General features: G+C 37.9%; 4 protein-coding genes across 13 annotated transcripts; 3 read left to right on the forward strand and 1 right to left on the reverse strand.

Annotated features, from left to right (window-relative positions):
• The first annotated feature begins 4,243 nt into the window (after nt 1-4,243).
• LOC117432092 (synaptotagmin-12-like) lies at nt 4,244-68,511 on the forward strand. Of its 6 annotated transcripts, XM_034053546.3 has the most exons (10): nt 4,244-4,896; nt 10,287-10,317; nt 28,713-28,910; nt 41,378-41,438; nt 46,376-46,569; nt 47,608-47,997; nt 59,796-60,011; nt 62,150-62,270; nt 64,431-64,564; nt 66,870-68,511. In XM_034053546.3, the coding sequence occupies exons 4-10, from the start codon at nt 41,393-41,395 to the stop codon at nt 67,041-67,043; spliced, it is 1,275 nt and encodes a 424-aa protein (XP_033909437.1). In that variant the 5' UTR covers nt 4,244-4,896; nt 10,287-10,317; nt 28,713-28,910; nt 41,378-41,392; the 3' UTR covers nt 67,044-68,511. The 6 variants fall into 6 exon arrangements, with proteins under 6 accessions (XP_033909437.1, XP_033909435.1, XP_033909438.1 ...); XM_034053544.3 differs by lacking the exon at nt 28,713-28,910; XM_034053547.3 differs by lacking the exon at nt 10,287-10,317.
• A 6,316-nt stretch (nt 68,512-74,827) lies between these two features.
• ighmbp2 (immunoglobulin mu DNA binding protein 2) lies at nt 74,828-98,887 on the reverse strand. 4 transcript variants are annotated; one of them, XM_059001899.1, is made up of 16 exons: nt 98,869-98,887; nt 96,883-96,972; nt 96,319-96,488; nt 95,002-95,197; nt 93,971-94,068; nt 93,313-93,476; nt 91,592-91,792; nt 89,511-89,658; nt 88,188-88,362; nt 83,045-83,227; nt 81,580-81,698; nt 80,250-80,344; nt 78,477-78,600; nt 77,123-77,977; nt 76,347-76,540; nt 74,828-75,173 (listed from the first exon to the last, which is right to left on the reverse strand). In XM_059001899.1, exons 2-16 carry the CDS (start codon nt 96,957-96,959, stop codon nt 74,982-74,984), a joined length of 2,991 nt encoding a protein of 996 aa, XP_058857882.1. In that variant the 5' UTR covers nt 96,960-96,972; nt 98,869-98,887; the 3' UTR covers nt 74,828-74,981. The 4 variants fall into 4 exon arrangements, with proteins under 4 accessions (XP_058857882.1, XP_033910124.3, XP_033910123.3 ...); XM_034054233.3 differs by lacking the exon at nt 98,869-98,887 and adding an exon at nt 98,071-98,160; XM_034054232.3 differs by lacking the exon at nt 98,869-98,887 and adding an exon at nt 97,847-98,064.
• LOC117432380 (large ribosomal subunit protein bL21m-like) lies at nt 98,122-106,850 on the forward strand. The gene is made up of 7 exons (XM_034054234.3): nt 98,122-98,257; nt 100,115-100,175; nt 100,567-100,652; nt 100,802-100,965; nt 101,354-101,406; nt 104,968-105,071; nt 106,108-106,850. The coding sequence occupies exons 1-7, from the start codon at nt 98,161-98,163 to the stop codon at nt 106,170-106,172; spliced, it is 630 nt and encodes a 209-aa protein (XP_033910125.1). The 5' UTR covers nt 98,122-98,160; the 3' UTR covers nt 106,173-106,850.
• A 2,584-nt stretch (nt 106,851-109,434) lies between these two features.
• Nucleotides 109,435-121,018, forward strand: LOC117432210 (ras-related and estrogen-regulated growth inhibitor-like). 2 transcript variants are annotated; one of them, XM_034053783.3, is made up of 5 exons: nt 109,435-109,919; nt 111,840-111,896; nt 113,444-113,517; nt 113,968-114,446; nt 119,864-121,018. In XM_034053783.3, the coding sequence occupies exons 1-5, from the start codon at nt 109,811-109,813 to the stop codon at nt 119,955-119,957; spliced, it is 813 nt and encodes a 270-aa protein (XP_033909674.3). In that variant the 5' UTR covers nt 109,435-109,810; the 3' UTR covers nt 119,958-121,018. The 2 variants fall into 2 exon arrangements, with proteins under 2 accessions (XP_033909674.3, XP_033909675.3); XM_034053784.3 differs by having other exon boundaries at nt 109,804-109,919; nt 111,811-111,896.
• Nucleotides 121,019-144,179: the final 23,161 nt, after the last annotated feature.

Below are 144,179 nucleotides of genomic sequence, written 5' to 3' on the forward strand. Positions count from 1 at the left end.
GTTAAGATATCAAGACACAACTGAGGCTACACTCTGGAGTCGGTGAATACATTGAATGATTAAATCATGATGTACAGAATTACAGGGGTTACAGGTGTATACAACTTATTAGGAGAGGCTATGTCTACAGTAGACCAATTTCAAATCCTAGTCCATATCTGTGTATTATGACTATATATATATATATATATAGATAGATAGTAGTGTTTGCAGGAAAATGAAGAAGGCTCACACTGGTTCTCAGATTCACTGTTTATTAAGCTGGGACTCTACACTGGGCAGGTAAAAATGAGCTGCTTTACCAGCCAGTGATACACTTACAGCTAAGCAGTGTAGTGCTACTCAGACTGTGACAAAGAAAAGAAAAGATAGTAAAGAAAGCACACTGTTTCAGCTGTGTGCTGCAGTCACTAAGTGTAGTCTCTGGTTTCTTTTTGCTGTAGTCCCGCTTCTGTCGTCTTCTGCATTCTTTTCTCACTCCAGCTTGTCTCTCCATCTCAGCAGCATCAGCCTGTTACTAATCCCCATGTCCAGGGCACGCCCCCGGTGCACCAGCCACCAATCCTAAGCAGACCTGGCTTCCCGATCTCGATCCCCTGATGGTTGCAACATCTTCTCCCTTGGTTTTGCCAACAGTTTTGCAACTGGGTACCACCTGCGTGGGAAGCCGAAACCCTGATTGGTGGTGATTCTTCCAGTGAGCACCTGCTGCATTGAACTGTATATATATATATATATATATATATATATATATATATATATATATATATATATATATATACAGTGCCTTGCAAAAGTATTCGGCCCCCTTGAACTTTGCGACCTTTTGCCACATTTCAGGCTTCAAACATAAAGATATGAAACTGTAATTTTTTGTGAAGAATCAACAACAAGTGGGACACAATCATGAAGTGGAACGAAATTTATTGGATATTTCAAACTTTTTTAACAAATAAAAAACTGAAAAATTGGGCGTGCAAAATTATTCAGCCCCCTTAAGTTAATACTTTGTAGCGCCACCTTTTGCTGCGATTACAGCTGTAAGTCGCTTGGGGTATGTCTCTATCAGTTTTGCACATCGAGAGACTGAAATTTTTGCCCATTCCTCCTTGCAAAACAGCTCGAGCTCAGTGAGGTTGGATGGAGAGCATTTGTGAACAGCAGTTTTCAGTTCTTTCCACAGATTCTCGATTGGATTCAGGTCTGGACTTTGACTTGGCCATTCTAACACCTGGATATGTTTATTTGTGAACCATTCCATTGTAGATTTTGCTTTATGTTTTGGATCATTGTCTTGTTGGAAGACAAATCTCCGTCCCAGTCTCAGGTCTTTTGCAGACTCCATCAGGTTTTCTTCCAGAATGGTCCTGTATTTGGCTCCATCCATCTTCCCATCAATTTTAACCATCTTCCCTGTCCCTGCTGAAGAAAAGCAGGCCCAAACCATGATGCTGCCACCACCATGTTTGACAGTGGGGATGGTGTGTTCAGGGTGATGAGCTGTGTTGCTTTTACGCCAAACATAACGTTTTGCATTGTTGCCAAAAAGTTCGATTTTGGTTTCATCTGACCAGAGCACCTTCTTCCACATGTTTGGTGTGTCTCCCAGGTGGCTTGTGGCAAACTGTAAACGACACTTTTTATGGATATCTTTAAGAAATGGCTTTCTTCTTGCCACTCTTCCATAAAGGCCAGATTTGTGCAGTATACGACTGATTGTTGTCCTATGGACAGAGTCTCCCACCTCAGCTGTAGATCTCTGCAGTTCATCCAGAGTGATCATGGGCCTCTTGGCTGCATCTCGGATCAGTCTTCTCCTTGTATGAGCTGAAAGTTTAGAGGGACGGCCAGGTCTTGGTAGATTTGCAGTGGTCTGATACTCCTTCCATTTCAATATTATCGCTTGCACAGTGCTCCTTGGGATGTTTAAAGCTTGGGAAATCTTTTTGTATCCAAATCCGGCTTTAAACTTCTCCACAACAGTATCTCGGACCTGCCTGGTGTGTTCCTTGTTCTTCATGATGCTCTCTGCGCTTTAAACGGACCTCTGAGACTATCACAGTGCAGGTGCATTTATACAGAGACTTGATTACACACAGGTGGATTCTATTTATCATCATTAGTCATTTAGGTCAACATTGGATCATTCAGAGATCCTCACTGAACTTCTGGAGAGAGTTTGCTGCACTGAAAGTAAAGGGGCTGAATAATTTTGCACGCCCAATTTTTCAGTTTTTTATTTGTTAAAAAAGTTTGAAATATCCAATAAATTTCGTTCCACTTCATGATTGTGTCCCACTTGTTGTTGATTCTTCACAAAAAATTACAGTTTCATATCTTTATGTTTGAAGCCTGAAATGTGGCAAAAGGTCGCAAAGTTCAAGGGGGCCGAATACTTTCGCAAGGCACTGTATATATATTTATATATATATATATATATATATATATATATATATATATATATATATATATATATATATCCCCAAAATTTCCCCAATGGAAATGTATAATTTCTAGAAATTTCTCGAAAACAAAGAATTTTAGGAAAAATATTTTGTAGCAAAAGTTTTGCTTTTGTGGATGAGGGAAAAAAAAGTTACAAGAAACAGATGTCTACAATTATTTATTTCAGCAAAACTTCAAAAATGCTAATTCAAAAGTATTCATACCCTTTGATGCTGTGATAGTATTGCCTACAAGGTGCTAGAAATTTCAATATGATAATGCAGAACCTAATTCTAGAAAAGTCTAGAAAATGCTGGTTTGTAGGTGAACATTCTTAGAAAGTATAAAAAAGGTTAGGCATAGGATGATTGCTGTCATTACCAATAATTCAATATGGGAAAAAGTAAAGAGCTATCTGAAGATCAGAAAATTATTCATTGCCTTAAAGCTGGAGAAGAATACAAGATTTCCAAGCATCTGAGTATCCCAATTTCAACTATTGTTTCTATTATCAAGACGTACAAGACTCATGGTACTGTCACAACACTCCCTCGGTCTGGAAGAAAGAAGGTTCTTTCACCAAGAACAAGTAGAAAAATTGTGAAGAAGGTCAATAACAATCTGAGACTGACTGCCAAAGATATTCCCAGTGAATTGGCTGCAAGTGGGACTGGGGTTTCCATTTCAACCATAGGTCGAGTATTGCATGGTGAAGGTCTCAATGGTCGCAAGGTCCCAAGGATAAAGCCATTCTTAGGATAACGTCACAAGGACAATTGCTTAAAGTTTGCAAAATGGCATTTGAATGATGGATATGAGTTCTGGTGAAAGGTTTTGTGGAGTGATGAAACAAAAATCGAACTATTTGGTCACGCTGATAGTTGTTACTTTTGGAGAAAGTCTGGTGAGGCGTACAAAGAAAAGAACACCATACCAACTGTCAAGCATGGAGGTGGTAATATCCTTCAATGGGGCTGTTTTTCCTCTAATGGCACAGGAAATTTAGTTCCAATACATGGTAAAATGGATTCCATAGCATACCAAAAGATATTGGCCAATCATCTGAAACCCTCCTCTACAAAACACGACAACGATCCAAAGCACACATCAAAATCTACTTCAGAATGGTTAAAGAAGAATAAAATCAAGGTTTTGGAATGACCTAGTCAAAGCCCCGCTCTAAATCCGATTGAGAATCTTTGGTATGTGTTGAAGAAGGCTGTGCACAAGAGAAGTCCTCGGAATTTGAATGAATTGGAACAATTCTGCATTGAAGAACGGTCAAAAAATCACTAATTGATAGATTTCCTGATCGTTTAAGAGGTTATTATTGCTAAAGGTGCCTCAACTAGTTATGAATTTAATTTCCCTTGTCAGGGTATGAATACTTTTGAATTAGTATTTTTGGTTTTGCAAAAAAAAATTGCTGAAATAAATAATTGTACACATCTATTTCTTAACTTTTTTTCCTCATCCATAAAAGCAAAACTTTTTCTACAAAAGATTTTTTCCTATAATTACTGCTTTTTGAGAAATTGCTAGAAATTATACATTTCCATTGGGGTATGTAAACCTTTGACTGCAACTGTATATACACACATAAATATACATTGAAAAGAACAGATGGTAAAAAAAAAAAAAAGAAAATTAAAAAAAGCTCCCTTGTAGAAAAGTTAGCGTCATTCCCCAATTGTATCACCTGAGCTTTTAGACGTCACAGTCTCAGGTGTGGCTAATTAAGGTAATTAAACACTGCCAGGTCAGGGGTCACGTTTGCATCACTGCCATACTGTATAGAAGAAACTGTCAAAGATCTGTTATTAAAACCCGTGCTGTAAGAAATACACTAGAAAACTCGCAGAGATAGAAGCAACAGCACAGTACCGTTTTGCTCCTCCCTACATTGACGTACAAAATACTGTTATTTTGTAGACATTAAATAAATAATATAGTGTAAGGTTAACTTTAACATATAGACTGTGATATTTTTTTAAAATTGTATTTTATTTTTAATTAAACCGGTTTCTTTCTGCACAATACGGTGCAACGAGCTTTGGATGAAGTTGCTTGCCTACTGTGCTTGTTTTCAAAGTACTGGTGCAAGTTGAATGCAGGGGTGGGGCTTCTGCAGTCGGGAGGTGGGCGCAACTAAATGCTGTTCCTAGCATTTCATTTGTGATCACCGAGTTGAACCACCGGGTTCGGCTGCATTGTTTAGTACCAGAGCAAAACCCTCTTTTCCAAAACACTGCTCACCCGCTGCCTCCTGCCTCTTGCCTCTGTGCCCAAAGCAGGGATTTACCGGCTCCGCTGTCCAGCCAAGGGTTCCTCTGCATTGGTCCACGGCACTCGAGTAATCTCAAGGAAAGGTTCTGCTAATGATGCGCGGAGGAAGAAAATCTGCGGAGTTTTTCGCTACCTTTACTGCACCAAACTAAACTCCTGCTATAGGTAAGCGCAGTTAAATTAACCTTATTATTTATATTTTTACAAACGGCTTTTTAAATACAGTTAAATAGATGCATGTGTCAAGGGCTGGTCTTTTTTTGCCCACATTTTTTTTTATTATCTCAAATGGACTTTATCAAAGATGCACGTTTACCAAAGAATCCCGGCACTATGTTTGAAACTTATGAATACTTAATCAGGAAAAATGTGTTGTTTTTCTTGAATAAATATATTACGTTATTACGTCTAAGGTACCATACAACATGTTGTTTTTTTATTAATTTTTAAAGCACATTGTATTTTTATGGGGGAAAAACAGTATTTGAAAAAAGCGGACGTCATTCATCTGTTTATAATTTGCACTAGACCAGATTTCCGTTTTCATATTCTTCTTTGATCACGCTTTTTATTGTAGTAATAATAATAATAATAATAATAATAATAATAAAATGTTTTAAAGCATCACTGTCCAAAAAAAGTGTGTGACATAATATAATTCAGCATTCTCTGTTTACTACAGACTTCAGTGGTCCTTTGTGTACTTTACGTTGTTAGTAAGCATGCTGAACACTGATTGCAATGCTGCTGTGCACTGCTTTAATATTGCTGGAAGCTTCTCAAGAAATGAAACAAAGTGCAATGGTAATTATAATAACGCAGCAAAAACATGTGCTGCAATTACGGTTTAAAGTTTGTGTGTCATCTTGTAATTTAATACACTGGGGTGTATTTCAATAATCGAAACCGTGGCAGATCTTTATACTGACATCCTAAGATTCATAAACCTCTGTTGTGTGTAGGAATCTACAGTGGATCAATAATTTAGCCCTGAGGAAAACACCACCAGGATTAACCGTCAAAGAGTAGTTGTATGCAGAGCCACTACTGTTTTCTATTCAAATAGACATGTGTGTTAATTAAACACATATGTGTTATGCAAGTGCTATACTGGACATGTAATCCATAACATGTAAAAGCTGCATCTCCCTGCTGTAAATCTTTAAGTCACAAAAGGCAAGACAGCAGATCTGACAGAATTTCAATGTGGGCTCAGGGTTGGAAACGAGACTCCCATTGCATAGCAGTTGAATCCATTCCTGGCTTTACTATGAGTTTAATAAAACACACCAGAGCTTGTTACCTATAAACACTGGGGCTAATCAGGTACATATTAAAACCTGGAGTGGTTGAATCCCTATGGGCTGGTAATCGGTGATGTGTTGGTTGGTGCACGTTACTGATTTCTTTTTTTTTATGAGGTCTTAAAAGTGATTATTTGTCATCTGGGGCTGTCTGTGTTCTTATCACGTATGCACAAGCATGTTAGACGCACATGACTGCATATGAATTTATTAAATTATTCACAAGCTGTACATCAGATTTGGTCTTTGATGCCAAATGTCTTTGCATACTGAGGCTATATTAAAGAGTAAGTAGCGGGATTCCAAAAAGTATAGCATTACACGCCCTCACGCGTTGCTACAACTGTTTAAATAACGTAACTGTCATTTTTCTTTTCATTGTTAACATCCTGACAACTTTTTACACTTATAACTTTAAAGTCTGTTTCAAAGCTCTTTTCAAAATGGCTGCTCTAGTGCACTTTGTCCACATTGTCAAACCGGTAACACAGCAATAATGATCCATGATGTGGTATGGAAAAGAAAAGCCAGAGCACTTGTTATGTTTAGTTTTTTTTCTGCTCTTCCTGCAGTGATTTAGAGGACAAATCTCAAACCCCAGTGTGCTAAAGTGGCCATTTTGAAAATAGCTTTGAAGCAGACTTTAAAGTTCTAAGTGTTGAAATAAGTTTTGATTCACAATCTTGTACCCCTGGGTGATGTGGACTCCATCCCCAGTTGGTAGAATGTACAGGATCTCGTAATGGTTCCATTATGAGGAATGTGCAGAGGTGTGAAAAGCACTATTAAAATGTATTACAAGTACAGTACAGTTTTTGTTTTCTTAAGTGTCCCACCGAAATGTATTACATTTCGTATTACTAAGCTATGCAGTGGAGTGTTGGTCAGTCACTCTGCACTTTTCATAAACATCCTCTCAGTTTTCTTCAAGGCATTTTATGAAATTGCTTCTCCCATTAATGCTTAGATGTTTCTGTTCTGCTAACCGCAGGGATTTTCAAGAATATTACCCAACAAAGCTTAAAAATACCTTTTGGCTTCAGCTGAGTCATGTTCTTATTTCAGGCTAATTAGATTGTCTTCCTTTCTTCTTCTATTGTGTTGTGCTGCATTTTCTATTTTCCGTCTTTCTTCCTTCTGGAAGTCTGCTACAGCACACTGACAAAATAAATGTTGTCTCAGTAAGAAATGTTAAGAATGAGAGGCTGTTTGGAATGCTTTTACAGTACGTTATTTTTCTTTCTATAAAGCATAGTGCCATCTGGAGGCTACATTTTGTAATTCTCCATTTCAAAGCATTCTCCAAAAGGGAACAATCCATTTTTTGTTGACCAGCATCCATTTTCTAACCAATGTTTTCTATAAAACATTTCAATATTTTCACGCATTTGAATTGTATTCATATTACAAAAGATTATACAGTAACTATAAAAATAGATATTCCTGGGTGTTGGAGGTGTCATTTTAAAAACTTTATTTCTTATTTTATAATCTCCAACAACTGTTTATGCCCTTCTCTGTCATAACTGTGGAGTCCAGGAAGAATATAAACATTACTGCAAATGTATTAGTGAGTTTTGTGTTGCTGGTGATGAATTGCAGGAAATATTGAACACTGGTAACAGGTTAAGGAACAGCATAATGCAGTGAAAGAGCTATGTTCATAGACCCAGGCCTCCATGATTCACACAGCTGATGACAGAGCAGAATACATTCTAGCTCTGTACAGTGACAATAGCATTTCCCCAAGCTCTCATTCCTGTTGGGCTACTCTGGCTCAAACACTGCAGCATGGTTTGCACGATTGCTGTGCGTTTTGAGGTTTCTTTTGGCGAGATATAAAATACTACATCTGCTTTGGATTCATTAAGAAGTCCCATGGTGCTTTTTACAGAAAAAGAAAGCTTCTCCTTTGGGAAATATTCCTACGTTTTTAAAGTGCTTTTAATTCAGAACCAGAAATAACTGCAGTTTTTAGTTAGTTAGTGGATTAACTCAAGTGTTTCTAAATTTTATCACTAATAACAGTTTAACTCTTTATAGGTCTCAAATGTGCAGTTTTGAAAGCTGCTTCAACACTGCGTCAACACTAGGAGGACCTTTGGAAGAGAGCAAGTCTGAGCTGATTGTAGCACTGCCTTTCATTCACTTGAGGGCTTTTCTGTGTACACCAGATGTATTTGACACTATGAACCACACAACCCTCTGGGTATAAAGAGGAAATTTACTTGGTCGTGGGATCGGAGGACAGCCACTGAACCTTCAGTTCTGCTGAGCTGTGTGGGGAATTGCTGCAGTGAGTGAATGTAATTGGACAGAAATTGAAGAGAAAAATAATAGGCCAATAATCTAAACATGTTTTTATATAAAACAGAAATATGTACAGAAAACGTGATGACTCAAGGTATTCTCCCAGCCCTTCAATAAATGCATTGGGTCGCAATAGTTTCTCCTGAACTCGCAGCCCATATGGCAGTTGCTGGCTATTGCTGTTGTCCTTGTCAGACAGAAAAGGGATATAAAAGGGTCTCGACACAAAACAAAACAAACCTATTAAATCCATCTTGACACTAATGGGACTGGAGCAGGCAGTAAAAGGATAAGACAAATGACATCTGTTCAGTTAGGTAAACAAGCTTAATTGTGATATCCGTCACACTATTATTGATGTTATAACTCTGGCAACTAAAGCTAACATTGGAGGACGTCCATGAATATTACATCTATGGCCAAAAGTTTTGCATCACTCTATATAATTAACACAGTTTGAATGAAATCTGCTCAATAATGTTAGATAACCATATTGAATTAAGTACCGCTTTGTATTTTTCCATATACTTAGCCATAGCTGTAGGGTTGTCTTTTGGGTTAGGAGGGCAGGTGATTGTAGGTTTCTGCTTAAAGCAAATTAGAAGGCAGCCGTAGCTGTACTAACTCAGAATGACCTCATCTTTCGTCAGGCTTTGTTCTTGCTTGCTATGACAAGCTGTGCTTGCTCTACGTCTTCACTTTTGGTTTCTGTGACAGCAGGTCATCCATTCGGTGCACAAACTGATTTCAGATGCAGAGAATTGTTTACAATGTTTTTTTTGGCTTCAACGACCAACATCAGGCCTAAACTAAAATATCCGAGATAAGGTACAGAAATACAATTAATACATTTTAATATTACTGCAGATAATATTAAATATAATTCAAACTCAAGTGCAGTTACAGAGTTAGACTTGGATTCTATTGCATTTGAAGTACCGGTAAAACGCAAAGTAGAAAAACAAATCGTGGCGTGGGGACCAATCAAAAATTATACTTGTTTCAGTTTTCGTCTTCATCAAAAAAAAGTAGTTCAACTGATGATCCGATTTGGATACAAATATACATCTAGACACAAGACTGATTCATTTTCAAGAGAATCCATTAAACTGCCATCCAGCAATGGCAGTGGCGCTGGGCACTCCAGACAGGGTGGCGCTGGCAGCAATGCTGACCTCAGTGCAGGGCCCTCCGACAGTGGTGGCACTGGCACGGGTGCAGGGTCTTAAGGCAGTGGTGATGGTGGCTCCTTCCTCTGAGGCTTTGGAGATGGCAACAGCTCCTCCTCTTTGGGCATGCAGGATGGCAGCTCCTCCCTTTCTGGCATTTGGGCAGGCAACTGCTCCTTCTCTGGCATTTGGGAAGTCAACTGTTCCTTCTCTGGCCTTTGAGCAAGCATAGGCTCCTTTGGCCTTTGGGCAGGCACCGGCTCCTATGTTCGCCTCCGGGCACGGCTGCTCCTCCCCTTCTTCGTCACTCGGGCCGGCAGCTGTTCCTCCTCCTTCTCTTGGAGGGCCGGAGTCAGCAGCAGTAGTGGTGGCACTGGCAGCGTGATACTGACCTCATCACGCACTCCAGCAGTGGCAACGCTAACCTGCACATCTTCCTCACCGTCTCCGCGAGGATGGCATACTGCCGCCCCCTCTCCTTCTGTTGCTGCAGATTCCTGGCATCTTGCTGTGAAAATAACACATCCTGCTACTGATCCACTTTCAAAATAACTGCTGGACATGGGCAAAAGTAGTACATGAGCTGCATTGGTGAGACGGCTGATTAAAATCGTTCGTGTATATTTGAAGACTGTTATCTGCTCAGGTACACCAAGATATTTTGTGAGCAAGGGGACGAAGTAGGGTAAACTGGGCAACAACAAATACCCCAGACCTAGTCTTATAGTATTCCTAACACTTGTTACCTTTTATTTTCCCTCTTTCTCTCCAGTGTCAGCCTTTGGAAGAAAAACAATTGAAAGGTAAGCCCTAGCCTGTGATCTTACTCAAATCACATGGAACTGCTGAAAAACCCTCTACACCATCACATTGTATTTCAAAATAAGACAAAAACGCTCTTCCGCACAGTACAACAGTGTACACAAACTAAGTCAGTTGTTTTAGCTAATATTTTTAGAATCACTTTGTATATTATTTGCTGTTTCAGTCATCACATTCTGGTGACTTTTAAACTCAGAAGTTTAAAGCACCCTTGTGGTTCAATAGTTCTCTTCAAAAACAACTTATTTGATCTTATCTCTAAGTACTGGTGCACAAGAGTGTAATCGTTATCACTGTAGATGTAAGAAATATTTAATTTGTTCTATGTAATATTTCTTACTGATGTTTTCTTACATCCATTGAAACAGCTGATGCATTAAATATCCATTTTAATGTATCTACAACCCAACAACCTTCTTAAATTTAAAAAGCTTTTTTTCAGTGCTGCTTCTGGGCACTGCAATCCCTGATTCTCCACCACTGCATAATGCATATTTGAAAAAAAATATATGGGCAGGTAAATTCAATACTCTGTGGCTGAATTAGAATTGATCACAAGTTTGCCTAAATGTCTGATTGAGGATTTATGTCCAGGGGTTTTAAATGAGGTCTTTCATACTTCTGTGCAGCTGTCCTGAGACTGAACTAGTGTTTTGTTAATCAAATCAGTACCTGGATTTCTTACTAAACAAGTGCAAGTCATGAGCCGTTAAAAACAATAGAGTTTTGGAGATTTGGAGCACCTCTTTTTTTTCCACTATGAATGTCATATAGTAGCCCTTCATACTCATTCTATCTAGAGCATCTAGTTCAATAAGCTAAATGGTTTCAGCAAACAATGTGGTAACAGTTCACTGACATCTTCCAATGGGAATCTCTTCGCCTGGGTCTTTTACAAGAGATCCAGTTCCGCCACAGAACCTGGCAATCACTGTTGCCTCTTTCGAGGCTGTGTCTAGGCTGACATTTAACCTTTTCTGGGAAGTAGAAATCTTGTGAGATGTAGTAACCAACTGGGTTTAATGGAGGCAGGTTTAAAAAACAGATCGCATTTGACAGTGTTGTATTTGAACTATCCAAATCTCACTGCACCGAAATTCGTTTGACCGTTTATTATATTCACAATGTGGTGCTGTGTGATGATAAAAGTATTTTATTGGAATAATATAAAGCTGTCATTTTTACCATGGCACAGCTGGGTCACAGACATTATATTTGTGAGGCATTCAAAAGGTTAAACTTAACAAGCCAATAAAGTATTTGAGATGCTTAAAACATGAAAACAGAAGAGCTTTCCTTGTGATTCTTAATACACCTGAAAGCAAAGGAAATTGCTTTAGTCCTCTTGTACTTTGTGTTCTGGTACTTTTAACCTCCGGGGGAAGACGTGTCACTGTCCTGATGGATGCGAGACTGGGTCTCGTATCTACAGGACTGTCTGTTCCTTTCCCTCCCACTGGGACGACAGGAGACTGAATGAGCCAGGAAACCTCCGTCAAGGGAAATACACATTGATTTAATCATTGTGCATTGTCTGTGTTATTATAACAGTTAATCACCTTTTATATATCAACAGATGGATTATAAAAGTTGGTAGGGCCCTTTGCAATGCTCCTGTAAAAAAAAAATATATATATCCTAACTGGGTTATATGGTATGGTATATGGTATTTTAAAAGCAATCTTAGTATTGAAAGGATCAACATTTTCTTATAAGTTATTACAATTTGCTTAGGGTGCCTCTGAAGAATTTTTTTTTAATTGAGCCGTATGTTCTATTCAAGGGATCTGTATGAAGGATAACGTAGTGGATTTTTGATAAACCCATGTCAGTGATTGGTTGATCTCTCTTGCATGAATTATATTATGAGTAATTTTTTAGAAGTGGTTCCATAATTGCTGTAAATTATTAAATGTAGTGTTGTATTTCACTTCGCACTGGTATGTGTGACTAATGCAAAAATCTCAATACTGTTAATCTGGAGAATGATTGCCCAGGATCTCTGTTCTATTACAGGAACAGTCAAGAACTAATTACACACCGTATCATAATCTGAAGAAGACATGTCATTTCTTAGACAGGTACCCACAATATAATCCATGGGAGCTGCCATTGAAGAACTGAACAGATTCCACATGTGATCTAATGTATTTACAATCACACATTACCGGTCATTACTCACATACACAGGGAATTGAATGATCTTTTCACATTTCCAATGTGATGAAGTTATACACACTGGATCAGAGGGATACTGCACAGGGATTGTTTGTAGTAGTAATAAAGATTAAAGTGGGTATTCTACCTTCAGTTTGACATATTTCACAATGGAATGTGTACTGAGCATGGTTAATGGGTCTGTTCAGACCGTTTATATTAGTTGCAATACAAGATCGATTATAGGATTAGTCATTTTCTAATCGATTACTCGATTCCACGTAACACACTAATAGTGTTACTAATAGTGTTACAGAACGCATTACTTGCCGTTGCTTCCTGTTGTGTTGCACATATTCCTGCAATATTTTTTTCAACAATATTTTCACAGATCCTTGGTTTAAAACTTTCAAATTTCCGTTTCATACTTCAGGGTACTTGCCATTAAAATTACAGAAAATACCAGCAGTGTAGCCATAACAGATTATTGTTTTGTTTTGTTTTTTACTGGTAGCTTTCTGTAAATTTGGCACTTTTATAATTGTGTTTTTTTACTGATATTTGCATCCTTTACAATTACACTGCTGCAATTTTAGAAGTTGTTACTTTACAATATTTGTTCTATAAATTAAGAGGCATTACTTTTTATATGCTTTTTCAGTGTTTATTTTTAAAAAAAATTTAAAGAAACATAAATAACTTCACTGAGCGGAACAACATTATATTTGTTAAAATACTAAAGTAGATTTATACATTTGACATTGTGAATAAGTTTAGTGAAAATCGACTTCCCAAGTTCTGAAAAACAGGCCCTCTGTACCATGGATTTATAACAAAGGCCAGACCAGATGAGGGTTTTTTTTAAATTTAGTAGTCAACAATTATTTTTTTTCATTATTTTCTTCCAATTTAGAATATCTAATTATTGTTAAGCTCGGCTCCAGGCAGCTCACAGGCAAGCCCGCAGGCACCCGGCCAGACTACAGGGGTCGCTAGTGCACGGTGAGCCGAGGACATCCTGGCCGACCTAAACCCTCCCCCCCTGGGCGGCACTCGGCCAATTGTGCACTGCCCCCTGGGAACTCCCGTTCACGGTCGGCAATGGAATAGCCTGGACTCGAACCGGCGACTTCCAGGCTATAGGGCGCATCCTGCACTCCACGTGGAGGTCCTTTTACTGGACGCGCCACTCGGGAGCCCCCCAGGTGAGTTGTTTTTGCATCTACTTTGCCTATGACAGCCCTAGTGTGCTTCACAGTACAGGGTATTGGTGAGGTGAATAAAACTAGAATAATGTGTGGGTCAGAATATGTTATCACACAATAAAATATATGTCTTGAGTTGATTTTGGTAAATAATGCATGCATGGCGCAGACTGTGTTATTTGATATAATCTATGTTTCTTAAAGAACACAAATGAATAACACATAAAATATTTCCGTAGTTCTTGTTTGTCAGTTGTTGTATCTCTTGCAAATGTTACAGGTAAACAAGAAATGTAGAATAGTGTTTTTTTTTATTTCTATTTTTATTCATAAACTGCTGAAAGAATGTATATTACATAACAAATGACAGGGAGGGAGACAAGTGTAACGATAGCTATGCATGGGAAGCTCCCTGTCAAAATTATTGCGTTATTAATTAAGCAAAAATTCAGTGTGAGCTTAATTTTTTTTTTCCATGTAATCATTTTTAATAATTTTGACTTCCATCTAAAAGGTTATTTTTGAGTTAATGAATTTGCAAGAATTCCTGCAGGGTGTGACAGATGGGAATGAAGCGACAGGCATTCAAAGCCATTAAATAATTAATTTCCTTTACACCTTCTGCTCAAAACCTTGGTTATGCATCTACTTCATTTTATAAGGGCTTGTAAAAAAAAAAAAAAAAAGGAAAAACAAGTTAGTGTATAACAACAACTTTAATGTTTTGAATAATGTATAGCGGCAGTGTTAATGTTTAATAGGTTAACCACATTTATTTTGTTGCTAGTTGTAATATATTTTATACATAAGATAATAATACAAGCCCCTTATCATGGGTTCCGCTGGGTGAATCACTCTAGAGTAGAGCTGTTGTTAGTTCACTGCATATGCAAGACGCTATTTCCTTTTCCTGTTTTGTTCTGGGAGGGAGAGAGTTAAGATGTCGATATACCTGTAAAGCTGGACTTCTGCAAGATAAGGTGACTGTACCATAAGAAAAGCCATACTCTGGTTAAATAAAACCCTTTGCATCGATAAGCAAGCAGCAGCCTGCATTTGGAGAATGGTGTTCAATTTAAATGAGCTTTTACTCTCTGAATTTTATTTTTATCACAAGTTTCATCACAATTTGATAAGAGGGTCACTCACGCTCTCATATATTGTCAGAGGGCAATAGAGTTTTGACGATTGACTGCTGAGTGATGTCAAAAGGCAATATTGAGTGAATATTGACTGGTTTGTGGGCAGTAGCACTATTTTTGGTCATGTGACCCTGCAGTAGCCAATGAGGTAGCCAAGATTCTGATATTCTCAATTATATGGGCTGAGGAATGTTCAACTCATTAAGTGAGAAACCTTTTTGTTTTTCATGATTAAATTTAATTTTAATACTATTTAATAAACACTATATTAAACATCAATTTATGATTGTATTTATAATTAGATTATGACTGGTGTTGCAATATGTGCCAGGAATAGCTTAAAATATATAATTTCATTAAAAATAATTCAGGATTTTTAAAAAAAAAATTGTATGAGAAGAAAACAAAGTGGAACGTGTGCCTAATTAGAAATAAGAACAAAAAGTGTCCTTGGGAAAGCCCTCATGCTTTCTCTGTAGAAGACACTGCTGTAGTGACTCGTGCTCCTCAGGGAGCTGATGGCAGCAGCCTGGAAGAAAGAGAGCGTGATTAAACGCCCACATGCTGAAGAGAGCTGTTCAATGCAGAGGGCTGTTGACTAGCCTCTCCGGCTTTGTTATCCTGGTTTCTCTGCAGTGCCCTTTATTCATTATTTTCATCTCAACAGCACAAACTTACCGGCTAATTCGACACATCCACAGCTTCTGTTGTTTTCTAAGTTGATTAGCGTTTTTAAAAATAAAATGAAACGCCAATTCTAGCTTGTTGAAAATGAGAAAGCAACATAAAAATAGACCCCAAATGATAGCTTTATAGAAGGCCTTCTGTTTCACCTTATCCTACCCGTAACGGGGTGATGGTCCGAGCTCACCCCCACCCACAATCACATTATACTCGCAGGAACACGGATGTTCACAGGTTTAAATCAATATTTATTTATGCACTGGATACTTCATTCAGACTACAAATGACAACTGATGCTCACAGACTAGCAGGCTGTAAATGCAGGTGACTGACACTCACAGACAAGATCACGACTGACCTAATCATCCTATCTCCTAAAGAAAGACACAGCATTTTATAATCCCCACCCCCACCTACTAACTGGATTAATTATTGAATAAATATTTTTCACCTGGAATGATTTTATACAAGAATAAACTCTTATTTAGCATTCATTCTTTTACAATAAAACATTCATATATTTTACATTACGTTTCTTCTTATTTGTATGTATTTGTTTAACCTGCACGAATACCGTCTTTGTTTACAACACGATCGTTAAACTATTCTATTGCTCCTTATTATTTTCATTGGCATTATTATTCTTTTGTCTTTAACTATTACCAGTAAAGACGGAAAATTAGCATTACCCCTTCTATTGGAAGATTACCGAGCATATGGCTATAATAAACCCTTATTCCACATGTACGGCAACTTTATTAAGGTACGCACCCTAATCTAAATACAGCAATACACCATCATATATCACTCAACAGGATGCACAATAATACATTATAAACCACGGCTTTATCGCCAGTAGAATAACAATCAGAGTAACAGGCAATTCAGTATTACAGTTAGGGTCTCACCCTCACACTCCCCAAGAGCAAAAGTCTATCCCCTACTGCAATATGAGGCACACACCTTTGTGTACACTGCCTGTTCCTGTAGTACATTTGTATATGTGATTATGCAGTATGTATGTCTGGCTCCTAAGGTATTCCTATGAGAGCAACTTGGTATGGGTGTGAAATATCAGAGCTGTCAAATGTACTCTTCAAGTTGCTTTGAATGATCTAGTTTACATAATCTTCTGTTTCAGTCAACAAATCCTGGTGACTTTTTTAAAACAACGTTTTAAAGCACCGCTGTGTTTTTTAATAAAGCTCTTTGAACCATGTCTCACCTCAGCATGTTGCTTTTAGTGAGTGGTAAGTTATACATTAGTAAGACATACCACATAGAACAATTGTGGTGTTTCTTACATTCACTCGGGGCTGCTATGCAATGGGAGTCTTATTCCCATCCCTGACCAAGCTTTTAAAATCAACAACAATCTCAGAAATAATTTTCACTTTGACACCAGAAGCCTGTCACAACACTATGAATCCCCTTCCTGTGCAGCAGACGTAAGGACCCCACCAGGCATAGACTGGGAGTCTTATACTGAATGTGAGATTGGGTGGGATCCTGATATAGTACCTGCTGCAGAGGAAGTTCAGTTATAATAATGTAATTGAATATAAAGTCTTGAAAACTTGACAAGGAGCTATGTAAATGTGATTATAATGCCAGTTGAGGAAATAGGTTTAAAACTAATAGTTAAACCATTTTAAGATTGTTTTGTGTTTGTAAGGCAGTTTAATCCCCAGTGCAGGCCTGTGTTATTCCTCAATGCTGAAATCCAGCTGTCAAAACATGACCATTGACGGGGTGCTACCGGAGTTTTGTTCAAAAATGAGAAACTTGGGGGTCATTTTTGACCCTGGTTTAACCTTTGAGCCACATGTTCGGAATATTACCAAGTTGTCCTTTTTCCATCTAAAGAACATTGCTCGGTTGCTTCCTGTCTTGTCACTGTCTGCTGCAGAAAAGCTTGTCCATGCGTTTGTATCCTATAGGCTTGACTATTGTAATGCCTTACTTGCTGGGGTTCAAAGAATACCCTTCAAAAGCTTCAGTATGTTCAGAATTCTGCAGCTAGGGTCCTGACGAGGTCTCGCTCTGGTGGTCACATAACCCCCATACTGAAATCATTACACTGGTTACCGGTCAAATACCACATTGACTACAAAGTACTGCTGTTGACTTTTAAAGCCAATAGGGGTATCTCTCCCTCTTGCATTTCTGAGTTAGTTACCACCTACACTCCTAGTCGTGCTTTGCAGTCCTCCGATGCCAGCCTTATGGTTGTCCCCCTGACTAAACTGCGTACAGTGGGTGACGGCTTTTTCCTCCTGTGCTCCTAGGCTGAGGAACACATTTCCTTCTGAGATCCGTGACTCTGAGTCTCTGTCTATTTTTAAATCCTGCCTCAAAACTCATTTATTTAAATTGGCATTCTTATGACTTTTATTGTCATTGCATTTTTAATTCTACCTGTGTTAATATATTGTTTTGTTTTATTTTTTTTCTGTTTTTCACTATTGTTAAGCGCTTTGCAATATTTATTTATGAAAGGCGCTATATAAAATAAAGTATTATTATTATTATTATTATTATTATTATTATTATTATTTACCATTGGGAGATATGACTAACATCGTTTGAAATTATGTGGATACATATTTGAACAGAGTTGACATTTGACTTTATTGTTATTATCTAGTGCAGTGTTTGTTCTGTGACACCAACTAACGTTTCTTTTCAAAATAAATTGATAGCAATAAACTTAACGACCCAATTTGTTGCTAAGGACAAAGGCCATCGGTCTAATAACCGCCTCCCGTCTCAAAATGTGAAAAACGAACAGTGCTAGAGAGGGCAGTGCAAAAACCTAAGCTGGCAAATGGATGTAGCTGTGGGAAATACACTTTTCACCGCTGCAAGTGAAGCCCATTCGTTTGAGATGTCAAACTGAGGGCCATATGTTTTGAAAGTAATTTCTTACTTATAACCTCGAGTCTGGGCAATCCATTCACACTTGTTATGGGCGTGATTTATTCCTGAGTTTAGTTTCTCACACGTGTAGGCTTTAACTATTGAAAAGAAAGAAATCCCACAGAGATACTGTACCGTTGAAACCCCAGAAGCAGATTTTCCCAGTGTTTCTCAGCTTTTAATGAAAAGTAGACAACACAAACCGTGTATGAGTACATGCAGCAGTGCAGTGTTTTATAGGGGTCTTTCTAGCTGAAGCAGGCTGGATTTTTGGCACAGTGTTTCCTCTGTGGTTGATGATGCATAACTGCAGTTTTAACTCCAGGTTCCAGTTTAGGTGCCGTGTGCGTTCTAAAAAGAAACTGCAACTAGTCTGAGGGTGGTTAAAAGTGGCAGTTCTAAATACATTTTCTCCACCTTGGATGATCTAGACAAGCTTGTTTTTAAGGGCAATCCAACCAAAATAATGAATATGTTAATTGATTCAAGGGCCCATCTTGAGCTGGAATGACCCACAATGAAAAAAAAATTATCACTTTGTTTCCCCCATGTGCATTCTGTATTGTGTAATATTTTTCTACAGTAGCCTTTATTCCAATTATTCTCTATGGATGGGTTTCCCCCAAGGTGTCCAATGTAAGGTGAGATTGGTTTTGAATAAAATAATTTGTAATCTACATAGAGGGAAGAAAATAATTCCAGTAAATATTAATAGCCAGCCTATTGCCATCACTCAGTATGCCTCACACTGTCTTTTAAAAAAGACAGACGTGGTGTTACATTAATTAATTAGTAATATTAAGTATTAATGAACGATCTTTACCGATTTTGCTCCTTGCAGATATTTCAATAGTTCACTTCTGGCATGGCCCCACACCCATTTCTTGAGGTTGCATGATGGAGATCAGAAACGTTAGAAGCTTGTTAGTCAAAAGCTGCAATTGGTTAATGAGGAGAGCGAAAACAAGCTTCTGGGAGCTTTCATTTTCAGCGTCCATGCATGTGATGCTGGAACGTGCTGGAAAAGCAACATTGAAATATCTGCTAATTTGGGTTGGATATGTGTTAAAATACACTGGAACTATTCTGTTGTCTCTATGGGCTTTAATAGTGTAGAAAGAACAGTAACCACAAGCAGGTGCTTTTTTATAGCGAAATAAAATTGTGATCTGTTTCTACATCTAGGAACATACTAGTCCGTGCTGTGTCTCATCTAGGAACTCATTGTTTGTTTCTTCCTACAAAGTCAGTAAATTGAAAAAACAATTGGATTGCAGCCTCCCTGGGACCTCTGCTGGCATTCAGTGAATGCTGATTATTTTTCTGCAGAGGTCCTTTTAGCAGAGCTGCATGAGTAGGTGACAGTTTCATAAATTGCCACCAAAGCAAGTTTAATATTCATAGTACTGCATTATGCAGTTATTACTTGTAAGCTTTTTGTCACAGGGATAGATTGGAGGGATATGGACTGTATGTCCATATACAGTACATGTCACATTCATAATGCAGACCTACGTATTCAGTTCTGATTTGGTCAGTTATGATTTGGTCTTGACTCAATTTCATGAAACTTTGCATGGACATATTTTACAATCCACTATTGAACTTGCTATACTATCCATCACACCACAGGAGAAAATATTTCAGTGTCACTCAATGCAGCGCATTAACTTATCAGGATCTGTCTAGTATTAAATATCCCAACGGACACCTGACCCTTTAAATATGTTTACTCGGGCACTGTGAGAGACAGCCCTGCTTGCATACGTAATTGAAAAGAGGAGATTCTGGCCTTTAAAATGAGGTCCTACTTGAGTGTTTCCAGTTGATGGCCATATTAGGAGATGTGAGTGTTTTGGAATGTTGCTGCTGAGCTGAAGACAGACCTACCTCGGGGCAGTAAAAAAAACATTTTTCACACAAAATCTTTACAAAATAAGAGAAATGGCGACATTGAAGGCACAAGGACCTATTTTCCGATATTTTTTTTTTCGTGTTTGATGTTGATTTAGAAAACGAGTTCTGGTGTTTCTTAAGAAAATGTACAAAGTCCATTTCTTCAATAATATGTTTATTATGATACATGCAGGGAATCATGTCCCAAGTACAGAACAGACAGATTTCATGTTGTGATAAGCAATAAAAGAAGAAGCGAAAGAAGTTGCGGGCTTCTTGCTTTTGAGTCCAGATAAGTGTAGTTTATTGAAGATAAAAGTTCTGAGTTGCAAAGTTGCAACCAGACATCTTAAAGGTTACATGGTGGCAACAGTTTGCAGGTATCCGCTCTCCAAGCATGGATCAGAGTAATACAAAGCACATTTCAGTATTCTCGGTTTAAATGCAGTCTTTCAGTAACATCATGATTTCTCTTTAAACCAATCAGACAAAGACACAAATCTCTTATCACTTGATTAATTGTCCATTATCCTAACCCTAGCTTCCAAGCATCTGGTTCAATCCAGTTTCTCTTTGAAGTAGCTAGTTTTTTTATAACCCTCCAGTCTGTAAATATGTTTAACAATGTGTTGGTACCTCTAACACAAAAACAACGATCCACCCTAAATGGCAAATGCCTTTCTTGTTAGAACTGGAGAGGCCAACACCTATTTCAGATTGTCTTGGAGCCTTGTCCTAGCAAAAACAAAAGAGACCAGAAAGATCTTTATCACCTTACTGTCTAACTAACTTAATCTTTAACCCCTTATGTGAGTTGTATTCTAAGACCAAAAATTCATTTATATCTAAATAAAATGTTCCAACAGTGTTTGTGGATCAGATGCACGAGACCAGAGCTCTTTAGGGTTATGTTGCCCTGGTCACCACCTTGCTGGTTATTCAAGCCACAGTGAACAGACCCATCTTGTGCCACATGATCAGGGTGCCTGGGACAAATAATTTGAATGGGTTTTTTCACTTTTTTTTTTATTTTGCACATTTTCAATTAATCAGTATTTTTGGTTGCTTTTGGTCCCTTTTGTATATATGGTCATAATTCCTTTTATTTTTTATCCAATTTGTTCAAAGTGTTTTTCCATGTTCCCTACATGTTGAAGTTTCATTGTACACTGTCAGATTTGAGCTGGCAATGCTAAAATATTTTTTACAAACAATAAATGTGTGTTTTTTTTTTCTAAAAAGCATCTCGCTTTTTCTGTGATTTTTGTATTGAACAGGGTGAATTTCAGACTATTTCACTTTTTTTATGAAAGCCTAGTGTGTGCACATTCATTTCATGTATGACATGTACCTGTAACCTTTATAGTTAGTTACAGCCACAAATCTAACAACAGTAAAAAAAATAAAAAAATAAACAGGCGAAAACAGCTTGGATCCAAAATATATTTACTTGTACAGCAAGTAAAGAAATGTCTTTATGCTGGGTTTAGTAGATCATAACTTGGATTTGTAAGCTCTGGATAATGTTTAAAATAGTAAGAACAATAAGAACATAGCATTATGTGTGGTGTAATTATCACATAGCCCTTTCCCCTGCATCGACTGTACTATACATTAATCCTCTCAAAGCCTCAAAGCCCACTTGCTATTACGCTTGACTAATACCTCCTACACTGCCTCCAACTTTGCCTGCTGCAATCATGGACGCAGCGACCTTGAAGGTTAATAGTTATATTTCTATTTCGGGGAACCAGGGTTATGATAATAAGCAAACGTTCCCTTTTAAGTATGAAATGTAACCATTACCGTATGGGTAAGGGTACCAAAGCTGTCGCAAGGACAATATTGCAGAAAGACTGGAATGCTACAAGGCTAAGCTGAGAGGCTGCTTGTGTTTTGCCATATGGAACCCCAGTAACAAGTAGCTAGGGCTAAACAATTGAGGGAGAAACTCACCTCTATGCCTGTGTTGTAAGGGTCGACTGAGAAGTCGCCCTTAACACTCTAGTTCCAAAACCAGGATTTGAGGATCCACGACATTAAGTCTGTAGAACCTAGTACAAGTATGGGGAGTAGCCTATACTGTTGCATTGCTAATGTCATTGACCGATGCACCCTGGGAAAAAAGCCCACGAAGTTGCCATGCCCCTGGTGGAATGGGTAGTGAGCTTTTCTGGAGGGAGCGAGTTGTTCAGCTTATAGGCAGTCCTGACAGTGTCTGCTACCCATTTGGAACAGCCTCTGCTTAAACAGGGCTTGACCATGGGACTTCGCCCCATTGCAGACAAAAAATTGTTCAGACTGTCTCCAACTTTTCGTCCTGTCAACATAGTACGCCAGGGTGGAGCATATGGAGCGGTCATTCTCTGTCAGACTGCAAAGGAGGCGGATGGAAAGCCTCCAACTCCACATAGTTAACACGGAATGCAGAGATCGTCTTCAGCAAAACGGCAGGCTTGGTACGGAGCGTAACCTTTGTCCTTAAATTAAGCAGGCTTTTACAATGCGGAATGTCTGCATCTCGCCCACTTTGCGGAGGTGGTTGCAAGTAAAAAAGCCTCTTTGAGCGATAAATATTTCAGCTTGGATGAATGCACAGGCTGAAATGGAGGCTTCATGAGTGCATTAAGCACCACTTTTAACCTCCAGCGAGGAACAATGTCCTTCATAGGGGGCCGAAGCCACCAAGCCCCTTTCAAAAATTGCCCCACCAGGACGTGAGCTCCTGGGGAGACCGAGTAAGTTTTGACATGGCAAGACAAAATGCCTTGCGCATTCCATGGCATTCCACACAGCGCCCCAGCCCAGGCTGGATGCGTCTGTGGTGACGACCTCTCTTCTGGTGACACTGCCGAGCACTACGTTGAGGCGTAGATGGGCGGGTTGTTTCCACAAGAGAGTGCTTGCAGACAGTGATGAGACATTGTAAATAGGTGGTCACGGTTCAATGCGGGCTGAAAAACCCTGCTGTTGAACCAGGCCTGCAGAGGGCGCATGCGCAGGATCTGTGGAAGGGTCAATGGAAGGGTCTGGGAAGCTGCTGCCAGCAATCCCAGAAGTTTGTGGAACGTTGCTACCATTAGCACTCTGTTGAGCTGAAAGTGCACCAAACAGGTGGTTATTTTCTGCACTCTGCCGTTCGACAGAGTGGACAGCATGGCCCTGGAGTCCAAAGATACTCCTAGGTAGGAGGCTGTCTGAGAAGGCATGAGCTGGCTCTTCGCATGATTCACCGCAAGGCCCAACTGTTGAAGGTGGCTGGTGACAACTTCTGTGTGGGTCTCTGCTGGAGACTGGGTGCAAATTAGCCAGTCATCCAGATAATTGAGCACTCTGATGACTTTGAATCTCAGTAGGGCCAGGATAGCTTTCATGCACTTCGAGAAGGCATGGGCAGCTAGGGAGAGGCCAACTGGCAAGACATGGAACTCATACGCTGTCCCTGAAAGGCGACCTGCAGGTACTTTCTGTGTGCTAGTTTTATGGGGGTGTGAGGTCCATCGTGGTGAACCAATCGCCTGGCCTGATTGACTGCAACAGCTGTTGCATCGTCAACATTTTTAACCTCCTTCAGCTCAGGTTGACTGGTCTGAGATCGAGGATCCCGCTTGGGCACTAGGAAGTACCTGGAGTAGAACCCTTCCTCCAACTTGAGGGGGTCTATCATATGAATAGGCCATTTTTGCAGCAGAGCTGCTACCTCCTGAGACACCACAGTGGCGTCCTGTGGGTCTGTGATGGATGTTGTAGTCACGCCCCAAAAGGGAGGGGGACCGTGCTTGAACTGCAGTGAGTAGCCGGTATGAACGTTGGTAAACACCCAGATGTCTGTGGTGCACTGACACCAATAGTCCAGATGGCTCCCTGAGAAAGGGCCCTGGGCCTGTGCAGGAAATTCCTAGGCCTGCTGCTCAGCCTGTGGCTTGGCCTGTGTCTTCTGTCCCTGTGCAGGATGGGGGAACCTATTAAAGCCTCCATGGCGACCAGCCGCGTGCCGGTTCCAAACATCACTTCTGGCTGCGGGCGCAGCTGGCTGTGCCGGTCTTTTGCTGGGGCATGACTGCGTCCACAGGCTCTACGAGCAGCTTTGATATATCTTATTCAGGTTTTGGGTCTTTAGGAGGTAAATACCCACACGGTAATGGTTACATTTCGTACTTGAAAGAAAACTCCACCCCTTCAGATAAACCTTCTCTGAAACAGTTGAACAAAGGTTCCATGAAATGCAAATCTAATTTTATTGCAAAATATTCCTTTAAATATTTCCTTGTGTTTTGTGCCGTTATATTAACCATGCAGTAATTCATTATCTGTAATTTTCTTGATTTCTCAGTAATATCACTTTATATTGATTCAGTTACATTTTGGATTGAGGCACAAATGGAAATAATACAGATGCACAGTACTTAAGCTGTAGTTTCCACTTACTGTACACCTGAAAAAGATTTTGTCCTGAAAGCTAGTTTTTCTGTAATCTGTTTGCTTTGTAATATCTGAAAACAATTGAGTTTCTAACTGTGATACTGTTGTGCTTGATAAAAAAAACATAATTCCTAAAAGAGAAAATGACTGCTTTAAACTTGGTGTTGCTTTGCAGTGTATGCCATAGAATGTTTAGCAGTTTTGATGCCACAGTTTTTCTGTGTATAATGTAATTCATATCAAACATGAACCTCTGTGTCTCAGATCCCCTGTGCTCTTTGCTGTAGGCCAGGCTGTTTAAAACAAGGTGGCTTATGTTCCTTTCATGTGTATCTAACGATTTAAAAAAAAAAAAAAAAAAACTTGATCTCTTAAGCGTTCACAGTGGTGGCCCTGCAGTATAGCTCTGGGTTTCTCAATCAGACTTTCATATAAAATAATCTTGAAATATTAATTGTAGTAATTGTGAAGCAGGTTCTTGATTGGTCCACTGAAAAAGGGCTGTGGGAAAATCCATGTCTGCAGGAGTGTCTACGCATAAGGGATCAGACACCTTTAAACTTCAGGGAACTGTTTCATTATTGCTGTAAGCCTCCGACTGGCAGTTAGGAATATTTCTTTTTTTTTAAATGTATATTTTGTAAAGCAGTAAGAATATTAAAATGCTTATTCGTTTTAATTCCTTTGAGCACAAGGGCGTTTAAGTTTGTATTCCTGTCTTACCTGTGCAATCATTAGGTCAGTGTTGTATTTGAAAGATTTACACCCTATATAGAGAACCACTTATCCGATTGTGATGAAAGTTGCTAATGACATATTATTGAGTGTATCATAATATCAGGGTATATGGTAGCTGGTCTGTCTGTCAGTTTGTTTGTATATCACACATACCTGTACATTTCTATATTTAGAGTATCGCTTATCTAATTGTGATTACACTTTCTAAGGTGTTCTTTAGCCCAAGTTATAGCATTGTAATCTAGGGGTGTTTGAAGTCTGTCTGACTGACTGCCTGTCTGTTTGTCACACATACCTTAACTTTTTTTTTTTCATTTATCTGGAAAAGTGCTTATCACATTTTGATGAAACGTGCGAAGGAACAAGTTAATGGGTGTAGCTGGGGTTATATGGAGGTGCCTGTATGGATCACATTTACAGATATCTAGATTTTGTCAGAAGCACCATTTAATTCTCCTGTACAATTTACTGTCTTAATGTGGCTTAACCATGAGTGACCAATATTAAGTTAATGAAATGTCATCCAACAATTATAATAATGTGTTCTTGTGAAGCATTTGTAAGTCTTACTACTGTTTCTAACATTCTCTCCTCATTTCACATCATCAGATGAGCATCTGCAGTAAAACCAATCAATTCAAACATTATAAAACAGACAATAGGACTTAATTTGAACAGCCTTTCATTTCATTTTTAAAACCCATTAAAAAATAACATTAGTTTTCACCGTTAATATAAACCTCATTCTATCATCCTCTAAAACTGAATACATTTATTACTATCCCTGTTCTCATTTAGATAGAAATGAACTGTTTTGCTGTCTTGGCAAAAGCAAGCCTAATAAAATTAAATTAAGTGTTGCAGTTTTTCAGAAACATTAAGAATGATGTTACTTGCTAGATAAATGATTATCCAAAACAATCATAAAGATTTGTATTTCTTTTTTTTTTTTTTTTTTTCTTTTTAAGACCAAGATTCTGATACTTTGTGCTAAAGTTTCATCACAGCTGATCAAGCAGTTCTAGATATATACAGTAGATAGTTTCATCAGAATTTGACAAAGGATTCTCTAGATGTAGGCAGAACTGTAAAATATGAACTTGCAGTGCATGTGGCCCTGTTGAGATACTGTATGACCTCACATTTATTAGGTTCATATTTTTTTAGCCTTGGTACTCAAAGTAGCCCTTTCTCATTTGGCTTGATCCCTGCCTGAAGCCAGAATGGATGAGAAGACAGTTGCATAGATCCATACCATAGAATATTTCCTTGTCGATTAGACACCCTGTCCCTTACATGATTACATTATAGTAAATGTGTTGTGCTGAGTCAGACAGGCTGCTTTTGAAATGACGTCTTCCTGGTGATTTAGCTTGTGCCTTCTTGCCTTTAATGTGCTATTCTGCCCTGCAGAATTTTCTATTATTCTCCTTGTGTTCTCATTCCCTGTCATGCGTTCTACCATTTAATGCGGTTGCATTATGTATTGGCTCACCTCGCATTATCCTTTAATTCAGTGTTTCTCAAATGTGGCCACCAGCATGATTTTGTGCGGCCACAGCAGCCCCCAGCAGAGACGCCTCCCTTAATCAACCTTTACCTTAATTGGTGCCGCTATCCAGCTTTCATTCAGCACAGTTCATGCTACTTGCATTCTGATTCCTCATTCTGCGTCGGTATAATCACTGCATGTTGATTGGCCGAAAATTCATTCTGATCAGATTTCATTTTGGCATGTGTCACAAATCTCTGCCCATTTTGGTTTTTGTCAGTGCTCACTGGTTGATCAAAGAGAGTAGACTTCAGTAGTGCGACGTGAAAACAGCGGTATGGAGTAATATTATTTTCTTTAGTGTGGAAAAACTATCTGAGTATTCAAACAAACATTGCAGCACATGAATTCAAAGACTGAAATCCACACATTTGAAAATGCTTCACACTTTCCAAACACTGGTCTAACTTGCAAAGTAAATGTTATGTATAGTGATCAACATTTTGTTTTGTTGTGATCCTATTTTCTGTTATGAGGAGAGTAATAAACGAAAACCAAATTGGTGAGGTTTTTTTTGCTTTTCTTTGTACAACGCCCCCGTATCCACATTTTATTTTTTGAATAGTTTATAAGTTAAATTTGAGTTTTCCCTTGTCTGTACATCTAAAAAAAGGCACAAGTACCCCCAGTAATATATTACTTGATGAAAATTAGTCTTTTGCCAGTTTATTGTGCAGAAACTACAATGGCAGGGATAAAAAAAAAAAACCATAATGCCTACTTTTGTATGGTTTCTGCCTGAAATACACTGAAAAAAAATATATATATAACTGAATGCTGTTTGACATCCTCTGCTGTATAGTTAATTCAGTGTGATAAAGTCAAACCTTTAAACCTATTCTGGAATATTACAGTTTTACATGTGATTTTATTATATAACAACATTGCAAATCATTAAACGTTTGTTAGATTTAGCTGGGAATTGTGCAGTATGAGATTGGAACAGGAACGTCAAAGTAGTTGTATTTATTTAACTTAAATACATTTAGTAATGTACTTTAGCTTAAGTATTGTATTAATTTATATCAATGCATATGATTGATTAATCATTTTATACATTGGTTTAATTTACATGATAAATCCTTTGAATACTGCAACACGTGTTAGGCAGACAACTGTGACGATGAATCGTTCAAGGTCATCTAAAATGTGCTCCATTGGATTGAGATCCGGAGATGATGGTGGTCATTGAAGATGCCTGGAGTCAATGTTCTGCTCCTGACATCATTCACACACGATTCTGGCAATGGATAGCTGCATTATCTTCTGGAAAGTTCATCATCAGGGTACAAGTGTAGCACTAAAGCATGTTCTCAACTTTCTATATATAGGTGAACAGTCCTCACACCTGGAAGATGCCAAATCTGATAAGTTAGACAGATCAGCCATAACTATTAGACACTCCTCAGAAGCTTAGTAAGTTCAATGAAAATGTTTCATCGAAAAGTCTTTTTTTCAATGATCCGTCTACCTATTTAGAAATACTAAAAGAAACTTAAATGAAAACCTTAAAAAAGACTTCTAGGTGAAATGTTTTTCATCTGAGGAGGGTGGTTATCAATTATATCATTACTGTTAAAATGAACGACAATTCTTGACAAATATTACAGATACCAATATTTGTCTGGATTTTTTATTTGTTATTTTTTATTGGTTTACAGGGAAATCAAATGATATCTTCATGGACATCTTCAAGTTTGTGATTTGAAGCCTAGAGTGAAAATCTGCCCTGTGAATGCCAGCTGTGATACCAGAATAACTTGTGGGATCCGCAGGCTAGAACATCGTTTTCTAGTTACTGTCCTTTCACAGCGCCAGATATTGTGTGCTGGGGAGGGTCGGGACACATTTGAAAGAAGGTTATTCTTTTTTGTTTGCATTTAATGGTCTTTCCTGCTGTTTTAAATACATGTTTCATAATAACCAGAGCAAACCAGACAAGCTTTCAACTGAGCGAGAGAATCTGTCTGTTCTGCTGTCAATAGAATTTTTTATTGTATAACTTAGTGTCTTATGTCTTACAATTCAAACATTCTTTATAATTCAGAAATGGTAAAATAAACTTAAATTGAATGAGAGATGTTTTCATGTCTCCATTGCTTTTTGCACTGTACAGTTTTTCCCATGGTTATCCCAAACATTTACCATAGTGGTAAGGATTGTGGAAGCAACTATAATCCTGTTACTTTTTAATTAATCCATGTTATTAACAGTGAGTAAATTCAAACTTATTTATTAAAGCATACATTATTAAACATTTAGCATTCAAAGATTATTAGTCATACAGAAATATTGCAATTATACCTCTAAACGCAATTATACCTCTAGATGCGATATAATAGTTTACAGTAACAGAATAGGTGCACGATATCTACCTGGACTGCTGGTATCCTTTCAGGACAGGAGTGGAGGATGCCATCGTGAGTATTCCGAATAGCCCACTGAATGTATCTACTTCTGAGTATGTATATACGAACAGATATTAAGTCATCTCTATAACCCATGTACTTCAACCTCTGTTCTGTTCACTCTGCCCCATACACAGTCTTTGTTCTGTTCACTGCCACGGGCAGCAGTGTGGGGTAGTGGTTAGGGCTCTGGACTCTTGACCGGAGGGTTGTGGGTTCAATCCCAGGTGGGGGACTCTGCTGTTGTACCCTTGAGCAAGATACTTTACCTAGATTGCTCCAGTAAAAACCCAACCGTATAAATGGGTAATTGTATGTAAAAAATAATGTGATATCTTGTAACAATTGTAAGTCGCCCAGGATAAGAAATTAATAATAATAATAATAATAATAATAATTCAATATTGATAAGACCAGTATTGTGAACCTTTATAACTCTTATTTCAAACATACAATTAACCCTTTAATAGTTTACCATAGATTTACAGTGCTTACCTGTGCTTTACCATGCTTTTCACAGTGCTTTATTATACTTTACTATTAGGAACTTTTATAAGGGTAGAACGTATTAAAAGTACACTTATTTTCTTTGCTGAGAGCAGTGTTTTACATTTTGAATTACATTAACTTATTGGAAAAACTATTTGGGTATCTTTAAAGACGTTTCTTAGCTACTTTCACAAGTGATAATTATCAATACTGAAACAGTGTACATGGTTTCATTTTCCTTCCGGACATCCAGGTGTTTGAATAAATAAATGACTGCAAGACTGTAACTGCACTTGAACGGCAGGGAACATGTTCGCCTGTAATCCAAACAGTCTCAAACAAGCCCTTTGAGCTCCTACGCAGTTTTCGTAAAACGAGTGTATGGAGTTTGCATCCCAAATTCAAACGTGAAGCTCTATAAACTGTGGCGCTCGGCTAAAAAAAAAAAAGAATGTCCCTGCATTCTCAGCTCGCCTGCATTCAGGAAGTTTGCTCTGGTTATTATCAATGTATTACTTGCTACCCAGCTCCTGGTCCAGGCCCTGGTACTCTCCCGCCTAGACTACTGCAACTCCCTCCTGGCTGGCCTCCCTGCGTCTGCCACCCGTCCGCTCCAGCTCATCCAGAACTCTGCTGCTCGCCTGGTGTTCTCTCTACCTCGCTTCGCCCACGCTACTCCACTACTCCGCTCGCTCCACTGGCTCCCGATCACCGCTCGCATCCAGTTCAAGACTCTTGTACTAGCCTACAGATGCCTTGATCAGACTGCACCCAGCTACCTCCAGACCCTCATCTCTCCCTACACCCCCACTCGACCTCTCCGCTCCGCCTGCACTAGAAGACTGGCTCTACCTCCGCTACGCTCCCCTGCCTCCCGAGCCCGCTCCTTCTCCACCCTTGCTCCGCAGTGGTGGAACGACCTTCCTACAGATGTCAGGACTGCCCAGTCCCTGACCACATTCCGGCGCCTCCTTAAGACTCACCTCTTCAAACAGCACCTGTAGAACTCCTCTGTTGTATCCTGGGACACTATCACCCTTCATTTAAATATGCTTTATTTTGCTCTTATCTGCCCCCTATTTTACTGCATTTAATCCTGTACCTCAGAATATTGTAATCTCCCAAGTGTTTAATCTGTAGTATTTTGTACTTAATCATATCCTGATGTAACTATCACTACTTAATCATATCCTGATGTAACTTTCACTATTATCTGCTGTATTATTGAATTGTGGTTTGTCACACTTGAGAATTATTGTATTTCTTGTTCTTATTGTATGACTTATATTGTAACACTTGAATGTATTTGTATTTGCTTGCGATTGTAAGTCGCCCTGGATAAGGGCGTCTGCTAAGAAATAAATAATAATAATAATAATAATAATAATAATAATAAAGTTTCAGATGCACTTAAGCTTGTTGCCACGGCATTGCCCTGTTTTGAGCGCGACATGGATCAATAGAAGCAGCAGTGACTGTGCTAGCTGATTGGCGGCCCTAAGATGAAATATTTTTTGGGGCCCCCCTCTCCTTTATGTTGTAATTGATTGTTATTATTCTGACTCTGATTCGTAATTATAAATCTGTACGTTATGAAATGAGTTCAGCTAATACAGCAAAATGTGCGCCCGATTTTCTGAAAGCAATTGTAAAAGTTAAGTTGCAAATCTAGCCAGAGACAACGTAGGTATGGAAAAGAGAACATATATATATATATATTTTTTTTTTTACTGAAACAACTTAGGAAAATTAGCTGGAGTTTATTTGCAGTTAGAAAAAGTGGAGCACATTTTGCACTGGAGCAAAAAGCTTTGAAAGTTGTCCTGTAGATGTTTCTCTGCTTCATAACATCATTCTGGCTGCGTTCTTGTATACAGAGCAGAACAGCGCAGCCCTTCAACTCATTTGTTGTATTACTTAATCAGACATATGGAAACTCAACTGAATAAACAATGTATTACTTGCTTTCAACAGCAGTGGATTTCTAATTAAATTCAAGACTAACTTGCTTTCTGTATTTGGCTTGATTACATTTATAACATGAATAGATATCAAATAGGCTGAATACACCAAGTTCAGTTGTTTTAAAAACTACGTTCTGATCTTGTCAATACATTTTTAAAATTGGTATGAAATTATAACATAACTACTCAGCCAACGTCAAAATATGCATATATAGAAATAACATTGTCTGTTTTTAATTTAAAAGTTCAAAATTTGAAATGTGGATGTAGGTCTTAGTACAACTTAAAAAAATAAAAAAATAAGCAGTTAAATTAAAAACCTACGCTTCAAAGTACAAATCGTGTTATAAAGAGTTGTATTTTTTCTTTGTTTGATTATGGTGATAAAAAAATTGGATCGACTAATGAACAAAGCAGACAGATTTGTATTAGAATGCCACCCTCAAACACATCACTGCCAGTTACTGGCTTCTTTAAACTGGATGTCACTTAATTGTAGAAGGCAATTACACTGGGTACTTTTTGTGTGTAGAACTGGGTTTGTGGCCAGGTTACTTAAGTTTGTTGCTACAAGTAAACATACCCAAGTATAGTTTATGATCTAGTCTTGCACTTATTTATCAAGTGCCTTGGAGAAGGTCCTGGATTGGCTGATCAGCATTTAGCTACAGTGCCCACTATGGCATACAATAGTCTGGAGTATCTGGGATATGATCGAGCATCAGATAAATAACCCAAATGTATCAGCTAAATGAAGAACAATGACTAAGATTAAATGTATTTTAATGAGTAGGCTCCAAGAATTATCATAGTGTACATGTTTTTGATCTAGATTGAATGTATGATGTGATTGTCTTTTAGAGTGATGATATTTTTAGGAATGTGAAATTACTGCTGTCTGATTCTGCTCATCTTGTCGGGACACTCTTGTAAAAGAGGCCTCGTCTCAATGGGTTTTTTTTCCTGGTTAAAGAATGAATAAATGAAATCAGATAAATAAATAAATACATGATTGGCCTTTCTCACACCTAGCCAATCAGAATTGATAGAGGTGAGACGTAAACACTCTCAGCTCTCCTTATTTATTGAAAATAAATACATATAACGAAGTCTCAAATGTCGAAAGTGTGGATTGCTATTTGTTTTCTGACTGGGTGACGTGGACTGATGTGAACTGAATCTGTGCTTGTTTTTAAATGAGTACACTACTAGAAAATTCAAAGTTCTGGTAAAAAAAAAAGAAAATAATCCCTCTTAATCAGGGGCCCCTTGAACTTCTTCGGGCCCTAAGCAATTGCTTAGTCTTTTTAAATGTCCAGTACACTCTGCCACTAACAATATCACATGTGCATTTATTTATGTATTTATTTATTTATTGGATGGTGGCAGTGGTTTTGTAAACTTTTATCTTGCAGGGTGTGCTATAAACAAGCTTACTATCTTGATAGGCACATTTGCAAGTTTGCTTTCTAGCACTGCAATTTTAATAAATACATAAGAAATATGTTCTCTCAGATTGAATCAATTACATATCTGCTTCTTAAAAGGTATTTAGGCCAAAAAGAATGATGACTGACCATCTGGTAATGTGGACAAAACGGTACTGTAGCACTTTTGACGTGTGTGTGTGTGTGTGTGTGTATATACTAGGCTGGTTACAAACGGCTTCGGGGGACTGTTCGCAGGTAGAACACTAAAAAACTTGTGCAGCTCTAAACTGCCCTGCTTTGACCTGGACTGAACCATTTCAACAGAAAAGGATAGTTGTTTATCTTGTTCTAGAGCAGTCTTTTTTTTATTTGTATTATTTTTTTTTTATGACTTCTAATTTTAGTAAAATGATATTATATGTTTAAGTGTTCTGTGACTTATTGTCTATTCATGGTCGTGGCCTGACAACAAACAGCGTGCAAGAAGCTACTCAAACCTAAACTCAAACCTAAAAACTAAAATTGTAGAAAATTGTAGTCATAAACAGTTAGAAACATATATGATACCCCCATTGGAAAAATAATTATGGGAAAAGCAATAAACCACTGAGCATGAAAAATGCTATTGCTGGAAATGTAAGGAGCATGTGAGTACACCCCAAATGTGTTATGAATATGAATAATGCATTTGATTTCGCACCCACCCCTAGACCCCAGACCCTAGCTTCTCACAGAATTAACTTCTGTGGGAAGTCTGGATTAAAGACAATTGTATTGTGAGAGAACCCAACTCATACCCTATTCTGTACTGATATAGAAGACTTTCATTACATTTTTTTAGAACTCCATGGATAACTGTTTTTTAGACATTCTTCTAAATTGTTCTTATTTTATTTATTATATTTATTTATTACATTTATGTAACGTTTTTCATACAAAGTATCACAAAGCACTGTACAGTACATAAAAAAAGCATTTACATTTACACAATACATTTGTATAAAAGTCCCCAGTCATGTCACACACGCACTGCTAGATATTAAAGAACATATTTATTAAACAGTATATTAAAAAAGTTAAAAATGTTGAAATTTAAGTGTTACATTAAAACCCACAAAGATAAGAAAGCTGTTTTATGAAAGTATGTTTTCAGTCGACTTGTAACAGTCAACTAAACTGTAACAGTCCCAGCTTCCCTGACGAAATTAGGCATTCCATAATTTAGGGGCTCTGCATGTAAAAGCCCTCCCTTCCCGTGTTAATTTTGTTGACCCTAGGAATAACCAGCAGCCCCGCATCCTGTGATCTAAGAGTGTGATTTGGATGATACGGAGCCAGTAACTCCTGCAAATAACTAGGTGCTTATCCATTTAGGGCTTTATAGGTTAACAGCAAAATCTTAAAATCTATTCTATACTGCACAGGGAGCCAGTGTAAGGAGGCAAAAACAGGGGTAATATGTTCACTTTTCCTGGTTTTAGTCAGAATTCTAGCGGCTGTATTCTGACAGCACACCTTTTGGGATACCAGAGAGAAGTGCATTACAGTGAACAATTCTAGATGAAACAAAGGCATGCATTAGTCTCTCGGCATCAGATACTGAAATAATTGGTCTAAATTTGGCTATATTTTTCAAATGGTAAATAGATACTTTTGTAACTTCCCTAATATAAGTCTCATATGACAGATCAGGATCAAAGATGACCCCCAAATTGTTCATTTGTAATTTAAGATTTAATGAGAGATTACTACGGTCAAGCTCTTGTAATCCCACATGTTTTTGGTTGGTTCTAGCGTAACCTCTGTTTTATCTGAATTGAGACTTGATGTCTGCAAGACAAGCAGCAAGTAACCCCAGCAGAAGTATTTCCTGGCTTTAGGGACAGATTTAGCTGCATATCATCTGCATAGCAATGGAAGTTCACTCCTTGTGTGTGGGTAATGTCACATAACGGTAGCATATATAAGGAAAATAACAAAGGACCTAGAATAGAGTCCTGTGGAAAACCGCAGACAACTTCAAACCTTTTAAGATTTTGCCTCCCCAACAGACACAAACTGAAATCTATCTGAAAAATAAGATTTGAGCCAGGATAGGACAAGGCCAGACAGTCCCACTGTCACAAGACAATTCAATAAGATGGATTGGTCTACAGTATCAAAGGCAGCACTTAGATCTAAGAGAATTAAAACTGATAGAAATCGGCAGATCATTTACAACTCTGACAAGGGCTGTCTCGGTGCTATGTGCAGCACAGAATCCAGACTGAAACTTCTCAGATACACCATTAAGAATTTTTTTTTGTAATTTAATTTGCAACCACTCTTTCTAGAACGTTATCTAAGAATGGTAAATTGGAGATTGGCCTATGGTTATTCAGGACTTTAGGGTCCAAATTGTGTTTCTTAAGCATAGGCTTTACCACAGCTACATTAAGTGCTGAGTGAACTATGTCCGAGGAAAGTTAACCATTTATATTTTTTAAATGTGGGTATTACTAGCACCAGAAACCTATTTTAAAAGTTTTGTAGGAATAGGATCAAGAGGGCATGTGGTAGCTCTCATATGCTGAGCTAGCACTGTCAGTTCTTGTAAATTAATCAAAGAGAAAGTCTCCATAGCAGCCTTAACAGTTCAAATAAGTAATATTGCGCTAGAATCCTCCTTAATAGAATGTGTCTGTATAATCTGATTTTTGATGTCCCAATATTTTATTTTTAAAAAAGTTTAAAAAGTCATTGCAGCTAAGAGAGGAGCCAGTGTCAAGGGTGGGACGATTTTATGACATATACATCTCCAAGACGCTGTCAGTTAGATGTTCCACCTTACTTTAGCTGATGCAGAGCACTGTGAAATAAACTATTGTTGAATGTAGACTGAGCAACAATAATTTAGGTAACAGGTTGCAACAAAACTATAAACTTTATGAAGCTTGACTGCCCATCTCCAGAATGGTTCTCTGATTGGAAATAAAATGTTCGCACCCTCCACTGGATGCGAGCGTCTTAACCACTATGCCAGGCTCCTCGCTCTTCATGGTCGTAGAGCTTTTAACCTTGCTTCATCTAATTTCACAGACAGGACAGAGTCTGTAGTAGCAGTGCATAGCAAAACACTGCCCGTAAAATACAATGGGGTGCAATTGTAATGATCCGACTCAAAATACAAACACCTGCTCTTTTTGCGCCCCCTTCCATTGTATTGTTGTATTTAGTGATTTATATATCCAAGTGCGAGGAGTTTTAGATACTGCTTGTATCTCATAAGTGTTATGGAAAATCGAACTCTACCCTTTATTGGCCTGAGCAATCATTGTTGCTCAAGTATTGCATTTTTCTCTGTCTTTTTTGGCTTTAGGCTTGTCTGGATAATACTAAGCGTCAGCACTGAACAGCTTCATTCGTTCAACTCGAATCGTTTGATTACACGACCTTTCAACTCTGTCAGCCCCACCTACTCTACAAATATACTGTTACTGGAGCTGGCAGAGTTCAGTGGTAACAGTCTCAGATGGTTTAAATGTAATGAGGAAGGCTGCACAGTGCCATCACTTGGGATTCTCCAGACAAGCTCAAAGCTAAGTAGAGATGATGTTTCTTCAGGTACTACTCTGAGTCCTGATTGAGCATTTTCAAGTTATAGATGAATACTGTATTCATGTATTGTTTCATAGCCGGCTCCAATAACTTCATTGTAGTTCTACATAAGCCTTTGTTTTTTTTGCACTTAAGGATGTTTCTTATGACAGCACATACATCTCAGTAACTTAATATCAACGTTTATTGCTATAAGGGCTGCTGTAATTTTTTGATGCATGAGAAACTTTAATGTGGAAAATGTCATCCTCCTGGGTATATTTGCTTGAATAGTAATAAAATAAATTTAGTTGAACCTATTACTCTTGTAGGTTAATTTTAATAAACCCTACAGTGTAGCCATGGCAACCCCTGCTTGAAATATATATGTTATAAGAAGTAGATATAATGCAACTTTTAATGTGCATCTGGTCTTTATCTTTGAAATATTCTCTGGCGTGGTAAGACCCCATTCATATTAAATTATATTCTAAACTAAAAATGGGAGTTTTTGTGAACCAAAAAACAAAGCATCCCCAGGTCGAATGTTTTGCAAACATGTGCAGCAGTGTAAAGGTTTCTACTGGACACGACCTGTGAAGTTACTTTATTGAGAGTGATAGAATATAGCTGTGTACCACCTGTGAAGAGACTGAAAGTGAGTGGTCTGTATCATTGATCAGTGGTTAAAACAATGTGGCAATGAAACAGCTAAATGTTTACTGGATACCACCTGCAATGTGGCTTTATTGGGAGAATTATATGTACCAACTGTAAAGACCCTATGTCTGTTAAATTATCAATGTGCTCTAACTACTGTATTTCAGGTTTTTTTTGCTCATTTGAGTTAGAATTAAAACTATTAGACACTAACACTAACAAAAACATTGAATTTGAACAATGTGCATAAAAGAAAAATGGTTAAACTGCTCAATAAAGTGGTTTCTTACAGCTGTCCTCATGACTGAAATAACGTCAGTACTCTAGGGAGTCCCTGTAGTTCAGTAGTAAGGTCAGCTGCCTGTTTGCACCTTTTGTTGGTCATGTATGATGATTATTTTTAATAAGAAAAAGCACAATATTGCATTTGAGAAAGTAATAAAAAATGACCACGTGTTCTCTCCACTGTTAAGCCTACCGACCTCATGGGACATAATGCATTCAAATCACTCAGCAGTGTTGACACTGAGAAGGCTGAATTTGTTTTGACATTTACTTAGTTTAGAGAGAGAGGCAAAGATCAATTTATTATCATTTTCCAACTCATAATGCACTGCCAGATGCACAAATGGAAAAATAGCACATATTCTGTTGCCAGATTTAGAAAAAGGAAAATTAATTTAATTATGTGTGGATTTATATGATGGTTTTAATCAGTTTCATAACAGTAACTTTATATATTTAGCTTTTTGTAATATCACAAACAATCGCCACATATTTATTTTAAAAAACATGTCTAAATACAGAGGTGCCCTTAACAGTAAATTGTCATTCTGGCTCATGTTGACCAAGGGGGTTGATCTACCCCTTTTCTTAATGGCTTTCATCAATGAACTGACCCTTCTAAAAATGTAACATAGTTAAAGCATGGCTAAATGTAATAAATCACAGTGAAAGCATGGTAACACTATGTAACACAATTTTTGTTCCTGGGTAGTAAGTGTTATTTCCTAATTGCTTATGCCTCAAAAGTATAGAAAATGGCTATTATTCCCCACAAACTTTGCTTTTGTGACCAGGACAGTGATATTTTGAAATCTACCCATTTCCAATGAGAAAACGGACGAATTTGTGTCTTTTCGTTCACATAAAGTCAGAAAAAAACAACATATGAATCCAAATTAACATGTATTTATACTAAAGTAATACAAAAATGACTACAAAAGATTTAGAAGTGAGTAGTTTTTCGAGATTTACGATTATACTGTAAATCACTTTCACGAATCAGCCCCCAAATGTAGTCTCCCATCATGTTCTCGTTATACTGTCCTTGGTAGCGACGTTCAAAGTCCAGTATATCCTGGTGGAAGCGCTCGCCTTGCTCCTCCCGAGTACGCTCCCATGTTCTCCTTGAATTTATCAAGATGAGCATCAAGGATATGGACTTTGAGGGACATCCTACAGTCCATTGTGCCGTAGTTCTTCACCAGAGTCTCAACCAGCTCCACATAGTTTTCAGGCCTTGTGAGCCCCGAACCACTGTGACAAAGCTGTTCCAAGCCGCTTTCTCCTTACTAGTGAGCTTCTTGGGGAATTCATTGCACTCCAGGATCTTCTTTATCTGTGGTCCGACGAAGACACCGGCTTTGACCTTTGCCTCAGACAGCTTAGGGAAGACGTCTTGAAGGTACTTGAAGGCTGCCGACTCCTTATCTAGAGCTCTGACAAATTGTTTCATAAGGCCCAATTTGATGTGCAGTGGTGGCATCAGCACCTTCCGGGGGTCCACCAGTGGCTCCCACTTGACGTTGTTCCTCCCCACAGAGAACTCGGTCCGCTGTGGCCAGTCCTGCCTGTGGTATTGCGCCTTGGTGTCCCTGCTGTCCCAAAGGCAAAGATAGCAGGGAAACTTGGTAAAACCGCCTTGGAGACTGTGGCAAAGCGCCCCGCCCCTGTGTGCATTTGTGTTATGTGTTGTATGTTGCGTGTGTAAATGTTGGTGTATAGATTGGTACACGGGATATAAACGGGTCTGTGTTTCACGTGTATTTAAAAAGTGTATTTAGGCACGAGGAGAGCACAAATCACTTCACGTGCTGGTTAAATGTAATATGTGAGCACGGGGTTGCACAGAATTAATTCACGTGCTGGGATTCAAGTGAATAATTAATTAGTAATTGAATCCCAGCACAATAGTATATATAGACGCACATTTCTTGCACTCAGGGTTAGGTGTTCAGAGAGTGGAGAACGGGTGAGAGAGAAGGAGTAAAATCGTCAGCGTAATTATAAATATAATAAGTGTATTCTCACCGTGTTTGTTCGTCTCCGTTTCACCTGTGTGTTAGTGTCTAGTCGTTTTGTCTGTCTGTTTATTTTGGCGTCAAGTGCCGTGTCCTGTTTTGTATTCCATTGTTCAAACCTTTTATTTGTTATTAAACGCTGAGTGCAGCCATTGCACTCGGCTCATCATCACAACCACCGTCTCTGTGTATTCCTTTTCTGGTCTGACGCCACCCACTCTGGCCGTCTTTGTGACAGAGACCCATCAGGAATGCCACCATTTTGAAGTCTCCTATGACTTCCCAGCCGTACTCATCATACTTCAAGGCGTCCAGCAAGGTCTTGATGCTGTTGTAATCCTCTTTGAGGTGCACCGAGTGAGCCAGGGGAAGAGACGGGTACTTGTTACCATTATGGAGCAGCACGGCTTTGAGGCTCCTGGATGAGCTGTCAATGAAGAGGCGCCACTCATTCTGGATACAGGCGATTCCGATTGCCTCGAACAGACTGGTCACATTGTGGCAGAAGCAGAGCCCATCTTGATGGGTGAAGAAGCTGGAAAAAGGTTGGTGACGCTTCCTCTGATCTGCGACTTGCACACTTTCATCCAACAAGTTCCACTGCTTGAGCCTAGACGTCAAAAGCTCGGCTCAAGTCGTTGAGGTCTTTTTGGTTGGGGTAGTATGGGTTTCTCTCCTCAGCTCCACCTCTGAAATTGTCATCTGGATCTACAACGTCTTCCTCGCTCTCTGACTTGCTGCTCTCTTCCAAAGACGGCTGCTCTCTCTCCGCAGGAGTGGGTACGGGGAGCTCATGGCAGTGTGGCACCGGGGCGATGGATGAAGGAAGGTCCGGATACGTGATAGCAGGTGCATTCTTGCCAGTCCGACGTTTGGAAGGGTCCACCATGCAGAAGTAGCAGTTGCTTGAGTGGTCAGTGGGTTCCCGCCAAATTCTTGGGATAGCGAACTTCATGGCTCTCTTTTCCCCTCTGTACCATCCTACAAAAATATGTTTATTTCACCCAGCACTGAATCTATCTGGAATGTTCTGGAAAATAGGTAAATTTCAAAATATCACTGTCCTGGTCACAAAAGCAAAGTTTGTGGGGAATAATAGCCATTTTCTATACTTTTGAGGCATAAGCAATTAGGAAATAACACTTACTACCCAGGAACCAAAAATAAAAATAAAAATTGTTACACGGTGTAATCATTGTAAAGCCCAGTGAGGTATGATAAAGTGTATTTAAAAAGCATAGGAAACCAAGGTAAACTATGGGAAATAACCATGGGAAATACATGTGAAAACTACTAAATTGTCATGTACATTTATGGGGTCATATTTTAAGGGGGAAAAAAGCTTTGAAATCATACCAATGTTATTTTTCTTGGTTCTCCCACGCACCCTCGAGTAAAGGCAAGCAGACCTAGTAGAATTATTCATCTAGAAGATTAAAAAATGACTTTGTAGAGTTTCATGTGTGAAATAATGTGAAAATGTTGTGTTTTTTTAGGCAAATCCTTAAAGAATGTCTTCAGTTGCTGGACGAGATATAGCAGACTACCGTATAAGTGGTGAGTATGCAAACAAAGAGAAATCCATCTGCATGTCACTATTCACAAATTAAACATCAGTGGTGATACACTTACATTTAATCCATATTAAATTGTTGCTGAACAGGCTGTAGAGTTTCCAGTAAAACGCATTAGTTACCGTTGCTTCCTCCTGTGTTGTACGTACTGCAATATCTTTTTAGACATTGACATGTCATTGACATGTCACTTAAAGAATACAGTTCTGACTTGGTGTATTTGTACTGGTTTATTGTACTGTATTGGTTCAAAGAGGGCACTTGCTACAGTATCTCAATTTGTTTTTCAAAGATTGCACCTTGAAATTATGTTCCTCCCCACGTGACCCAGTTCTTTCACAGTGGAACCCCTTAGTTAATATTAAGAAATGGCAACACGTAGGCCTCATGGTAAATGGGATGTTCACCATCTTTGATGATGCCATCAGTCATTGGGTTGACATACAGGTTACTGGAGGACAGTTCCTGATGTACTTTGCTGTTATGCAATTCAACTTTTTTAATGACATTGTGGTCCAAATGTAATACTTATTGCAAACCACGCTTTAGCTTTTGGTAGTTGTCATCCATGCTCATTCATAAACCTGTTCACGCCCATGCACAGACAAACAGACGAACCAATCAGAGAGCTGAACTTCATGAGTTGGGAAACAATGTTTTTGGTTGCGTGCAAACAGCCACAATTGCAGATTATGTTGAAAACAGATCTGTACAACTTTCACACAGCACACATGATGACAATCCTTGAACTATTTCATTGACCCAGACAATAAACACATACTGCATAAGCAATATCCACACTTTCATAAACTAGATGCAGCACAACTAAAACTGACTTCTCTTATCAGCCTAACATAAACTGATGTAGGCAAACTTCTTGGCTGCAGACATTTTGACAGATATTTGTCCGATTCAGCCAAGGGAAAACCATGGAGTGCAGCAAATGTCATTTCGAGTGTACACAGTTAGATAAGATATAATACTTGGAACAGGCTGACATTCATCAGAACCGAGACTGTATGATGGTGCAGTTTGGATTTATACCTCAGAGTGCTAATGGTAATAATAATGAAAATACTGCTGCTAGGTCACATGGGGAAATAAAAAATAAAACATTTTTTAAGTCTCTGAACTCTTTGGGCCGTTCTGGAGAAGACTGGTGCACATTTCTGCCCCCAACTCCCTTGAAGGAATTTGAGGTATTAATCATTGAGGCATTGAGGTTTATAGACTTGGCACTTCTAACCTGTGTCCTGACTGTCCATGATGATCATTATTTAAAGAGTACGTTCTGTCGTCTAAAATGTTGTATTTTTTTTTCTTTATCATCCCCTTAACGTTTTATGATGTTTGCAACTATTCTGATGTGCTCTTAATGCAATTACTCAGATACTGAGTTATGATAAGTCTGTGCTTAGGTACTTTCATCAGAGTCCAGGAGCTTCTCTTCAGTTTGAAGTTCCCTGCCATAGGCATGTTCAACACAGGCTAGATCAGCAAAAGTGTATTTTATAGAATTGGGTGCCTGTGCTAGCAAGTAAACTGTCACTTTTGATCAACACAGCTGTGCACAATAGCTGCAGATTACCAATACGAAGACACTTATCACGGCTAAATTACATTTGTCTAATGCAGGTGTGAGTACTATTGTAGACAGTTAATATATTAAAAGAAATAAGGCGATGGACCTCCAAAAACCGTGGCATTTATTGGAGGTATATTAACTTAAATGAACAATTGCGTTTATTTTAACATATAAACCTTTTTCAATATTGCACTCTGAAAATGATAGAGATTTACTCGTTACCACAAACTACCAATAATTACTCGTATTCCATTCAATTTAAAGTTCAGTAAATCGAGTTTGTTCAACAGGAGTGAAGGATTTAATACTGGGAATCCCTTCTTAGAAAAACAGTATTTATTAAGCATGCAATCAATAATACGTTCGGAAATCACACAAAACAGTTGCACATTTAATATCACATTAAAAGCATTACAAGAAGAACTGAGGATAAACAACAATTTGTTACTGACACTACAGCAAGGAATCGCACAAGGCCTGAATATTATTATTATTATTATTATTATTATTATTTGTTTATTTAGCAGACGCCTTTATCCAGGGCGACTTACAGAGACTAAGAATCGCACAATATTTGTTTACGACTGTAAGCCCTGGATATGTCGTCTGCTAAGAAATAAATAATAATAATAAAAGGCCTAAATAGGCTAGAAACAGTCAAGTTTCAGTGTGCGGGTACTTTGTGTTTCTCAGTGCCAGGGCCTCTACTTGTGGTGGATTAATGCTGAGAGCTGAGCTCCAGGTACGGTCTTGTAGTTCCTTCTTTATTTATTTTTTTAATCCAAGAGCGAGCGCAATTGTAATTGATGGACTTTATAGAAAACAAAGAGATTGTTTACATTTCCCTCCGCACACTCTGATTGGCTAGTTTGTGTTGAATGGGGCTTGCAATCTTGATTGTTCGCCCCCCTCCTTTCCTTGCCTGATGAGTTCATTATCATAATTTAGAAAAGGGAAACTTTTAAACATACATAACTTTTGCTAAATCATTCAGATTTTATTCTGAATTCCTGTTATTTTTACCATATGAAATTACATTTCTTCAGACTCCAAATGTGTCGGGATGCGACTTTGGTTAGACAAACAGTTTAATTTTCTTAGGGTTTTCTTGTTTTCTTTTCGTTGATTTTAAACTACGCTGGTTTTTCCTTTTTGCCATACTGTAGGCTTTAGTGTGTTAACCCCCCCCCCCCCTCACTAGACAGGGTAATTAAATCTCAAGAGAGATGGGCTTGATTAGCCTTTTGTTTCATGAGTGCCTGGCATATTCAGTGTAGATAGATTGTTATCACCAGGCAAAGGTAGACATATTAGATTGAATTAGATTTAGTTTTCTGTAAAAAATATACAATATCCACGATATTTGGAATATATTTGTGATGACAAAGACTATATGATCTACACAGGCAGCTAGAACAGAAAATAACTCAGTCAGTATAACTCAGTCATGCTGTATTTGATTAATTGCTTAGAGGAATGAGCTATGATAGGCTGAAATAACTGAAATATATTTAGCCTAGAAGTAAAAATATTTAGAGGGGACATGACTGAAGTCTTTAAAATCTTAAAAAGAGGCGACAAAGTTAACCCTAACCAGCGCAGCACAGAAACCAGGACCAGAGGACACAGCTGGACATGAAGTGGAAATAGACTTCGGATGGAGGATAGGACACACTTGTGCACATAGAGTGGTGAGGGTGTGGAATGGGTCACCTAACCCTGTTATTGAAGCTGAATAACTGGGATATAGGAACCAGATGAGCAGAGATGGGCCAAGTGGCCTCCTCTCATTCAGACCTTCTTATGTTCTTATGCTCTTATCTTTTGAATAATGGATGAGTTAAAGCTTTGTGAATTGGGCCCGTCATCACAAAAAACTAACTTCAGGGCTGTTTTAAACTAGCTAAACTACCCCTTATTAACACAGGATAAAAATCTGACTGCAATAAAACTCCATCTTTGAGAGCAGCTCTAATGCATGGCTATGACTAGCAAGTACCCGAGGAGGACTGCAGAAATGTATTAAAGGGCAGGGATGTCAGGAGCCTTCCCACTCTTTACCATTAACCTGATGGATATTAATTCCAGTGTTAATGGAGAAAGTGCCAGGAGTGTGTCTCTGTGTCACGGTGTAGTGGCCCACCTGAAAACAGCCTTGTCTGCCCACAGGCACTGTTCCATAATAGATCTTCCATTTTAGGTTAGGAGACCATCATCTAAATTAAAAAGCAGCTCAATGAATAATTCATCCCACTTTCCAAAGTGAAGCAGAACGGTGATTGTGTGTTCTGAATGTGTGGTTTTTTTCTGTTGCTTGTTATATTTTTAAGTAGTTGTAATATCCAAGCAAATGTTGTTTGATGAACTGAACAGTGTATTATAGACTGCATCTATCACTGAGCAGCACTACCAGTGTATTATACTGCAGTAGTATTGTAGTAATAATGCTTTGGGATGGTCTTAAAATGCTCTATATAAATAAAATGTTATTGTTACTGTTGTTGTGAGCAGCAGCATGCAGGCGTCACACAATTTAAGATATGCCATAATACTGTCAATAGAGTGTCAGATAAATGGATTTGCAGATGTTCTGGTTTTCCTGAGAATTATTTGACTTGTGATCTGGTCACCATAGGACCAAAAGGATATTGTGACTCTGGAGAGAGCCTAGCAAAGAGCAACCACACTAATCCCAGAGCTTAAAGGAATGAGCTATGAAGATAGAACTGAATCTATTGAGCCTAGAACAAAGAAGAATAAGTGGGGACTTGATTTGAAGTATATAAAATCTTAAAAAAATTGAGTTGCCAATGTTAAGCCTGACCAATACTTTAAGCGCAGCAGAGAAACCAGGACCAGAGGACACAGATGGGAAATTAGGTGGAGATAGACTTAGAACAGAGGGAAGGAGACACTTCTTCAAGCAGTGACTAATGAGAATTATTAAATGGGCTACCTAGTCATGTTGTTGAGGCAGACAAGCATAGATAGGCCAAATGGCCTCCACTTTTTTTTTTCTTATGTTCTTATCATTAAGTCTCGGCATCAAATTAGCCACACTGATGCACACTTGTGATACATTGCATGTTTTGTTCAATACTAAAACGTTTAGGAAATTAATTGGAAACTAAAACCCCTAGTAGCACGTGCTCTTTAAGTGTTTTCTGGTTGTATCCAGCGCATTCTACTAATTGCTTTACAAGTTAATTAAATCAAGTTCTGCTTAGTAATGTATTAAAAGAGTTTTTTTTTTTTTTTAAATCACAAATGTTTATCAAACTACTAATGGTTCTATTTCAAGGCCCTCATCTCTGTCTTTTTTTTTGTTTGTTTAGTGGTTCAAAGTCCGCCCGGATGGGAGGTAGGGATTTATATTGCTGGTTTCCTGGTGCTACTGGGAGTCGTGGGATTGAACTTGTGGAAGCTGTGGAGATCTGGAAGCTATCCCACCCCCTCGCCTTTCCCAAACTTCGATTTCAGGTACCTCGAGCAGAAATATGGGACTTCCTGCTCCGAGGTCAGACAGAAGGTAATTGAATAAACTGTGCCCGTGAAGCATCAGATTGCAGCAATAAATTACTGTTTGACTTTTAAATGCACAAGCACTGCAAGTAGAAATGAGCTGTTTAGATGCTCTGAATTCAACGCAGATGCTTATTGCAATACAGTGTATTTATTAAAAAGGCTTAAAGGTAATGAATTGATGCAGTAAATCTTCCCTTAAGTGCAGTGCTACTCCATTTTCAACTCCCAGGTACAGAACCACACTTGATCAAAGTACCAGTAATAATGTATTTCACATATAAATGTTTCAGCAATATTATAATCGGGGCTTGAATTTTCCGTTATTTATTTTATGATCAGTTCGGCGAGGGGTTTTATCATTTTTTATTATTATTTGGCAAAATCGGTTATTTTCAGTTATTAAAAATAAACACCACTCAAACACATACATTTTCAGTTTCTATAATACATTGAATGTGCGTTTCACTAATACATATACAAACTCGTTAGAAATCTAGATCTGTACACACATGCAAGCCAGCGCTGGCAATACATTTTATTGTAACATTTCATTTTATTATGTACAAGTTTGTACTACTATTGTACAGGACCGAAATAGGATTTGACATTTTAAAAATAAGCTTGAGACAGCAATACAATGTACAGTACAGCATTCATTTTTTCCTGTTGTATTTCGTTTATATAAATGTATATTACTATACTGATTTAATTTCACTACAGTCCTTGTTTGTACGATGTTTGTTTTATTTCATATGTAGGCTATTTGCTGCAGTGTTCAATAAACGTATTCAGGAAACCCATTTTGTGTATTGTAATGTCATATTTATGAATGAAAAGCATATGCTTGTAGTATAACGCTCCCCCCAGTATAACGCTTATTTTCCCTGTCTCCCTTTAACCGCGTTCTACCAATGGATTACTGTGCTGTAACAGGATAAGGGAACAGTAAAAACAAACATTGTCATTTGATGCTACTAATGTTAGGAAACTGCAGAGAGACATTGTGTTAGTTTTGCAACCCTCTCCATTGCGTTTCTTGCAGAGAGTGGCCGCTTCAAATCACAAGAAGGCTGCAGAGAAGATGCCTGCAAGCCGCAAGTCCAGCTTAAGGATGGATGACAACTACGAGAGCATCAACGAGCTGGGCACACTGGAGCTGAACAGAGACATGGAGCTGACTCCGTACGGGCCGATGCGCCGGTCCCTCTCCACCGACTCCCTCAGCTCCATCTCCTCCATCGGGAACAACTTTGGCCAGGACTTCAGCGTGGGGCAGGTGGAGGTCAACATGGAGTATGAGCTACACTCCAGCAGCCTGTACGTCACCCTGGTGCAGGGAAAAGACCTGCTGGAGAAAGAGGAGATCAACTTCGAGTCCTGCTTCGTGCGCATCAGCCTGCTTCCCGATGAGCAGATCGTGGGGATCTCCCGGGTAAGTGCTTTTATTTTTCATTATGAATCTAGTGCAGGATAACACTGTCTGTGGAGCTTCCCCTCAAATCACCGCAGTCAATCCTAACCGGAACACCCCGGGGCTTTAACTAACAGGAACTAGGAAATGAATACCTGCAAACTGATTCTGCCTGGCATAAAGCCCAAGACATTAAGGTGCAAGCAACTTAAAATGTATCAAGTGTTTTTTTTTTATTTTTATTGATGTATAAAATGCTTTTGACTGTTCTAGTTGCCTGCCATAGAGATGCAGTGCATTATGTAGGCTAGATCAGTGTATTTTTATTAATAAGCACCAGCACCCTCTTGTGCACAGCAAAACAAAAGGCATTGACCTGATCTAGCCAATGTTCCATACATCTATGGCAGACAACTAGAATTAAAGAGCAGCCCCTGAACTCAGGTGAAAGCACCTTAACGCAGACTTATCAAAAAGGCAGTTGAGTAATTACAATAATAAGCACTCACTTTCAGGGTCAGGGGTCATGTGGTTTTTTCAGTTTTGTTGAAATTTGGTTTAGATCACTTTTATGGCAGTGGTGGGGCTGGATGTATGTTGTATATAAATTATACACACATGTTTTCCACCCCATTTTTTGTAAGTCATGTTTTTTTTTTTACTTATAACGAAAAGTTTACAAGATCATACAGCCACTTCAGTATTTTAGTTTGATGTAGTATCTGTATTTACTTCACATTTATACTGGTGCGTCATTGTACTGTATCACCCCACTCTCTAGCAGTGTCTCTATTTCTTTGTCTTGTCAGAAAACAAAGAAACCGGAAAGGGGAATAACTCCATGGCACCTTTTAAGTCAATCAAGTTGAAATGTATCCAGTAATACACACATCAGTTATATTTCTAAAAATGTATTCAGACTTTAGTGATGGCCAATATTCAAAAAGCTCCAGCTTCTAGTTCATAATCGATCTTTACTGCTGCCTCTCTTAATGATTTGGTGTAAGCGCTGCTCTTGCTCTCTCTCTGGCTCTCTTTCTCGTTCTACCTGTATCTATCTGTTTTACAAAACAGAATCGTGACTAAAATCTAAGCACTGTCTTTCAGCTTTGGCAGTTTTTGGAAATAAATTCCACCAGGCCTGGCTCTAGCTTCTCTAAACTGGAGGGGCTGATGTATTAGATCAGGGGGCCAATAAAAACATGCGACCATGATTCCAATTTAATTAAGATTTACTTGCAGCAGGTGCAAAGAAGCCACAATAAACACATACCAGTGACAGCCTCAGTGAGGATGGAGGAATCAAGGCAGAAGTGTCAGTATACGTCTGCCTTTGACTATTTTATTTCAGATGTGAGTAAAAAGTGACATTATGATTGAGTGTGAGCTGGAGAGGCTGAAGGGGGTTTTGGTGGAGACTAGCCCACCCTGCTCACTAGCACCAGGCCTGAATAGCATTCTCTGTTTTTTACTCTGTGAAAACCTGCAATACTGGCTGCATCAGCTATTTGCAAGCCCATGGGTTGGAGAAGAAAATCAGTGTCCCCTACTGTTCACGAGCCTCCAGGATTCAGTAGCTTGGTAGCAATCGTTGCTTTGGTGGGTAATGAGAGGTCACTGGCTTGCCAGAGGGATTGAGGTAAACTAGCTAATTCATCTTAATGAGTTTTTGCTGGTTACATTTATTTTTATTTTATGTAAACTATGCAAAGTTTCAGACGACATTTTAAATACTGAAAATATGATCTTTGGATTGATGTTAAAATCCCTGCAACCATTAACAAAAATCAAGCAGATATTGATAGTTCCCATATTGATGTCGACCTTCAATCAACAGTAGCTGCCAATAGCAATGGTCAATTTAAACCCACCACAGGTTCCTGCTTCGAGTTTACCACCTGCCCCACCTCTCCAGGGGGGCTTTGCTGTCAGACTGGGATGTCAACAAAAATGAGGTAGCAGCAACTGCCCTGAAAGGGGAGGCCGACCCAAGCATGTACACATCCTGTGATGTTGTATGCCAGCTGTTTTTATTCTCTAAGGGGAAAAAAAGAGTTGTCCTGACTGGAATAATGACTTTTTTTAAAACAAATTGATTTAAATCAACTCATTTTTCTTCATTTTGAGATAAGGAGCTCACACCAGCATCTTGCATTTTTTTAACTGCTTAATTAGAAACACTATAAGTGTAAGGACAATTTGTTCACAGTAACCACTTGCTTAAAATATCATTTTAAAACCCTCCAATGGGAAAAACCACTCACTCCGAGAAGAGAATGTGACAGTCAACCCTGATGGTTTTAATTGAATTTTCTTCACAGCACCCCCAAAGCACAATTACAGTAATAACCCCCCTGGTTCTCCCGGGCTGATTCAGGCAAATCTCATGCTCCTTTTTTTTTTAATGTACTTTTTGTCTACAGTCTGGCTAATGGTTTTTTAATAAATTGATGTTTTAAACCTTGCAGAGTCACCAAGGGAGATATTTACATTTAATAATGTAAATATCCAGGTTTAGCTTCAAGAGCAAATATTTTCAAATGCCATTTTTACTTCCTTGAACTGTTTTGCCAGCTCCAGAGCTTATTTCTTTTGCATTCCCTCATTCGGGTTTGTGAGGCAGTTACTATATCCATGGTCTGAAAGGGGAGTCGCACAGTGAGGTTTGTGACCTGGCTGTGTCAAGCTGTCCATCATGGCTGGGGATTCCTCAGGGAGCATGGTATCCATGGGGTACTGGAGACACAATTGGCAGGGTCTGTTTTCCCCTCAGTGGCCAGGGGCCTGGTGAGCTGCAGTAGAACACCAGTTCCTGCGTGTAAAGAGGCAGTTAGCTTGGGCGTGAAATCGTGGAACATGATTGGACATTCTAAATTAGGCAGAAAAACGGGGGTAAAATTATTTAAATTATATATAATATAATTTCTTGCTCTTATTGCATTACTTGTATTGTAACGCTTGAAATGTTTTTGCCTACGATTGTAAGTCGCCCTGGATAAGGGCGTCTGCTAAGAAATAAATAATAATAATAATAATATATATATATATATATATATATATATAATATATATATATTTTTTTTTTTCTTTTTCCCCATAAAGCTTTGGTCAGTACTCCTTTAAGTAAAAAAAAAAAAAAGCTGATGATCCTGCTAAGCTTCCCAGCGCACTTGCGTCATGTGTGGGTGTGCAGTTGCATACACTTTACTAATGAATTACTGGCTGTCTTTTGTTTTCCCACCAGGGTGATGTTCAAAGGAAGTTCTGTCTGATTCGCATACATCAGCACAGCAATCTGTATCCCTGCAACCTTCCACTAATTGCCTCCTATATTTAGCTGAACAGGATTTTCATCATTTTCAGAGGGGTTGAAGGCAGGAGCTGCTGTGATGCATGTCACTTTGCTAGATTAAGATAAGTGCGGATGATTTAAAGTGGGGAAACTGTTTACAGCTAAACTTATTCTAATAATATACATTAGCAGCTTCCTTGAAAAACATGTCAGATAGCAGTCAAAACATGTGAACAACAATTTATAGTGTTCACATTGAATAAGTGGTGTGTGTGTCTATCAGTTGGGAGTATAAATGACAGCATTGTTTTAAAAGGGTGTACAATTCAGTTTGATGCTGTATACTGCCCTCAGACAAGTAGTGGGACAGACAAATACATACAACAAGGTGTTTCCAATTTTACCTGACTCAGACGAACACTTCCTTACTTACCAGTAGGGTTTTTAGTACACAAAACACATTTTTATGTAACGACCCATTTTTATTTCCATTTCTCTAATCAGAAGGCCAGTAAGATACACATATTTTCTTTCCTTAACTACCAACAGCAGTTTTTAGAGTTTCTTACTCTCAGCAGATTTTCTCCTGGTAATAAGAAACCCACAAAAGGCCGTGCCAGTAGATTTTCTACTGGTTCTCTTCACTCCAAAATATCTTTGTATCCCTGAGTATAGGAGTAACGTCACATTTGAGAGCATAGTTCAACCCATCTGTAAATATTTTAAAGAGTAAGCGTAATGGTTCACCAAATAGTGTCCCTTATCTATTATTCTTGTTATGGGATGTTTTTCACTAACGTGCTTAGTAGTAATATTAGTATTAACAGTATTATTATTATTTATACGTTTTCCTTACTATTATTACCAGTACTGATTCACACAGCCAAAAGGCTAGTTCATTTGAAAATGCTTTTTTTCAGTCAGCTGCCATGTTTGTCATGATCTAGTAGTTGCTATGATCACATAGAATAACAGAGCAGACTGATAAAATGATCAGGATATATGTGTGTATTTATATCCGCTTGTGATTGCTCCGCTCCACCTCGCTGTTACTCTAATACTGCTTATAAATCCTTCCTTGGCATAGTCAAATGCTTTCTCCAGATCGATAAAACAAATGTTCTATGTGATGTCAAACTCCCATGATTTTTCCAGTGTCCCACGGTGCTCTGACATCTTCATAATGTGCTTCAGCTGAAAGTGGTATTCTTCAACAGGGACCCCAGAAACACTGTAACAAACTTGGTTACTGTTGCAGTGCCAGAGTGATGTCATTTCCTTCTTTATAGACCTGTTGCTAATGGTGATAAATTCTTGTGTTTAGATGGAGATAAAAGCAGTTGACCTAAGCATGTATCGCAGCATTTTTATTTGTTTTTTGTGCTCTGCCTGCCTCACTTTAAAAAACAAATGTATTGACGTGTCTCTGCCAAGGCTATACCTGGTGTGGAGGCTGGGGAAGGGGTCACAGACTGCAGAGAATGTATGGTTTCATTTAAAAAATATAAATATACTACAGTAATCTGTGGCATATCTGACTGTGGTGGGACCAGAGTAAGGGCGAATATTTAAAAAGTCAGTTGAATGAATCCTGTTTTAAATACCATTATACACAGCTGTAACAATTACTACATTCACACAATTATTGTTTGGAGATTCAGCTTTTATTAAGGAGCTCCCCTAAATCCCTTGTTTAGAAAGATACAGGGTATTAATGCTTGTGACAGGGTAGCAGTCTGCCGTGTGGGTGTGTGCATTTGCTGCTGAGTGACAGGCAGGAGATCGAGACGGAGGTTGTAGTTGATACGCCCCGCAGGCGAGCAGGATTTATTTCCATATCACCACACTGAACAGGTCACGTGACACTACCAGCAATGGCAGCGCACAGAGCACACACAACACAGTGTATGAAAACCTTGGTAGGATCTACAATATCTGAACTAATCTTCATAATAAGCTAACGTTGCTGAAGAAGTTGATCATGGTGGATAAACAGTTAGGGCTGATATGTGATGGGCAGATACGCGATGGATTACTGTGCTGTTAACTGTCTGAATGAAGGCTGACATGCCTGTGAGAGTTACTCAACAGTCCTGTCTTGCAGGGTTCTAATTCGGGTACATATCCTACCTGAAACTTTGCTAGTCATGCCCTGTAATGTAAAGTGTTTTAATACTGTAACAAGAGCGCTCTCTCAGGCTCGAGCAGTCAGTTGTCACATATAAAAGGGGTTTCATTTGCTTGTGTGCCGTGGACTGAGTCGTACAGTCAGGGGACTGCAGGTTTGCTTCCTGGCTGTGGAAAGTGTCCGGTCTTCGCTGGGAATTTCAGAGGAGCGTCACATTGCAGGGTTAGAAACTAACAAAGGCACCTTAGTAAACGCTCCTACAGATCGATCAATCACTTGTTTGCACCTCGTTACTGAGCGACTAACTGTACTGTGTGCTGAGAAACTGACACTGACAGCACCAGACGGGACGACAGAGGAAGCATTCTCTCAGCTGTGTCACCTTGCCGACCACGAAGGTCCGCCTGAAATTGACACAGATGACACAAATATAATGTTTATTTTATTCTTCATTTACATGTGTTGCTGTTTACAAAAATGCTGGCTGGTTTGTGGAGTTGGGGGTTACAGCCTGCGAGTGATTAAATAACTAGGCATTACAACCTACAATAATTAATGTACTCACGTACACATGGTTTTGGCGTTAGCTGAATAATATGTTGTAAGATTTGGTGAAGCAAAGAAGCAACTTTTTTTTTGTTCAATTAGAATCATTCAGGCTTTGCATTTTAAAACAGGAAACAAATTAATTGCCAATGTAATGCAGTGTAAGTTCAGAATGTGCTGTTACAGTATGATAAGCTGCAGTTAAGAGCAGAATCCCCAGTCAATGTCAGAAGCCTGCGAGAGGGTTCAGACTGAATCATTTCACTGGCAAGGACACACATACAGAGCCCTTGCTCTCTGTCTTCAACAAGCTGGGTCTGATGTGATAGCTAGCACAACAAGCCTCCATCCCTAAGATATTAGCCTATATACAGCAGTTACAGTACAGCACATTCCTGTTCCAGTGGTTGCACAAAGTAATACACATTACCAGTCATGCACTTCCATTGTGCAAGAAACACATGTTCTAGCAAACATTCGGTTTAAAACAAGTTGAAATCTGTTTTGGTCAGATCACCTGGAGAGTTCAATTGTCATAACCTCTTAATCTCCTTTTTTGTCGTTAACCAACAACCGGATTCCAAAGACACTGCTGTGAAATGACCAAGGAAGTGAAGCAATAAGACTTCCTGTAATTCATATAAGCAAACTGTGCGCAACCATATAACATGTTTTCAAATCTAAATATGTGATTGCTTTGTAACATGTGCTTCTGTCAAAACTGCCCATTTAAGACCTTCAGACCTACAATATATTGCAAATGGCAGTGCTCAACAGCTAAGATGCAGGTAGTAACCTGTTGTGTTGGCTATAATCATGTGGTGATAAGCAGGGCTTTACAATCACTTTTCTTTTTTATAATTAGAATTAGTAATAATACCGTATTCACAAAGGTCATTGGTTATTCAAAGAATGTTTGCTATTCATTAAACTTTTCTGAACTGTTGTTCCATACATTGCCTCATCAGCATCCCCCAGACAAGGTAACAGTTCTGTCTCATGTCTGTCCTGTCCTAGGTCTCTCATTTTGAGACTGTTTACAAAGTTGCTCAGTGCCAATTATGAAAAGGGTGACACTAATTAAAAGGTAGGACTGCAACATAGTGTTGTACCTTCATATCATTGAAGCAGTGTATTATATTACAAGTTTAATTGGACAGCGATGAGGTGTGTGGTGAAAAGGGTACAGGAGCGAAATTGAATGCCTAAAGCAATACATATTAAATCATGAATAGTGCAGTGCACTCCCGTTGGTTCTGCTTGGGTTAGGAACTGTGTATACTTAGCAAACTTTGTTATGACGGATGTGTACAGTGTCGTACATCACTGAACACAGTAAATAGGACTCAACACTGGAATCTATCATTTCCCACATTGCAGGCAGGCGGGCATAAAAAACATCTGCTATGTTTAATTTTGACGAGGTGTTCTGCTGTCTGTGTGGATAATGGGACTGAATGGCTAACTGGTGTCTCTCTGCCAGGGATATTTGTGTAAATAGACCCTCGCAGGATTGATTAGTTATATTCTGCAGCTTGCATCCAGGCATCTATTCTGTCCTGTATAAAAGTTGCATCTCCCTGCTACCTCAGGTGGTTTTGTGGAGCAGAGTTCCACCTGCAACTTCCCTGAAGGAAACAGTGGCGCTCATCGTTGAGTAATGGTCAAATATCGAAAATCTTGGAAGTTATTTTTTTCAATTATTACATTTTTCCACCAAATTTGAAATTCCGATTGTAAAGTGAGGATCAACCGGCGAGCTTAGTATTCACTCATCGTCTCTTCATCTGCTGAACTTTTAAGCTTCTGAACACTGGAGACGAGGGCCCAGTCTGGCTAGTCTCCACCTGCCCTCGTGACACTCCTGCCCAGTGGGGAACTATTCCCGCTTGTTATGCATGAAAAAGGAAGACGCATGTTAAAGGCTTAGTGTATTGCCAAATAAGTTAGTAAAAGTGGTTACATTCCTGTAGATCTGGATTGCTTCTCACTGTCTTTTGCAGTTGTTTAGTGACACTCATTGCTGACACACAATCCTGCCATTTTGTATGCAATCTATAAACATGTTAATGATTATGATATTAACTGTTTTAAAATATCAAATCCCTGAACATCAATATATATATATATTTTCTCCTAAAAGAAAATACATATATCAAAAATATATAAAGAATTTCAGATTTCTGTGCCAAGCTTTTATAGTCCATCCATCTAAAAGCACCAAAACACTTGCTCCCCCATTAGTGACAAAGTAAATAAACTCTCCTTGCAACAGTTTTCATAGCAACATCTTTTAAATCCAACAAAATGATTGCATAGCCCAGTCCAGACGGCCTCAGGAGTCCATTTTCATCACAACTTCAAATTGCAAGCGTGGGAGGATAAAAATGTGTTTCTGAGGCTGGAGCAGGTAACGAGGAAATTGCTTTTTCTTAAAGCACCTCTCATGCAGTTTATAAATATCATTCAATCATGGACAGAAACGCACCTTACTGTAGCTACTTTTAATGATCAACACTGTAGTTTCTAGGGAAATCCTCCCATTACATCTTTCTTTGTGATCTGTGTCTAGAATTGACTTCGCTCCAAACTAGGAGACTTCGACTGTATATTAATCAAGGCTTTGAATACTACATTAAGAAAGTTTATACTCTGTTACTGCAGTGTCTCTAGAGTTATGTTACAGACTGTAAACCATGTCAGTCATTCGGGGAAGCAGTAGCTAGTTGGTTAATGACAGGAAAGAAGACGTTGAACCCGTGTGTACAATTTCATGCACATTCAATTTCTTGGTCTGTTAAATGCATCTAAAACAGATTACTTTAGTATAGTATTGAAAATACCAGTGTATATTTAGCAACCCCCAACCTGTTCTTTTTGTCACCCTTACAAAGTGGTAGCCCTGCATTTTAAGGGAAGAAGTCTCAGCGGAGATTCCACAGGCCATTAGGGAACAGCAGGATTTATTTCAGTGAATAATATGAACTAAAATATATTCTTTAAAAATAAAAGTCTTTTGGCCCGACACGAACAGTTACAATCAAACAGAATCCCTTGATGCTTATTAAGTAAAGTGCTGCTTTAACTGTGGTAATGTTTAAAACCGTTGGGATTCACAATGAGCCTAAAGAGGGGTAATAACTAAGGGTTCTCATTTTCCATCCATAGATTACATTAATAATTACATTTAGTGTGTTTTGTAAATGTGCCAGGAACACAAACGTTAAATTTGCATGTCTAGGTTTCTACACATTTAAATTGCGTCTGTTTAATATTTCACTGTAGGATGCATCAGTATTGTTAAACATTGTAAATAAAATACAGAGGGGTGGCTACCTTTGAAAGTGGTGAAGGTTTATGCATGATAAAACCTAGCTAACAACAATGCCAAATCAAATCAATGTTTGTCTCTGATGGTCACTGAGCTTTTTAAAGTAGCATCAAGTAAACCCCCACCCTTTACTACTCTGGCACTTGCTTTCTGGTTCCTTTGGCATGCTGGGAAAAGCCAGTGCCAACTTCTACCCTGTCATCATGCTGAAAAAAGAAATGAGCCGTCAGTCAGTGTGAGGATATGGTTTAAAGAGTCGTTTGCCATTGCTACAGAATATTTGGTGAGATGACTCATAACATCTTATTTTCATCAGCATATAGTAATTACTAATACATAGGGAAACTGATAGATGCAAAGAAATGCTTTAAAACTCAATATGTCATTGTTTTGGACTGTTATACTGTACCATACTACAATTAATATACACAATATATGTGCATTTACTACAAAATGTACAAGAAACTAAATAATATGAAAAGTATGCTATTTTTACAGCTTGTGTCCCACACATCTCAAATTTAACAATGAATTAGTGTGTAGGAACTGCATTCTTCTATAGTTGAGCCATAAAGCAGACTTTGTTGACAGCCAGGTTTGTTTACATTCCCCAAAGTGTTTTAGCTGTAGCTATGACATCACTCTGTTGGTGCAACAGGAGACTTCCAGCAGTAGGAGGTTATACATGCTACATTCAAGATTGGTTCTAGCTGAGAAAACAAAAATAAAACAAAAATAAAACAAAATGTTCCCTTTTTTAAAATGTATATACAGACATGCTCAAATTTGTTGGTACCCTTACAGCTCATTGAAATAATGCTTCATTCCTCCTGAAAGGTGATGAAATTAAAAGCTATTTTATCATGTATACTTGCATGCCTTTGGTATGTCATAGAATAAAGCAAAGAAGCTGTGAAAAGAGATTAATTATTGCTTATTCTACAAAGATATTCTAAAATGGCCTGGACACATTTGTTGGTACCCCTTAGAAAAGATAAAAAATAATTGGATTATAGTGATATTTCAAACTAATTAGTTTCTAATTAGTATCACACATGTCTCCAATCTTGTAATCAGTCATTCAGCCTATTTAAATGGAGAAAAGTAGTCACTGTGCTGTTTGGTATCATTGTGTGCACCACACTGAACATGGACCAGAGAAAGCAAAGGAGAGAGTTGTCTGAGGAGATCAGAAAGAAAATAATAGACAAGCATGGTAACGGTAAAGGCTACAAGACCATCTCCAAGCAGATTGATGTTCCTGTGACAACAGTTGCAAATATTATTAAGAAGTTTAAGGTCCATGGAACTGTAGCCAACCTCCCTGGGCGCAGCCGCAAGAGGAAAATCGACCCCAGATTGAACAGAAGGATAGTGCGAATGGTAGAAAAAGAACCAAGGATAACTGCCAAAGAGATACAAGCTGAACTCCAAGGTGAAGGTACGTCAGTTTCTGATCGCACCATCTGTCGCTTTTTGAGTGAAAGTGGGCTCCATGGAAGAAGACCCAGGAGGACTCCACTTTTGACAGAAAAACATAAAAAAGCCAGACTGGAATTTGCTAAAATGCATATTGACAAGCCACAATCCTTCTGGGAGAATGTCCTTTGGACAGATGAGTCAAAACTGGAGCTTTTTGGCAAGTCACATCAGCTTTATGTTCACAGACGAAAAAATGAAGCTTTCAAAGAAAAGAACACCATACCTACAGTGAAACATGGAGGAGGCTCGGTTATGTTTTGGGGCTGCTTTGCTGCGCCTGGCACAGGGTGCCTTGAATCTGTGCAGGGCACAATGAAATCTCAAGACTATCAAGGCATTCTGGAGTGAAACGTACTGCCCAGTGTCAGAAAGCTCTGTCTCAGTCGCAGGTCATGGGTCCTCCAACAGGATAATGACCCAAAACACACAGCTAAAAGCACCCAAGAATGGATAAGAACAAAACATTGGACTATTCTGAAGTGGCCTTCTATGAGTCCTGATCTGAATCCTATCGAACATCTATGGAAAGAGCTGAAACTTGCAGTCTGGAGAAGGCACCCATCAAACCTGAGACAGCTGGAGCAGTTTGCTCAGGAAGAGTGGGCCAAACTACCTGTTAACAGGTGCAGAAGTCTCATTGAGAGCTACAGAAAACGTTTGATTGCAGTGATTGCCTCTAAAGGTTGTGCAACAAAATATTAGGTTTGCAGTCCCATCATTTTTGTCCATGCCATTTTCATTTGTTTTCTTATTTACAATATTATGTTGAATAAAAAATCAAAAGCAAAGTCTGTTTTCTATTAAATATGGAATAAACAATGGTGGATGCCAATTACTTTTGTCAGTTTCAAGTTATTTCGGAGAAAATTGTGCATTCTTTGTTTTTTGTGGAGGGGTACCAACAAATTTGAGCACGTCTATTTATATATATTATATGCTTTCAGTGTATTGGATGAATACTGTCTTCCCAGTTATTGCTGTCTGCAGAGGTCTGGAAGCTCTGTATAGCTGATTTGTATTCTCTTTGCTTGTTTGGCACAGATACAAAGGAATGCTTTTTCAGTGCTCTTTGACGAGAAGTTCTCCATTGCCTTGGACCCCTCTGCCCTGGAAGAGAACAGCCTGCGCTTCTCTGTGTTCGGCGTCGACGAGGACGACAGGAACATCAGCACAGGGGTGGCAGAGCTGAAGCTGTCTGACTTGGACCTGTCCATTCGACCTTTCAATGCCTGGCTCTACTTACAGGATGTCAATAAGGTACATTCGGAACAACCTGTTTAATTATAGCTTTCTACATTCTACTGTGGATTCAGTCGAAACAGATAGGCGCTATTCAAGCAAACTTGAGAGGTCCCGTAGACACCACTGTGTAAGCAAATATGCCCAAAATGTATTAACATTCAATAGGCTTTTATTTAAAAACACGTTTTTACTGTGCTTCTGTAAATTTTGACTGAGTGTCACTGGAACAGAGCTCTATTTTCTGATTTGAATACACCTGTTCTATTCAATTGATCCAAACAGTGACGCATCTAAATATTGATGTCATTTAAATCATTCAAATAAGAGCTGACTGGAGTTTTTGATCATATTTTAACAAACATGAGTAAATTAAAGAGACTAACATGCTGTCCTGGATTATAGCTATTCCATAACCTTGGGTATGTAATTCATTAATTATACAGTGTCAGCATATTATTATTATTATTATTATTATTATTATTATTATTCATTTCTTAGCAGACGCCCTTATCCAGGGCGACTTACAATTGTTACAAGATATCACATTATACATTATTTCACATTATACAGTTATCACATTATTTTTACATACAATTGCCCATTTATACAGTTGGGTTTTCACTGAAGCAATCTAGGTAAAGTACCTTGCTCAAGGGTACAACAGCAGTGTCCTCCACTGGGGATTGAACCCACAACCCTCCGGTCAAGAGTCCAGTGCCCTAACCACTACTCCATATAGGCCGACGCCATGTACTGATTAGAGGAGAAACCTCAAAATGGAGCGAGGTAACCGGTGGTGTACCACAGGAATCAGTATTGGGTTCTCTGCTATTCCTAATCTACATTAATGATTTAGATTCTGGTATAGTAAGCAAACTTGTTAAATTTGCAGACAACACAAAAATAGGAGGAGTGGCAAACACTGTTGCAGCAGCAAAGGTCATTCAAAATGATCTAGACAGCATTTAGAACTGGGCAGACACATGGCAAATGACATTTAATAGAAAAAAGTGTAAGGTACTGCATGCAGGCAATAAAAATGTGCATTATAAATATCATATGGGAGATACTGAAATTGAAGAAGGAATCTATGAAAAAGGCCTAGGAGTTTATGTTGACTCAGAAATGTCTTCATCTAGACAATGTGGGGAAGCTATAAAAAAAAGGCCAACAAGATGCTCGGATATATTGTGAAAAGTGTTGAATTTAAATCAATTGAAGTAATGTTAAAACTTTACAAAGCATTAGTAAGACCTCTAGAATATTGTGTTCAGTTCTGGTCAGAATTGTGTGTCTATGCAGACAGGCTAAAAGAATTGTATCTATTCAGTCTTGAACAAAGAAGACTACGCGGTGATCTGATTCAAGCATTCAGAATTCTAAAAGGTATTGACAATGTTGACCCAGGGGAATTTTTCAACCTGAAAAAAGAAACAAGGACCAGGGGTCACAAATGAAGATTAGATAAAGGGGCATTCAGAACAGAAAATAGGAGGCACTTTTTACACAGAGAATTGTGAGGGTCTGGAACCAACTCCCCAGTAATGTTGTTGAAGCTGACACCTTGGGATCCTTCAAGAAGCTGCTTGATGAGATTCTGGGATCAATAAGCTACTAACAACCAAACGAGCAAGATGGGCCGAATGGCCTCCTCTCATTCGTAAACTTTCTTATGTTCATATGTATATCAATTGAATATCCCTCTACGTACGTATTGTTAAACACATTAATTAGGTGGTAGCACTCCCCTGCTGCTTACCTGTTTTATGATGTTTGTAATTTTTCTCAGTTCTGAAGCTCCAACTAAGATTCTTGGAGAAGTTTCTTGATAAGCCGGATAATTATTGGACATTTTTAAACTCATATTAAGGGGCACTATAGTCATTCCACAATTGAGGTGAATGATTGCCAAGCCCTCCTCACGAGTGAAATAAACAAAGCAGCACTCCACGATTTATTCAGAAGTATTCCGTTTTATATAAGTGAAAGGAAAAAAAAAAACAGCTGAGTTTCGAGATGTACTTACCTTAGAATCAAGCTCAGAATTAGTGACTTGAATAGCAGCCAGGATTCCAAAATGAGAATGATGTCCTAATTGTATGTCTGTGTTGCACCACAAGTCTCTAACCAGAACTGTCTGTTTGTTTTGAAAGGCAGTCGACTCGGTGGGTGAAATCCTGCTCTCGCTAAGCTACTTGCCGACCGCGGAGAGGCTAACAGTCGTGGTGGCCAAAGCCAAAAATCTGGTGTGGACAAATGGGAAGAATAGTGCAGGTCAGTGCCGGGCGGCTCCTGATCTGTGTGACGAAACCATTAGGGTTCCCTGAAGCAATTGGCAGTTTTATGCAAACCTATGAGATGCTTTACTGTTTTTAATCTTATGTGATACTATAATCAGCGCTCCAGATAAGCTGTGTACTGGGTGTTTTCCGCATTGAAAAAATCTGAATTACGCATGATATTTAAATTGAATGTGTAAAGAATACACACAGCACTTTAGCGGCACAGCTTGAGTCTGCATGGTATGAAGCTTCTAATACTGCGTTGGTTCCCGGCGTCTCAACAGTCAATTGTGAATATACTGCGTGCGGTAACTAGGGAATGGAAATGGGACAGCTAATAATTGTAGCCTGACTGGGAATGGTCACACTTAACCAGGTTAAAAGAATTAATACAAAACACTCGCGAAGCGTGTTTGTGACTTGTGAATAAGCGACTGGATTCTTGATCCTTAAGATTTGTCTGCTCTGTCTTAGTCCCCCTGAACCTAACCTACCAAAATTGTAGACGGTAAATCTATATAATAAATACAATATTTTGTGTTTGGAGAGAGTTTTTTTTTTTTTTTGCATTAGGGCAGTATTGGTACAGTATTTTTTTTTTTTTTAATATTAGAAAGATATAGTATATGCATATTCCATCTGCAGCATTGGAAAAAAAAATCTGTTTCTGTGTTTTTGCTTCACAGCCATATTGTTTGTGGTCAATAAAGCAAATAAGAATCGTTGTTTTTATTTTAAGACCAGGTTGTTGTACAGTAGTTCAAAGTAACATTACAGTTAACATGTAAGGCTGTAGTTAATGCCTACCCCATAAGTTAGCATTAAAGTATGTACAGTATTTATTGAAAGTACTCATGACTTCAAGGTAATGTTGCATTTTACTCACATAGTATCCAAATTGGGAAGCAAATTACTCAATGACCCAAAACCTTGTCTGGAGCGCTGACTAGAATATAAAAAAGTTCCAGTCGTGATGGGCACTTTCATTCAGAGATGATAGTAGACACACTGTTCTGGCTGATACAGCTTGCTCACTACATTACTTGTATTCAGTGTCACTCCAGGCCACACTTAAATAGATTGGTTGTTATATTCTGGGGTGTTTGCCATTCTTTATAGTCCGTATTCACGTCACATCCTATTCTGAAATCCTTTTGGGAACTACAAACCACAACAGATATGAGAAAAGCTTACAACTGTGACAGGGTACATGTGCTTGTAATTGTCTATTGATTTTTAGGTTTTCGAAAGTTAGCCCAATGGATTGCTACTGAACCGAAAATAAATATTGATCTCAAGATGGGCATGTCTACTTGTAGTGTATTCTTGGTTTGGTGTTTCAGTGCCAAATAGTATGCACTGTTATGCACTAACTGGCTAAATTAGTGACTTGCTACATAGCTCCAGACATGTTGTGAAAACAGATGACTTGGGTCACTGTAACATTTATCACAGTACGTGACACACCTGCAGGCTTGCGACGAGAAACAAGCTGGTTGCATCCTTGTGGTTTTCTTTTGATTGTTTCTGAATAGTTGCACACAACTCTCATGAGTGGATCTCATGACACTACATGCCCACATAAATTGGAATATATTGCAGAGTTGGGGATTTTCCAATTTTACTTGCATGCTCTACGATATACTTGCTTGGCAGCAGAATGTTCTGCTTCTTTAACCCTTTGACGCCGAGGTAGAATGACCATATTTGGGCTTGATTGTGACCACTTTGTGTTTAGTGCTTGTAGTTTGGCAACCATACATCAGAAATTAAAACCCATTATATCTATAGAAAGGCCTTTAGTAGCCATTTCCAATGATACAATGTATTTTATTGTGGAATAGATGATGTGTTTTTTATAAACTGCACTGCCCAAAAAAATATTGAAAAATATATAATAAAATAATATTTTTCAGCATATGACAGATGCAAAATTTTATGAGGATTTCAAATAAAAAAAAAAAAATCAGATTTCAGATATCTTCTACTATTGAGGAGCTACAAGATTTTGTCCGAGCCAAGTATAACTATTTCAGTTTCAGCGTCTTATGTATGTATTTGTATTTGAATGAAGCATCTTGTGCGGCCAGATAAAGGAGCTCATTTATGTGTAAATGACTCGGTTTTCTCTCCGACTCTCCTTCATAAACAGATCCATTTGTCAAAGTTTATGTCCTCCAAGACAACAGAAAAATTAGCAAGAAGAAGACGGCTGTGAAGAGAGATGAGAACAATCCCATCTTTAATGAGGCCATGATTTTCTCAGTGCCAGCCATTGTGCTGCAGGTAAGTTATGTAAAATAATCATTCAAATAAGATAATTTAAATAATTTAATTCATTAAAAATGAATTTTAATATACATCTGGCTCATTTTACTAAGTCACTGTTTGGATTCAAAAAGTCTTCAATCGATTGTTTTAATTTTTGGTATTCCGATTCATTCAGTATATGCCACAGTAATCATGTGGTTATAGTCATCCTCATGGGTGAAATACACACAGCACTCCATGAACTTTCATGGAGTATTCATTTTATGTTACAGAACACACCATTGGAAAGAAAGTGTTTAACCATAAAATAAACAGCTGAATTTGTACAATTACTTTTTTTCAAGCCTAGCAACGCAGCATAATTCGGAACCGTGTATTCTGTCGTTGGATTTGAATGAATGCAGGATTCCAAAATGAGATCTGGCAGATTATACACTCTGTAGGAATGTTGTAGTAGTTTATGTATTAGAACAGATTATTCTTTACATGTTATTGTCTACAACAGAGAATCTGAGTGGGTTACTTTAGTTCATGAATGCAAGGAGGGGGGCATATGGGTGAATGCACTAATAAGGAATTCACAGGAAGTTTTCTACCTTCTTAAAAACTGTTGCTGGGTAGAACTGGAGTGCCACATTGAAGAGGGACAAAGGGTAACAAAACTTACATTCCAGATACATCCCTACAAGTGTGTGAGCAGGCAATTCTAAAAACTCTAAGGATTGTAGTGTCTGGTGCTCAGTCTGATCTTGCTGCAGCCCGGAGCCTTGCAGTACTGAACGGCTGAGGATCTTTCAGTCAATCACAGCGCAGGATTTGCCTACTGTATCTCATGACGCATCACAAAAAAAAAAAAATTTGACATCAACCGTACCATATTGAGTTTTTAGTGGTTTATTATTACTATTGGTACAGTTGACATCACCTGATTTAAAAAATTATAACTGCGGCACATCTCGGAATTCGCTTTAGCTGCAAAGTCAGTTCAAAACGATGACATCAGAATCAGCCACTTAACAGTATTCTCTTAATAAACCATTTATTTCAATGCAAATCACAATGGACTAAAAAAAAAGTTTTTTTTGAATAAAAAAACAAATGTAGCTGGATTTTTTGTACTTGTATATTAACAATAAAGCAGTATATAATAGTTATAGGACTGTGAGCAACTGTGTGTGGGTTATATTGATCACATAAACTGTTCCCCTGTTCACTTCTACTCGTACCAATATACCCTTACACCCAGATGTTTGCCATCCTATAACCCTATATTATACAACAACCGCTCTGTTAACTCAGTAACAGAAATGTTTACACTAATTAACGACACCTTCTCTAAAACCACTGCCCTGCCTCAAAAAGTTAACTCTTTTAGACAAACTTAGGTAAATAAATACACTTTAATGACTTTGCTTTGTCGTGTTCCTCGGTAATAATGAAACTGGTCACTCTCTGGCTTTATTGACTCGGGACTTCCATTATTACCTTGTAACACGCCACAGCAGTGTCATGATCCCTTAATAAATATCGAGGGCTTAGAACCAGAGGGGCGTAAGTGACATTTTCATAATTTTTCAGGCGAGCAAAAATAAGATTTTGATTGTGTTCAATTGCCATTTATCAGTATATGCACAGTATCAATATAATTTTGAAGAAAATTAAAGTTTAAAATATTTTTTAATTTGAAACTTCAAAAGGTAAGAATAGCACCAGAAATGCTGCTTTAAAAGTTAGATTTTCCATAATAACACTAACATGAATACCCATTGCAGTGTGGTTTTCTTCACCAGTTCTATCCCAGACTTGTTTTTCATCAATTTAATAATAATTAATAAATCAATATGTATCTTTAAAATATAAATGTTCAGTCATATTTCATGTTATACTTAAATACTACTGTAAAATATAATTTACAAGATTTTCTACAATCGACATGGTCTGGTTCTTACTCTGTAGTAAAATGTCCACAAAAGTTAGATATTGTTTTACACAAAGCTTTATTTTACAGCTTTTTTCTGCCATTTTGACTCCTCTGCTGTCACTCAGCCATCCCACAATGCAACACTCAGTGCCAGGAGGTTGTAAGTGTGCTAGTTACACCCTCCTGGCACTAAGTTTACCTAGATTTTGCAGTTGTGTCTTTATTACTTTCTCACTTTATTCAATGCAGTTTGTGATTTCAGTTAGGTCCTTGTGGCACTAGATAGAGCTCACCAAGAGCTTTAATTTGATCTATAATATGCCATTTGAACAACAATGTCACTTACACCCCTCTGGTTCTGCGCCCTCGATCTATTAAACGTTTCTTGTCTTCCCGCAGGACCTGTCACTCAGAGTCACGGTGGCGGAGTACTGTGAAGATGGCAGAGCTGACAATATAGGTCACGTGATCATCGGGCCCGAAGCCAGCGGGATGGGAATCACCCACTGGAACCAGATGCTGGTCACTCTGAGGAAGCCTGTTTCCATGTGGCATCCACTCCGCAGGAATTAACATCCTCTCCACTTCACTCCAAATAGAATATCTTCTTGCATGGTGCCTAATTCTTACAATAAAACTACACTGGTGTACAGGGGGCTAAAATAATAATGTGGAAAAATAAAAGGCTATTTTTTCTAAAATCCTTCTACTCTACTTTTTATTATCTTTTGAAGCTAGCAGTAGATATTGTGGTGTCTTAAAAAACAAAAAACAAACAAACAGGCTATAATGGAGAGTCAGGCATTTCATCTGGGACACGATTCAGTACCAGTATACTGATGGCAAGCAGGCATTTAAAATAATATTGATTTACTAATCTAAACAAAGATAATACACCTTTTATCACCTCCATGTTATTTACAATAAAGAGCTGAATAACTTTGATTTTGGTACCACTGTTTATTTATACGTAGTAATGCATTGTTTTGATAGAATTGCTAAATTAATTCTAAGTAGACTTGCACCTTTTTAGATGTTTATTTTTCAGGACCTCACAAGATACTGTAAAAAGTCAGTCACCTTGTATAGTATGCATTTGACTGGGGTTCTTCATTGGCACATCTTGACAAATATGTTACTCTAAAAGGGGAGTAGTTTATTACAGTATTTTGTGAGCCAGGTGAAAATTAAATATTGAAAAGGAGCCAGTCTAATTATAAGCTTGTATTAACAGAAAATGGAAAATAAAACAGTATCCTCTATTAGAAAAGGTCTAGAAAAAGTCATATCATATGACTCTTGAAAGTGTGCAGGAAAAATAAATAAATACATAGAAAAATCAGGTACATTTTAAAACTTGGTTGTGACTTCTACTTTACTTTGTGACGTGCCAAATCTACCATGAATGGAACAACGTTTTAAGAGTGCATTTTCATTGCTGAAGGGGGTCATGGCTAGATAATGCTAACTCACACAGGTTTTGAAATCAATAAAGAATCAGATGTTTGGTTTAACTAAATTGATGCACTCATCATTAACTTAACAGCTATTTAATTAAACTTCATTTGTTTGACTGAAATTTTAGAAAATGTGTTAAATGTTTTTTTTTCAAAAAGGCAGTTCTTGATTTAGTGTGAACTGTCCTCTACACAGATTACTTCATTTAATTTGCTACAAAGAAAACAGGCCATTTAAAAAGGACTAAACAAAATATAAGCTGAAAACAAGCACGTCTGTTGGGGCTTGCTGTGTGTACACAGCTGCCTACAGTTTAATACTGACATGTTCTGATTCAATCCCACAATGGACAATTGAAGAAAGCACTGTAGCCTAGTATGTCACTGATATTCTTATCTTGGTAATGATTTCTGGATTTCCATTATCTTGCCCCGAGCCCTTCGTTTCATGAATTAGAGAGTATTAATAGTTTTTTCGATGCATGAAATTTTGCAGATTTATCAAAATACTTTTATGGAATGTGTCACCAAGAAAATGTTGTGTTGAGTATTCTTTTAAATAAAAAATATATATATATATGAAATTGGCTTGTGTCAGGTAGTATTTGTATGTGTTTACTGTAATATTTCTAAAACCCTTTTACTTGTATCACTTAGATGAAACACAAGTATCATCGCACTGGATGTTCAGCAAGTGGTCCTACCTGCTAAATGATATCTCTGTCAAGCAAAATAAAAGGGTATGGCATTCTACTATGCTGCTGAAAATCAATATTCCGAATAAACAGCAGAGGGTCTCCGAGGTACCCCTGGTGAAGGCATGGCTTTGTTCTGTGCAGGGAGAGTCATACAGTCAAGGGAGGGCAGGTTTGTGGCCTGGGTGTGTGATATTGCCAATCTTTGCTGGAGATTCCACAGGGAGCTCTGTGGTAGGAAGTTAAGCCATTTGAAAAGTCAACAAAGGTCCTGTTCCCTAATAAAGAATTTGATTTCATTTGAGTTGTCCTGTCAAGTTTCAATCTAGTATTTCCCTTGTGTGCAGGAACAGGACTAGAGAGGTTGCATATAGAACAGGTGAAAAAAAAACAGTCGGGGAACTACCTGAATTGACCCTCATTGAAAAACATTTTTCTATTACAAATGGATATATTATAAAGGAATATAATGTAACACACTTAATATCACCCCTGTTAATTTATCACCAGTGTCCTGGACAGACTATACAGTAATAGGATTGAGTTGGGACAAGCTCCTGATATCACTTTGTTATTATCACTAGGTTAATGTCAATCCTATTTATCAGTTACAGAACTCATTTTCACCCTACTTAATATAACTTGAATAATATTTAAGCATAAAGTCACATTGCCTAAAGTCCATATACACCATATTTTTTTCCAGTAAAATCTTCTGTATAGATTAAAAAAAAAAAAAAAAAAATCAGTATGAACAAAAAATATGTTGCAACATTTACAAGACAAAAACTGAGAAATATTACTGAACACCATTTCTTATAAGGGCAATATTCACTTATCCCGTGACATATGCAAACCTGATCTCTTCTTCCACGGGAGGAAGGAGAGGGCATTAGATATATAATATATTATATTATATATATATATATATTATATATATATATATATACATATACATATACATATATATATATACATATACACATACACACACACACATACACACAGTATATTCATATATTCTGTCTCCTAGGAGACTAATCAACCACCTTTCGCAAACTGAAACAGAATTCTGATGTTAATAAAATGTTCCAACACCTTAAACTAATGTCATGAATGTCAAATGTGACCTTGGTCAAAGCAAAAAGTGCCCATTACAAGAAAACAAAAATGTGCTTTAAGCTGATCAGTCACAATCAGTACTTGTGGTTTATGCCAGTGTCCAATTTTTAAATTTGAATGTTTTGTTTATATGGATTTATATGTCGCCCAACCACTACAGTTATAGGGCATAATTTCAAAGGACCACAACTAAATTGTGAAGGTGAAGTTTCTGAAAGGTTCAGATCTATTTTCCTGTCTTTTGTTGGCACCAGTACCATGATCTTTATCTTTTAAACTAATAATCATTAAATAGCTTGCTAGATTGGTTTAATATTACCCATTCTTACTGTATTAATTCCTGTACAGTATTTTTAAAATTATAATTTTTTTGATTCACAAATAGACTAGTATTGTATAAAAGTGTTGTTTAAAACTGCTTTTGGTGAGCAAAAACTACATTAAAATAAGTTCCTGCTAATATTAAAAAGCTATTTAAATTGCAGTACCATTCATAATTAAATTCCTGTTCCTATCAATACTGTTTTCTCTGGGTCAGCTACTGGTGCAACGTGAACAGATCTATTAATGGTATTTTACCTTTTTTTTTTTTTTATTCAGCGTTTAAATCAATAGATGCAATTGATTATACCAGCTTAATACTTCTTGTTAATGAAAAAACAAGATCAATGGTTGATTCCTGGGTTAGATGTGTGATGTATCTGTTTAATTTAAAATGGTTTACCACAACCGCTTTTGCACTTTGTTGTATGAATCTTTGCTTATTTCCTGTGGTTTCTCTATCCATACTGTAAGCATGAAACAAAGTGCTCTTCAGTTTTATTGAGACAGGTAATTAAACTAAGTACAGCTTCAGTTTCAGCATCTCTGCCAATGATTCCCTTTTTCAAATAGTAATTCTACTGATCCAACATGTACCCTGCTCAGGCTAATTAGTACTGAGGAGTTGACTTTTCAACTTTGTGAACAAGAATGCTTTCCTGCAAATAAATGTAGAAAGCCTTGTCAGTAAAAACAATTCAATAAATCTTAAACCAATATGCAGTACATGCAGTACAAGCAATATGCATTAATAAGATGCAAGGTTCTGGCCTGTGAAAGTAGCAATGCAATAGAGATTAGTGAGGCAGACTGTCGTACTAAAACGGTAACACTTGTGCAACGAATGACGAGTATATGATTAGAGATGCAACAATGAAATTGATAATTGATCATGGCTTGATAAATGAATAGCACTATTTGGAACCTCAGGTAGCTAGCTACCCAATAACACGTGCTTTCTTTGCGCGATGCCCAATTCAAGCATTCGTTTATTTGTTTTGTGATGAGAAATCCCACTGTCTTTATATGCACGTGCATATTTTCAGTTGCATTTCAAGGAATTTGTTTTCAACATGAAACGTTCTCAATGCCAGCGATTCCTGTTGCTGTAGTTCGATAAGGATATTGGTTGATTATACATGAAGTTTAAACTATTTATAATATAATACCCTCACTCACAATGCTGCTAGCCAGTATTACTGACAATGTTTCGACTTTCACAGTCATTTAAATTAGTCTTGCATCTACTACACACAATCTGCAATACCCAGGGGCACATTCGGTGCTCACATTAATTGAATGTGAAATAATAAAAGGACTGCAAATCAATTTTCTCTTATGTGATCAAGCCTAAATATTCACTTCCAACAAAGCTCAAAATGCAATTAAGTGACATGAGGAAAATGAAAGCAAAATCACACTGTAAACACAAAAGAATATACAGCTATGGCCAAATGTTTTGCATCACCCTATAGAATTAACTAATTTTGCTTCATAAAGTCAAATGAAACCTGCTGAATAATGTTACGTTAACATATTGAACTACATAATGCTATGTAGTTAATGAAAAACTAACAATAAAAACATTTGACAATTCAAAATCTAACATGAAACACTACTATGGTTCTGGTAGACTTTTGCAATATCATTTTGTAGTTTATTTGGATTACATGATGTTGAATAAAAGAACTAAATTGTGTTCATATAGTTATTTTTTTAATTAATGTCTCAATCCTAAAATTGTAGGTGATACAAAACTTCTGGCCATAGTTGTAGTAACTGGCATTACATGATTTAATGAGGATCCTATAGAATCTCAGGTGAAATGCTTTTTCCAACTCAATGCATCCCTCAAAAACAAAATTAGCTTTGTGCAAACTGCTACTAATTACTTGCAATAAGACTATTACAATTATGTTTTTTACATTAGAGATATCATTGAATTTATTTTAATAAATTACTTTTTAATCTTCTTTCTGCTTCCCAAATGTTTAAAGGCACTGAACTTCATTTGGCATTGCAGTGCATTGACTAATCATTTTAAAAAACGCCAAGGTCACTGGTCAGTGGTCTCAAAAAGAGAAATGTGATTTCACAGTACAGAACAGTAGAGCATTTAATTTACCAATTGCTGTTTTTTTTTTGTTTGTTTGTTTTTTTTACATAAATGTAGTCTAACCAATTATTTTCCCCAAATTTAGAATTGCCCATTATGTTTCATCACTGCAGCAGTTCCCACAACAGTTTATGACTACTAAAGGTCTGTAGGTATTTTCCAATCCCATGGCTAAGGCAATTCCCTCTGGCCAGGGAGCTTCCAAGAAACATTCCCTGACGAATCCCAGAGTCAATGCAGCATTCCCTGTGGAATCTCCAGCAAAGTTCAATGACTTTGCATAGCCAGGACACAAACCTGCCCCTGACTGTATGACTCACCCTGCAGATGTGCCATCGGCCACTTGTGTGATTTACTGTATACTACACAACACTACAGTTTGACTTGCAGTATATCCCTAAAATTTACGAGGGTATATAATGTCACTGTTAAAACAATCAATAAAAGTGCCCAGTTGCCTAAATTTCTGAAGAGCATTTTACAGAAGCAGGGAATCTATCTGTGGTATTATAATTCCAGGATAAACACGTAGCTGGTGGAATCCCCATGTCTTATCAAATCAACCTCCTTTTTTCAACTGCGATTTTGTCTGTAGTTTATGTCTTTAAGAATGTTTTGATGGTACTTATGAAAAACTGCAAAAAAACAGCAGATGACTAGTGATTTACAGTACTCAGAATTAAAATAAATATCCCACAGGGTTTTAGTTCAAGCAATACCTGCCCTAATAAAACCCAGGGGTGATTCTTACCTCTTGTCTCAGTTCACCCTCTCCTTAACTGCGGTGTCCTTCCACTGGGGTCAGGGTCTGTCACCTCCCCTCTTAAGAGATGTGGCTACAGTCACTGGGGCAGATAGAGACCCCTGGGCCAAATCATCAACTGTCATTTTTATGGGGTGAAAAAACTCAACAGAAGACATTGCTTTTCCAAAAATTGCTATAACTACCTTTCTGGCTATAAAATGTGAAGAGTGCAAGATCTGTATGAAGTTCTCGAATAATGTAATACTGGAAAATATGCAAGAAAAAAAAAAAAAACAGTTTAAAACCACACTAGCCCTAGGATTATAATTGGAATAAACTGTAGCTATACGTATAGCAGCTTTAAAGAGTAAATAATAGGTTTCCAAAAATTATACTGTTACATGTCCCCATGTGTTGCTACAACTGTTTAAGTAACGTAGCTGTAATTTTTCTTTTCATTGTTAACGTCCCGACAACCTTTTTACACTTAACTTTAAAGTCTGTTTCAAAGCACTTTTCAAAATGTCTGCTCTAGTGCACTGTTAGTGTAAGGATTATTGCCCACATTGTCAAATAGGTAACACAGAAATAACGATCCATGATGTGGTACGGAACAGAAGAGCCAGAGCACTTGTTAAGGGTTTTTTTTTTTTTTTTTTTTTTTTTTTAAATCGCTCTTCCTGCAGTGATTTAGAGGACAGCTCTCAAGAGTGCACTAGAGCTTTGAAACAGACTTTAAAGTTCTGTATAAAAAGTTGTTAGAATGTTAAAAAAGAAAAGAAAAATTACAGGTACATTATTTAAATAGTTGTAGCAACCCTAGGGTTGGCCTATATAAAAAGCATGCAGTCTTTGGTTTACTGTATACTAAATAACTTTTTTAAAGCTACTGTACAGTAACAACCTCTACCATATAATGTTTAATCAACCTATTTTACAAATGACTGTTTTGCTATGTTATCCACATTTGATGTGCGAAGACATTCTTCAGTGACTAAAAGCACATCAGCACTCCAGCTCACAGAAAAGAAGTTTGCTTACTTAAATATATGTAATAGTGGTGCGATAACTTAGTGTAATAGTAGTTTGATTGGCAACAATTAACCATTACACTGCGTATAAATCACCGAGCACAGGATTCAAAGAGATACAAAAAAGAAGTGATGGGCACCGATATTTTTGAGGATAGATAATTTCTATATCGCAATATCGTGGGATTTAAAAAAAAAAATCATGTAAGCTCGCAGAGACATACTTTGTATTGCGAATACTGCTAAAAATAGTAGTATAAATCAAGTTTATTTTATATTAAGATACAAACTATATGCACACCACACACTAAAGTATTATTTAACCATTTTATTCCACTGATTGGTGTTTCGGTACCAAACGCTATTTGCATGGTGCATTATTTTGAGATATGCGCATGCGTCAGCAGTTCATTGCATTTTCTCCGTGCAATTACTTACGTTATAATTACATCTCGAAATAATGCATGACACCATACGCAAAGCAGATTCAGTTACTTCAGGAGTGGCTAGAAAATTAACAACCCCGAAGTCTGTGCGCAGTGAAGTATAGAAGTATTTCAGTTTTGAGGTGGCTGATGATGGGAATAGTAAAACAATATAATAAGACCTTGTTTTTCTCCATAGATATTGTGAAGCAATGCACCACCAATTACAGTAAGAAGTTGTTTTTCATATGTAAATATCTGTGAACATCTATATATGTATATATGTTTCATATTGCGTTATTATATTTCTGTGTTTTGCAAGACTTCGATATTATCGATATCAAAATACGTGCACAGTATCGATATACAATCTTCATATCGTTGCCCACCACTACTAAAAAGTAATACATGAAAGACCGAGAGATCAGAATCCACGCAAGCAAAATAAAAGTGTATTGTGCCTGGTTTTTAATGTTGCACATGATTCAAGCCAAAACATACAGCCTTCTGTTCAAGAGATACAACATACAGTACGAGTCTGAAATGAAGAATAAATACATCGCCCTGGAAAGTGCAGGAACAGCACAGCACATCCCGCTTCACTTCTCCTTCTTTTTGGTTTTCCTCTGCGTTGCTAAATCGTCTAGTTTCTTGTCCAGTTTCCTCTGCATGTATGCTTTTTTCGCCGGGTCTATGGATTTGTCTTTAGTTCCGCTGCCTGCGTACAGCACCCCTTCCCGGCTGATTCTCATGCGGGCATGGGCCTTAGCCTTGCTGCCACAACCATGAACCTGCAGAACAGCCAGACAAATTATTTTCCATTCAGCAAAGTAATGGAATGGAAGACTTAATTGTCACTTGCGGTACTGTAGTTGAATGAAAACTGCCGTTTCATTTCTACCTTCAGGCAATCATTTTTCTTTTCAATTGCAGCCTCTGCTTGCCTAATTAGATATTTCGATGACTGAGACTGTTAAAGAAGCAAAGCCTGGTACAACATTCAATCTGATGGTAGTTTTGGCCATTGCAAAACTACATGAAATATCCACTACACAAGGTCTCATGAATACTTTAAATTAACTACATTGTGAGAAATTAAATAATTAGGGTTTTCTCAAGAGCTGGAAAAAATTAGAATTTTTTTCAGGATAAAAAAAAAAAACATTCTACAACAAGAATATATACTCTAGAGCTTTACTCATGTTCAGAGATATGTTTTGTACTTTTAAATCTCTGGTATATACTGTACATACATATCCACATTTCCTAAGTGGTAATAATATCAATGTGAAATAAAGCACTTTGCATTGATAAAGGAAGTTGTCAATACTTTTGGGCCCAACTGAGTGGCTTAATACCGTACATAGCCGACCGGTGCATAAGTAATTTTTAAAACCCTGTTGCAATGTATTATAACAAATATAATATACCAAAACTGTACATATAGCACTTTAGGGGTTCTGGTAGTTAAACCAGACCAATGTAGCTTTCAAGGGAAAAATCAACCTTGTTTCACTGGATGTATATTATTCATTATAAAATGACCTGGGTTAACAGAGTACACCGATTGGCTGAGAAACAGTCAAGCAGTGCTGTGTTATACCGCACTCTCTTTAGCCTCACCACTAAGCATGTGTTTACTATTACTAGTCAGGATTTTCTTCTGGAATGGGCAATAAGGCATTTCAAGCTATGTTGATGTGAAATTTCATGACAACGAACACCTTTCTGTGTCTTATTGCTTAATTATGCGTGGTAAAATAACTGAAAACATTCTGAAAATGTAGCTTTGAAAGCCAGCTCAGTGGTCCTGTGCAGCTGTAAACAGGTGGTACAGCTGAGGTTTCCTGTGTCAAGGCATCACCTTGTGGAGCATGTTAACTGAATGGCCGGATTGTTTTTAAATGCTATATGTGTGAGAGCTCTTTCAGCGGCTGGTGGCTCCAGTAAAGGGCCAGTCTTACCTCTGGGATATGGTGACTGAGGCAATAATACTTGTTACAGTGTATGCAGTGCTGCCCCATTGTCCGCACACTGGCTTTGCACTTGGAAAATCCACAGATGCTATCAGCTTTTACAACAGCAGCAATGAGGTCGTCAAAATCTGTATCAGCAGTGGCAGCGGCAGCAATGTCAGCCCCTTTAGTGGATTCCTTTCCTACACAAACACAAAACTGCAATTAGAATCTGGCAATCAAAAATGTATGTAATACACAGTGTGGCAATCAAATCAATGGTGATAGGGACATGAAATAAGTGCAAACCAGGGCTTTAAAATACATTTGCTCTGTTGAAGATCGTATTCGTTTTTTGTGTTTTTATCCAGGATATGCAGGTATTTAAAATACAACGCTGTACAGTAGGATAAAGATTTCTTTTTCTTCCTAGTACCTCATCACTTCTTGTGCTACTGGCCAATTTAGCTCCTACAGTATGCTCTAGCTGTAATCAAATCATGTGACCTACAGCACAGGAAGGGATTAGGGATTAGGAAACAGGATGCAACATTTAACAATTTAACTACTGTATACTGCAGCATTGAACTTGAAAAATCTGTACCAGTATTTACTGCATTACAAGCATAGAACCAAATTAATTAAAATTATCATGTAATGGTGAAATTGATTGTAAAGCACTCCTACTGTTTAAAAATGACAAACCTGTACTTTACTATTCAATTCCACCGTGTATTAAAAAGTGTGTATACTAAAATACACATTATTAGTAAAACTGCACCTACCCTTGCTGGCACTTTTTGATTTCTTTGAGGACTTTGTCTGTGCGGTTGCTTGGTGTCCGTGACTCAGCTTAGCCTTCTCTTCTCTTTTCGCTTGCTCTCTCTGCATTCGTTCCAAGTGCAATGTCTTCAAGTCCACTTTAGCTGTACACTCAGTAGCCTTTGGCACTTCCTTCTCTTCCCTTTCTTCTGTATCTTCTTGATTGGTTTTCTCGACCGATTCTTGGACTTTCATTTCTGTGCTTGCCTTAGAATACCTCTGAAAAGTGTGCGGTCTGGAAACAGTGATGTATCTCTCCTTGCCCTCCCCTGTGCTCTCGTGTGTAAGTCCCAGTTCTTCTGAAATCTGGTGCACCAACATCCGATCGTGTGAGTTCAACGATGGTGGGAAATCCAGCCTTTTCTTATTAGGGTCTTCAAGATAGTCTAAAATCCTGGCTTTTAACTCTCCGGAATTGTCTTTAATTGCCATGCCCTCCACGGCTTCATCTCTTCGTGAGTTAAGCGGCTTTGCAGTCTCAGAACTGTTCTTGTTGTTCCTACTGCTCTTGTTGCGGTCTTTTTCTCTTAGGCTTCCTTGCTGCTTCTTGTCCCTCGGTTTTCCGGAGGGGTCTTTGGCCTTGCTTTGTTCCTTCAGTTCATCCTGGGAGGGCTCACGGGTGTAGTTCTGAGGGACAATGTCATCTAGGTATTCAAATGCAGTCCGCACCTCCCCTTTCTCCGTCATGTAATCCACCAGTGATTTCAGAAAGTCATGGTGTCGTACAGTGCGGGAGTCACACACTACTGCCAGGTGCCGTCTCGCTCGGGTCACCGCGACGTTGATTCTTCTGTCTTCAGCCAGAAACCCAACTTCACCTGCAAAGGCAAAATTATCAACATTAAAGTAATTGTTGCCAACAAAGTAATTTCACACACTTTTCCCTGTCATACATTTCTTTTCTTCCCAATTTGAAAAGCCCAATTTCACCTCACACCCACTTATCAGAAGGACTGTAGATCTGCGTCACACCAATCGGCTCTTTTCATTGTTGCCCCAACCAAAAAAAAAAACAGTGAATGTATTCTATTTTTAAAAATATTTGTAATAGTATTAAAACATACCGGAGCACTTCGACTTCGACAAAACTCCAAAGCAAGAGGTGGAAGAGTGAAAGCTTTAAACAGTACTGATTACAGATTCCTTGAACTGCTGTTCCTTTTGACTGAATCTCCAACACATCTCCTGCTGTGAAACATGCTTTTGTTGTTCAGTGAGGTATTGACTAATTATGAAAGAGCAGGCGCCCCTCACTGTAATCTCTTCAGATTGCACACACAATAATAAAACAGCAGTAGCCTTTATTCAGTGCCATACCCTTTCTGTTCGATCTGACTAGGGACAGAACCACGGCTTCTTTTTCTCTCCCCTGAAAACCATCAACAGACTTGATCTCCAGCTCAGGATGTTTGTGGGAAAGTTGTTGTCTCAGCATGTCGACCTGCGGGTAAACAAGAGAAGAAAAGCAAGGCCAAAGATAGAAAGTGTTTCTCTGTTATTGTACACTCCCAACTGTGCTCTGACAAAGTAAAGCTGCAGTGTTGAGAGCTCAGTATTGAAAACACCATGCCAGGATATTCAATACTAACACAGCACTGTAATGCAAAAATTACTGTACAGGAACATAAGCTTTAATCCTTAGGCACTGAATTTACTGCTTGGAAAATATAAGGATTCACATAAAAAATGTTTAAGATGTTTTGGCCATGAAAGTCTTTCAGCAGCTAAAATTCCACATAGTGCAGCGCAAAATCATGCTACAGTATGTGTTTGTTACTGAAGAGTGTGTATTCCAAAAGGAGGGGCCCAATTTGAATATCAACCGATGTTCTTTATGCTTTCTGGCAGTGTGTGTTCCGTAGCATGTATATCAATTCCACTAATATTGCCTGTTTACCTACAGGTGATAAGGTGGAATTGATATAAATGCTTTGGAACACACACACTCCCAGAAACCAAAAAGGTCAGGAGTTGATATTCAAATAGGGATGGTTTATTGAAAGCACTTTTGTGTTTGAGGTTTGCTGATCCTTACTGCTAGTGTAGGTATGTGTTTAAAGCCTTTATTCCATCTCGTTATATTATATTGATCTCAGTGCGAACCAAAACAATTCTGACAGCCCGCCTATGAGAACTGCACCATTATTTTTGTTTGATCCCCTGTATATAGATATAGATGTATATTCAATTAAGAATCTGATCTGGTCTTACGTAGTTTTCCAATGTGAATAAATTGCTGCTCTTTAGGAACAATGTGTGGATTCAGTGTTAAAAAAAAGACACTTAACTTGCTCTTCAAACAATGAGACTCATAGATAACCAACAGTGTTAGGAGACAACAGGTTAAGCACTAATCCCCTTTATAAGACCTCTCATTAACACATTTATTATTATTATTATTATTATTATTATTATTATTTATTTCTTAGCAGACGCCCTTATCCAGGGCGACTTACAATTGTTACAAGATATCACATTATACATTATTTCACATTATACAGATATCACATTATTTTTACATACAATTACCCATTTATACAGTTGGGTTTTTACTGGAGCAATCTAGGTAAAGTACCTTGCTCAAGGGTACAACAGCAGTGTCCCCCACTGGGGATTGAACCCACAACCCTCCGGTCAAGAGTCCAGAGCCCTAACCACTACTCCACACTGCATTTAGCTATGTCTAGCTTTAGAAAGAACCTGTCCTTCATCAGCACAATGCTTACAGAAAATGTACCATAAACCAGACGATATTTACTTGCAGTAATAAAAAGAATGCATGTTTAGAGATACAGTACTTTTTAACTATGATTTTTTAAATGTAATCTAGACATGTTTTTGTTTTATGTAATGTGGAATGTTAACTATCAAATTAACTATAATTGAACAAACTTGCTTGGCAAGAAACACTGTATTGCTCAATGGCCGTGATTTGATATAGCTTGTAATTCCATTAGTATGCATTTACAATACTATTGTACTGTAACTTGAACAGTCTGCACAGTTTCTATTAAATAATATTATTCAACAATGAATATTTTGAAGCATAGCAAGTACAGTAAAAGACTTCTATTGCCGCACACCTCTCACCTGCAGATTATAAGGAGCGATGACAGCAATATCCTTTGCTTTTATACCAGCCTCACTTAATGCCTGTATGTGAGCTGCCACAATTTCAACTTCCCCTGCAGAGTATGAAAAAACAAAATACCAATTATCAATGTAATCTGACAGATTTCTTTCAAAATAAAAGTAATGTTTGTTGTTTTATCTTTCAGAGCTATTACTGTTTCATGGAAATAATAAACCTGTTTCTGAATTCTTTTTAAAATGTCAACTGCCTTTAGGTACAAATCCTATCTGTTTAATGTGAAACAAAAAAAGAATATCATATTACAAATCAATTACGAATTTGATAATGGCAGGTGCTCTATTTGTGAACATACTGTTTGAGTACTACATTTAAAAATGCTTGGACATTTTTTGAACTATTTATTAATGTAGTTTTATATTTGAATGGATTGCAACCGCAACTGCACTATCGTCTATCTGAAAACAGATGCATCACAATGACTTCACAATAACATGTCGTGCGATTAGTTGGCTACCAGTTTCTGAGGTCAACTGTCACTTTCCTATTCGACAAGCTGACTATTTGGCGCTACCCCTAACAGACAGCTGCTTCTCTTACAGTTTCTAAAGGATAAACCGGGAAGAGAAAAACTGATCAACTAAAAAACTACAACCTACCCAACATCAGAATCCAGAGTCAGGTCACAGCAAACCAACAGTTAATACATCGCAGAGCAGTTAGCATCTCTGGCATGCATCATGTACTACAGTACATTATGTAACTGCTATCTTACTGATGTTTCATGAGAAACATTCTCAAGTGATGGCTGCTGACTGAATGCTGCCTTCTACACCTCCCTGAATGAATTAGAGGCAGTAATCTTTGAGGAATAGTCACGTATCCCTCCAATTTAAACACCTTTTAAACATGTCACACTGAATCGGTTCTGGAAGCCCATAGTTACCCTGAACCCTGTTAACAGGGTATCTACACTACACTTAGGAGATGATTTGGTCAACCTCTACCCCTCCAGGACTCCCAAGTGCTTTAAAATGCTCTGGCAAAAATACAGTTGTGGTGGCTGGGTATAGGTTGATCAAATCAATGCCTTTGTATCACAGGCAAACCAGTACTATGGAATGTTCTTTGTTTTAAATAAGAACAGTAGCTATGGGCCCCATTTGCCACTGTGCTGTAATTTTAAGGTTAAGAATTAAGATGGGCAACAAAAAGACTATAATTTAAACAGTTTCATATTTTCTTTTATTCTTAAATTACCTTTATTTTCACAATGTACGTCCCTTGAACTGGGATATACAACTTCAATGCATTTTTAACACAGCGTACCTGGATTCCCTTTGGACTGCTCGTCCTCCACTTCCAGTTCAAAGAGCCCGCAGCTCGCCGTATCTATCAGCAGCAGAGGAATGCTGGTCTCTTCATTGGGAATGACCCCAGGCAAGTCCCTGTTAAACACCATGACAGCTGTTTAATACTCACAGCAAGAGATACCATACAGACTACAATACATTCACCACAGCGAGAGATACCATACAAACTACAATACATTCACCACAGCAAGAGATACCATACAGACTACAATACATTCACCACACAGGAGGCTGTGTGGTCCAGTGGTTAAAGAAAAGGGCTTGTAACCAGGAGGTCTCCGGTTCAAATCCCGCCTCAGCCACTGACTCATTGTGTGACCCTGAGCAAGTCACTTAACCTCCTTGTGCTCAGTCTTTCGGGTGAGATGTAATTGTAAGTGACTCTGCAGCTGATGCATAGTTCACACACCCTAGTCTCTGTAAGTTGCCTTGGATAAAGGCATCTGCTAAATAAACAAGTAACAGCAAGAGATACCATACAGCCTACAGTACATTCACCACAGCAAGAGATACCATACAAACTATGATACATTCACCACAGCAAGCGATACCATACAGACTACAATACATTCACCACAGCAAGCGATACCATACAGACTACAGTACGTTCACCACACACCTTAAAGGAATGCTCTTATGAACTGTATCTTGAATGGACTTTACTAGCATTATTACTGTTCCCCTCTTTTATTGTGCCAACAAAAACATAAGCGCCATATTAGGATGCTTAATGATTTGATCACGACTACTCCATATAATTATTAAAAAAAATAAATAAATAAATTGTGGTAAGTAAAAACATTTGTACAACCGTATGGTTTACTACAGGATCGCTTTTGAAGCTAGTGGAATAAAACAATGATAACAATATAGAAGTAGTAGGAAATCTGCAGGAAGGTTATTATTCTGAGCAGTTTTTTGCTAGTTCATATCTTCAACATTATTTGACACCTCCTTGAATATTTGCTTTAAAGCTTGGGCCCTTCAAAAAACAACTTTGTATGGGTATAAAATACCCTCCAAGTACCAGATTGTAACTATTAACATTTAATCAATCAAGCAATCAAATTATTTGTACATAGCACCTTTGATGGCAGAGCCATCACAAAGCGCACCCATGCAACACTCCATGAAATTAATTAGTAAGAAATACCACAAAGAAGAAATGTGTCTACATCCACTAGGGACAGAGTGCTGCAGTGGGACAGATGAATAGGTACACACTGTATTTCAAGACATGTTTGAGAGCTCCTCTGAGGTCACAGGGGTGCTTTTAATTTTTAATAAGGCTCCATGATGTGATGACTGAAACAGAAAATGATATACAAAGTGATTCTGAACAAGAAGAATACACTAGTTAAAACAGCCGTGAGATACCAGACCCACGTTTCTCTTCAAGGTAGTCAATTTGCATGACTTACTTCAACAAGTGTCCTTCCACTGAGGAGTGGGCCGTCAGTCTCCCAGCATACATCTGTTCAGAGGCCCACTGCATGATTGCGTGGTTCATGCGGTACTGCACTGTCAGCATCTTCACAACCTGGTCTCCGTACTTCTGTATCAGACGTTCCATTAAGCTCAGAGAGAGGCCCTTCGCAGCGGCTCTGCATTGAAAACAATACTGGAAGTGAAGAGGGCTGGCCTGGCATTCATCAGATGCATGACAGAGATATCATCCCTTACAGGGCTCACAAGACAGATGAGACGCCAGCGAGTTTGCTACATTTGCCAGGGATCAGGAGAATGGAGATGTTATGCCGTAGTAAAAGGTTAATACTAAAAGATTAAAAACAGTGAATTATAGTTATAATTAAGATTTTAAGCCCAGAGCGCTTGGTGTGTGCACCTTGGTAACACAGAGATCGTTCAATAAGCGAGTAAGTATTGATAAAGCTGAAAGGCGAAAAGCATAATGCTGGTGAAGCACTTTTGTTTTATCATTCATTAATATCGGCGCATCGACTTCTGACAGCAAAGAAAAATGGATTTTGCTCAAATACTACCAGATGACCTATAGGCACTGAATGGCATATTTAAAATAGAATCATCAAATTCAACAGTAAATGTGTCGCATTGGAAAAATATCCATTGAGAGCAATTAGATGAGTTTTTAGAAAATTAAGCATTTTCGTTGCCAATAACAGCACAGTTCTCTCCCCAGTGTACTTGGTAGCTCTTATTTCGTACATGACCATAAAATAATTAGCCTTGATTCTCTTAAGTGAAAAATTATATTGCTGTGTTTTCATATACATCCCTATTGCCTTTCTATGATTTTATAAATCATTCTCAGTGGTTCTGAGTAAATGATCCTATAATTGTCTCCAATTAGCTTCCACTTAAGTTCAGTGCTGACTTCCATTGGACTTTAATGTACCCATTCCATAAAGTCAAAAGGCTATTGTCTCTAGACTGCTCTTCACAACAGTATACTATTGAGAACATCAATGCCAGGGTACTTCAATAGCATCACTCAATTTAGCTGAATGCATGCTATTGGAAAAAAACAAAAAACAAGTCACAGTCCAATGATTGCAATGATCATATGGTAACCGAGAGGACATGATATTTGGATATGATATTTGACACAATATTACAGGAATAAAGAATAAAGATGTCTGCAATAAATCATGCCATGAATCAGCAGCAGGCAGAGGGCTTTATTCCAATTAAATATCAATATGGATTAAAGGAGACTGAAACAGCTGTTGGTTAGTACCTGTAAACACCATTTCCAAGCTTCTCTGTTGGACCAAGGTGGTAGTTTCCATGTCCTAATAATTTTAAACAGACCATAGACAGAGCATTGATCCTGTCTGTGATTATGGACCTTGATTGATGTAGTTCACAAGATCTCACGTCACTACATATTTTCAGATCCATTACCACCCAGTAATGAACCTGGAGATTGATCATTTGATCAATGGTGCATGAAAGTTCTGAGGTTACAAGCCGTATAAAAAACTAGTACTCCACTACAAACTATGTAAAGTCATTACCATCTGTCTCTTTCCATAATGTTACACTTTATCCATCATGATTACTGGCTTCATTTCCTTCAAGGGAGCTACTGTATAGTGGAAATATGTTCTCCAGTTTAGCCCACAGAGTAATAGAAGGACAAGGGTCTAAATAGATGATGGGAACTGTGTCTACATATGATGGCCAAAAATGAAATATTTACTATTTAAGTTTTTTAAGCTTTGATGAAACTACCATGAGGTAGATTTGCCACATTCTTATTTTTTACCATGTGCATTGAGTCCTATATACTGTAGGCCAACTTTTAAGGTAATTGTTACTACATTGCATCAATTTTTTAAATGCGAGTATCATCTTTGAGCAACATTGCCTTTTAATATTGATCACATCTCATAATTCTAAACATACTGAAGGCTGAAGTTGTTTTAAGATGGAACTCTCATTAAAAAATGAATGCAAAGTTCTGCAACAGGGAGATGCAGCTTGTATATATTATACTTTTGTAATTTGAGGGACAGCCAATTTGCATCAACATGCATGCTACATATTGCAATTTGTCTCACCCCATATCTCAAACTTTACCACTTGCTGTGTTGGAACTGGCTGGAAACCTTTCAAAATAATTATGCTTTAATAGGTATTGCTAGCTTTCCTGCTAGCTTTCTTATCTTCACAGACAAGCATCGTCATGACCCTCTGGAAGAAAAGTGCAAACATGAATCATGTCTAGATCTTGACATGATTCATTTTACCTAGAAGCAATATTAAAATATTCAACCGTCTTTCTAAAGTATCTGCAAATCAGAATCACCAAAAGTCTATTCCAAGATCCACACATCATTATTTTCTCAGAGACAAGCTGGGTGAAATGAAATTTAGCTTGTTGCAGTATGACACTGACATATGACTGGAGGGATGGAGGAAAGTAGAAAAAGCTAGAATTTTTATTTTAATGCAGCTTTTACATAACCCTTTTTATTATTGTTAGTGCAAGTGATAGCTATGAGAAAAAAAAATGTATATCTGCAACAGTATTTGGTTAAAGCTACAATCAAATTACTTTCACGGATCACATAAAACATTGATAACGCAGATATTTTCAGGTAACAACAAGGGTGTTAATAATTTAGATTTTAAACATTTAATTGTGTTTTGCGTAAACATTTAACCATTGTCAAAAATACACTGGCCGAATACTGTACAGATGTTGCTTTCAGCATTTAGTGTGTACAGTGTAGGCAAATGCATTTGAGTCAATACTGCTTCAGTCTTTACCATATACAATTAAATGCTGTATACATACAGTCTTACACACGAAAACATGCAGTCATTTAGAAAATATGTTCCAATATGTTAAAGTTGAAATGTTTAAAATGTGTTTAATTCTAAAATGTTAACATTTAGGAAATTAAACAGATTCTAACACCCCTAGCGATACTTTTTTTTATATGAAAAAAACACAATAATATATTTAGGATAACAGCACTATTCAAATAAAAAAAAAATAGCAGCAATGTAAACATTTCTTATCACGTTGTTATTAATTGGCATCTCAGTCCACTGAATTGAATAGGAAGGGCTGGATGCAAACCACAAACCATGCGCTTCAAAGACAAACGTCTTACCATTCAACTAAAGGGCAAGCTCTGTACAAGACAGGGAAGTGCACGTCTTATGTGGATGTCAGTACTATTAACTCGTGAGCCGCTAGGAGGGATTCATTACAAAACCCCCCATTTTGATGTCTCAGTTTTCAATGACAGCTGAGTGAGGCACTTTCACACACCGATCTTTACTAACTCACTGTGTTCTTTAATGGATTCATCTAGAGAAGGCTGAATGGAAATGATGCTGAATAATGCAGAGAAGCTTTCTTAAATGTGCAGAAGCAGCTCTTTCAACTCTACATAGCTGGAATGGACAGGATGAAGTGTGGCACCAACTACTTGTTACACCCTGTTTTTTCAACCCAATTTGAAAATGCACAATTCAGATCATGTCGCTGCAACCCACTAAACAGATCAGGAGCACTAAAACTCCACAGGCAACCTCCTTAAAAAAAAAAAAAAACACTTAACAGTTATAGTTATGCTTTACATTTTTCCAACCTTGAGTTATTTAAGGAAAAAAAAAAAGGTTTCAGTTCATGAAACTGTTCTTGACTATTAAGAGAACAGTCCATAACAGCTGCATGATAAGCACACTCTATTTCATTAATAAAAACACTTTAAATATTCTTTAAATATAACAGGAGTTTTGGGACTGCTCTGTGACATTCAAAAGCTCCTGGAGTGCCCTCTGGTGGCATAGTAAAGTCATGACAAGTGTAAAGCACCAGAAATGGCTTCCCTCACATACAGTACATGTGTGAAACAACGATTCAACAGCGTTGTTTCTAAAACTGACCCACAGTTATAAACTCCACAGTTGCAACAGAATTGTGACTTCCCGTCTGAACTTACATGATCTCACTGCACTGGAGCGTTTTCTCTTAGATTACAGTCACAATCGTATGTTCTGTGCTTGTAAAAAGCTTAAACATTGATTTTAATAGAACGAAAAAGTGCCATTTTATGGCGGCACAGCAATTGCATGGCAGTCAGTTGGCTTCTCAGACTATTGAAATGAATGGGAAGGGTTAACGACAGCAGTACTGTATCCCAACAGCTAGGAAATATGCTCCAGCTCAGTCCAGCACATCAGACTCAAACAATGAGCTCTTGTATTCTCTAGATAAATGATGAGACCAGAAAGACAGTCGGGGCCACTGCCAACATCCCCATTTAGTGATAAATAAAAAAGCACCAGCCAATATAAAGTCAATATAAAGATTTTTTAATAGCTGCTTTTAATCTATGTGGCAGGAATTTTTTTTTTGCATGTCTTCGATAAATGCTTTTCCTAAAATTGACATGATCTACTTTTTGACAGATGGGACAGGCAAGGACGAAAAAACCTGGTGAACTTCTGTGGACACAATACAACAGAAGCATCCAGACTGCAGCACTTTCCCCACTGAACACCCTGCCTCAGGCATGTTTTTTTTTGCCCTTTAAATGCACGACTAGCATGAAAAAAAACACAAAATATGCTAGGGAGAACGAGGAAAAGTTTGCATAGGCAACTAATAAATAGATGCTAAAAGTGGGACTTAAAAGTTGATGTGCACATACTTGACTACATATCAAATATGTGCCAATGCATTTTTTTGTAGTTGCCTGTGCATTCACAAGCTAACAATACCATGCCTACATAGCGCTGGAACACTGTGTAGCCTTGGGTCCTTTAATCGAACAGGCAAATATGTTTTTTAGTAGGTACCTAACAAAACACAATTGCATCTCCATCAACAAAACATGTCCATTAATAGTCCCTTATAACAGTTTCCTGCAGGATACCATGATCAAAAGAACAATACCAGCATGTTAACAAAACAGAAGTTTCATAAGCAAGTGGAGTGTCGTTCTCTTGGTTTAATAGAACAAACTTGTAATGCACTGCAGCCTCCTATGTATTCTAATGCAATGAAGTGCACAGTATTTTAAATAGCATGCTGGAACTAAGAATGGAAATGGAGCTCACGTGTGTGATTTGATGGTGGGTGGAAGCTGCTTGTGATCTCCAGCCAGGATGCACTTGGGGGCCTTGAGAAGTGGAATCCAGCAGCTCCCCTCCAGCGCCTGCGCACACTCGTCAATCACAACGATGTCGAAGTAATCATTCGGCAGCAGCTTCAGAGGGCCATCAGCAGAGGCACCTGGGTAACAAACGCAAGCCAGATAGGAGTGTGTTTGTACATATTGCAATATGACTGTTACTCACACACAGGGAGTACCATTCTGCCAAGTAGCATGCAATAAATGTCTGCTTTTTGGTTTTAACTCTGGGATGGAAGCATCAAGATCCATAGCTCTGTTCAGAATCTAAGCATCACTCCATTGTGTTGAAGAGGTTGGTTGACGTTGTTAACTTAGTTGTCAGTGAACAGCAAAAACACAAGAGTATCCTGGAAAGATGCCAAGAAAGGGGGCTAGATTCTCAGTTGATTACTCCAAAACTTCATTTCGCACAATTTTTTTCGATAGCAAAAACACATCCAATGAAGTTATCAAATCAGAAATAAACAACTCATTTAATTTAGTTTAATTAGAGTAGTCCAAAGTTGTTTCTTATTTGTTTAGAAATGTAAATTGCGTGTTTTTTTTTTTTGTTTTTTTTTTCCTTTAAGACAAAAATAACGCTACGAGTAAATAGCTTTCTGATTCCAGCACAGGGTAGTAAGCTGTATGTAACAGATCATTTGATTATTTATTGTGCTGAAAAATGATTATAGAGAATCGCACTATCAGCAGTAATCTAATGCTATAAAGGATCAGTGCCACTCTACAGAGATGTTTAGTTTCTCTTCCTGCATACAACTGATTCGTCCACAAACAGATACTGGAGGGTGTTGTGAAGTGCTGTGTAATTAAACTGGACATCAAAATATATTACTGTATTTATTTATAAACTTAATTGGGCATCAGAATTGTACTTTATTTCACCCCCCATCAATTGTGTGAGAGAACAATGATACTGTTATTTTAAAAAGTGGGGGAAAAAATGGTGTGAAAGAGAAAGACCTACTAAAAATGGGTCATGGTTTAAGGTATTCCTGATCATTTTTAGCCGATGTAAAAAATATATTATCGTTCATCACTATGTACGGCCAGGTTTGTTTACACAAGCAGTTATAGCACTTTTAACCTCATTCCACCTGAGCGGGTTATCCGTAAAGGCAGTGAATCACACAGTAAAACAAAGACTATATTGTCCAGCCCTGTCGATACATATTGCATGAGAGAGAGGATTGAGGGTTTCCAGTAGGGAAGCTCTCAATAAGCACAAGCACTGCTGGACACACACCTGTATTAGTTGCCAGCACTACCTCCGCTCTCTTGAGAATCTGCGTGATGGCCGTCTCCTCACGCCCCCTCAGCTCTCTCCGCAGGGTCTTGATCTCGCTGCGCAGGTGGCTCCTGTCTCCTTTGTCACGGGACTTCTTCATTTTGGCCTTAAAGGTTTTAAGTTGTAGCATCAGCAACATTATTACTTGAAGATCTCTTGGTTCTTATGCTCATTCATCACACTCTACATGGTGAACAAGATAACTGCCTTAACTTTGCTTGAACCTTCACCAAATTTTATTGATGTTTTGGATTGATAATACAAATATTTTTTTTCTCTTCAGGAACTGTGCATTTGTTGCATGATTATGAGGAACATGTGCAGGCACTGATAATACTTTAATTTGGGATATGCAGATATTTCTTTCACATAACAAATTTAAAAAAATCTTTGGAAACTAAGACATTTCAAAAGGATTTTCTTAAGTTTTTTAATTTAGTCTTTTTTAAGTGAGTTCATCTTTAAGTGATTTCCACCTGTGTTAATCTGTAAAATGTGGCATTATAAAACACAAATACAGGCAGCCTCCATTTACTTTTATATTGAATATGTATTTATTTTACTTTAAACAGCAGGGAGATGGCAGTAGAAAAATTGCATTTATTTTAGTGTACAAAGGAACTTAACTTTGCAAGATAATGGTAGATTTTTTGCTGACCAGTGGTGGATCTTCAACTCTGTTAATCCTTCACCTAGGATTGCTTTATTGGACCACTTATTAACAATACTACATACTGTACAATTAAAATGAGGTCTGCGCAAAATTTGATTTAGAAATATTCCTGGGATTAATTAAATAGACCCCAATTCAATCATCCAGTTTTTAGTCTTTTCTATATTTTCTACAGTTTCTTTCCTATGTCTTTTATGTGCTCTAAACCAAAAGCTGTTAACTTTGACACCTCTGAGTGAGGCTCGTCTACAGCTTGAGTATCAAAGGAGAGTCTGATTTCCTCTCTTCTTCACCAGGGGTTCTGAGGCTTGACACTTCATTTGACTGCACAATGACACCTTCTCACCCTGAACTGGCAAAGACAGTAAGACTGTATAAAGAGCTTCTGTTGCTGTGAGGGGGACGGGGGAAAGTCATATAAAAAGTAGATTGTGAGAAGCAGAATTGTTAACAAAATGCCAGCAACTCTACATATCGACAAAAACTAGAAAAATGAGGAACTGCTTAAAAAGTAGCTTCAAATGTCATTTTTAAATCGATTTGTATTACTTTTGATGACCGACATGTTTCTCAACATCTGTCTTTACCTTGTTCTGAGCTTCCTTTAAGCTTATCTGTAGACGACTGCAGATACCAAAAGCAGTAAAGGAAATGTAAAGAATCAATTAAAATTTCATTTAAAGCTACTTAGTTATAAAAAGATTGTCTGTTTTTTAAACATTGCTAACACCTCAAACATCTTAAAAATTTGATTTTTTTATTATTATTTAAGATGAAGCAAACTTCGTAAAGCAAAGTGGGGCACACTCTTAGTGAATCTGACCTGGTGTCTTTTTAATTTTTTACACTGATAAGTCATTGACATCAGTAACGGTAACCCTGCGTTTTGTGGTAAATCGCTCCTGGGGAAAAGCACCAGTGGGACTAACACAGAGTGTAAGGGTGTTCTGCCAGTGTTTGAACCAGATGGTCCTGGAGGACCATTCCAAGGTTTAAAACAAGTAAAATAATTAATTATTTTAAGGCTGGACTGAAGTTGAATTGGTTCAATTAAACAAGTTAGGGCTGGAACAAAGACCAGGACTGGAAGGGCTAACTTTGGCCACCCCTGGCAAATGGATTAAAGGCTGATTCATCCTTCAAATGCACGACCGTCGCTCACCTCTACTCCTCCCTCTAGTTGTGCGACTGTCTGGCGACCCATGGGAGAGTGATGGGCAGATTTGTATTTTTCAAAGACTTAAGCATGAACCAGCCTTTACAGTTATCCTACATCTCTGCTAAACATAACATCCCTCTCAATTCTATGATTATTTATGTAAAATCACAACAGTAAGAACGACATCCCTCTGGGTCCAGTACTTACAAAAGCCTGATCGATGTCTTTCCGGATGTCTGCGATGATCTGAGTGTTGTCGCTGTGTGCCAGAACCGCGTCTAAAGAATATTTCTGAATGGATTCCAAAAGACGAGCAGGGTGGCCAAGACGCAGGACTTTTGCTTTAAATCTTGCTAAACGTTCAACCAGGTTATCCACAGCAACATTAGATGGGGCACAGCAAAGAATCTTTGAAACATGGACAAGAAGGGAAGGTTATTAAGTATAAGGGTTCTTTAAACAAACCAATACAATGATCACTCTCAATATGGGGGACCGTTGCTGCAACAGATTCCATGCGATGGCTCTGAACCGCAGGAGTTCAATTGGGTCTAATCTGTTGTTGATTCATTTGAATTAGACCCTCCCTGGCATTTAACAAACCGTAAAAGCAACCAAGCATCTTCATCAGAAGAAAAGGGCGAATAGAGACATTGCTAGTGCTAATATAGTAACAGGAAAGAAAAAATTGTTATGTTTATGAGACCCATTGCAAGAACCTTACATCAATTATTCATTATTTAAAAATTGATATTTTACAGCTTTTATTCTGAAACACAGCTTACACCGTAGTTCACCGACTGCCCCATTCTTTACTGTGTTTATACTGGAAGGCACTGAAGAGGACAGCAGCTAAAGCACTACACCTGCTAGATTTCACATTTGCCTGCAAGGTAGTAATAAGAAAAGTGGCAGGAATCTCCATGGGAACACCAAGCTATTTACTAAGCAGTAAAAGAAAATAAGCAACCAATAAGTTCTGAATGTCAAGGGATAGTATTCTGGGGGTACCACTGCTTGCAGATTTAAATACTATGCGTTGCAGTAAAAAGGGAGTGTTATGTGTTCAGAGAGCAAGGTGGTTGATGCCTGTTAAGTGGACAGGAAATGAAACCGACTCCCGAGTGGATAAACGACCTAGTCGAGGGCTGTTTATATTAGTGAGGGTAACACACAACCAAACTCTAAGGTATAGCAATTACGCAACAAGTGTTTTAAGCTTTAAAAAGTCCAGTTTGTAAAAAAGTTTTAAAAAATGGCACTGGAAACCATTGAAGAAAAAAATGAAAAAGTGTATTTCAACGCAATATAGCCATAATATTATTATTATTTTGAAATTATATAGAAAGTTATTTTGAAAGTGCTGGTCAATATCAGTTTCATTCAGTGGCTGGAGGCTGAGCTGTGCTGAGGTTTCAAAAGTAAAGTCTTTATGATGCTATTGAGTTGGTATGTAAGTAAAGCACTACTGTCTTATAATAATAAATACAACTTTGATGAATGCTTTGCCCCATAAACACAACCCAGTACAAAATGCATCTTCATAACTGAAATATATATTTTTCTTTTAAACTGGAATATGACACGAGACAAATAATGCCAACATATTAAGGGTAAGTTTCACTGAATTATTTAACTAGTTTCAACCTCCCAATCAAACCCTGGTGACAGAGTTAGAGTGGAAACACACGTACTTCCATACTGTGATGAGACTTGCTATGCAAATTCTTTGACAGCTGTCAGGCAGTCTATATGTCATACGTATGCTTCTACATATATGTAGAGGCATGCTTATTCAGTTGTGATGGAAATTAGTTTGGACATTAGCACATGGTTATCTTCCTTTTCATGATAACGATGCTCTAGTTTTGTATTTATAGCGGTGAGGGGTGGGGGTGTTTGTCACAGTCATGAGGGAAGAGGCTCACCTTTAGGCCCAGTTTGACGGCCTGCAGTATCAGCTCTACCACTGTGGTAGTTTTCCCTGTACCAGGAGGGCCATGGATTATTGCCAGTTCCTTCTGAGACAAAGAAAAACAAACTGCTTCTTTCTGCGACTCATCCAGAGAGCTGTTATACAGGTCTAGAGTTTCTAAAAAATATATAAAATAAATAAAAAGGTTAGAATGCTGTTATTGTATGTTGACCACTTATTTTTAATAGTAGCATCATCTCCTATTCACAAAGCTTATACTCATGTTTTTTTTTTTGCATACAATACAGATTGACAGTATCAAAGAACTGAAAGACTGCAACAGTTATCCTGAACAGTTAAACTGTATTTTAATTATAAAACAGGCATTCTTCAGGAGTTAAAGCTGTGTGAAATAGGAACCATTATCATTTTTTAATGGAGGTTACATTGTAACACTACTTACAACATTTAAAATACTCCTTCTTGGTACCTATTCACTTCCTGCTCTGTAGATCAGCTGTAGCTTGACTTGCGTGTAGCACAGGAAGTGAACAGGTACTAGAAAGTAGTAGTTTGATCACTGTAGTTAATGTATTTATTCATGAGGCTTGTTACAGATAGACTACATATGTTTTTAATATTTGAAAGGCTAAAATAAAAGTGTTGCTTACTTGTTTCCTGGCAAGGACTTGGCTCTGAATAGCCAAACAGGACCCCAATCAGATTAGAAGCTGGGCCAGCACTGTACTGGTTCAAGGAGTTCAAAGCACTGGAGAAAGAGAATTTAGCTGCAGTGAAAAACAGGGCTCTGGTGTGGTCAGGCTATAGAGAAAATAGTTTCATTTTAATGTGCTGTGTTTCGTTTCCTTTCTCTTATATTTGTCCTCCTGTTGCAATCCTGTTTACATTTTGTTGTGCTTCCCTGATCTAAAAGAGAGCTTAAATCCCAGCTCAGGTGAGGTGGACCAACAGGGGTTACGCCAATCAATGCGTTTTACTGGAAAGTCCTTGAAATACGATTTACATTTATTACCACATTCATAATTGTGTACCCTGCTGTACAGTGTATAACATTACTACATTAACTGGATGAAGCCCATTTATTGCATCTTCTGGTGTTTGTTTTTCTGGGTCTGGAAGGATGAAGGACACCCAAGCAGAATAATGCAGATGCAGTTGAGTAAGTAATTGAATTTCTTTCTCTCTCTTTTACTTATGTTTTATGTATTTCCTATTACTAGCCTATGCTGTTTGAACGCATTATGAGTGGCTCTGAGTTCTGTTGTTCCAGCATTGAGTTATTAACATTATTTTCTAAATCAACCTTTACCTGGCTTTGAGCTAAGTGCCTGCACTAAACAGCCCTCCAATCAAATCTTGTGATGATGTGTTCTCTGCAAGCCCCCTCCCCTATATTTATACAGACAGATAGTAAGTGGGGCTAGCAGAGTTGCAAGGTGACATTGTGAAATGATTTGAATGGAAAGAGGAAGGCTCAAAGCTAGTTCAAAGCCAAATAAAGGCAAAATATATATAATTACTCAAAACTGGAGCAACAGAACCCCTTAGAAAAATTGCAAAAAACAAAATAGTAAGTAAATGTAAAACAGATATTTAAAAGACACTTATAAAAAGATTGATAAAAGGTTTTTAAGAATTGCACATATGCCTTGGTTTTAGTTAGATTCAGTGATGCACTTACTTTTTCAGTCTCTTGTAGGTGACATCATTGGCCAGCTTTAATAGATTGAAGGGGCCCTCATTGTCCAGACTCAGGCCATCACTGGACTCATCAAAGGCAACTGACAGGTAGCTCTGCGTGACACGAGTCACAACACCAGTGGCAAGCTGGGAGGAAGGACCAATTCCTACTGAATCATATAAACCCACTATGTCACCTGCAACAAGAAGGGATCAGAATGGATTTCAAATGAAATGGTCAATAACCAAGGCTTTTCTCATTGACATATTCACTTATCAAACTACCAAAACATGGTGCAGTACACTAAAATTATTATTTCTGTCGATCTCTCCATTGCACTCCGTATCTCAAGAATTACAAAAGGTTTCGAACATCTCAAAAGAACAGATCAGATTGCACAATGCATGCTTCAAGTCTAGCAGCTTGATTACTCTGGGGCAAGAGAATGCCTAGAAATATTCCATCAAAACTGAAACCAAAAAAAGCTTAATTTGTGAGTAGTAATCAAAAGGTCTGAAACAGCTGTACTTGAACAATCCCAAAATAAGGGTTTATAACCTATCGGTTGATGGAATCGAATCTATTTAACCTAGAATAAAGTTGACTTACAGTAGGGACGACTTGAATTAAAATCTTAAAAGGACTCGACAATAGGCAATACTGAAATCGCAGACACAGTTGGAAATGGTGCAGTGACAAAATAAGGAGAGGGTAGAAGACACTACTTTACACAGAGTGCAATGGAATGGGTTAGCTAGCCATGTTGCTGATACTGAATCATCGCACCCCTTTGTGACCCGTTCTTATGCACAGCTATTGCCAAAGGTTTTGCAGCACCTAGCATTTTAGGATTGAAACTATATGAACATAATTTAGATCTTTTATTTCATCATGTTATCAATTAAACTACAAAATGATATTGCAAAAGTCTACCGGAAGCCATAATAGCAGTGCAGTATTTCATGTTAGATTTTGAAATGTCACATTTTTCAATTTGTCAGTTTTTCGTTAAGTATATGGAAAACTACAAAGCAGGTATGAAATTTGAAATATTAATGTAACATTATTCAGTAGGTTTCATTCGACTTTATGAAGCAAAATTAGTTAATTCTACAGGGTAATGCAAAACTTTTGGCCACAGCTGTAAAGTACCTATAGCTTGTGAGGCGTGTTTCTTCTAAAAATAAGTATTAACAATCCACTAAGGTAAGTTTTGAAAAGTGATTTCATGGGGAATTCTAACATGCCAATATTCCAGACCTGCACCTTTTGTTGGGCATTAGTTAATTCAGTCCACGTACGGCCTGACGTGCTTACCTGGCCCAAAACTATTGCTGCACAGTACAGCAGACGAGTCGTATTTTCTTGGTTCAAATGTTACCAGAAGCCGCCCGTACAAGCCTGTTTTCTGACTCCCTATGTGAAGTTTCAGCAGACAAACTCCTTTGCGTTGTAGCTCCTTTAAAGAAATGTTCTCCTGCCATAACCTGCAAATACCATCAAATTACAAGCAGTGTCACTATTACAGCTTTACAATAGCATTGCAATAATGCCGATGCAAAAAATATCAAATGTTGACAGACAAAGGGGTGGGGGGACAACTGCAATATGCAGCACATACTTTGGTCTAAATAAGCAGTCCTCCCATGAGGAATTATGTAAAATATAAAAGCTGCATTGCCCTGTTGCAAATCAGTTTCACAATCTGTTCTCTCTCCTAACCTAACTGAGGCTAAAAGAGTCTTTATTGAGGAGCGGTCCCATAACCCTCCAGAACACTGGAAATGCCATGCCGGCTCTTCTGGCCCTACAATGATATTGACATTGTGATGGCAGGTGTTTCTAAAGAAACAGGCGGATAGAAGAATAAAATGACTGTACCTGGTTTCTTCAATCTCTGCCTCTCTCTCCTCTTCTAGTAATTCTAACGTTTTGCTGACAAAGCTCTCCACAGCCATGGTTGTCAAACTCCTGAAACCAATACAATGATGTAACTATTACAACTCTGAATACTGTAGATGCAATACATTGGAGAAATAGGAAGCTCAGTTTCCATCAGATTTTCTCAGGGCATATACGAGAACGATAACTTCACCTCCAGACCTACAGCAGTTTCACATGCAAGTCAGTGTGACAGACAGACACAGATACCCCGACTACCCCATGCTTTACTGTGTTTGTACTGGAAGGCACCGAAGAGGTATAGGACAGCAGCTACTGATACTGAACAATAACAAAAAAAAATCTCCCATCCACAGACGAAGATACTCTGTAATACCTAATGACTGAAAGCAAGTCACTTCTCACAAAAATGTACACTGACATTTTAGCAAACGCCCACTTTTTTAAAATAAAAATAGCTGTATATAAAAACTGCTAAAGCACGTAATGTTAACACGCTCCCTAGCCTTATTTTTCCAGCCTCCTCAAAAAAAAAAAAAAAAAAGTTGCCACTGAAATCTGACCGCAAAAAAACAACTGCCACTCAGCACAGAAGAAAAACTCTGCTAAATATTGTTCAAGTTATGAATTATACTAGAGTGAACTTTACACATTTTGTAAAACACGTTCCACTAATCATTGCGGTTATGACTTACAGAAGTAGCGACAGAAAATAGTTTACTGCCGGTATAAAAACGCATATACTTTATGTGGTTTTAAAACATACTAACACAGAAACGAGTTGGTTACTGCTAAATGATACATTAAAGGAAGAACGGGTCATTTATTGGTACAAAACATTGCAGAATATATGCGTACAGTATCTATTTTTATATGTATATACTTTATTGTTAACACACATAATCAACACCCATGCACTCCAAACCAAACAAACAGCACTTACTCGACAACCCCGTACTGCAGAACACTTAAATGTCTTTAGAACGGAAATACAATTTTTTAAAAAAATGCGTGCGAAATAGAAAACAACCCGCTCTGATATACCAGTATGTACGTGGCTATGTATATTTGTATACAAATAAATAAATACAGACTGAGTTAATAGACTATCGTGGATTTACACTTGCAATAAACAAACGTTTTTCTGTGACGGTTTAGTGGTCTTACTTTTCGCTCCTTGTAGCACACGGAAGGCTTTCTCAGCTGACCCAGGTAGGGTCATACTTTATTCTCTTTCCGGGGGAGTGTGTAACGAAGATGGCGGTGACTGTGGTGCGGTGCTGTGGGGAACTTTTGCGGGGATCGTGCAGGTTAACCGGGAAAATCATTCCCTCACCGGTGTACCTTCGAGCAGGTGAAAACCTCTGTGGGGTGTGGGCAACGGGATTGAGCCAGAAAAGGCTAAACACCATTTTGTGCTTTGGGAACATGTGGCGAGTATCATGCTGTTAAGGAACGTCAATGTCAAACAGTTAGCACATGTTGTAATATCAATTTGTATAAACTGTTTATTAACCCTTTATGCTGAAAAAAAAACATATTGCATGTGACGCTGTGGAGTAATGTCATCGGGTGTAACGAAAGGTCGGTCACACAATACAAACGCTTTGTTTTCAGCGTCATTATCACAGAGCAAAATGTGTTGCCACTAAGTCTCTACTGAATGTTAGATCAAGTAAAGATTAAAGGCACAGATACAGTACATATTTGTGTGACCCCCATTCATTAAGTGTGCTGTACATAACAACTGAGGGGGCTCCTTGGCTTCAACGAGCTCCGGCATCATTGTCCCTCCTCTGTGTACGGTTCAGAGTTGGGTTTCAAGTGTATTTAAATGCAAGTGAAAACGCTTGTAAATCTTACAGATACAAATGCGTGTACCGCAGTTTCATTTAAATACAAATGCGAATGCATTTGATAGATTGTTCAAATGCATTTGTCAAAATATATACTGAAACACCTTACCAATTGTAAACATGCACTTTTCTGTATGAATTGAAACCAGTCCCTGTTTATAACAGCCACCTTTCACATGCTCCTTATGTAATTAGTTATGTGTTTTCAAATGACTTCAAACACTTGTAAATTCTCAATTAACTTTAACAACGAATCGCTAATAAATAGCTGTGTCATTAATTGCACTTGGAGTTGGTTAAATAGTAACGTTTGCTAAACGCGTTTTAATAGATTATGCACATGCGTTTGCCAAATGCATTTGAAATCGATTAGATACATTCTGTCAAGTGCAAATACATTGCAAACGTATTCAAATGCAAATGCGGTGATTGATGTATTGATCACATTTAAGAGCAAATGCACCTAACCCTGGTACAGTTATACAAAAAAAGTTCCATGGGTGACTATAGCTTTCTATGACTGCTTTTAATGCACTCTTATTTTATCGCAATTATTGGCTTTCCAGTTTGTTTATATTCCTTCCTCTCTGAATTCTTCTTGTCGCGCTGTCACTGCGAACAAAATAGATGCTCCTGTTATAGGAAATGTTAGCCGCAGTGGAAAGGTTATAATGTAAGCGTGATCTGAGAAGCTCCGTTTAATAGTGTAATCCATGTTTGCTAAATCAAATCTAATCCTTAACGGTATTAGCAATTAATGTAAACTGAATTACATATTACTGGACTTCATGTTCAATATCAAATGTACAGAGTAATTTTACATTTTTAACTGTAACTAGATGCATTGAGAACACTTCTGTATTTGAAAGCAAGAAGGGAAAAAATGTGTAGACTCATAAAATGCAACTGAGCACATATGCATATTATTACACATAGTAATATACTATATGTATTGAGAAACATTCTTGAAAAGCAAGAAGACAGTTTTTCATTAGAATCTGACACAAAGGGAAGTCTGGCAATGTGCAGGAAAAGCACATGTTTCTGAGTAGCTAGCAATGTGAGGCTCCAAATAGAGGACCAGGGTGATTAATTCATGTTTAATTGAGGCTTGCAAAGAAAAAAAAAAACAAAAAACCCTTACAGACTTTGATAGCATGCAGACAATTGGCACTGAAATTGATAAACAGATTCTGTATTCAAAACTGCAGAATTTACTGTGATGAAGGAAAGTACCTAATATGATGCATTTATGTCTTTAGGGTATTCTGGAGAACAGATTTTGCTGCAGGTGTCTTCAATTTAAATGTGGCAAACATATTTTGTAGGTGGATTCATGTATTTCTCTTTTTCAGGTTCCCTGTTGTCAACTGCTGTGAGGCATCAAAGTTGGCAGAAGTCTAAACTGATTCCTGGGTAATTTAAAACTAAAATCTGATATATTGTTGTGTTATTGACATATTCTTATATTAAAGATCCCCTACTGTTGTGTGAAGGAAATCTATTTTCATACCTTTTATTAGCAACATTATTACTAACAGCTACTTACTAATTAAAGTAAGATTAACATGTTTCCTTTTATTTAATATTGGGATTTGTTTATCCTTGAACTTGCTTGCCTTCCTTGATTCCTGTTTACTGAGAAACCATGTGGCAGTGTGACCTTTCAATTCTGTCACTCAGCCTATCTGATCCCATAATCCATAATCCATAATCCAATATTTTTGCCACATTCAATGCTGCATGGCATCTAAACACAATCTGTAGTACATTTTTTGCTTAAAATAATATGTTTGTATAATTAAAGGTATGTCCCAGAAACCTCCTTATCCAGACCACCTTGGCCTGAAGTGAAACTCCCAAACCCATCTGAGGTGACAAAGCAGCATGCAGGTACAGTAACTGGACTGAATTGCACTTACTTTACTTGCTGTAACATGGGAGAATGTCTTTGAGCTAATGATACTGTAGTTACTTTGTTCCCCCCCCCCCCCCCCCTCGTGTCATGGTTGAAAATATTAAAATGAATCTTTGCTTCGCAGAAGTTGTGCAGAAAGTGAACAGTCTTGTTGCAGCAGGGCAGTACGGGAGGCTGTTTGCGGTTGTGCACTTTGCTAGTCGTCAGTGGAAGGTAACAAACGAAGACTTGATACTGATAGAAAACCACATAGATGCTGAATGCGGGGAGCGAATCAGAATGGAAAAGGTACCATTATTATTTGTGTCTGACTATACTAGAACGTATGCTTCATACCTTCAGCAAGACCATTTTCACCATATTTTGATACATATAGAAATGAAAGTCACTGCATATACTTAAAGTCCTTTCTGAAACTGAGAAAAACTTGTTTAACTCTTCCTTACAGTAAAAAGATAACTGTTTTTGGAGGGGTTTGCTACCTAACTGCCTACTGTTTAAGCCACTAACAAGAAACAACTTGTCTAAAGGCTTGGAAACCTGATGAAAAAATGACATGGCTATTCATATGGATTTCTTCATGATGCAGTAGTGACACCTGTAACGTGGCTGTAATATCCTAGAAGGATGATATGTACTAATGTTACTGACAGACCTTTTTATTCACATTGTCTAGGTGTTACTGGTTGCTGGGGCTGACTTCACTTTAATAGGAAAGCCACTTCTTGGGTAAGGATTTTGATGAAAATCACAGTATTTCTAACAAGATCATTAGGGTTCTTTGTTTTATGTGTTTATTTATGAGGAGTGCACAAAATACCATAATACAGCACTCACAATTTAGAATGACATATAGGTGACACAGATTCTTCATTAAAAGATCATTTAAACCTGAATCCGTTTTTAAATATTTTAATGTGTGTGTTTCCTATATGTACACATTCATCTGGGTTAAATTAACTTTCCATGTTGTCCTCTACATTGCAATACCACCACTCAATCTATAAATGACAGAGGCAGTTTTGAATATAGAATGCAGTCATTTTTGATAGTACATGAATTCCGTGTGTCTTTTGTTTAGCTCAGCCTGAAAAGTAATAAAAGGAGGGCATTGAACTAGCAAGAGAAGACATTAAAATTGTAATCCTAAATGTAAATCCTTATTTGTTCAAAATGTTTTTTTAGTCAATGATTATGGTTTCTTTATGCATTTGTTCAAGGTGTTAAAATGGAAAGAGGTGTAGGCCCAGCCTAGCACAGCTATTATCCTTTATCATCAGACAGAGTTATTAAAGCTATTGAAAGGGTATGAATAGCCCAGTGAGAATAGAAAAGGTTATTAACCACGGTCAGTTGAAATCACAGGCAGTTCTGTGAACCTAATATATTTACTTATCATTAAAGAAAAGATCATTGTAGGGGCTACTGAGTGGCGCATCCAGTAAAGGTGCTCCGCGTGGATGATGTGCCCTTTAGCCTGGAGGTCGCTGGTTCGGGTCCAGGCTTTTCCACTGCCGACTGTGGACGGGAGCTCCCAGGGGGAGGCGCACAATTGGCCGAGCGCCGCCCGGGGGGGAGGGCTTAGGTTAGCCAGGGTGTCCTCGACTCACTGCGCACCAGCAACCCCTGTAGACTGGCCGGGCACCTGCAGGCTTGCCTCTAAGCTGCGTTGTCCTCCGATGCTGTAGGGTCGGTTGCATGGCAGGCCTGCAGAGTGAAAAAAAGCGGTTGGCTGACTGCACACGCTTCGGAGGACAGCGTGTGTTCGTGTTCGCCACTCCCAAGTCAGCGCAGGGGTGGTAGCGGTGAGCGGAGCTTAACATACAATTGGATATGTCGAATTCAGAGAAAAGCAAGGTAATGATTAATTAAAAAAAAAAAAAAGATGTTTCCTTAATAACTCAAGCAGTCCATTAGAAGATATTTTTAGAAGGCCACTGTATGATAGATGGTAGGCATATCCAAAATGTTTCTATTTCAGAAAGAGATGTTCCAAACACTGAGCTTGGATATTGGACATTTGTTCTGATTAATAATAGCTGTTCTATTATAGTACGGATAGTTTCTCAAAGTAATCTATAATGTTAAAGGCTTTTGAAAAAACATCTTACCTTCCAGTACTGTTTTTAATTATTAGTAGTTTTAGATAAATATCATTCAGCCTTTTGCCTTAACGTTGACACGGCAGAATCTGAATATATATATATATATATATATACATATATATATATATATATATATATATATATATATATATATATATATATATATATTGACCTGTGAAAGTGTTTTGAACTGTTTTCAAAAGCCTAGCTCCTTATCAAAGTCGTCGGACGTTCCTTGCAGTTCCTCATACCTGTAAGTGACAAAGATACCCCTTGACCCCTCAGTAAAGTCCCTGTAAAAATCTAAAATAATTCAATTCTGTTAGATATTCTTGAGTATCATCTAAGGAACACATTCAATGCTGAATTAGATTGTATAAACAGATGGTTACTACCAGATTCTGACGAGTCAACGCCCAGGGGGGCGTAAAGTTGTCATTAAGGCAAAAGTGTGAGGGGGCATTGACTCAGGCAGGGGTGAAATTACAGGCATGATTGCAGAGGGAGTATTTTTAACATTAGATACATAGATTACGTTTACAATTAAGCATGCTTAAAATTCAAAGGTAGAGCACACAGTCACGATGAAGAATCAAGAAGTGCTGTTAACATATTTAATGACTTATGAAATACAACTGATTTTGTCATTTCAAATCTTTTCACAAAAAAACATTAAACTTTAAAGCTGCCGTGTCCAGTGCAAAGCCACATGAAAAAACACATTTGTAGGTGAAAAATGCTGAAAGTCACTACATTTAAAAAATTTATTAACATGTGAAATTTTCAGTCCACTAAAATAAAGGGCTTTACATAATCTCTGCAAGTAAAAAATTGCAGGGTCCAGTTTGAGAACACAACACAAAATAATAAATTAACATCCAAAGTAGCACTGTAGCATTAAACTGTTCAATACAAAAAGAATGGTGTCTGACTTATAAGCTCTTGCTGTGTCTAAAAAAAAAAGTACAAACTATGCATTGTAGCGTAACAGGAAAGGGTAATCAATCATCTGATCCGAAACCGCCGAACTCCACGTCTTCGTTACCTGAAACAAAGATAACCCTAACCCTGAATCATTCATTCACTTGAGCCGTGATATTTCCCCTCAGGCATTATTTGTGCATGGTTATTAAAAACCGGAACTGAATGGTGAAAATTTGACTTTCAGCTAAAAGTTGTGGTGGTGCGATGGTTCAAACCGGGGCTTTGATTGGGCAGAATCCAGTATAACACAAATTAAATTGATGCATATATGTATTACTCTAGTAAACACACAGACAAATTGCATAGGTACCTGTCACAAAGACGGCCGGAGTGGGTGGCGTCAGACCAGATGGAGGAAATAAATAAACAGAGAGATGGGGTTTTGGTAAAGCTGAGCGCGTGATTGCGCTCAGCATTTAATAACAGACAGAAAATAAAAGGTTTGAAACAGACAAAAACACTGGACACGGCACTACACGCCAAAATAAATAGACAAACAAAACGGACTACACAGACAAACGGTGCACGGAGACAAACAAACACGGTGAGTGAAAACACGTTAACTACTACTTTTACTTTTACTATTATTATTATTATTATTTCACCTCCGTCTCCAATCCCGTTCTCCACTCACCGAACACCTAACCCCCGAGTGACTAAACGTGCATCTATTTATACTGTTTGCGCTTACTAATTAATTATTCACTTGAATCCCAGCACGTGAATTCATTACGTGAAACCCCGTGTTCACATATTATATTTTAAATGCACGTGCGTGATGTGCAATCCCGTGCCTAAATACAAATATACACTTTTTAAATACATGTGAAACACAGACCCGTTTATATCCCGTGTACCAATCTATACACCAACATTAACATACGCACGCATACATACATACACATATGCACACAGGGACGGGGCACATTGCCACAGTACCACATTTAAAAAACAAAGTGGCATCACTAGGGGTCAAACTAAAGGGATGCTACTGGTATTCTCTGCCTCCTTTACTGGAACAAGGAATTGGGATTCTCAAACAAGTTCAAAGCATTTTCGTATGTCAAAATTTGAGCAGTGGCAATCGGAGCTACTCAGAAAGACTAGAGCATTAAGTTAAAGAAGAAAAAGGTGTTTATCAGTTTAAGCTCCTTGCTCTATAAATAATGGTTGAGTGAACTTGTGTTATTTCTTCATTAAGGCGAGACTTAGTGCGAGTCGAGGCAACGGTGATCGAGAAGACTGAATCCTGGCCCAAAGTACACATGCGCTTTTGGAAAAGACACCGATACCAGAGAAAAAGAAGTATGTTATGTGACAGAACCGCAAAGTGATCAGTTTACCTTCTATACGAAAACAAAGTTTGAAGATGATAATATTGTAAAAGATATATCCACCTGTGTATTAAATACATACAAAGTAGCAACAGTAATGCTGTTTTAACACAAGACATGTTAATGTTTGTTTCCTTTACAATAGCGAACTAGTCCAAACCTGTATTTCACAGCATATTCAATTCTATGAGTTTGCCACATGAGGACTAATGCCAGAATTTCTTTAATGAGGGCAGTATAAAAAAAAAAACATAATTATAGTCAAGACAAACAAAAAAATAATAATTTGGGGTGTTGTTGTTTTTTCTGATTTCCCCAGGGTGTAGGTAAGTGTCCATTCCTGCCTAAATCTGCTGTGTTTATTTTAAGTTGAAGTCAACAAAGACATTAACTTTATCATGGAAACGGAAATGGCACTATCGCTTGAAGTCGCATAACCTCAGTTACAGGCTCTATGCTATGCCTGCCGCATCCATTAAGATGACACTGATATATCTGGGGTTATTTTCATTCTATTTGAAAATCCACTGCCACAAAAACTGCATTAGCAGGAAAACTATTATAACATAGTTGGCACATTTAGTTTTAGGCACCTTTTTAAGTAAGCCAAGTTTTTAAATCAATGTTCTACCAGTTAGCTGTAGTGGCCTAGCCATTTTTTATATCATTATCATTTTGTTACTGCATTTTCTTTGCTGGTAGTGCTCTTTATATTATAGAGTAATTAAGTTAAAATGGCATTTGTATAGTAAAGTGACTGACTAATCTAGCCAAGGTAATGTCTGTCTGGGAATTAGAACTGAAGAAAAGCTTCTAAACTCATGACAAAGCAAATTAAACACACACAAAATAAAAACGTGTTGTAGCATTTGCAATAAAAACCATTTGGAGTGATTGCAAATATCATAAAAAGGTAAGGGTCAGAAAAGCAATGCAAATGGCATTTGAAGCCACATGCTGAAAGAAATCCTTCCTTGTCTCTAAATTGACTTTATTTTGTATTTCAGTAATTGTGCAGCCGCAGACAGTACTGAGGATCAATAGCATTGAAGTTGCCCCAAGCTTGTCCTGATCGTCTGCTTCACTGTTCCGGAAGAACAGATGTTGCTGATTTTGGAAGCTGGATAATGCCTTTGACCAGCTTGTTGTGACTATCCAGTTTGATCACCATGTGATCCAATAGGGCCTGTTTGTATTCTCTACTGTGAACACAACCCTGTTATGTATTTTCATGTAGAAACTAACCCCATTAATAGGGTTTTACAGTGATGCAGTCAAAATAATTTGTAATCATAATAAATTGTGACAATGAATAATGGCTTCTTTCTATTAATTGAAATGTGCATCTAGTAATTTATTGGTCCCTTTTGCCCCCTGTTTTATTTGTTTTATATTGTTGAGATATATTCATAACTTTGTGACTTTCATTTCAGGAACAGTGCTGTCGCATCCAGATTGCAAAAACATAAATTTATAATGGTTATGCTTACTGTTATCTGTGTTTCCTGACTCAGATCTGCCCTGTTTCTGTAAAGAGCTGCATCTCCATTTTAAACCTTATTCTGTATAACTGGCCTACCTCCAAACATATGCAAGATTACAATCAGCCAGAGGCCTGAAAGAGCTTATAACCTTTTTTTTATACAGATCACACACTACACTTTTTTTCTTTTGCTATAATCTTTATATAAGCATTGTGTTTTTTTTCAGTCACACATTTTTGACAGAAATAAAAGTTTTATTCAGGGTTTTATTGTGTTGTTTTTTCCGGGATACTAGCATTCATATGGTTGATCCAGCAGCGCTACAGGCAGCCATGTCCAGAAGGTCTTATGCTTTGTGAACAGTGTTGTGTGTGGAGCATAGCAAAAAAAAGGGGGCTTAAACAAATTAAAATATGTGAGCTTTAAAAGCTCAGTTGAGTTGAGTACTAAATGAGTACAGTAAACAGTGGTGCTTTTTGTCCTTATCCACAGCTTTAGACTGTCCAGAACTGTAAATAGAATTTAAAAAAAATAAAAATCATTTTGGGAACCAACGTCAGGGAAAGATCAAACCTGCTTTGCTCTTGTGATGTCAACTGATTCATGGTACAGATATCTTTGAAGTGAGACTTGTGAGCGCTCCAGTGCAGTATGTGGTGCACTTTTCTCTAGAATACGTGGCCGAGAGCAAGGATGCAGTGTAGTGTGTACCTTCAGCAGGGAGTTTCTCACAAAAAGCAAGAAATCAGTAGAGTATAAAACGAATGCCAGCACAGAACAGCAAACACATAAAAATACTGCAAAAATAACTTCTAGACCAGTTGTTTTTTATGTTATTAAAAGGGAAAGGAATTGTAACTTGGCTGCACTGTATCCTCCACTCATTTTATGTTCTGTGTTTAAGACCAGTTTGTTTACATTCCCTAACTAGTGTTAGCGGTAGGGACACAAACACAAAATTCCACCCTACAGAAGCAGGATTTGTTTTAAAATTCCTAATATTTTAGTCAGGAAGACTCTTGCAATTTAAAAACAACAATAAACGTGACTTGCTTTTTGACTTGCTTGATTTTGGTGCTCAGCCTTGTCTGCTGCTTGGAAATTTTGCCAGAGCTGAGACAGGGAGGCAGTCCGACTGGCAACCCCCCTGATGAGGCTGAAGATTATGTAAAAAAGCACAGCACTGACTGCAAAGAGAGGTAGGTTTAAATGTTCTTGGCTTGAACATTATTGGTAGTTGACATTGGTTGAAGGTTGACATGAAAAGGGGAGTTGACCCCTATCGCTGTTTGAGATTTACTTGCCAACACATGTGCATATTTGCAGGTGTAATAGAGTTTCCTGTCTGAAACATTGCATAAGCCATTGTTGAAACAGAGTTTATTGTTCTTTTCCAGGAAAGCAAGCTGCAACACCGGCAGTACAAACTAAATACAAATCAGCATGTTTTTAATGCTTCTACATTACCTATCTAGGTCATGATGAATGTAAAAATGTATACACTTCACAAGCTGCCTTCCCTTCATTAGAACGTGCGCAAAAGAATTCCACACATGATAATGATCAGAAAAAAAATATAATTCCAGTAAGCGAATAAGAATACATTTCTCGAATAATATTTTAAACGAAAGACTAATAATCTCTTGTTTTAATATTATTTAAGAACATATTCTTAAGATTTTATTTATTTATGTTGTATTATGGTGCGACAGGGTCAATAGACCCCACCCAGTTTTTAATACACCCTTGACTAAGCTAGAGGCGCACCTTTTCATAGTAGAGGGTTGGGTTTGTTAGAGGAAAAGCCGTCATGTATTTGTTAACTCCTGTCAGATGCGGGAGGGTTTGGGGGAGCTGCCCATTCCTCCACAGGTACAAATAGAGCCTTTTCCCCAACCGGGCTATTTACTATGGGAAAGCAGAGCATTGTCCCGTTCTTTTGTTGAACTGTTTATAATAGTCCGGTAGATGGCACTGATAAAAATGGATGTGTCGATTGTCCGTATAAAATATTTCCTTTAATAATAACATACATATATTCATAAACATTGGATCTACTTCTAATTTTGAACACCACAATCTGACTCGTAAACTTAAAAAAATGACGTTTTTAATTTAAGAAGGATGTTAACTGAGCTCTGGTATTTTATCAGTATATGAAACACAATTTGGGGAAAAAATGTGTATTGTGGTTTTTTATGTTTGCTTCTGAAGCGTGGGGCATAACATTCTACTCCTCGCGCAGCTGTACCTTTTTGGCTCGCAGTGTAACTTGTGAAGCAGATTTAAAAAGTGGACAAAGCTTTATTCATACAGCTACAACTGCCATTTGGGCATGTAAACCAACTGGATTATCAACAATTATCATTTCCTGGAAAAGTTCACAGAAGGCTAAACTGGCTGTGGTATTTTAATACTTTCTTTTGTTTGTTTGTTACTTTTAATAGAAGCTATGAATTAATGTCCTTGGTCAAACTTACACAGATTAATAAGCATTATTTTATTTAATTAAAACAATATCCTTTGCATTTTGAACAGCGCTATACCGTCGTGTTATGAATTTCTATATGCTTGCACGTAGGTACTAAGACTTTTTTTTTTTTTTTCTTAGGGAAAGGTTGTTCGTTGTCCGGCGATATGGGAAAATGACATTACTATCCTAAAAGTATGTCCGTTCTTCCCGCCAGGTATTCTTGCAAAATATATATACAATTGAAACTAAATGAAACTGAACTAAAAATACAGGCTATTAAAAAAAACAGTGAATCTAGTCTGCGGTATGCACATTATTTAACAGGCTCTTTAAAAAGACAGCGGACATTCGGGATCTGTTTTCATATATGATGTCACCTGATATTTTCAAGGAAACCTTGTCTTTATCAACTTTATTATGATCGTCAGTAGACACGTTTGCTTTGGAAATGTAAAAAAAAAAAACTCGGAGGAGGAGAGAGGTCCGCAGGGAGGCGTTAGTCTGTTTGGAGTAGACACCCCCAAGGGTGCTGTCAGGACAGCAAGCGAGCGAGCTGTCAGAAGACTTGATCAGGTCTGGGAACCAAGCCGAATATTAAACGATACGACCAAAAAAACCCAAAAAACTCTTCTATCAATTTGAACAAGTCGGAATAGTGCGGAAAGTGGGAGTTAAAGACTGGTTTATGTCAGAAGACCATCGCCGCTGCTTCTGTCCAGTGTTCGCTATGAAGCTGATCACCGAGAAGGAAGGATGAGCTCTAATTTTGCTTTACCCAGACCTTTGAGGCGATCTGGCAGTCTCCCTGCCTCGAGGACTATTCGGATAGTAGTCTTGGGACAAGGCGCGGTTGGAAAAACAGGTACCTGATGCATTTACCTTCTCATGTGCATGTTGTGTGTGGGTGTTACCAACTCGAACGCAATGAAAGATATCTGAAATGTTTGTTGTTGTTATTTTTCTGTTTATTACGTTATAAACGAATGCAGTTTTAAAATAGGGCTTAAACAACAACAACAACAATAATAATAATAATAATAATAATAATAATAATAATAATAATAATAATAATAATAATAATAATAATACATCTGTGCATTTTCAAAAGTCAGCAAAACTGAAGCCTGTACTGTACCTGCATGAACTGTGTTAATTATTTGTTGTTTATCAATACCTGAATTACTTGGCTGAATTGCAGAACTAGATCCTTCTGTTGCAAATGATCACTTTTTTGGTTTATGATCTCGTCATATTAAATCAGAATTATGGTGGGATCGTAACAGTTATAAAGTGAATCTATGGCAGTGACAATAACTTTCATTTCATTCAGGCCAAAGCTATGCTGTGTCTTGTTATTCATCTAATGGTCATGTGCTGTTATTTGTTTAGGGTTAATAAATGGCTAACACATAATTGATGATTGATATGAAAATATGTTTTAGTACTGTATTAATTATAATTTCTATGTAATACATAACATGCCTATCCTATTAGTAATGCTTCCCATATTTAATCATGTGCAATTCAACTGCAATTGGTAAGTTATTCATGCTTACTATGCGCCTTTTAACATTCCTTGCTGGCAATACACATTATACTATAGCATTGTATTTTGTGCACTTCTGTATTATATGTTTGATTGTTTGGGGTAGTAATGTGCTGTCAATGTAGTTTGAGTCATTTGTAAGGTAAATAACCCTGTTTAAACCATATTCATTTGTAACTTTTTTTTTGTAAAAGTTGAAAGCCTCCTAGTTCGTTTTTGAAGAGCAGAATCATGTTGGTTTTCCTGACCCTTAGTTTTGTAAAGTATTTTATTACTTTTAATATTTGTCTAAACATAAGCCTAATACCAGTTGTAACAGTGAGATATAGTGCACAACAATAAGAAAGCTGACAGGCTTGTAAACTGGGAAGAACAAAATAATATATACAGTATTTCCAAATAGCTTTTTAGACCAAAGGCATGTGGTTCCTACTGGTAACCGCTAACTGATGCAAGCTTTGCCATCTGACTTGAGAGGTCATGTGAAAAGTGGGGGTGTTGGATGAACCTATAATTTTTTTTAACTACCAACTACAGTAAATAGAAAAGCAGAATTTGGAAGGGTTTTTGGTGAAATTGTAGTACTCAAAATCCAACCGAAAAGAAACTATAATGAAAAATGTATTGGAAATATTGGGACCAGCATACAAATCTTTCCTTTTTTTAACACAGTTTTTTGCTGTGGTTTTGTATGGGGCTGCAGGTTAATTCACTATGCATTTCAGATCTGGATGCCTGGGTTGGAATGAGGCTTAGGTCACAATTGATATGAACTGTTGGCCCCCAGTGGTCACTAGTGCACATCACAGAACCTCCACGCAGTTACATAGACAGTCTCCTCTTCAGAGATGCCCAGGAATCAATGGCACACAGGGGGTGTTCAGGTCAGGATTGAGCTGCAGTCCTACAGCCGGCACTGTACCTAAATGTGCCAGTGCCATTGTCAATTACATACCATGAGAACTACATTCACCAACATTTAATAAAGAAATAAAACACTAGGTGGTTACAAAGGTTAAAGTAGCAACTTAAGTGGTTATTAGTAGTGCCAGCCTTATACTAGGCCATCCTTAAAAAATGATTGGTTTGCTATAAACCGACTAAGGTTCCTAAATTTCGGCTTGTAGTAGGAGAATTTTTATTTACATTTAATTTCTTTTTAGAGAAACTATGTACAAGTGGTTGTAATGCTGCATTATATTTCCAGTATCTGAAACATTTCTTTATGTTTTGAAGCCATGACAGTTCGGTTCATCACCAAGAGATTCATCGGGGAATACGATCCAACACTAGGTAGGTATTTGAAGAAAAACAAACAGCCTATAGGCCTAAACAGAGAGGAGACTTTCCTGTTAATGATTAATGTGAGAATGAATGTGGTGGGATTTGAGGAACTGACTAAAAGAGCAAAAGGATATTTCAAGATTGTTCTTTACCAAGTAAGCCCGCTGTACAGTGCTGTACATGTCACATGCACACTGTCAAATGGAAAGGTAACGCTAGACTGCTCCCAAATCTATCTCCAGGTGAAACATTTAATGAAATAGGTAACCACCATTGAAATTAGTACCTCAACTGGAAATATGCAGACACAAGCACCTTTTAAATACAGTCAAAGCTTGTGTTAATGTCACCCCCGGCTTCCTATAACCACATTGAAATGTCCGGCCAGAATATAATGGGAGTCAATGGGGATAAGTTTGGGAAATAAAAGCACACTATTAAAAGGTTTACATGTAAGTAAGTATTGAAATGTTCCACATATAAGGTAGTAGCACAATACAGCATACAGAACAATGCAATCTGTATGTTTACAATGTTCTTATGTTTTTAACTATTATTTGTACACATACAGTGTAGTAGACTATGTTGAAAAATTATTAAGGAGCACTCTTGTAATCAATGCAATACCTTTTTTCACAGTAAAACAGGCATGTTTATTGTGTCAACTCTCTAATCTAGTAAATGCATAATTAAAGTATATACAATGTTTGCTTTGTAATTTACAGTGATTGTGTACAGCCACTTTAAAGTTTGCTATGAAGTTCCACAGGTACAGAGAAGCTACAAATGGCCTCCCTTCTGCAGCATTAACCTGTGCTACTTGGTTCCACAATTGGATTTTAAGTGTGGTACAGAGGCTCTGGGAAGAGGTTTATTGGTCCTCTGATTGGTGCTGAAAGATTTGAATTATAAACACAACCATGGATACTGTATTAAATCCCTGCAATGTTAATGTATTTCTAGAACATGGCAGTTACATGCAGTAGATACATAGAATAAGGAATTTACAGGAGATAACACGACAGAATAGATAAATATACATTGAAAAATGAATTACTGTACTGCTATACAAACATTTAATTGGGCATTTCAAATTGGGAGCATAAACAGAAATAATATTAATATGTTTGATAGAAACACAAACACAGGTCTCAAATGTAACACATGTTATATTTTTTTTAAACCTGGTACACCAGGTTAAATAAATCTTTTGAGTTACTTCATCTGAAGAGTGACATTGTCCCCCACCAGCCAACCAGTTGCTTCCCCTATTGACTGATCTGCTTTACAGACAGTTACAAGTGTGGACCTGAAAACACTGCTGAGGTGATGAGTGAAACGGGAATAGATTCTTGAAAGTCAAGCTTATATCGTTCTTCAACCTAGTGTAGTAGCAGATGTTGTAAAATGAAAATACATGTTTTCTATAGCATTCTTTCAGAACTGAACATTTTGAGGCCTGTATAATGAATAGAAATTCACATCAGGCAAGCTTTACAGAGTTTTGTTTTAGCTACAACCATAATGTCTTTGATATGTCCCTTTTTGATTTACAGAAACTATTTACAGACATGAAGCTGCAATAAGTGGAGAAGTTGTTCACTTTGAAATCTTAGACACTGCTGGGCAGGTATGTACAGTAGTCACTGAGGACTGTGTTCAGGATTTGATAAATGATGATTAAAGACACAAGTCATGGGACAATAAACCAATAAGAAATATTATGCAAATCTTTAGAGTATATAGTACTCCCTTGAATGATGACTAAAAGGTGCATCAAGCATACTAAAAAATGGTTGTCTCCAAATACACAAGATGGCTTTTACATGGCAGTTTTTTGTTTTTTTTTAAGGTCCTGCTTTTCAATAAAATCAATAATGCTCAGTCATTCGGTGTCAGGCTTCAATGCAGAGCCGTCAGTGGGAGCCTGCTGTCATGTATAATGCATGGTGGATGTGGAATCGTAATGAAAGTCATGTCTATTGCATGATTTAAAGCATGTTTCTAATCCTGCTAGCTCTAGACGGTATCTTCTGTATGGTAACGACACTCAGGATCTGATTGGTTGATTTCTTTACAGGAAGAAGATGCCTTACTCATAGAAGAAAAGATTAAGTGGGGCGATGGTTTTGTAATCGTGTACTCTGTGACGGACAGATGCAGCTTCGACGAGGTGATGAGGCTGTGTTTCCTGGTCAACCACATTCACTCCAACTCCAGGAAAGGGAGCAGCGACCCCCCGCCCATCATAATCGTGGCCAATAAGCGGGACCTGGAGTTCGACAGGATGGTCACCACTGAGGACGGAGAGAACCTTTCCAAGACCCTCAAACATCCATTCTGTGAGGTTTCCACCAGGGACAGTTACGAGGAAACAGTGGTGGTCTTTCACACGCTTTACAGCGAAATGATGAAGCAGCTGAGCTCCTCTCCCACCTCCTTCCGCAGAAGAGCCGTTTCCAAACTGATGGATAAAATCCCAAAGATCCATGCAAACTCCACGCTGGGGTCCACCGGCAGGAGCTTTAGTTTCAATTCGTTTAGAGACTTCCTGCCTGAGTAAGTGAGCATTTTAATGACCCTTTTCAAAAACATCATACATTATCGTGATGGATCATTACTGATGGTGAACTAGTTTGCTGGTCATAACTGCTGTACCGCTTCGAAAGGACTGTCACAAAGTCCCTACGTGTAGCCAAGGTGGAAGAATTGTGAAATTTGGGAAAGCATTTGTGGCAGATTTTGCTCAAAACAGGGTGGCAGATTGCACTGCAAGTGGAATATAGTGGTGCGCATACAGTACAGATTGCTTTGTCCAGTGAGATGTATTTGATTGCATAGAGCAGGACTGGGCAATTCAGGTACCTGACTGTATGCTTTATTGTTCAATAGCACAATTAAGAACCTGGGAGGAGAACAAATCTTGTCATCCCTGGCATATACTGTAGGTACTTTGTGACAAAGACAGTCCTGTTGGATTTTCACTGAATATAAAGTTCACTGATTACTGTATGAGGAGCTATTTGTTTCCCATGATTGATGATGATGCATAGCTTTTTTATTCTCAGTTTCTGTTTTAGAAGGTGACTCACACTGTGAGTCATATTAGGAACAGACCCGTGGGATACAGCCGGTCAACTAAATGTAAAATCACACCCCAAATAGTAAGCAGACTCCTCAGTGTATCGTATCATCGTAAAGTTGGTATGGTGCTTATTTTGACACATGACAAAAAGTATAAAAATACATCCAATGTTAGAAAGGAAACTGGTATAAAGGGGCAAGTATCACGCTTGAGAAACCTGACGAGTGGAAGTATAACAGCAGGAAATTTACAAGAGGCTTATACATGGCAAGAACAGCCAAAACTGTAACTGCTATATACAGTTTTAAATGTACAGTATTGGTCAAATCTATAAGGGCATTTGTGATAATGAACAGCAAAGCCTGCAATGTGAGGGAAAATAAAAGGCAGCCCAACAAAAGCACTTGATAACAATATCTATGTCTATATAGCAACAGGTTGACAGTCATAAAAGTCTTCGCAAAATACTGTGAGGGAACTGTCCTTCAATTTATTCTGCTATTAATGTGTAGTTTTTTTATTTTATTTCTGCTTTATATCCTGTCGTGTGTTCTCTACGGTTTCTGCTTTTTTCCCCATTTTTTTTTGTATCAGGTTTGCAAACTTCCAACCACATCTAAAATTTGAATTTCTGAAATGAGGAAATGATCACTAATGGTGTGCGGCTGTAATTTATGTCCCCCCTGAAACTGATTTTATACTGTATATAGAATTTCTGTTTACTAAGTTACAGTTGTCATAGTTGCAGAGGGGGCAGAAATAACTGTTGCACACCCATAGTGGTCATTTCTGAAACATTCAGAAATTCTGCTTTTAGAAGTGGTTGAATAAAGACATTTTTGCAAGAATAGTTAAAATGGTGAATAATAATCTAAGCAGAAACACAAATATGGAATAATATTATAATAGGAAGTCAAACAAATACAACATTTTATATAAAAAATAATTACAGATTATATAGTATTACATAACATTGTATTAAGCATGAAACTGTTCTAGGCTGTTAAAGAAACCAACAATGTTATAGTTTCATGAATATCAAACTTTATTTATTTCATAAAAATAGACTTTATTCAACACTCTCAAGTTTTGTAAACATATTTCTTTGGTTGAAGTGTTGGAGACAATGCATTTTGTTTGCTGGATTATTTGTTAAATTTATTTTAAAATAAAGATTAGCCTGAATCTTATCAATATCACTGGATTGTCATTAATGCATTTTGCAAACCGCATTTTGCATTTTGTAAAAGCTGTAATCTTTCAGAATACTTTTTTTTTTTTTTTTAATTTAGTAGTCGCCAATTATTTTATTATTTTCTCCCAATTTAGAATGTCCAATTATTTTTAGGCTCAGCTCACCACAACCACCCCTGTGCTGACTCGGAAGGGGTGCAGATGAACACACGCTGTCCTCTGAAACGTGTGCCGGCAGCCTCCCGCTTCTTTACACACTGCAGGCTCACCATGCAGCCACCTGGTGAGCTGAGGACACCCTGGCCTCCCGGGCGGCTCTCGGCCAATTGTTCGCTGCCCCCTGGGAGCTCCCGTCCACGTTTGGCAACGGAATAGCCTGGACTCAAACCGGTGACGTCCAGGCTATAGGGCGCATCCTGCACTCCACGCGGAGCGCCTTTACCGGATGCGCCACTCGGGAGCCTTTTTGGAATACGTTAATGCTAAATACATATAACAATTTGCAAACAATATGCATGACACATGGGCTGAGAGTCAAACACTTCTTAACCCTCTCAATTCTACTGGACCTTTAAGTTTTGAATTTGTAGTCTTCTCTACAGGGTGCTTCATCCTTGGCTTTCTGGGTAAGCTGAACTCAAAGGCATTAGAAATGATAAGCACATTGTTATCTTCATCTGTACCTACCAGGGTGCACACTTAAAAAAGCAAAGCCAAGTTATTGCAAGCTTTTAGTTTTCAGTGAAACACAGATTATGGAATGTAGGGAAGACTGTGAAACTTCGTGGTAGATCAAACCTTATTTAGGATTGCTTGGCTGCTAATAAACCACACGCTGAGAACGCCATCTGACATGTTTGTAGCTAGCTGGCAGCCTCACATTCTGTCTGCACTGAGATTCATAGATAGGCTTCCTTCCAGCATGACATTACAAAGGGGTTAAAAAAGAGTCTTCTTCAGGGATGGGGACTCAAGAATAGCATACAGAGAATGATTTTTCTTTCAAATTAAAATTATTACCGACTTGAAAATGAATAGTAATTTTACTATGAATTACATGAAGATTACCCATTTTATTTTGTGGACTCTTGCTAATATAGGCAAGGAAATTAACAAAGATTACAATACTTAAATAATTTAAGAGAGTTATTTTACCTTTGTAATACAGTGCATTTTAATAAAAAGACATTCAGGATACACAGGGACACCAACTACATGGTGTTACACTGTATTTACCATTTACTCATATTTACTATATGCACTTGGCACACAGTTCTGTGATGATAAGGATGGAACGGCTGGTCATATTATTTATTGTAAGTACGTGTTTTACTTAATATAAGTGCAGTGTAGCCACAGTGTTGTTAAGGTGCCTGTATATTGAGGTATTTCCTATTAATAAAATAGTATTAGTCTACTATAAGGGTGTTTGCCAAACACAGCTAATCATGTCATTGTGTGCAAGCAAATTGTCCTTACACTATAAATCTAATACTCCAGCCAACTGCTGGGATTTTGGGGTGAACAATTTGTTATAAAACCTTGTAAGTGTGCCTACTTCATCCCCACACCATTATGAAGCCATATACATGTATATTTTGGGGTAGACCATTCATTCATTTCATACTATATGGGATTCATAAATTGTTTGCATTCTCCGATTCATTTCTATTAAAAAAAAAAAAAAAAAAAAAAAGGTTCTATACAATTAAGCTAAACAGTGGTGGATCAAAAAAATAAATAACTACCCCAAACATGAATAATTATTTAAGCAATGGTTTTATTTGGACCTGACACCTTTTAGGTAATTTTAATGGCCCATGCAAAATGGACACCTACTTTTACTGTTAAATTTGTATTTTGTAGTGCAGAAGTTGTAACAAGTTATAACAAGTATAACATGTATTTGTATTTCTATCCCTGAGTACTTTCCCCTTCAGTCCATATCTGTTTCATCGAACCGTTTCAAAGCAATCCTGCCAGTGGTTTGCTAAATCTCATCATAAAGTATTTTTTTTGTCATTGTCTTGTCAGTTGTTTTGCCTGTACAAATTCCAGAAACTATGTTTATGACATTTTTATCTCTGCTTTAATGCTTGTTGAGTCTCATGTATAATTCACTGCCTCCTGTGGCAGTTTTGATTATGCATTGTGCCATTTTGGAAAGACGGTTAGGCCATGGACCAGGCAGTGGCGTCAGAATGCTTTACAATTGTTTAAACTACATCCCATGATATAATGCCATCAGCTAGTTTCACAGACCTCAATTAACACTAATCTTGGACAACCTAGGATGGTTTCACACACACTGATTTGAGGTTAAAGACTGTCTGCTACAATTAGGTGTCCCAGAGAGAGGTCACTTAACAAACAGCAAGGTGAATTATCTACAGATAATGACCTTAATTAGATAATCACTAATTATTGATTAATTAGGCTCCAGCCACATCCTGTAAAAGGTAGGCCAGGGCTCCCTTCGAGGAGGAGGAGGAGGGGAGACCACATGGAAGGTCTGTTTGTTGACTTTTCTTTGATTTCTTGAGTCAGTGAAGGCATTGCTCAGCCTGACTGATTTGTATTTTTGCTTTGTGTTTTTGTTTTATTTCTTGAATACCTGCTTTGGCGCTTCACTCTGCAGTTTTTGCCTCTGAGTCTCTGTCCGCTTGTGCTATCTTTCACATATGGTGTGAGAATTGGGATAGCACCCCCTAGAGTCTCTCAGAGAATTCAAGTATTTATTAAAGAAAAATAAAACAAAAACACAAAACAAATAGGCAAACAAAGGTTTACACAAAAATACAAATCAAACAGTCAGGCTGAGCAATGCCTTCACTGCCCACATGGTAAGAGCTCTCGCTCTGCCACAAGAATTGATCAGTACATTTTGTTCATTTATAGTTTAGGGTTAGGGTTCATCCATTATTGATTGCCATGGTTTTATTTTCTGAGCCTCAATTAATGCATATATTATATTACTATGTACAGCATAATAAAATGCACATGCATGTTTTTAGTATTTTCTTCTTTCTTTTGAATAACACTGATTATTGCTGATTATTACCTGTGCTATATTCATTGGGAAATTGGTTGTTGATTGCCCCTCTATCTTTTATACAGGAAAATGTGAGACCTACAAAATAACAATAATTAATATTAGGTAAGATGTACTGGAATTATTTTGTTACCTTTCTGTAGGTTAAATTATGAGATAGACACACAGACACAACAGGTATAGTTGCTTTTCCAATAGCTCAGTAAAACACTTGCTCATTCACTGAAAAGTCATTTACTTGGATATTAAAAAGCTGAATGTCTCCATAATCCTGTTCCTGCACTGCTGTCGCTTTCTTTAGCCAAACTGCTGATTCATACTTTCTAATGTACCAGACACAACAAACAGCACTGCCTGCAGGCATGGCTATGAGAGTTATCGAAAGTATTTAGAGACCGTCACAATGTGGAGAAACACACCGCATTGAGGGGGGGTTCGCAATCCCAATAGGAAAAACTCATAATTCTACATGCTTTCTCCATCAAGGTGAACACTGGTGTGAATGCAATTTAGCTTCTAACAACAAAATACGCAAGCCTATATCCAGAAGCATAAGTTTAACTTACACTGTACTGTATATTCTTTTAGCGGTTTTGTGTTCTGTATTCAGTTTTTTTTTTTTTTTTTTTACTATTTCCCATTAAGATCTGCCAAGGTGAGATGTGGCGGTTTATCTTCACAATGCGAGGGTGACATCTTGATAAGTGAACGGAGGCTGTTAAAGACTGTCTGTGCCTGAGTTTCATTCATCGCTTTGCCATTTCTGCAGTTTATGGTGACCTTTTTTTTTGTTGAATGCTTTTCACGGATCAGTCAAAGGGTGAGAACATGGAGTATAGTAGCTTTTAAACCAGTTTAACTGGTGCAGACCTGTGCTGATGCTCTATAACAAGAGGTGGTTCAGATTAACACTTACAAGGTTACAAACCTGGAAACTGAAAATGAAAAAAAAGAGAGATTTGCATTGAATCACAGCTGATGTACTGACATTTAAGGCACACAGTGAGCATGTACTGTAACAGATTGTCCTTGTAAACTCCATGTTCTTACATAGTTATGTGCAAAAATATATATGACCTCCTGCATGACGCTATCCTGAATTAGAGTTTCCTTGAAGGGACTGGTTATTAAACTTGTTAGCTTGTGATAAAAAAAAATATTGTAGTATTGGGTATAAAGATGCATGCAGCATGCAAAATGCAATGCAAGTAGCAGGGCCGTCATTTCAGAAAAATGATCCGCCTGCTATAGCAAATGACACCCCTGCAAGTAGGTGATAGAAACCTTTATTATTACATATAGTCCTATACTGTGTTATGCACATTAACTGAACACTTGACTTGGCATGTTGTTTTATGTGTATAAATAAGTGTTACATTCAAGTCTGGAAGGGCCCACAATAAGGACCTGCACCAGGGCCTGTCTATCTCTTCTTCCGCCACTGGGATTAGCAGCCTAAAACCACCAAGAGAAATGTTATTGTGTGATAATATGAAAAGTCAAATACTTTGCTCGCAACCTGCTTCCAGGAAAAACTAGGCCATATTGTCTGCTTGATTGAGAATGTGATGAACACGCAGACCAAGAATAAGTAAGGCTCTTTCAATTTTGAGGTAGTCAATGAAAATATTTGTAATGGTTTAAATTATGTTTCTTAATATATTTTTTAAATAAGAAAATAATAATTAGAAACTGTAATAGGTTACAACTACATTGTTGATATTTAATTTCATTTACCAGACAAATACTGGGATGGATTTCATAATATTGACATATTTACTTTTCTTTTGGTCTGAACCAATAAAGGGCTCTAAATGATCAATAACAGTTTTCATTGTCTTTAGTGAATCAATATTGAATTAACTATAGCAATGCAGACCGAGTGCACATTAACTGGTTCAGTCTTTGAACAAAATGTTACTGAGAGTCATGAAAAACAAAATCAATTCTAAATGTAATAATGAACACAAGTTAAAATGTTACATGGAAAGATACCAGTACCAGTTTTTGTCCAGTCCCGACAATGCTGTCTTTTCAGAGCTGTATTGAAAACCAGCCAAGATGTACATGCCGGTGCTTGGAATGCATACAAAAAAAATCTGATAACAACTAAGGCATTGATGATTGAAGACTGATCTGTTCTGCTCTGCCTCACTACCTGTCTCGCTGAAACACCTTAACATTTTTATTTAGGGTAGATTCAGAAAAACACAAACCGAGATAAAAGTTATAAGAAGGTATTGGATTACAATTTAAATGAACTGTTCACAAAAACCGTTGTTCCTGCACACGGTGTGCAAACCTTCTGCCTTTTACTTGTGTCATAGTTGGGAAGTGCCGTAATATGGAAACATTTTGAACAGATTGTTTTTATTTTTGATAACTATGGACAGTATGTTAGGCATTCAGTAGCTGTCTCAGCTAAGCCCTCCCCATCACAAAACCACCACGCTATTTAGCATGACAGTCACTGCTCTCACTGTACTGTAGCTGTTACCACTGCACTCATATTACTTTACAAAAGGCTTGTCTATTTGACAGTTTACTTGTCATTTTCTAGCATATACATTCATTATAATTGATGACTGAATGGGTTTCCACCCCTTTGAATACCTTGTGGAGTCTATACTACGTCATGTCACGGCTGTGATCGGTGGAAATGATGGCCCACCCTGATGTTTGGTACATGTCCTAATACAGTGGCCAGGAGTGTATATCTAAGTTTAAACAGCATGAAAATCATCATGAAGGCACATTTCAATTCCGACACCTCCCTCTCCCTTTACACCATCCAGGAGCCTGATTGATATGAACTTCAATTAAGCCAATAAACAGAAACAGGATCTTAAATCACTTCTGCTGTGGCTCTGTGGAAAACAACCAAACCTAATTACTTTAATTAGAGTGCTAGGAATAGAAAAGTCTCAGCTCATGAAAAGTAATTGTGTTGCAATGAAAACTGGGAGGGCTTGCATGTCCTATTAGCCCAGGCCTATACATTCTCGAGATTTGATGTGCAAAATAATAGAAGCCATCATGCGCTTGGAATTTTATGTATCAGTATTTAATTTACAAATGTTGGATTCACTATTTGTTTGTTCATGAAAATGGTTCACTAACATAAAAAAAAAATACGGTTTACCAAGGTTTGGAATAATCACAGTCTGGATATTAACTTGTCACAAGGACATATTTCTTAAATTTAACCCATTTGTAATGCTCAGCAACTACGGGACCACTCATGAAAAATATTAAAGAATAACGTCAAATATCTCCAGCCATTCTGAGTGGGTCTTGGTTCTCTGCTCTACATACAGTATATATAAACAGAGGGGGTAAGTGGGGCTGACAGAGTTGAAAGGTTACATTACAGTACATGATTTCAGTGGAATGAAGAAGACTACCAGCACTTGGTATTCACCAGACAAGCTCAAAACCAGGTAAAGGCAAATAAAAATAATTGGAGCAACAGAATCCAGAACCACTCTGAAAGATTGCAAACACCATACAGTGTGGTAGAGTAGGTGTTCCGACTTTAATTTGGAGGCTTTTGGACCCTGGGGGTTAGGAAACATCTACTCCATCGTGGTGAAGTTGGCTGCAAGAGGCAGCCATCTTAGGAAAGAAATTGGGTAATTGTTAAATTAGCTAAGGGGTTAATTATTAGTTAATTGAAAAACCCATGCACACTTAGCCCCTGCATAAAGGGAAGGTAAACCCTTGGATAATGAAAGAGTGAGGCCTGGGCCATTCCTGACACAAAGGGGATTTACCACAATAGGTAAAAATAAATTACAAATGACATTTGTAGCTATTTACTTTAAGAGCAAAAGACACCAGGCATTTCACTACTTAACCTGGTTACTCAAGAGATAATTCAAAAATACAATACCGGGCTGATAACCACAAACCAGTTGAATCCCTGAATGAATTGTTCTTTAAGATTCTCCTTGAATTGGTAATATGACCTTCTCATAGGCTGAAACAGTGTTATCGCCTGGTCCAGTCAAATTCATCTTCTCTCTGAGATTCCCCAGAAGGCTGCTGGTCCAGTCAGATTGACCTTCCCATTAGGATCCTCAGACACCTGCTGGTTCAGTGAGATTCATCTCATTGAGATCCCCAGATGTCTGCTGGTTCTGTGAGATTAATCTTCTCATTGAGATCCCCAGACGTTTACTGGTCCAGTCAAATTTGCCTTCTCATTGAGATCCCCAGACACCTGCTCGTCCAGTCAGATTGACCTTCCCATTAGGATCCTCAGACACCTGCTGGTTGAGTGAGATTCATCTCATTGAGATCCCCAGATGTCTGCTGGTTCTGTGAGATTAATCTTCTCATTGAGATCCCCAGACGTTTACTGGTCCAGTCAAATTTGCCTTCTCATTGAGATCCCCAGACACCTGCTGGTAGAGTCAGATTGACCTTCCCATTGAGATCCTCAGACGTCTGCTGGTCCAGTCAGATTGACGCCTAATGGTGAACTCACCATACTAGTCTTTGATCCGATCAAAGTCAATGAAGATAATGAAGGAAGTGCCGATGGCAAGTTTTTGAAGCATTCTTCCTAACTGCATCCATCTGTCTCTCTCTCAATCTCTCTCAACGGATTCCCACACCCCTTTTACAGCAGGTCACCCCAAATATTCAGTGAACTCTAACTGAACCACAGGCAGGCAAAAATAAACATGTTGAAAGGAAGTACTTTATTTAGCTGCAGCCCCCTGAGGATACAGAATAGCTTGTGTAAAGGTTTTTTTTTCTTTTTTTTAATGATTGAGGAGACATCACCACCCCATGTGTAAACCTTGCACATAATTTTCATTTACAGCTCTTTGCTAGGAACTGCTGTACAAAAAAATTATTGATCCTAAAATTTTCCCTAAAGACTTTCAGTGTCAAAATGATCTGCAAGCTATTCAACGTCTCACACTCAATTTTAAGCCCATCTGTTCCCAGCGGGAGGGGACAGACAGCCTGTTACATTGTCATCATTAAATGCATCCTGATAGCAGCTGCAGAAGCCAGCCTTAAATGTCCTATTTCTGTGTAAAATGTATAGCTGTCTATGGCAAGGTGAGGGGTCCCTGTCATGTGTTGTGATGGGTCAGGCTGGGAGGAAGCCTGTGCCAAGCTCTCCATTCATTATTTGTGCAAAATAAGTGCATTTCCCCAATGTAAACATATGTACATGTTGTGTTTTGGCTGGGATGAGACTAAAAACCCTTACCTGCAGAATATGTTGCTGTTAATTGCCCTCCAATTGGGTGAAATGTGTGTGTTTTAGAGGAAGCCTGCATTAATTGGAGGGGAATTAAACATTTTTGCAGAATGTGGTCAGGCTAGATTGGATAATGAATTGGCAATCTAACCTGGACCCATGTATAAAAAGCACAAGCTGACTGATCAGGGCAAAAACTAGGAGGGAGAGGACAGTAACTGGTGTCCTCAGCAAATGCTGCATCAAAGCGTGGTTGTACCTGACATAAGGCGACTTTTGTTTTGTATTTTGTTTAGTTTCTTTCATTATTGATAAATAAGTGTGCCTGGTGCTTAACAGCAGTTATTGCGTTTAAATCTATTTATCAAAAATATATAGAAATATGTAGACCATAGAACTCCATACAAATGCTGATTATAGAAATCTATAGAAATATTTCCACTTTGGAATGAGTGCCATTTTGCACATTTCTTCTGGAAACTATTGTGAGTTTGCCTTGCATTGCATGGGACTGTTAGCAAGATGACACTACATTAGAGTCCCAACAGTACCTCTAAAGACTAGATTTATATGTTTTTGCTTGGTGTCTAGTCTTCTTGGCAAAATAAATGTAATGACATTTCTATGGAGTTCCATAGAATAATACAGACATTGTATATCTGTATATCCGTCTATGGAATAATATACTGTTGAAATTTACCAGTAACAAAATATGTAGGAGACAAGTTTTGCCTATTTTCTCTTACATTGACACACCATAGAGTTATATGTCAAGTATCAATAGTGATAATGTTATCTGAAAATATGCTATTCTGCAATGTCTTTTTGTATCTTATTTACTCTTTGTAATCATCTCCAGTGTTTAATAACCAAGCAATGAAGTTTTCAAGGCTGAAACACCTGTGAAGAAAAGAAAAATGCACACATACACACCAGAGCATTGTAATAGACTCCTTAATGTGAAGACTGGGGTGACTCTAGTACTAACAAATACATTGTATTGATCTCGCAGTCCATTCAAGGGGTGCAGGACACACTATAAAAGACACTTACTAAACCTTAATTGCCTTATTTTCTAAGTAGTACCAGCTTTTCAGTTTTGTACACCCTTTCCCCTTAAGAGTGATCATCTACAGACATGCTCAAATTTGTTGGTACCCCTCCACAAAAAACGAAGAATGCACAATTTTCTCTGAAATAACTTGAAACTGGCAAAAGTAATTGGCATCAACCATTGTTTATTCCATATTTAATAGAAATCAGACTTTGCTTTTGATTTTTTATTCAACATAATATTGTAAATAAGAAAACAAATGAAAATGGCATGGACAAAAATGATGGGACCGCTAACCTAATATTTTGTTGCACAACCTCTAGAGGCAATCACTGCAATCAAACATTTTCTGTAGCTCTCAATGAGACTTCTGCACCTGTTAACAGGTAGTTTGGCCCACTCTTCCTGAGCAAACTGCTCCAGCTGTCTCAGGTTTGATGGGTGCCTTCTCCAGACTGCAAGTTTCAGCTCTTTCCATAGATGTTCGATAGGATTCAGATAAGGACTCATAGAAGGCCACTTCAGAATAGTCCAATGTTTTGTTCTTATCCATTCTTGGGTGCTTTTAGCTGTGTGTTTTGGGTCATTATCCTGTTGGAGGACCCATGACCTGCGACTGAGACAGAGCTTTCTGACACTGGGCAGTACGCTTCGCTCCAGAATGCCTTGATAGTCTTGAGATTTCATTGTGCCCTGCACAGATTCAAGGCACCCTGTGCCAGGCGCAGCAAAGCAGCCCCAAAACATAACCGAGCCTCCTCCATGTTTCACTGTAGGTATGGTGTTCTTTTCTTTGAAAGCTTCATTTTTTTGTCTGTGAACATAGAGCTGATGTGACTTGCCAAAAAGCTTCAGTTTTGACTCATCTGTCCAAAGGACATTCTCCCAGAAGGATTGTGGCTTGTCAATATGCATTTTAGCAAATTCCAGTCTGGCTTTTTTATGTTCTTCTTCCATGGAGCCCACTTTCGCTCAAAAAGCAACGGATGGTGCGATCAGAAACTGACGTACCTTCACCTTGGAGTTCAGCTTGTTTCTCTTTGGCAGTTATCCTTGGTTCTTTTTCTACCATTCGCACTATCCTTCTGTTCACTCTGGGGTCGATTTTCCTCTTGCGGCCGAGCCCATGGAGGTTGGCTACAGTTCCATGGACCTTAAACTTCTTAATAATATTTGCAACTGTTGTCACAGGAACATCAAGCTGCTTGGAGATGGTCTTGTAGCCTTTACCTTTACCATGCTTGTCTGTTATTTTCTTTCTGATCTCCTCAGACAACTCTCTCCTTTGCTTTCTCTGGTCCATGTTCAGTGTGGTGCACACAATGATACCAAACAGCACAGTGACTACTTTTCTCCATTTAAATAGGCTGAATGACTGATTACAGGATTGGAGACGTGTGTGATACTAATTAAATAAACCAATTAGTTTCAAATATCACTATAATCCAATTATTTATTATCATTTCTAAGGGGTACCAACAAATGTGTCCAGGCCATTTTAGAATATCTTTGTAGAATAAGCAATAATTCATCTCTTTTCACAGCTTCTTTGCTTTATTCTATGACATACCAAAGGCATGCAAGTATACATGATAAAATAGCTTTTAATTTCATCACTTTTCAGGAGGAATGAAGCATTATTTCAATGAGCTGTAAGGGTACCATCAAATTTGAGCACGTCTGTACATCTGTAAAGGCTTTGTATTGTTTGATTTGTAAGAGCTTCCTGTTCGGGTCTTGTTTGTGTTGGGGTTGCCTAAATTTAGAGTTCATTGTTTTCTTAGCTGTTAGTAATGTTAGTAAGTGTTAGTAATGTCGTATACATATACACATTTGTTTAAAAAGTACATTACAGCTAGATATAGATCTTGTGTTGCACGATGCCTTCACCGCATGGAAACGACTTGCTCTATGCTGTTGCAAACTGGAAAAAATAAGTTGGATTCAACTTCTTTACTTTTCATCTCCATGATGCTTTGCCAATGCTTTGCTGGTTTGGTTTACGCATACTTTCTGTTTGGAGTGTGTTTTGCTGGATGCTCTTCTTTTTCAATGGAGTCAGTTTATTACTCACCTTACTGCATTTACAATGATCAGTTTCTTTTACTCATAAACTGATGTTTTTCATTGCCATTTAAATAATAATTTTACATTCTTTTTTTATCAATAACTTAAAATTGCCCAAATAAAACAAAACATTCACTGAGTAATGGTATATTCTCCATAATTGTAAATAAATGCGGTTATTGAAATAAAACAAAGCTATAATGTTAATGGGTCTGCAGTCAGTAGCTATCCAACAGCACTGGTTATATTTACAGTATTGTACTCAGCGACTAGACTAGAAAGTGTATTTTGAGAAGTGAAAGCATGTTTAGCAGCATGCAGTTGGTACAGCAGACTAAATGCACTTCTGTGATACTAGAACTCACTTTTACAGTAGATACAAGTAACCCTCTTTCTATTCAATGAACCGTCAGAAAGTTTAAAAAAAAAATAGACATCCCATAGTCCTTCAATTTGAGTGCTTTGCTACATAATGTGGTTCTGTGACTAATTTTATATTCAAACAATGACTACACTCATTCAGTCCTGGCATGCACTAAAATGGTCCTGCAGGAAAATAATTACTGTGTACTAAGAGGGACAAGACAGGAGTGCAATTAATGTGTGTTAAAAAATTAATCTCCAAAATATGAACGTGTTAATTGCAGAACTTAACTACGATTAATTGACAGCCCTAGTTTGAACGCATCAACACTGACCCCCATGGTCACATTAATCCAAATATAACGTGCTTGCTCAAACAAGCTTTTCTATAAGGATGATGGGGTGACGTCATTTACATGGTGAGGTACAAGAAAGGTTCACCGCTGTTCATTTCAAAAGACCACTGAAGTAAACAAGGCTGATTTAAAAAAAAAATGTTTTGCACAAAGTCAATTTACTCTTCTTTTTAACTCCGAATTCAGTTAAATATTGGTTTTGTATTTATATTATAGTTCAAACACATTTCAGATCTTTGTGTAAACATGGACACCAGTTGCTTACTATGAAAATTGTTTAGACACCTGTTGCTATTGTTAAAGAATTGGTATGAAACTAAGGAGAAACAAAAGCAGACCTTTAACACATGCCAAACTGATGTCAAAGTATTCTTAAAACCTTTTCTAAATAAATAGCAGTATTTTTATGGCCCCTAAATATATTCTGTAATGCCATGATAAACGTGACCACTGTCTTTGAGTAAGATACATATTTGTCTCGACAAATGGTAGTATATTTAATTATGTTGCATGTATACTGTATACAAATATTAATTACATTCGTGTTTTCAAAACAATTAATTAATTTGACTAAGGCAGTGTATAGCACATCAAAATATAATAGTAACATTGTATTTCAGTTGTAATCTGTGACAAACCAATTTCTAGTCAGATAACGCCTTCCAGCATGCAGAAGATCCAGGACAGGTTAACTAAACTGCATATTGCAGCATACTTCGTCATTTTTATAGCTGGCCTTGTCTACCACTGTAAGCCTTGCACTACTGCATTTATTCCATCATAAATAAATATATACTTGGCTTCCCCTCTTTTTCACTTCAAGTCTAGGGGTGATTTCACTGGGTCATCAAAATAGTAGGCCTTTTATAAGCTGCTCAATTGAGATTCCCTCAGATCACGCCACACAGCAGTTGATTGTGAGGGTTTGAAACTTGATAATCTGCCATTCAGTATATTGGTCTCAGAATATTAAGGCTCTAAACAATTTTACTATGCTAGTGACAAAAAAAATGTGCCCATGGTCTCCTTGTAAATACTTGAAATGAACAACACCATTACCCCCAGCCAATCAGCAGCCTCAGCCATTGCTATGGGAACCTCTGGTTGGTTACGCCTCTTCGAAAATGAGACCGGCTGTAGAATCTCTGATGCCAGGCTGCAGACTGCTGTACTTGCAAACAGGCCACATGTAAACGTGTAAATGGAAAGGAATGTATGGAAACTAAATGCTACACTGTATATCATTTTAAACACCTGAAATTGCCTGGGATTGACAAACAAGTCACGTGTCAGTGATATGGAAACAAGGACGTTTTTTTTCTTGCTGAGTGCAGTACAGTGTACTATCTATCATTGATCTCTTGGTCTGAATTAGCAAAAAGCACCTTTCCACAATGGCTCACACTCAGCAAATTCACATTCCAACACCTACAGGGCTTGTAAGCTCTCCTTTTCAAGGGTCAAAGCACCAACACTGTTTAAAAGCTAAACATATTTGCATCACAAGTCAAGGTTTGCAATGCCAGAGGGCAGCAAGAGATCATGATTAAATAGACACGTCATGTATTTGTGACTTTACAAATGGGTTTCTGTGTTAATCATTTGTGTTTAATTGAGGTACCCGTATTTACCTCTTAATTTTTTCTATTTTTTTTCTATTTTTCTATTTTGTATTGCCATAGGCCTACATATTTTGCAATACACTCAAACTAAATATGAAATTTACTATGTTTTTATACATAAAATAAATCTGTATGTATTCTATACTATTCTATATACTGTATATATATATATATATATATATATATATATATATATATATATATATATATATATATATATATTATTGATATACATTATGGTCATGCTGATACCTATAATTTTAAATTTACAGCCGTGGTAAGTTACTGGCATGCTTGGTATACCTTTTCTGAGTAGTTTATAAATAGGTTAGCATATTAACTATCAACACAAAATAAAGAACATGTATTGACATTTAAGTAAACTAGTTCACAGTTAATAAAAAAAGTGCCCATTAAAGTAAAGCAACAGGGGCATCATGTAAGAGACATCATGTAAGGCTGGTTTAATATATCATTGTTTATTTAAGATTCTATGGATGATAACACAGTCTTTTCTTCAGGAAGTCACAAGCAGAACATGTGCCTGTACTGTATAAACCGACCCAATATTATAATAAAGGGAAGTATGTTTTTTCTAAGCTGATGTTTACCTTTGACAATACTTTTAAAGAATGTTTCGTCAGTATATAGTATTTCTTTAGATCAAACCAAGGATACATGATGCATGGCAAATGCAATACGATGTTAAATCCAGTTGTTACAAATAAAGGAAGTATTTTAAACAGTGTATTCCCCGTGATTGAACAAGGGAGGTAACAAGCCTCAATGAAACATGCTTCAGAAGATACATTCTGAAGATACAATCTGAAGTTGCCACATTGGGATGTTTCAAAGCTTATAGAAATGTGAATGCATGCAGTTGTGATCTTTATCTCAAGTAAACTTAGATGCATAAAATATATTTTGAAAATTGATAGCTACACAGTCAAGGGTATTTTATTAGTACTGGTAAAAAAACATGGGGGCTAAAAAAGCATACACATTTCTAATGTCACCAAGCAGGCGTGAAGTCCTCATTCAGTGTGTTTTAAGGAATGCAATTACACTAACTAAACCCCTTAGGCAGAACAACACCTTGAAAGGGCTTGTCTAAACAGTACCAAAAGAGGAGGGCACACTTTCAACTCAAAAGCATAGTGAGAGAGTGGGGCCACTTATTGTGTTAACGAAAGCCCCACTTCCGAAACTAACAATCAAAAGTATTAAAGTCATTTTCAGAGCTTGCTTTGTCTACAGCCTTAACAAAAGCAGAACAGGTGGATTGCTGTATTTCCTGTTAACATTTTTCTTCTCAGGGAGTACTGCATTCGAACATTATGGAAAGGTAGCCATGCCTTTTAATGGATGGTTGGATGTGTGGTGATAATAGTAGCGCTTGAGGTGAGAACAGTAGTTCCTGGAGTCTCAACACAGAATTCTTTAAATTAATCCCATGCCTCGACACGCAGCACATCAGTATATTTACGATGTAGGGAAAAGGAGGGCATAATGGAGCCCTTGGGGAGACTGGAAGCTGTCAACCTCCAGCTGCTTTTATAATATATAATAGACTTGACCTTTGTCAGTCTTTCTCTGTGATGGTGGAGATCGCTCTTGTACAAGAGACACAAAAGAGAAATGTGATAGATTTTGTGTAAGGTGAGTATATTTTCCAAAGCAGGTGATTATTAAAGAAAGTGTATGAGGTACCATTTATTTGAACTGGTTAAACTAATTCAGGACATGATTGGATCAAAGTCTTAGACTGGAACGGCTACAGTTGGAAACCACTAATGTAGAAACTACTTTTAGTAGTATTACATTATTTTAATGGAATAATACTAGCAAGAAACTGCAGAGAACAAACCAACTCCTTCTTCCTGCAAGTAGAATAGCAATTGCTATATTCCTCTCAGAAAATCTTAATTGGGACTTATAAGTGTACTGTTCTTGCAGTGATAAGAGCGTTGAGTGTACGATAGTGGATGAATTCAGAGTTGGTCAAGGATTTTATACTAGCTAGGGAGACTTCTGTCCAAATACATTCATGCATCCCCTAGTTTTAGTTATTATTTGATAAGTGATTGTCTTGGTCTGTACCATGTTGTTTTTTTTGCAAGAATCCCAATAAAAGGTAATGGCAAGATTGGCATATCACAGAATAACAGCACTCTTTCATCACTGCTCAAATTCACTTTTCAAAATGAATTATAGCTTATGTATGAGAAATCAACCACTGTTGAAATCATGATTAAGGATTCATGTACATCTTAACTTGTTTATAAATGAACCTCATAAAATGGTAGAGATTGTGTGGAAGCTCCAAAGTACAATCGAATTCTTATATCTTTTTACTTGGGCAGCATGGTGCTTTTGAGTTGTTTTGTATGTTTTACACACATACTTCTGGCTTGTGTCATTCCTCGGGCTGCTACATCTTCGATTAGAAATCACCAGACGTTTTGGCAACCTCATTATCCTGCAACAACAGATTCCTGCACTTACTGACTGAAGCAGGACATGAAACACTGGTTAACCCTAAACAGCATGTATGATGTCACACCAACCCAACCACTCACGCATGTGAGGACTTAATTGAATACGGGTTCTTTGCAATCGCAGCCAAAGAGTCTTTGAAATACAGGGGCTGACATACTAGCTACAGGACCATTTCTGTAACCACATTGACGCCCCTATATTCACCATTCATTCTGTACTTGAACCCCTAGCTCGATGGTTTCTTCAGCATAATACAGTTTTGAGTTCAGTGTGTGAATTACCAATCAGCCCTTAATAGCCACAGTATAAAGCTAGAAAGAGAGGAGAGCCATAGCTGGAAGGGCTTGGGAGCAAAGGCTCTGCCCATGTGTTTGACAAACCCTGACCTGGATGTTAGCTTTTCTTTTCTGGTTCAAAATATCTTGCTTGATTTTGACTCTGGCAATAAAAACACTCAAAGCTTGAACCAGCTCTATGAAAACACGAACACACATTTGATTACCTTGACCATCCACGGTCACACTTGGTATTAGCTTGGAATAATCATATATGTTTTTGAGAGGATTAGAGTCTTGGGATATAAAGGGGTGTGTCTGTCTGTCCATAGCCTTGTCCATCTGAATGTCACAACAGTATTGAGAACACTAGAAGTTATTCTGCCTACGTAAATCACTCATTTTGGTATACTTTACTAGGTCTTGAATATCACTAAACTAATTTTCATTAAGCTACTCATTTTAAACTACTTGTTCCTGAGATGCTAGTTTAATGTGTTTTGCTTTGTTGAATGGTAGTCTTGGCACGGATTTCAAACTCAGAAACACAGATGAGAATTCTGGAAGCTGTTGAACTTCTCATGTAGCTTAAATCTGAGAAGGGCAAGCTTTACGACTTCCTTACCCTTTGGCTGATTGTGAACCAGTTTATCTGAAGTTGTATGCATGTCCTCCAATGTACCCTTCCTGTTTCATTAAGCAGTGACTATTATAATCGGCTTGTCCTTTCATCATTTTCTCACCACAACATTATTTATTAGCGTTCTTTTATAAGATTTATATCAGAAGAATTATTGCCGTTTCATGTATATTTGAGCATTAGGTGAACCACTGTGATTATTTTCTCTGTGGTGTCATTGAACTGTTGCACATAAATTTGGTGTTAAAAACATGAATCAGAATGACAGATTCCATTAACCCTATGTGTTGTATATTCATTACAGTCTTCATATGTTTTTCAAAAATAGACAACAAATATATTTAGACTCAGCTGAAGGACTGTAGAATATATACAGTGATGTTAAAAGTTATTCAGATGGTTAATGTCATTTTAAATCCATTGTTGTATATAGGTATGTTTACACAGCAACTACATATTATTTAATTATTTAGCAGACGCTTTTATCCAAAGCGACTTGCTGAAAATGTAACAAAATATAAAAGTATATAAATAACAGGTAATACAAATGCAAAACAAACACATATATACAATATATACAAAATAATTCTAAATAAAGGAAAATACAAAAAAATATATAAATAGGAATTTACAAATAAAGATTTAATAAGTGGGTTTTGAGAAGACGGTGGAAAGCAGTAAAAGACTGAACAGTCCTGAGGATAAGCGGTTGTTGTTTCCACCACAGGGGGACAAGGGAAGAGAAGGAGTGAGCATGGGAGGAAGGAGAGTGCAGAGGATGAGCGGAGAGGACGAGAGGGAATATAAGGAGACACGAGGGATTGGAGATAGGAAGGGGCAGTATGATGAATAGAGCATACCGTATGCATCAGCGTACAAAACATCATCAAAAAAAATGAAATGGTAAGCAGGTTGAAATAAAGCCTCCCAAGAGTCTGTAATACTCTGCTCAACTCATCTTGTAACAACTCCTCTTTAGACAAAATGCATGACAGATGAAATATGGATCTTGGTCGAGATAATGTAGCTCTAAACCAGAAAGCATGCTGGGTACAAACATCAGATATCACTACTAACGAAAATCTATGTTTACTACAATATAAACTAATGACTAGAATATCCTAAACAAATGTAACAATAGCATCCCAGATACTTGTTTAAAATGTAAAATACAAACAGACTCCTTGATACATTCGTTCTCGGATTGCTGGAAGATTAGGAGACTGGAATGGAATGAGTTGGAGAGTTGGCTGTCCTCCACTTTAAGGACTGCTATACATTTGACCCCCTCCCTCTCCCTGCCACATGATTCAATTCATGACTTTAACCTGAGATATATTTTGGCTGGAAAGTGATGTTATCTTCATTTGTTCTAAAGAATCTCTGGCTCTCCAATTTTTAGTTGGAAAAAAAAGTGGACAAATACATACTTTATTTTCTCTTTGATTGTTTGTGTCCTGTGTTTTTGGAACTGTAGAATAACGATTGTACAATAATTCCTATGGTATGTAATGGTTTTGCTTATATGTGCATAGGTCCAAATACTTGTAATGTGACCCTCCCACCCCCCACCCCCCATTGTTTCACTGTCGTTTATTGTCTTTTGGTTTTGCGTTGTTGTCTGTTAAAGCAAAAGGTAAAATAATAAAAACAGTTTTCAAAAAAAAATAAAAATACTCGAAACATTTCATGTTTAATTGAGCTGTCCTCTTCCACCATAAATGTCATCCCAGCTGAATTTAATACTTTTAAAGTGATCACATTTTGTAATTAGTTTGTTCTGCTGCAGTGGTCTGTCTCTGTTATTGCTGTATATAGTAATCAGTGTAGGGGGACCAGCTAACAATGGATTTGCCTTGACTGATCTGCAATGAAATAGCAGTCAGTCCTGCACTGGGATGGCTATTTTCCCCTAATTAATACAATTGCTTCAAATTGTTCAAATTGCTTTGAAAAAATCCCTCCTTTGGATTACATTACTTTTTGCATTGCCCTGGTTTGGGGCATGTTCTCCGGTATACCCTGGGTCCATTAATTACTCTGGAAGGCTGATCCAATGCTGTAATTTACTTGAGCATTGTTGCAAATCAAGTTCACCCAACAAGGCTGCACTTGTATCCTGATGGCAAGGGTTACTTTCAAGATGATAATGCACCCATCCACCATGCCAGAATTGTGCATGAATGGTTTAAGAAGCTTCAGGCATCTTCCATGTCCACCACAACCCCTGGATCTCAATACAGTTGAGATTAGCTGGAACAATGCATTTTTCATTGCAATCCTCTGCCTATGTCTGAAATATTAATGACTGAATGAATTCCCTGGAGACGCCTTGCAGCACCTTATCAAAGCTGTGATCAGAGTAAATGGTGGCCCAACCCAATATTAGTTACAGGTCCTAATAAAGTGGCCTGACAGGGTAAGTCCTTGAGCAGAGACTGAAACTTGTAGAGGGAAAAAGGGTTATGAATACTGTAGCCATGAAAGATAACGATCCAGCAAATTAAAAATGTGACTGGCTAGTTTGATAGTAGTAGTTTCAGTCATTGTGCTGCATGAATGACTCTTAAACTATTATTTCATTAATAATAGTGCCCAGCATGAGGGCCTCTTCACATGAAAGAATAGAGTCTGCAGGTAATTACTCCCCACTGGCAAAACGCTGCCATTATTTTACCCTTTCTAGTGTAATTATTTCAGAGAATAACTTGAATAAAATGTGTAATACGATCTGCTATAATTGTACCATATAAGATTCAGGCCTATTTATTTACCCTATAGGCTTGAATAGTAATAGGATGAGTAGTAACTGTTGTAACGGATAGGTAATAACGTCAGAACTCTCACGAACCCCTTTATCTGCAGCACAGTAAATCATTTACTATGATCTTGTAAATTAATGTTATAATGTAGTGTAATGGAGTTTATTATAATCTAATAAGGGAAATTGTCAACCTTTTCATACAGCACTTATTATATTTTGTTCTTTAAAATAACCAAGGCTGTAGTATCCTTTAACCTGCCTAAGCAACATGATCAGTGGTACGCCTTTTATTGTTTTGAATAGTGATTATTCGCTTGTTTTTTTTTAAATTTTATTTTACTACTTCGTTATGATATTTCATATACCAGTGGAGTACAATGATATGACTGCTGTTTCCTGGTACCGAATCACTTCCTGTGCAGTCTGCTGTTGGACTTTTGGAGTGAGACTGGATAGATAAATGACAGTGACTGGAGGATGCTGTGAAGAAGCTGCTTGTTGATGAGATGTAAAACCGAAGTCCTGTTGGTAGTGACTCTACAGCTGTTGATGCATAGTTCACCCCCTAGTCTCTGTAAGTCTCTTTGGATAAAAGCGTTTGCTAATGACTAATTACTAATATAAACGTTTCAGCAAGAGCACTAGTACTGTAATGGTGAAACGTTTCTTTGACTAAGGGGTTGATTTGATCGACCTATATCCTGCCAGGATAAGCCACAGCTGGATTTGTTTTACGGTACCAGAGACAGTCAAGTGGACAAACATTCAAGTAGTCAAGCGGACAATTGTTTCAGCTTGTGACTTGGTGTTCTAGAATAAAAGATTGTCAGCTTGACAAGTTTTAACTTCTAATCTCTATAGACCCTATTCACAAAACGTTGAGGACTGTTTGGAAACATTCTCTTAGAACGGTGCTTTGAAAAATGAGAATAAGCTTCCAGCCCTCTCTAAAACACTTGCAAAGGGAATGGTAAACTGGGTTTAATTAAACAACGCAGGCTTAAAAAAAAAGTCTTAAGGTTTTGTAAACAGGGTTATTAAACAGGCTTTGCCTTCTATGAACATTCCAAGTAATCCAAAGGAAACAGACAGCAGTATCAACAGATTATGTTCATTTATTTATCGTGCTATGAAAAGCTAGAACAAAGTGTTTTTTTACATCTTATCTTGCCTAGTACATGTAGTTCATTAATGTAGGACAGTTAACACTTGTTAGAAAGCATTTTCCTCTTGAGGTGAAAAGCACGCTGCTCAGGTCTTTGCACAGCAGGAGCAGTGCTATGATTCCCCTTTTTTCCTGTCCTGTAATGTTGCTGCTGAAATGTCAGCTGAGCAGCAAGCAGTATTATGGGTATGGTTCTGATTTTAAAGAGCCCTTGGTATGAGTCTGAAACATCAGTCACCAACTAATATGTTCTTCTTCGTGGTTAGAATCACTTTGTATTTCATTTTCTGTTTCAGTCATCGTGGTGACTTAAAAAAAGCACCCCTGCAACCTCACATGTCTTCTCTTTAAATGTAGCTGATTTAATCTGCCCCTAATGGACGAAAGAAATACATTAGTAACAAATACTACAGAGAAAAAGATTATTGCATCCACTGGGGGCAGTGTTATATTTTACAATTGTATAATGGTACTTACTTCTGTGCTTTACGATACATACTTTCACTAGGCTTTACTATACTCTGCTGTGGTTTTTGCCACTGTACATTTTTCAAAGGTCATGGATTATCAGTGATGTTTCTGCTGTTTGCCTAATTCCTGCAGTTCTGTTTGATTTAGTTTTGGCACACGTACAAAACCATGACAAGTATTTGTTTGATTTTTTTTTAATAGATTTTTTTTTTAACCCTAATTTTTTTTTTACATGAACATAAACCTAATCCTATAGTTAAGCCTAACCTTAACCCTAAACCTCTAGATAACCAAAACATCATATTCGAAGATAATTGAACTTTTATTGTTTGAATCCCACTCAAGCCAGGTTGCCCAACTTGCTTCTGTATCTCTGGGACTACTTGTTGTATTGACTTGGAAGGTAAATGGGGAATGTGTTCTTTGACCTTGATTTAACCTCCTATCCAATATTTCTCAATACTAATGAATGTTATTGAGCAATGACCCTATCATATAAAGCAGGGATGGAAATATAACTCCTATTGCATAGCAGTTTCACCCATTAGAGGTTTTATTATGTGCTTAATTAGCTTAGGTGTGTCTTATTAAACCAGGAGTGGTGGACCAAACTGTTATATTGGGAGTCTTATTTCCATCTCTGTAAAGGTGTGCTGATTCAAGTGTGAAGATGATCTAATCAAAGGTGACTGACTGGTGCCCTTATTGAAATTTTTACAGATGGGTTTATACTTTTATACTACAGCTCATTATTTGTAGGTACCTTATGGTGCATTTATGTAATATTATTGTGCCCTATTTCATATTGGTCCATTCTCATTCATTATTCAGACCATTTAAGAAACAAAAACCCTTTGCTTATAACAAAGGATTACTATAAACCCCTATAGCTGTGTGCATTATCTTTTCAATTATACTTTTGTCCACTCTCTCTCCTTTTGGCTTTTATGAGCAGGCCTGGGCAAATGAAATGCCAGCTGATTTGATGATATATGGAATTCAGTCTCGTCAGAGCGGCGCACAAACCTCCTATGATTTATGTTGCTTTCAGACATAGACAGACATAGGCAGAGGATTGCAATGAAAAATTCATTGTTCCTGCTAATCCCAACTTTCTTCCTGGCAGATATAGAAATTCAGATCCAGTGACCTTGGCAGCATTGAATCTGGTTCCGAGAGGTAATCAGCTTTATTTATTTTAACAATTAACTATTATTAAAAACTATTATTCAATTCTGCTCTACTGTGCTACAGTACATTATATTCAAATAATTTCAGTGCTGCACAGCAACTCACTAACATGTAAACCTTCTATGCTTTTATTTTACAAAGTGTGTGCGTGTGTGTGTGTGTGTGTGTGCGTGTGTGTGTGTGCGTGTGTGTGTGTGTGTGTATGACTTGTAAATAAATTAACCGTGACAATAACGTAACAATAACGAACCATAAGTGTGTCACCATTGACACTCTGCAGGGACATTAACAGGAGTAATATTAAGCCAGGTTTGCTGCATCTGTAAAATCTGTATATTCTAAATTTAAGATGGCGGTAGGTGGAGTTCTTGTAAAAAGAAAGTATGTTGCTGCATTGTTGCTTTTTGTATGTGAAAGAACACATGCAGATTGCTTGATAAGATGTAATTTAGTGGTCAATTTAATTAACCCAAAGATGGATTAGTATTGGTACATTTTACAGTACTGTGGTTATCCCGTGATTGCCCTTGTAGATGAAATCTGCTGTAGGCTTCTTCCCTAGTATAGATGTGTATTACCTGGTATAAGTTGATCAAATCAACCTCTTTGCCAGAGATTCTTTTAGACGACTGTAAATAAAGAATTGCAATAGTCAGAAATGACTTCACAACTGTGGCAACTAAATAAGGGATGTCAAGACTCTTAACATTACTGCTAACTCCCATCCCTCCAGTTCACGGGGCGGAGCTATGCCACCTGATCGTGTTTATTGACAGAGTTAGTAAACATATACACATGGAGAGAGGGGCTCCGCCTCTTCCAGGCCCAACATTTACTTGATCGATAGACACGATAAACAGGAGGGGGGCCACCATCTTTGAGGTGACCCGACATACGAGAGGGGCACCGTCTCTGAGGTTACCCGACATACGAAGAGGCTCGCGAACCGGAAAGAAAACATGAATTAGTATTGATAACACAAAAGAGGTTCCGGCTCTTCCTGACCCAACATATACAGTAGGGGGGTTCTGTCGCTGAGGAGACCCGACAAACAGGAGGGGGGCCACCGTCTTTGAGGTGACCTGACATACCAAGAGGGGCACCGTCTCTGAGGTTACCCGACATACGAAGAGGCTCGCGAACCGGAAAGAAAACATAAAGTTAGTATTTGTTAAAACATATAATGCGTGGTGTTCCACCTCTTTGAAGCCCAACATAATAGAAGGGGGGTTCCGTCGCTGAGGGGCCACCGTCTTTGAGGAGACCCGACAAACACTAGGGATGCCACCGCTTGGGGACCCTCACATAGAGGCATCAGACCTGAAAGAAGAATCCCAAAAGAAACATACATGCAGATGGAAGGGTTTGGCCGGGGGTCCCCTCTGACTCATGGAGAACCCCCCTCTATGAGGTAAATGAAGCGGAGCTTAACAAAGGGTTGGAGAAAGTGGAATCACTAACCCCCCAAAAGATGGACCCCCGGCTCCCCGCTGACGCAACATGAAGAAGAAAAAAGAGAGAACCGCCAATGCATAAGAAAGAAGAAAAGAGAAAACATTTAGACGAAAGAAAACAAATACTTAACGTGACAAAGGGGTTAGTAGACTGTACCCTAATGACTATGTGAAGACCCTCTGCATTAGGGCTGGACCGGAAGAAGCTGTAGGCGGCGCTGCAGTATTTGATGCTGAAATTAATGACTGCGCTGTAGATTGTTTTCCCTGTTCCATAACAGACACCCTTTTTTCTAGATCCGACAATTGAGAACTGACCGAAGATAGAGTATCGGAAAAAGGCTGCATAAATTATTTTATCTCGTTGAATATTTGCGAATGTTGGATTTCAATGGCTGGCTGCTGGTTAGCGGTGCTAGTTGTGGGCGTGGTTAGATCCGGAATAGACTGCCTGCTGTCTGTTTTAGGACGCTGAATGGCTGGGCGCGACTGATTATGTTTTTTCGGAGGAAAGACTGGTTCTGCTGAGACTGAACTGCAATAGAGAATGAAAAGAGACTCTCTATCACTCCCTGCCGGAATCGCATTACCATTTTTAAGGAGGGTTTTTATCAATTTATTCATGAGCCAGTCCTTCCAAAACAATCGATCCGGAGGGGCGTCCTGAGGCCGAAGACGCTTGGATCGCCGCAGATTCGATGTTTGGGTGGCAGGAGCGGTAGGCAGCATTTGAACTGGAACCTGGTCGAGAGCCTGATCAGGAGCCTGATCAGATGTAACTGAAATACCAGAAGGGGGGAAAAAACGGAGACTGGATGGACCCTGGATTGAAGCTGAAGGAGAATGATCTGTTAATGACAGAAAATCCTGGGAATCCTCTGAATCCGATGACAACTGCTGTAAGTACTCCATTATTGAGGTACGCAAAAGTAGATGGGTCTTGAAATCGCTTAGGTTTCAGCCAAAAACGAAAAACACAAGACAGCGAGGTAGATGTGACTAATGTTTAAATAAGGTAGATTTAATTGATGACAGCAGATGATAGGTTGTTGGTGCCTAGCTCCGCCCCCTGAACCCCACTTTTGGTTAACATTAAAACACGGAATGTTGGCCGACGCAGGACCTAATTAAAATAGCCTCTGTCTTTCCAACATGTAATTAACAGACAGACGCACTCACACACAGCTTCTTTTTTGGCTCCCAGGTGTCTCCTGCTGTAATAATATGTGTACTGCAGATTAAAACAAGTCTTGATGCAGGAGGAAATGCACACATAGGAACCATAGAAGACAAGGCTTAGTAGATGTATAGAAAGGTCAGCTTACCACTACATTCAGTCACTTGATTTTATTCAGGAGGACCTCCCTCTATTACACAACCTCTATTCAATGTATTTATATCTGTAATTATTTGGTCTTCAGCACCATCTTGTGGCAAACCTAAAAAATAAGTCTTCAGGTGCAGACTGTTCCTGGCATGAATTGAATTAATTTAATTAATTGTTACAGTTATTTAATTAATTGTTACAGTTGAGCCTCAGTGTTGAGGACCTGGTGAAACAAGGTCCTGGTTTGGGATAAACTGAATGACCCACACATGAGTACCACTGTTCTAGACACATTGCCTGTCTGTATTATCTTAGAGATGGGGGTCTGCGTCTGGTTTAGTTGGCTAAGGAAAGCTAAAGAAACACTGTCTTGTACAACTTAGAAGTGATTTTTCAAATACCTGCTTACTAAAGAACCTGGTGGGAAAACTTGACAACCCACAAACATTCAGTTCGAGAAAATGTATTCAGTTAGCAAAAGGCAGTATAGGATGGAATTGGCACTGGAATCACAGGCTTGTCATCATTGGTTCCATAACCATTGCGTTGACTAGCATGACAAAGCTGTAGTCTAAAAATAGATCATCGATAAGCATAAAACACTAGAATACGTACTAAACTTAGCGAAATGCATTGACTTTCAACTAGAAGCCCTTCTCAATTACTTCAAGCAACACAAGATTTCTGTAGTAAAATGAGCATTGCAGGTTATAAAACAAAATGTTCCATATTGTCTATAGCAGTTCCTTCACCCAGCTACCAATACACAAACAGTAGTTCAATAAGACCACAGTAGATATCTTATTAAATGTTCTGTCATTGAAGTGCTTTGCTCAAATGATAAATAGCTAAAGACCAAACATGCACATTCACAGCTGTTGTCACTCAGCATATCCCCCGATAGCCTCTAAACAGGAATGAAGGCAAGCCATCTCCCTTGAGAGCCGGCTGTGCATACCTAGGTTTTATCAGTTATTACCGGCCTGTCTTTGAACCCCAACTTCTCATTGGTTTATTCACTGTATTTAACAAGGGGAGAACACTCCTTTACAAAGGGGTCCTGACCAGACAACACAAAAAGACAGCTGCAAATAGACAAGCCCTTACAAGGTGCATAGAGAAAGGTATTAGACACATACCACTGGAATATGATATATTCTCACATGATATGTTCCACATAGTAACAACATCCACTGTGGTCCAGAGTTACATAAGTTACATAAACAAATAGCTTTAAATATCATTTTAATTTGTTTTTATTTGCCTGACTTAAATAGAATGAGGGAGTCTGTTCCATTTTAAGGTATGTGAGAGGTCAAAGGTAGCCAAGGAAACTGGGTTGGGCGTTTGATCTTTTCAGTGGTTTGTTAGTTTGAATTGAAGACTGAAGCCCATGCTAAAACACTCAAGTTTTGCATTAAACATAGTTCAATTCAGGGATAATAAACAAAGAAAAAATGACTAATTGAAAAAAGGAGCCATAAATCTGTATTCACTTTGGACTCCAGTGGAGCAGTGCAGGCCTAGTGGAGGTTAATATTGCAAATCAAAAATAATAAGGCTTCAATATCAGCCCTGAGGCAACACATCTAATACTGGAGTCCACTGAGTCTATTTGATACCTGTAGGCTGATCTACCCAGTGACTTTGACTGACAGAACAACACAGTAGATTTCCGCATACCTGAACAAAAAAAAATGATTTCCCCAAAGAATTCTTAACTAAATGGGGAAACATAGCTAAATATAATAGCCCTCTTGTTTCAGTAATTTCAACTACATCATTGTTTGATTAGGGTAACCAAAAACATACAGGTATTATAAGAACTGCAGTACTGTTCAAAGCTCAACAAACTTATTAAGCATGACCAGAATAGCAGTTTATTTTCATTTGAAAACCCAGTAAGATGTGAATAATTATAGTAATTGTAGCTAAAGAAATAGAACATTTTCTCCACCATGTGCATCCATTCATTATACAGGTCTCAAATGTGCAACGTATTTTCATTTCAAAACATGATGTCTGCTACTACACTAGGTTAAATAAATCTCTGTTTACAAGTCATGCTTTTAGACTGTCACCTGGAGGGTCATCTGGAGGTTGAAATTATCCCTGTCAATAACCAGTCACCTGCTTCCCTTATTCACTGGCATGCTTTCAGCCAGTAACATGCTTTGGCCCAGAAGACACTGCTGTGGTGAAATGACCCAGGAAATAAAGCAACAACAGACTTCCTGGAAGACAAGGCAAACAAGCAAACTCTCTCCAACAAAGTGTAGAACCAGATAACCTGTTTTAAAATATAAGTCTGCTATAACCCTGGCTTCTTTTAAAAACGGCACATTAGAGACCCATGTCACTAATGGAACTGCAAACTGGTTAAAATGATTATTTTGCTGGCTACAATTACTTTAATGGAAGCTGATGGGTGTAGTTGCTCAGCAAAAGCACTTTTGCAGGGTGACCATGTGATCAGGAGCCTTCTGGTTCCA

The sequence above is a fragment of the Acipenser ruthenus genome, chromosome 27, assembly GCF_902713425.1.
Source record: "Acipenser ruthenus chromosome 27, fAciRut3.2 maternal haplotype, whole genome shotgun sequence".
Classification (NCBI taxonomy): Eukaryota; Metazoa; Chordata; class Actinopteri; order Acipenseriformes; family Acipenseridae; genus Acipenser; species Acipenser ruthenus.

Bases quoted from the DNA above. Each gene is read 5' to 3' on its own strand.
- LOC117432092 (XM_034053546.3), top strand. From the start codon at position 41,393: ATGTCTTCAGTTGCTGGACGAGATATAGCAGACTACCGTATAAGTG. The intron at 46,570-47,607 runs GTAATTGAATAA...CGTTTCTTGCAG, and splicing joins GCTCCGAGGTCAGACAGAAG to AGAGTGGCCGCTTCAAATCA. The intron at 64,565-66,869 runs GTAAGTTATGTA...GTCTTCCCGCAG, and splicing joins TGCCAGCCATTGTGCTGCAG to GACCTGTCACTCAGAGTCAC.
- ighmbp2 (XM_059001898.1), bottom strand. The intron at 80,345-81,579 runs GTACGCTGTGTT...CATACTCTGCAG, and splicing joins GCAGTCCAAAGGGAATCCAG to GGGAAGTTGAAATTGTGGCA. The intron at 77,978-78,476 runs GTATGGCACTGA...TTGCCTTTGCAG, and splicing joins AGTCAGATCGAACAGAAAGG to GTGAAGTTGGGTTTCTGGCT.
- LOC117432380 (XM_034054234.3), top strand. From the start codon at position 98,161: ATGGCGGTGACTGTGGTGCGGTGCTGTGGGGAACTTTTGCGGGGATCG. The intron at 101,407-104,967 runs GTAAGGATTTTG...TTCTTCATTAAG, and splicing joins ATAGGAAAGCCACTTCTTGG to GCGAGACTTAGTGCGAGTCG. The intron at 105,072-106,107 runs GTATGTTATGTG...TTTGTATTTCAG, and splicing joins CCGATACCAGAGAAAAAGAA to TAATTGTGCAGCCGCAGACA.
- LOC117432210 (XM_034053783.3), top strand. From the start codon at position 109,811: ATGAGCTCTAATTTTGCTTTACCCAGACCTTTGAGGCGATCTGGCAGT. The intron at 111,897-113,443 runs GTAGGTATTTGA...TTTGATTTACAG, and splicing joins GGAATACGATCCAACACTAG to AAACTATTTACAGACATGAA. The intron at 113,518-113,967 runs GTATGTACAGTA...ATTTCTTTACAG, and splicing joins TCTTAGACACTGCTGGGCAG to GAAGAAGATGCCTTACTCAT.